At 35.1% G+C, this 144,179-nt stretch overlaps 2 protein-coding genes across 5 annotated transcripts; both read left to right on the forward strand.

The window, feature by feature from the left end:
* Window positions 1-237: 237 nt before the first annotated feature.
* Window positions 238-15,502, forward strand: GID8 (GID complex subunit 8 homolog). Of its 3 annotated transcripts, none has more exons than XM_051976732.1 (5): window positions 238-506; window positions 2,108-2,237; window positions 4,741-4,937; window positions 5,256-5,453; window positions 10,138-15,502. In XM_051976732.1, exons 2-5 carry the CDS (start codon window positions 2,120-2,122, stop codon window positions 10,309-10,311), a joined length of 687 nt encoding a protein of 228 aa, XP_051832692.1. In that variant the 5' UTR covers window positions 238-506; window positions 2,108-2,119; the 3' UTR covers window positions 10,312-15,502. The 3 variants fall into 3 exon arrangements, with proteins under 3 accessions (XP_051832692.1, XP_051832694.1, XP_051832693.1); XM_051976734.1 differs by lacking the exon at window positions 238-506 and adding an exon at window positions 610-774; XM_051976733.1 differs by lacking the exon at window positions 238-506 and adding an exon at window positions 782-889.
* Window positions 15,503-20,869: 5,367 nt separating this feature from the next.
* SLC17A9 (solute carrier family 17 member 9) lies at window positions 20,870-66,202 on the forward strand. 2 transcript variants are annotated; one of them, XM_051976736.1, is made up of 13 exons: window positions 20,870-21,509; window positions 35,763-35,960; window positions 36,741-36,880; window positions 44,054-44,153; window positions 56,313-56,443; window positions 57,404-57,500; window positions 57,939-58,035; window positions 59,918-60,005; window positions 61,611-61,645; window positions 62,216-62,331; window positions 63,248-63,303; window positions 63,604-63,633; window positions 64,933-66,202. In XM_051976736.1, exons 1-13 carry the CDS (start codon window positions 21,352-21,354, stop codon window positions 65,094-65,096), a joined length of 1,410 nt encoding a protein of 469 aa, XP_051832696.1. In that variant the 5' UTR covers window positions 20,870-21,351; the 3' UTR covers window positions 65,097-66,202. The 2 variants fall into 2 exon arrangements, with proteins under 2 accessions (XP_051832696.1, XP_051832697.1); XM_051976737.1 differs by lacking the exon at window positions 63,248-63,303 and having other exon boundaries at window positions 64,933-65,056.
* Window positions 66,203-144,179: the final 77,977 nt, after the last annotated feature.

The following is a 144,179-nucleotide window of genomic DNA, read 5'->3' on the forward strand; positions in this document are numbered from 1 at the left end:
CTAACAATTATTGTGTTAGTGGGAGGAGCTAATAGCGTTAGCAACATCAGGATGTCCCACACCCAGACAAACTGGATGATGCGATAACTACGCGACGCCCTCCACAGCGTCCATTTCGGTCTCTGGAGCTGTCTTCTGATTGGCTCTCGTCCTTTCCCATAGGTCCTTTGGGGGAAATGCTGGGAGAGAGTTGGAAAAGGAGCAGAAAGAAAAAGTTTCTGCGTAAAGGCGGAAGCGACGGGTTTGCCTTTCCGGTGTCCTTCCCTCCCCCATTCCTTCACGGGAAGATTTCATTGGTCACCAATTAGGAACTCTCGCGAGAGATCGTTGAGCGGGAGGGGGCGGGCGGCCTATCTTCCCTCCTTTGCGGCCTCCGCCTCCTTCTCCTCAGGCGCTTCTGCCGCCACCTCTCTCCCCCTCCCCCTTCCCCGACCCCCTCCCTCGAATCGGCCGTGGAGTAGGGGCCGTCGCCGAGACCGCGCAGCCAAGGAGGCGGGATCCTCACGGTAAGATGGCGTCGGCGGGGAGGGGGCCATAGGGGGCCCAGGAAGCCGGGCCCGAAGGTGGCCTCCTCTTATCCTTCCTCCAACCCTCCCGCCCTCGGGCTCCCAGAGTCCGACGCTGCCCTCCGCGGTGGGCGGGGCCGGGGCTCTGGGACGCAGTTTGTTTTGGTCTCGGGAGAGCTGCTAGTCTGGGCCTGGCTGGGCCTCGGGCCTTGCAGTTAAGATGGGAAGGAGGAAGAGAAAGGAGGGCGGTGAAGAAAATCAACTCCAGGTGGGCCGGGCAGTCTTATCGGCTGAACTCAGAGCCTGCTGTTCTTGATGGTTGCGAAGGTAGTGGCGCTTGCTAGTAGGAAGTCTGCTTGTCTTGGAGGCGCCTCTGAAGTAAAGTAAGGCAGCTTCCTGAGTTTTTATTGTTTTATCTTCGAAAAGCTGTCGTGGTGTATTGGGATGAAAAATTGCAAGAGGAGACTCGAATTCCTAGGAGGACCTAGATTGGAATCTTGGGTCTGCCACTTTAGTGGCTTATGTGACCTTGAGCAAATCAACTTGTTTCTCAGTTTTCTTAATCTGTAAGGTAGTTGGACTAGATTAGATGTCCCTTAGATCCTTTCTAGCGCTAAATCGATAGTGCTATTTACTGTCTGATCTTGATTAATGACTAAATTAAATCTTAGGGTTTTTTTTAATCTCTAAAATGGAAGCATTTACAATTGCTCTCAGGGCATTTTCGAGGGAATGCATTGTATAAATCTTAAAATATTATATCAAAAACTCTGCTTGGAGGAAATACATGCAGAGTTTAGATAAAACTCTTTTTTTACTTAAGCTGTCTTGTAGATTGACAGGACATTTAAGCAATTAATTCAATATTAGATAATAGGTAAATATTGCCAAGGAAAGGTGTCTAGGAAATACTTGTTTACCACTTTTACACCAGTTAATTGAGTTTTAGGTTTTTCGTCCAAGGTTGGGTTTTTGATCGATTTTATTTAGTGGTAATTTGAGGTGGATGGAAAATCTTTGAGTATTAAATTGAATAGATTTTTTTTTGGGGGGGGAAATATATTATCAATATTTACAGTTCTTAAGGTGTCTCTTTTGAAAGGTTTTTCACATTAGAGATGACTTAAATTTCAAATGCAGTGTTTACTCTCAAGTTATGGTTATTAGCATAATAGCAATTTAATGTTTTAATTTTTAAAAGTTGAGTTTCAGTCTCTAGAGATTGGAGTAAAAAAAACTCTTTGATGTAAAAATTTCCAGGTATACAAGCGTGCAAATTGCTATCTAAAATTTTTTTTAATTGCAATAACAAAGCATTTGGAAAGATTCAGTTTGAATTTAGATCTTAATTTGTTCCTTTTGGATCCAACTGTTAATGTTCCATAACAGTGAAGAAAGTGGAATAAATTTCAGGACACATTTTTTTATTTCTTCCTGCACAAAAAAAAGGTCATAAATTCTGGGTACTTATACTTTCCACCATGAGTATAAATATTTGCTTTTTAATAAGCTCTTGTTAATCTGGAAGTTGGCTTTAAGTAAATAATATCTGTTATTCCAGTGTGTGTTGAGATGATCTTGATTTTTTTTTCTACTTATAGAAATAGTTCAGAATGAGTTATGCAGAAAAACCAGATGAAATCACTAAAGATGAATGGATGGAAAAACTCAATAACTTACATATACAGAGAGCTGATATGAACCGCCTCATTATGAACTATCTTGTTACAGGTAAATTTGGAGAATGATATTTCATAAATTGTTGAAAATTATCTGTTTCTTATACAAAAACAGAAGTTTAGTCATTTAGTGGGATTTAAATGTTTTTAATGAATGGTCCAGCATCTATAGAAATAGGTGGCCACTTAGGATTTGGGAATGCACCTGCTTTAGACAGGTACTACCTACATGGATAAGTCACTTAGCCTCTTAGCATCTTAATTAGCCTTTATTGCCTCAGTGGAGATAATTTCAAATGAATGACATTTTGACCCCCCTTTCCCCCCCCAAATTTGGTTTATATTTAGCATATGTAACTTGTAATTATTTCCTTATTTAAAAGCCATTTATTCTTATCCTCAATTCACTTTTGGGAGCAAGGTCAGATTAGCACCATTTTTTTTTTAAAAATTTTAAAATTGTTACTTTGTTAAGTCAGTATTTCCTCACACAGAGAAAGCATATTTCCCCCCAAAAGATTCAAATCTTTCTCATTTTTAAAAAAAAAACTTTCCCTGATCTTGGCAGTTTTTCAAAGGTTTCATGGATCTTGGTATGAATTTTGTTTATAAAAATGTAGTAGTAGAATTGTGTAATTACACTTTAGAAGTTGAATTGAGGAACATTTCATTTCACAAGTACTTATTAATAAGCACCTTTTATGTGGTAGGCCCTGGGGGGGGGGGGTGAAAGGACCAAAATGGAATAGTTTCTGCTCTTTTATATTGTGTTTGGTAAAGAAGGTAGAGTAAGAAAGATAAGGACATATACATAGGAAATAAATACACAGTAACTTCAAGTGTACAATCTTGATTTTATAACAAAATTCAAAATATCTTTTCTTTATCATTAATATGGTATGAGTACAAAAAATAGAACTTTAAAAAAAATCTTAAAAGACCAGTGATTTTGGTAGTATGATTATTTCTATTAGTGTTGGTCCCTACCTTTTTTGATGTTTTGTTGGCAATCCTGATTTGGTATGATTAAAAAATTTAATCATGGCCAATCTTATTATGAGGCTGACATAAAATCTAATGTGATCCCTAGCTACTTCTGAAGAATATTTTCCATATTCTTTGCAGGTTTGAATTGAAGATGATCAGCCTGTGGGATGTTTTTGTTTTTTAAAGATAAGATATAATTAATATAGAAATTAAAAATGATTTGCATCTTTACATGATGAATGTAACTTAAACCTTTTTTGTCTGTTAAATTAGTTTGACCTCTTTCCTGGAGATACCCAAAACAATGAAGAGAAAAATTTGCATTTGATGCTATAGTTATTGTTAAATGATCTAAAAATATGGGTGCTAGCAAATAATAATGCCCCTGTATATGACTATTGCAAAATGTGAACAAAAGGTAGTAAACGCTTCTGTAACTTGGCCAGTTTGTGTTAATCACTTGAAACCAGATCTATGACTTCTGGGTCTTTGCCTGTGAACCAAGATTTTTTGAAGTATTTTACACCAAAGCATATTTATCTGATTTATATGCTGTAAAATCTCTTATTAAAGCAACATGGCTTTGGGAAAGTCACTTAACTGCTTGGTATTGTATTAGCCTATATATAAAAATTAGAGATGGGACTAGATGATCTCAAGTTTCTTCTAGCTTTATGATTCTTTGTATATGATGTTAGTTTTATGATGATTATGGGGTTTGTGATCATATAAAGAACTTTTTTTTCCCTTGTAAAAATACTCTGTTGACAACCTTTGTATTATATCACAATAATTACTGAATATATTTCCTCCAACCTTCCACCTCTTCTCTCTGCCTTCCCAATCTGGTTAGCTAGTCTTTGTAACAAAATAAAAGAAAGGTGAGGTGAAGTTAGCAAAAGCAACCAAAATATCAACCAAATCTGACAATCTATGCAAGATTCCACACCCATAGTTTCTGACCTTTTGAAAGAAGTACATTTTTTCCTATTTTCCAAGGTCAGATTTTTTTTTGGGTGAAATAATTGCACATGATTTTTTTATTCTTTCTATTTACATTGTTGTATGTTACTTTCCAGGTTCTTCATTCTACTTAAGCGTTGTCTATATGTTTTCCCATGTTTGGGAATTCTTCATATTTCACTTTTTATATTCATTATATTCATGTACCATAATTTATTTAGCAATTTCTTATTCGATAGTAATCTAGCCCTATTCTTTGCTATCACAGAATTACTGCTATGAATATTTTGGTTTGTATGGAACATTTCTTTCTGTCTTTGGCTTAACAATGAGATCTCTCTCAAAGAATTTGACACTTTTTAGTTACTTTTTAAAAAGTGAATCCAAATTACTTTCATTGTGGGTTTTTAAAAATTATTATTTTGAGGAATGGGAAGAGAATAATTGTGAGGAAGCAAAGTATTTCTATGAAATAAGTCAGATTAAAATTCTATGTTAACTTAGTTGACATGAAAACATTTAGTCAAGGCAAAAGGGCCTCCAAGAATAAAGTTCCTTATTATCATTTAAATTAATTTGGTGATATACATGTTTTTCTATTTCAGAGGGGTTTAAAGAAGCTGCAGAAAAGTTTCGGATGGAATCTGGAATTGAACCCAGTGTTGATCTAGAAACACTTGATGAACGAATCAAAATCCGTGAGATGATACTGAAAGGTCAGATTCAGGAAGCTATTGCATTGATAAATAGTCTACATCCAGAGCTCTTAGACACAAATCGGTATCTTTATTTTCATTTACAGGTAAGTTTAAGGAGGGGGCATCTTGAGCTTGAAGACATAGTGAGAGTTGCAAGCAATATGTAAAATTATATATAAGAACTAACTTGTCACTTCTAAAAATCTTTTTTTTGGGTGGGGGATAATTTGTTGAAATTTTTATAAGTAGTTATCAGGTGCTATTTCATATTTTTTATCAAAAATTTTAATTGTCAAATTAAAAAATAAACTTGGCAATACTCAAATTCACAGTATTAGGTTAACATCTGACAAATTAATAGAAGATGCTTCACTAGTGGATATTGTCTTGAACTGATTTTTTTTTTTTAACCTTCTTTGTAGCAACAGCATTTGATTGAATTGATTCGGCAGCGTGAAACAGAAGCAGCATTGGAATTTGCACAGACACAGTTGGCAGAACAAGGAGAAGAAAGTAGAGAATGCCTGACAGAAATGGAACGCACTTTGGCTTTGCTTGCCTTTGATAATCCTGAAGAATCACCCTTTGGAGATTTGCTTAATATGATGCAACGGCAAAAGGTAATGTAGAATGAAATGAATTTGAAATTTGCAGTGCGTGGGGAGATTGTAAATTTTAGTGTGAGGACATTACTGAAAGCATTTTTTTCAAATTTTCCTTGTTAATAAAACAGTACCTAAATTTGAGAATTTAGAATTTTACCTGCAACTCTGTTAGACAATAGTAATATCTTCTCTAGTCTTAGAGCTTTTTAAACTTTAGGAAACCTAGAATAATGACTATCTATAATATCTCTATCAGATTGTTTGCCTTTTCAGTGATGGGATAGAGAAAAAAAGGAGAGAATTTGGAATTTAAAATTTTTAAATATCAAATGGTAAAAAAATCTTTTATGTATTTGGGAAAAATAGTTTTAAAAGTTTTTAAAGATAAAAAATATATATATATATTTGATGTGAGGAATACTTCCTTCTCCTTCCCCAAATAATCCCCGAATTTTATCAAAAAAAAAAAAAAAAATCAAAACTTATCCTTGTTGCAAAATTTTCATTTTATATATTATTCTATGTTACTTATGGTTTTCTATCTTTTCTGTATTAGAATTGAATAGTTCTTTTTCACAGTTCTTAAATTGAGTACCATGCTTGTATAGAAGTTTATTTTGGAATGAACCATCATGAATTAATTCTTTTTATTTCATTCCTTCCCACTCCTTCTGACAGCTCCCAACATTCTGGATCAATATATTTAATTTGTTTTTGAACCTCTTTCTTGCCCTTTTCCAGTTATGTATAAATCTGTTCCACCATGTTCTTTATATTTTCTTGGTCTTAATCTTAAAAGTCTTACTAGAGAAAGTCACAAAATAGTACTGATTTGTTCTGTTTGTATATTATTTCCCTCAATTGTATATTTGTATTCTGTAATATATATTACCCTCAATTAATCCTTCTTTGCTCTCTGGCAGTCTTTTATTCATTTCTTTCTATTGAATTTCTCCTAAGAGTATTCTGAATCTTGTGCATTTTTTTTTAAGCCCTGAAAACTCAATCTGAAGAGATTATCTTGCTTCTGGCTTAAGAGCTCATTTGATGATTTCTTTAAATTTCTCTCCACATCAGATGTCTTCTCTTTACTTTTTACTTTTAGTTGAATTCAGCCTCTTTCTTAAAGCCATTCTCTTCCTGTTTCCTAGATGACGTTATTCTTCCATTTTGTTTTGTCTATCCCTTTTTTTCTGGACACTGGCTTTTTTCTTTGCTTTAAAAAATGCTGTCATGTATACTTTTAAAAAACAAAAACATACAAAACACATTTGCCTTGGTCTTGCCACTTCCTTGAATGAAAGATTTCATTTCAGCATCAGTTATCTCAAAAGAGTTGCCTAAAACTCACTGACTCTACTATGTTTTTAACCACCCACTTGATATGGTAGAATTGTGAGTTCTTGAGAACAAAGACTTTTTGTATTTTTGTGACCAGCACTTAGCTTAAAACAGTGCTTAAAAACCGTATAGGTTCTTTAATATATTACTTGCCAAACTCCATCCCAGGATTACTCTTAATATTTATCTCTGCTCTTGTTCATGGTGCTTAATGAAACTAGAGAAATCTCAACCATGATGACTAAGTACACAATTGATTTTCTTACCTAGCTAGCTTATAGCAAAGCAATACAATTCTTTTGTTCTTAATTGATTTTTTATCTCATTCCTTTTATAAAACCTCTCACAAGACCCTTTCTCTGGGGCCTTAACTCATAGATTATTGAAAAAAATTGAAGCTGTCATTATTAACTCTTTAGTTCTAGTTGTCGTTAATCACCCCTTTCCATAATTTTGCAAGGCCCCAAATTTTGCATGTAGGGTGCCAGTAGTTAGAGCAGATTTTGTTCTATTTGATTATTAGATGTATTTCATTATCAAGCTACTAATATTAAGTATACTAAAAGCTGCAACATTCTTAAAAGTCCATTACCTTGTATAGAGAAAGTCAGAATATACAAAATACACAACTATTTGTGTAGTAAACACAAGTAAAGTAGGAAACATCAATTACCATGCAAAAACTTCACTAGTAAAAGTTGCATAATAATGCAATTTAAAGGATGAATTCAGTCACCAGTGTCAGTAATCAGTTCTCAACTCTGTGCTTGGACAACAGAGACTTAGAAAAGAAAAATACATTCTTTTTCAGATCTTTGAATTGACTAAAACAAATCAGATCAAAAACCTGTAAAAATTATCTCTGACATGAAATTAACGTTTAACCATCTTTTTTTTGAATGAAATCTTTTCAGGGAAATCATAAGCAGGGTGGTTTTAATAAACCTTGTTGCAAATCTGTTCAGTATGACTTCCTCCAAATTAGCATTGGCCAGGAGTTTTTTTTAATAGACTCTTTTAGTTTTCATATGTAAGAGATTTCTTTAGCTTTTGAAAGTCAAGACTCTTCATATGAATTGTCTCAGAATTCACTGTTTTTTTTAGAATTTTGATTTTTTTTTTTTAGCGGTACTGCCTTTTTTACATTTAACATTTTTAAAAATGCATTTTTTGCTTTTAGGAGTATTTTGTTGTAGATTTCCTTGTTTATATATCTTTTCACTTTATAGTCTTCCTTTGAAAAGCCTTTTCCCTTTTCATCTTTACTATTTGAGTCGTTTAATAAAATTGTAGGGCATTAGTTATATTTAGCCTTTGTTGCCCATCCAGAACTGCTTTATTTCTCTTTAGTGCCTTTATTTAGTATGGGCTTTTCATGTACATATGTTGGCAGTGGCATGCCAGAGGACGTTGGATACATTAAGGAATTTTAAGGATATTGGTTACTGATTCACAATGCTCTTTAACATGGCATTCCTAAATTTTCTCAGTATTTCTTCCTTTTTATATTGGTCATTCTTGCTTCTGAATATAAAGCCACTGAACAGAACCATAGTCCTCTTGAGAGAAGGACTTGCTTGTTGCAAAGTAGCTTATAAAGATTTCTTTTCATCAGTTTTTTTTTTTTACAAGTATCTTTTTTTCAATTTCAAAAAGTTTTTGTCCCTTTCCTTGGATAATTCCTCTTGTAGTAGGGAAGGTGCTTTCTTTATCAACCTTTTTTTAAAAAAAATCTTTCCCTTGCCCTCCACAAGACTTTTTTTTTCTTTTAGGCTTTAAAATTGCAGAACTGTTGGTAGAGGGAATTTCCTGACCTGAAGATAGTTTTCTATACAAATGAAGTCACAATCCAAGTGAAAACAATTCAGCTAGTTAGTGCCATTATATGCTAGACATTGTACTGGACTCTGGGAAGGACAGAAGACAATCCCTTCTTTCAAAGAGTTCACAGTCTAATTGGGGAAGCAAGGAGATAACTAGCAAGTAATGTACAAACTATAAACAGGGTAAACTGGAGATAATGTAATGTGAATTTTCTGCCAGTGAAAGAGGGAGAAAGGAGGGAGGGGAGTCAATCAGGGGACTGTTTACTGTGGAGGGAGGAGGGGCATAGTTCAAGGACTTTAGAGGACTGAGGTCAGAGAAGCTACAACAGTAGGAAGAACACTTGGAGACTGGGGCCAGCCACATGGAAGCATGGTCCAAAACCAAGAAGAATACACAGATGAGGGGCTTTAACTCAGGAGGGGATGAGTATTACAACAAAGAGGGCCAGGGGCAGGCACCTACCACCAGAACTAGTGCGGGCTAGTGGATGGAGCAGGGCAAGAGTTTCTTTTTTTTTGGCAGTGGAAATCTCAAGCCAAGCCCCTAAATCAGGTAGTGTTAGTGATGGTCTCTATCTTTATTCTTTTATTTGGATTTTTTAAAGGGGTTTCTTTTGGTGGTCATGGTGATGGGAAGTGGTTGGGGGGGGGGGACTGTAGAGGGCAAGATCAAGGAGAAGGTAGGAGATACAGGACAGCAAAATTTACATAGATGGTTGCTTGGATTTTTTTTTTTTTTTGAATGAGGATTTTTTTGAGAATTCTTTACATAAAGTTGAATTTGTGTAACATTTAAGTAAAACAAACATATGTAAAGTTAGAACTGTCAGATACATTGTAATGCTCATTATTTTTCTTTTTTCTTCCCAAAGCTATTGTCCCACTTTTGAGGCATTTACTGTATTTCATCTGAACTAATGGAATAATCCTATTTCTGCTTCTATTTTCTTCTTACCTCTTCTCCCCAGCCCAGATGTTGTGATTTTTTTTTTAATATGAAATTTTTCTCTTATTATTCCACTGCTTAAAAACCTATAGCAAAATCTTCATTGTCTACAACATTAACTTGGTACTTACATCCATTTACAATCTGTCCCTAACTCCCTTTTCAGTCTCATCTCCCAATGCTTAATAATAGGAACTTTTTATACCATATGACTTTGTTCATACTATGCTTTCTATAATATCTCTTAGATATCTGAATATTAAAAGTTGAGGACATAGTATTTTCTTCCTTAAAACGGGGAAATTGGATTATTTGTCCTTTCAGCTCTAGATCATGTCTTTTAGACCCAGAGTCAGATGTCACATCCTCAGCGCTAAATTTTATGCTAGCCAAAATAATTAATCTTCTCTGAATTCCTAGAACACTTTATCCCCCTTTCCCTTTTATTATTTTATTCTTTTTATTATTCCCATTATTATGTGTGTTAACATTTTTTTTGTTGTGAGCTCTTTTTGATCAGGAAAACTGTGGCTGTTTGCTTGTTCTTAATGATGTAATTATTATGCTCTAATCTTTTTTATTCTAGGTGTGGAGTGAAGTTAATCAAGCTGTCCTAGACTATGAAAATCGTGAATCAACACCTAAGTTGGCAAAATTACTGAAGCTACTACTATGGGCTCAGAATGAGCTGGACCAGAAGAAAGTAAAATATCCCAAAATGACAGACCTCAGCAAGGGGACAATTGAGGAACCCAAGTAAAACATGTGCAGAAGGACAGCAAGCAACTTTACTACTGCACATTATTCTTCATTTATATCAGTCTGTGACTGAAAGATTTTTACTACAGTACGGGACTTTATTTTATTTTATTATTATTTTTTTTTTTTTTGAGCAAACATCTTAAAAGGGAGAAATGATCCTTTTAAATGCTGGAAAAAAATGTTGCATTGAAAGGCACTGTATCTCTTTGAAAGTCTGCTTTAGGCTATGCACTATGATACATTTTTTAAGAATTAGATAATTGCATTTTGCATTTTAACATCCCAGTGCTTTTCTGATTGGCCACTGAAGGATTCTAGTTTAGTAGCCATTCATGCGCTGCATTAGTAAAGAATATCAGTTCAACTGAATGCCTCACACTTAAATATTTGTAGAGTACTGATTATTTGCTTTATGTTAAGTTATAGTAGCCAAATAACGCATTTTCTCAGCACAAAGTTTTGTCAAGTTTTCATCAAGCATTTTTCTTCTGGGTCCTCCCTCTTCCCCCCCCCCCCCCTTTTTTTTTTTTTTTTTTTTTGCATAGGAAAAAAGTGTATATATAAACTTGTAAATTGTAATTCAAAGACTTCATTTGTGAGGGTGTTGTGTTTGATTTCTCTTTGGTATTTTTTGGGAGTTGTATGGTTTCTAGGGGAGTGTGTATGAGGGTAGGGGTTGTATGTTTTAATTTTATATATATATATACACACACATACAAACATTATATATATATATTTTGGTGTTTTATATGGTGAGAGACTTATTCACAATGGATCAATGAACCATCTTTTTTGCAGACAGTCTTGCTGAAAATAAAGGTTTCTTTTTGATTTCAAGAATGACCAAAATGGCTTCTAAAGAGAGATGACTTAATCTCTTTAATAACAGTTTTGTCACAGTGGGATTTTTGTAGTGACACCAATAGTGTTAACTGCAGCCTTAAAAATGACCTTATCTGTCTCTTCTTTACATATGCTTTGGGAATCCTCTTGTGGGGATGGTGATAGTCCTTGTGCTGGTGGTGAATATTTTTAAACATTTTGTGTTTTTATGAAAATGGTACGAGGCTTTTTAGGAAATTCATTTGTTTTGAAACTTTCCTAAACTAATGATTAGTATCTAGGGAACTGTTGTACTACAGAGTTTTGCAGAGTATCACTCTTCTTTGATCGATTCCAGAGTTCCCATTCTTATTCATTTATAGAATTGCAGTCTTTTAGAAGTTCATAATGGCTCAGTTTCACAGCATTCTGTGTGTGAATAATTTCTATATGCAAAATTACATGAGTTAGCTAATTGTGACATAAATATGTTTGAATGTGCTTTTGAGCACTGACTTTCCTTAATTAATGCTAATAATAAACCGCTAAGTAGGCTGCTAAATAATCAAAATGAACTTGATTAAGAAAGCAGTGGAGAATAACATTTACAATGCACTAGCATATAATGTAAGTCTTCTATGACTTAAAAGTTTCTTGTAGATCAGAATGATTTAACTTCCATTTGAATATTCAATGTGGAAAAAATTTTATTGGCACTTAAGGTTTAATAGAAAGTAGTGACCATTAATAGTTGCATTGTATTCTGAATCTTGTTTGCCTTATTTTTTCTTTTAATTGGATCATCTGGTTAACTTATGAAGATTTATATGTGACAAGTATTTGTAATTAAGTATCCAGTATTTGCTGTCATCTACAATTAATTGTTTTCTATTCCACTTGGATTGTATTCACTTTGTTTTCCAAGCTGCCATATTCTGTTTTTATAGAGTAGCTAAATCTGGCAATGTTTAGTATTTAGTTATGTGTATGTTTTCTGTTATGTAATAGCAGATTGCAAAGATGAAACAAATGTAATTCTTTACCAGTGATAGTCGAATTTTTCTCTAGCCTGAATTTTTACAAGTTGAATATCTCTACATTTTGTTAGTATGAAGTACCAGGGTGCTTTCTTATTTTGCACCCTATATTTCAGCCATGGTTGTACAACAGTAGAATAAATTCTGCAGTCAGGTGAAGTTCATTCATTTCTTAAATCTTCATTCACCTGTTTGCATCAACCTATACCTGAAAACATGTTCATATTTTTAACATTGTATTTCTTTATTATAGAAGTATTTCATTTGAGGATTTTGGACCCAGATAAAATTAGGATGCAAAGGTAATTTTAATCTCCAAATGAGAATGTCAGAAGCAGGAAGAAATAGGATACGAGTAAAGATAAAGACTGAATAGTCTTTAAGCACGCACCAAGATAGTTAAGTATAGTCCTTAGGCCTCTTTTATTATTAGTGTATATAAGATAGCTTATGTATATAAATAATAGAATATATATAATCAATTTGAAATATGCTTAAATAGTAGGGGCTATGAAATGTATATATATACACAGGAAATATCCATGACATTAGTACATGAACAGATTTTATCATATGCATGGAGTGTCTTCAGTAGGTGTTTTATGGACAAATTGTTGGGATTTTGTGATCCCATTTAATGAGTTATGTTAAAAATTCATTGATTTGTAGATTTTAGTAAAAATTGGAAACCTGTTCTACTCTTACTTTTAAAATATTTAAAAAACTATTTTCTCATGATATATAATCATTCACGAATTGGAAGCATCCTTCTGAATTAATCATAAACTAATAGTTCACATTTATAGAGTATTTGCCTCTTTATGATCATCTTAGTATTTTCATAGTACAAACAATTTAAATTTGGCATCAAATTACTTTTGAAATATATTAGTTTTTCTGAAAAATTCTATATTTGGATCTCACTTCTGATTAGAAAATATAGCAGTGTTTTTTACAATTAATTTATTTTGGCTTTTTATGCTTTCTTGTAGAAAGTGCCTTTGAAGTTAAAGTTCCTAAGTGTTATAGGGCTTGTTATATTTCTGATATTGCGGAATTATAAGAGAAATCTTTATTCTTCCTTTCCCTACTTTAAAATCCTTTGAAGCTAGATTAGTAAAACATTATTGCATTTGAATGACATGGTTTCCAGTTTAAAAAAAAAATATATATCCAAAATAGTGCTAGCAGATTTTGTCCCCTCTTGTAAATTTATAAAATACCAGTGAAAAAGAAATACAAAGAGCCTAGGAATGAGAATTCATTTTAAGCCTTTAAGAGGCAAATTTCATTTATATTCTTTTCCTTGAGAATTTATGATCTTTGTAAATACAAAACAGCACCTGAAAGCCTCTAGGTAAAATTGTGGTGTCTTTATTTTACTATGACATCTATAAGCTGTTCATTTTTGGGAAGCTGAGGGAATTAATTGTTTTATTAAAGTTCTGTGTTAATTATCTTATTGCACAAAGGTTAGGGTATCCCTGCTGGGTTGTCATTATCAAGTCTTAGTACAGACAGAAGTCTAAATTAAAAGAGCAAAGAATTGGGTTGTTTACTGGGCATTTATTTATCTTTAAGACAACTGAGCTTAGTTAACAACTGATGGGGCTTGAATATTTAGGTGAAACTTAATGTAGCAAAGTAGACTGTTTAGCAGTGTGTCAGCCTTGATAAAAGTCCAAAATCAGTTGTTGCTTTGTTGAATTATTTATTTTGCTAAATACCCCATGTGGATTAATGTCATTGACATAACTGCTGTAATTAATGTTTAGAAATACATATTGTTAAACTAATAATGTAAACCATATAAATTTTATATTCTAAGATTATAATTTGCTCTAGTGGTTTGTTTCAGCAGTTTTTATTTTATTTTTTTCATCATCTTGGAAAGCGTTTCATTTCCTTTATTCCTACTTCTAATTTGATAGACGAGTACATCTTTGTTGCAATAATCATTTAGATATGGTTTTTGGTTCTGTAAAAGCAGTTTTGCTAACAGTAAAAAGAAATTATACTTTTTAAAATTAAAATGATAGGGTTTAAAGAGTAGAAGGAAGATGTCTTCAAATTTAGGCTTTGTATGAGGAAAAATTGACAAACAGTACACTATCCAAAAGTGGAAGTAGTGTTTTACCATCACTTGAAGTAATTAAGGAAAGACTGGCTAGCCATTTTGGGATATGTTGTAGAAGGGACTATGTTTTTAGACTGCAAAGTCATTGAGATCCTTTCCAACTTAGAAAATGGATGCTGTTTAGTAGCATTTATCTTGTGGTCTCATCCTCTTTTTCTTTTTTAAATCTTTGTACCTATTTTAATGGAACATGGTCTTTTGTTATCCTATCATTCTTTTAAAAAAATTAACAATAGCATAAAAGGCAGAATTTACTGAACTCGGATAATTTTATAATTGCTTTTTTAAAACCACCAAATCTGCCAGATAACAAGGATATTTTGAACATGATTGTTGCACCTACATAGCATATTCTTTGTTTCTTTATAAGGGACTGTGTTTTTAGACTGCAAAGTCATTGAGATCCTTTCCAACTTAGAAAATGGATGCTGTTTAGTAGCATTTATCTTGTGGTCTCATCCTCTTTTTCTTTTTTAAATCTTTGTACCTATTTTAATGGAGCATGGTCTTTTGTTATCCTATCATTCTTTAAAAAAAAAATTAACAATACCATAAAAGGCAGAATTTACTGAACTCGGATAGTTTTATAATTGCTTTTTTAAAACCACCAAATCTGCCAGATAACAGGATATTTTGAACATAATTGTTGCACTTAGATAGCATATTCTTTGTGTTTCTTTATAAATGTTACTGGTTACCTTAAATGTTAGGATTACTTTCATTTATGGAGAGATTAGATACTTGTAATCTCTGTACTTCCACAGAGGGGAAAACCATGTTCAAATAATGGGCAAGTTAAGAACCTTTAAGGACAGTTGTACATCTGAAAATTTTGTAAAGTGCTATTTACTATTGGGATTAATGTCCTTTTTAAAAAAATTTCATCCTATTGAAGATAAGTAAAAATATGCAGATTACAAAATAAAACAGGTTTGTTTTTAAAGAAGACTTGGTACAGTGTAAAGGAAAATTAGGGATTCTTTATCAGTAATCTGTAGGAATTAGCATTTAAAATGTGTCCTTTTGATTGATTTTGAGCCTTTACTTTTCAATTCTAGTCTTTATTTTTACCTGTTAAGTATTTCTTAAAGGCAGTTAACAAACTTTTTATGATTGTTCCAGAAAAAAAAAGTCAGATGTTTGTTAAAACAACAAATCTGCATTTAAATGGAATAAAGAATTCTGTTTTTGAATTTCACCTTTCAATAATTTCTCTTATCATACATAGGATAACCAATATCCTCTTTCTGGATGAAAAGCAGTGCATATTTTCTATTGCTTTCCTTCACTCCTGATAATTTTAATTTTCCCACTATAAAGTGATTTTTTTCATCCAGGTTTTCCCACCCTTGTGGCACATAGGATCTTACTATCCCTTCTATTTACAATTAAGGATTCTTTAAATAGGATTCATAAAATTTTTTAAAGTATTTTTATAATTACATCAATATAATTTGGTTACAGTATTATTCAATTACAAAAAAAATGAACTATTAAATATAGCTGTGAAACTTTAGGAAAACAAATTGGCTATAGCAGCTATTATGAAAGCAGGTTTAAATGACCTAAATGGTAAGTCCTGGGTTATTTATTATGACTTCTATAAAATAAACCATCATACTGACATCAGGACTATCTTTTTCTAATTTCCAGGCCTCAAGAAATTACTAATAGGACATGTACAATATGTACAATATGGAAAGGCAAATTTGCCCCAATTGAAAAAAAAAGCAGTTACAATTGTTCTGTAGTAGAATGGGCTGCATAGAGGGAAGTCGTTTTCCTTCACTGAAGGTCTTCAGGTAGTAGGATGGATGATCAATTGTTGGGGATGCCTACATTAGTAGATGTAAAACCTAATCGACTATCTTTGCAGTTCCTTTCAATCTCAGTGCTGTGAAATCAAGTGTTCTATACCAGCTCAAGTGGCTGTTATTAATACTTCTGTTAAAGGGTTATTTGAATATTTAGGATAGCTGACATATATAGCAATATGTTTATGTATCAATTTAGATTTATGAAACACTTGTTATTTAATGCTTATAACAGATTTTACAAATTAAAGACTAGACCAAGACAAAATGATAGCCATCCCGAGTCATTCAAATATTCATGGGATTATGGATTTTAAATTGAAATATTTACTAAGCACCTACTTTGCAAAATGCAATGTACTAGGTTTACAATAACAAAAAAAGTAGATCCTGCCCTTGAACTCTTTATTATGGGTCAGCACACCAGGGATTCATCCTATGCATGGCATCCTCCAAATGGAGCATTCTATAGTATCACAATTGCATTTTGAGTTTCTTAGAATAGGATCTCAACATATATTGTAGTAGTTTATGCTCTGATACTTTCATGATCAATATTTTTCGCCTTCAAATTATCAAGCTTTTTTTTTTTTTTTTTTTTTTAAATTTTCAATCCTTTGGGCAGCAAGGGTGAGGATATGGAGGTGGGCGGATAAAAGGATAGAAAAATTAAAAATACCACCCTTATAACAACAATAAAGAAGTCAATCAAGCATGATGAATTCCCAGATTGGCCATATCCCAAAATGCATTATTCTGAATATATAGTCCATCACCTCTCCAGCAAGATGCATGTGTAGCATGTATCGTTACTGGTTGCCAAGAATTATGGTTGGTCTTTGCATTGATCGAAGTTGTTAAATCTTTTAAGGTTGTTTTTGTAATGTTATATAAATTATTTTGATTCTCATTTCACTCAGAATCGACTTGCACATATTACCACATTTCTCTGAGATGATTTTCATAATTTCTCAAAGTGCAATATTGTTCAATTATATTCATATGTCCATTTTTAAAAAAATTCATTTCCCCATTGATGGGTACCATCTTAGTTCCTAATTCTTTGCCTTTACAAAAAAGTACTATATTGGGGCAGCTAGGTAGCCCAGTGGATAGAGCACCAGCCCTGAAGTCAGGTGGACCTGAGTTCAAATCCACTTAACACTTTCTAACTGTATGCCCTGGGCAAGTCACTTAACCCCAGTTGGGGGGGGGAGGGGAGGAGCGCGGAAAAGTACTATGTGTAATTTCTGTAACATTCAATTAATGGGGAATCAGGAGGGAATGGTGCTTCATGATAGGAAATGAAATACTGCTTTTGGAGTTTCAAAGATGTGTCTACTAATTTAGGCACCCGTTATTGCAAGAATGTAAAATCTTTCCTGCATTCAAAAAAACCTCTGCTTTAAATGTTTTTGTACAAATAGGGTCTTTTTCATCTTTGATCTCTCTCAGGGATAAACTTAGTAGTGGTATCATTAGATCAGTTTAGTAATTTTGGGAGCCTCTACAAAAAAACAAAAATATTTTTGTACAAACAAATAGGTATTTTTCATCTTTAATTTTTCTGGGGCATAGGCCTAGCTAGCAGTGGTATTCTATCAGTTTAGTAACTTTGGGGGCAATACTAAAACTTATTGCAGATTTATAATTGTGAATCTGCCTGAGTTCATTCTGAATAAATTTTTCCTATGAAATAAATTTCAGCTAAAAGAAAGTTGATAAAAGACAAGGAACTTTTTATAAATCTGTCTACAGCAAAACAATCCTTTTCTAGAAATTATATCTCCTAGGGCCAGGGGAAAATACTGTATTCATTTTGTGCTAGTCTTTGTTCCAGTAGTAAAATCTAGATGCCACTGGATAAAGATTTGAGTTCCAGTAACTTGAATGTGACCTTGGTTACCTGGAATTGTGATGATTCCAATTTTAATCTTTAAATTCTTTAAACCACTGCTAGTTGAATGAATATTTAACTTATTTTGCAAAGTAAAATACTATTCATGTTTAATAGTGTAAAAACAGGAGTTTGTTCTGCCTATGTTCTGCATATAGACCACATTAATTATACCAAGTTTATATATAAGATTTAACTTTCCCCCATTTCTGAATTTCAGTGTTAAGGTATTTCATTACTACATTTGTTTCTGGTCTCTTTCTACACCCTTTATTGTATTTATTTTCCTTCCATTCACAGTTGTCAAAACTGGGATGCTTGTGTTAGGAACAAAATAATTACCTAGTTCCTAAAAGTCAATTTTACTGCTTTGAACTGACAGCTTATAATTCATTATTGTCAAAATGACAATAGAGGCAGTTGTAATTTAATAAATAATTAGTGAATATTTGTCTATTGAGCATCGATCTATATAATCTGGAGGGAGTGATAAGTGAGCATACTAAAAATAAGACAGCCTTGCCCACAAAGATTTTTTTTTTCCCATTCTTTTTGAGAAAGTTGCACTATGATATAATAGATTTTAATCACTGTATCTATCATTACTGGATTCTTAAAAGGAGAGAGGTTTTTTAAATGAATGATAATGAAGAAAGTGCATGATTAAGGTGTAATTAGCAGACTTAATTTTTGTATTAGCACAGTCTACACATTTCTGTACAGAGACTAGTTTTGACTTTTATAGAGGAAAAATACAAAGGAGCAAGGAGAAATTGGAAGAAGGCAAGGACCAAATCAGAAAGGAAGAATAAATAGGAATGAGGAGCAGGAATGGGAAGTCAGCATACATTTAGTATGGGCAAATAAAACTTTAGCATTTGACCAAGGTGTTTAAATATTAAGTTCAATATAACATTAAAGTTTAAATGTTCAAGTGCTCAGTGTCACTACCTTCTGATTTCCTACCCTGAATGCTAATAAATTTCAAAAAAAAAATTTAAAAGTGGAAACATGTAGAAAACAAGATCTTAGAAATGGATAGGGATCTACTAGTGAGAAAAAAAGTTTTAAGTAGCAAAAGCTTTTAAAGCAGCAGACCAATTGAAGGACTAAAAATGTTCCATCCCTTTATTACCTGTTTGCTGAGATTTAATTATACTAGGAGCATCATCTCCCTAAATAAACTTATGTACAGAAACCGACTTTTAACAATTACAAGAAAAAATACAAAGGAGCAAAGAACTAAAGAGAGGATGACATTGCTTTCCAATAAAACCTAATTAGTCAAATCTAGTTTTGCTAAATAATCATTAATAAGCTGCAAGAAACCTAATCTTACCTTGTATTTTTAAAAGAACTTTTGTTTCAGTTCTCAACACAACATATTTATATGAATACTTGGAAACCAACTCTGAAATACAATTCAAGAGCTATAGTTTATATACTGCTATTAGCCGGATTAAAATAACTTTGACATAAGAAATCTGGTGGATGGAGATAAATAATTCAGATCATATGTATATACTCTGAAATACAAGAGCTATTGTTTATATAACTGCTACTAGCCAGATTAAATTAACTTTGACATAAATCTGGTGGATAGAGAAAACTCAGATCATATTATATTGATAATGGTTCTAGAATATGTTTCATTTCATTATCAATTCCCACAGACCTACAGAATTATCTTAGAAAAAATAATTGAAATTTTCGCTTGAGGGTCTGGCAGTTTTTCTATTGCTGAAAACTGAGCTTTCTCATCGAACTATGAGCTATTATACTTGGCAATAGAGCTAACTAGGCTAAGGTGACCACAGCAATTCCTTTTTCTCTCCTTTTTTTCTCTTTCAAGAGAATTTAATATTCAGTGGTTTCAAGGATCAAAAGGGAGAGAACAGTACAATACAAAATTTGCCTTTTTTCCCCCCATGGAGGAAGAGGCAGCATGACGTGGATAATGAGGGATACTTGGATTCCACTGCGACCAGTGCGCACTGGTTTTGTAACTCTGGGCCAGTCACTTAACGCCTCCAAGTTTCAGAGAAGGTCCTCATCTAGATTGGTGGAGGAATTTCCTCCTCTATACCAATGAAATAACAGGTCCTGGGCTTGCCCCCGTCCCGTCCCAAGGGACAGAGGGGAAAAAATCAGTGAAAGTGACCCCTTTTTCAGTGTTCAGCGATATTTAATAAAAGAGTTAATTGTTCCTGTGCCATGTTTTTTTCTTTTAAGCAAGTGCAAAAATATGGCTATCTAACGAACTTTAGAAAACACTGGGTGAGCCCAAAGAAAAATTAAAAATAGGTGGCTCCCTACAGCGGTGAAATCAGTTAAAAAAAAAAGTAGTTCTCTATTTTAAGGAAAGATCTTTGGATTCTCCCTTCACCGTTTTTCCTTTTCTCAAGTTCCCATAATGTCGTTGGTAAAAGTGGGGTGTTCTTTGCGCTTGGTGACTTAGGAGTCCGCCCTACAGTAACTCCTGCTTCCCTCACTTCGTTGTGGCCACCTTCCACCCCCACCCCCACTCCCGCACCAGCCCCAGCTGCTTTCCGAACTCCTCAACAAATACTGTGCGACAGAAACTAAGTTAAATCACGCAACCCACTCACCGAGATCGAGAGCTAGGCACTACAGCTACGCGCCTACCGGCCCCTTCCCCGAACTCCTCTCTTAGAGGAGAAATAAACGGACCAGCTCGGGCCCTTGCACATTTCAAGTTATGAAATTGCAGCAACGTCCCAGCCAGCGGATGGAACGCCTCTTCCTCATATTCCTCCCCCTCCCCCTTAAACGGCCCCGCCCTCTCTTCCCCTCCCCCCTCCCGCTCAGTTCAGGAGCACTCTGAGGGCTGTCCTGAAGGTGGATGCTGAGGAGCTATGATCCGCCATCAAGTCAGCTGGCAGGGAGCCCCGCCCAGCTGGGCTCTGCAACTGTGGCAGTTCGGGGGGAGACACGTCCTGGAAACGCCTGGACAGGAAGAGCGGCTCTGACTGACACGTGGACTTGACGCGGCGCTCCCCTGGAGTCTGGCTCGCTTTGCGGATCAGACCCGCGAGATTCTGCAGGACTGTCAGAAGACGGACGAGACGGTTCGCTGGCCAAGCTGGTCCTGAGCTAGCACCTCTCGGCACTGGCCAGCCCTCCCTCAACGAGCTCTCTTCTATCCCCAGCCTCCCTGGAGAGACACTGGTGCTCTGCAGACTGCCTGGGACACTCGCTGGACTGGTACTGCCAGTCTACGGCTTTGCAGTCATGGGAAAACACGCCCGAGTCATCCCAGCAGATCCTTAGAGGAGCTTCTCCCCCTTGCTTCCATTCGCCCCAGGGGATTATGTCCTCGGGTCACTGCAAACTTGGGGCCGCGCCGGTACATCACCAGTGTCACCAGCAGCTCCAGCATCAATTGTCACTCCAGCCGCCACTAGGGTCCAAAACACCTAATTCTGAAAAGATGAAGAGAGATGTCAGCGCAGAGACATATTGGTCCAGGTAGGAAGAACTATCTGAGTGCCTGAAGTGTTTATCGGATGGCCTCCTTCTTCAGACTTTGAGACCCTATTTTCTCTGTAGTTTTAAAAGTCATAATTTTCAGGGTAACAGTTTTAAAAGAGGCTGTGAGTGTGTGTGTGTGTGTGTGTGTGTGTGTGTGTGTGTGTGTGTGTTAGGAGAGGATAGAATATTAATATGTAAATAGTGACAAGGCTACAGGTGTGAGTGCTAGGATATTATTATCTCTGGGAAATGAGTAATACCTTTAGGTTGGTTTGTTTCACCTTACAAAGATTACTTTTACAACATATTTACATGTAGACAGCTCCTTAAACTGGGATTTATACCCAGATAATCCTGGGGATTTGAAACACCCCCTTTAGGATAGATAAATGGAAAAGGGCAAAATTATTAGGCTCAAACTTTCTGGGGATCCAGACTTCTGAAAAATGAGTAGGTAGAAGTGTGGGGGAAGGAATCATTTCTGGAGAATGATAACTTGAATTCTATATAAGTACATATATAAAAATACACAATAATATATATGTATATACACATATAAATAATATATGTGTTATATATGTAAATATATACACATTTGTTTTTTTTCAAACTTGGCAAAAGACAGTGTTTTATAATGTTCCAACTATCTTCATCTTGGTATTTTTAAAAATTAAAGCTGTTTATTTTCAAAACATATGCATAGATAATTTTCCACATTCTCCTTTACAAAACCATGTATATACACATTTCCAAAGCAGTTTTTACCACTTTGTGTGGAAAAAGGCTTTGCTGGTACAGATAGAATATCACCTACTTTCATCATGATTAGAACTGATTGAAAGAATAACCTTTAAGATTTACTAAGTTTTTATTGTTTTATTAGATTCTCACAACCCCGAGACATAAGTATTGTAGGTATCACCCTCATTTTACAGAGAGTTAAATAAATTCTGAGAGATAAAAGTTAAATTGCAAAAAGTTATTGAAAGGAGGAGGAGTGGATCGATCTAGATTGAAACCTAGTTTTTGCAACTTAATGTGGGACATTGACCAAGTTATTTTTCCTTCCTTTACCTTAGTCTCTTCATCTGTAAAATGAAGAGGATAGACCTTTCAGAGTCTTTTCTGGCTATTTTAAAGTCTATGAATTTTAGATGTAGTTTTTGGTGTTGAATTCTACATGAAGTTTTTGGTGTTGAATTGTATTAGAGGGCCCTCAGCATCCTGCCACCCTCCAAAAACTTAATTTTTTCTGTGAAAAGACACTTAAGTTCTAAGATATATCTTAGGAATTGTGCTGGTCTAGGTACAATCACAGAAAGTTGCTTAATTTATTTGTAGTGTCAGAAAAATGAAGACTTTATATAGCAAAAAACCCCAAAAACAATTCAATTCAATTCAAGCATTTTTATGTGCCTTCTGTATAGCACTGAATAAAGAGAAATTTTACAAATTTTTAGAATGAGTTACAAATCATCTCTTCCAGAACACACACACACACACACACACACACACACACACACACACTCCAAACAAAGCCAAGACTCACAAAAATGAATTTTAGAAAATTGAGTTAGATGTAAAGGAAAAATAACTTCAATATTCACATTTTAATTAGGATAATGATGAAGATTAGAGGCAACCACAGAAGGATTGTGATAGGTATGGCTCTGGAGAACTGATGCAAAAATGAAAAGCAGACAATCAAAAAAAAAGCCTTAAAATTAAAATATCAAAATAAGTGAAAACATAAATGAGTAAAATACCAAAATAAGTGACAACATAAGTAAGTAAAATACATACTGAACTATGAAAGAACAATAATGTATGTTGGGAGGGAAAGGAGTAATACTTGAAGAATGAATAGGCAGCTGCCATTTACACATCATAACTAAGAAGCTCTTTTCTTCCAGCGACCAATTAAAGACAGTATAACTATATTTTGATGCATAGTATAATTTATTTTCTGGGCAGGTCACCCATTCTTTTCATTTCCTTCTTTTCACCACTTTTGTTTCACAATTGTAGGGTTCCCCGGATGGAGCATGACTTAGCTCCATTCCCGAAGCAGGTATATGACAGTTTAGAGTTATAAATTATTCACTTCATCTCATAGATACTGGATGTTTTATGCACAAAGTGTCAAGGAAATACTAAATTCTAGTCTAAATTTTATCTTTAAGATTTTCTTCTTGTTTAAAAAAAGAAAAGAAAAGAAAAATAGCGTCATTGCAAAAGGGAAAAGAACATTGGATTTGGAGTTAGAAAGCTTCATTCAAATCCTGCCTTTATCACTTGCAATATTTGATTTTGAGCAAGTTATTTAATTACTTTGGGCACATATCCTCATCTTTAAAAGAGGGATATTACATGGCCTCTGATCTTCTATTCCAGTTCTAAATCTATGATCTTATGATTTTGTATAGCCACTTATAGGTCTTATCAACATCCATGAGTTCAGTTATCATCTCTGAGCATATGACTCCCAGATCCACATCTCCAGCTCTAGTCTAGTACTACAATACCCAATATGGATGGCTTTTAAGAATCTCAAGCTCAATTTGTCTAAAGCAGAACTCATCACATTCCCCCCAAATTGTAAAGGGCTGAAACTCTTGAGTCAATGCACTGAGGTCAGACAACTGAGCACTTAATACTAATTACTGATTGGACAATACTCTATGGGCATGTACTTGGAAAATGGCCCTTCCCACTATCCTGTACTGGCTCGAAAATTGTAGGAGGGATTCAGGGGTAGAGTAAAACTAGCCAGAGTCTCTTCTGGGCAGGAGACGAAGAAGGAAGGTCTTGGAGATTCTGCTTCCATCCAATTCAATCCTACCTATAAAGACCAAGAATAAAGATCAAAGACTTTTGCTTATCCTGACTCTGGCTGATTCTAAGGTATCCAGGGTGCTAACGCAGTAACCATACCAAATCTCGAACTTCTTCCTAATTTTCCTATTAATGTTGAGGGCACTACTATTTGTTTTCCAGATTCATAGACTAGGAGTCATCCTTGACTCTTGTCTTACCTACACATTCAATCAACTGCCAGCTATTATAAATGCTACTACCACAATATCTCTTGCATCTGTACTTTTTCTTCTACTCCCAGGGCTTCAATCACTTCTTGCCTAGGGACTGTCACAGAAACTTTCTACTCAGCCTTCCCCTCTCAAGTCTTTTATTTCTTCATCTCATCAATGCAACAGAGCTGCTAAAAAATTTATATTCTTTGTATTTGATATTTTTATTTTTCCCCAGTTACATGTAAAACAACTTTTTACATTTTTTTTAAAACTTTGAATTCCAGATTCTTGCCTTTCCTCCAAACTTCCATTAAGATGGCATATGTGAAATTATGCAAAACATTTCCATAAAAATCATATTGTGAAAGAAAACATAGATTTCTCCCCCCCAAAAATCCTTCAAGAAAAATAAAGTATTTTTAAAAAGAGTATGCTTCAATCTGTATTCAGACACAATCAATTCTTTCTCTGGATATGGATAGCGTTTTTCATCATAAATCCTTTATAGTAGTTGTGGATTATTGTATTTGCTGAGAATATCAAGGTCAGAAAATTATATTCTAATCATGCCTCTCCTCTGCTCCAAAAACTCCATTGGCTCTATATTACCTTAGGATAAAATTAAAACTTGTTTTTTTTTTTTTTGGGGGGGGGGAAGGCATTTAAAGCTTTTTAAAGTCTAATTTTATGTAGCTTACCTTTCCAAGATTTATTGCACATAAGCCCTCTGGTTTACATCTTGTATCATGCTTAATTGGCCTATTTGCTGTGCCTCACACACAACATTTTTGTTTTCTGTGTTTTTGCACAGGCTGTTCTCTATGCTAAGAATTTACTTCCATCTTCCATCCTTAGTTTCCTTCAAAACTTAGCTCAAAGCATCACATCCTATATGAGATTGCTAGTGTTTTGGCAGGAAGGAGGATAGGGCATGACTTTATATTTGTGTAAAGTTTATGGCCTCTCAAAAATGTACATATTATTTTTTAAAGATATTTGAGGTCAGGTTAATTTATTTTTGTCACTATGTCTAGTACCTATTAAAGTACCTGGCACATTGTTGGCACTTAATAAATGCTTGTTGATTGATTCAAGCTTCTTCAACAAAGTATTGCGGTTTGAAAATTGTAACATCTCTGTAAGGTAGGGTAAAGACTTAGAATCATTTTATAGGTCAAGTACCTGTAGCTCACAGAATAATGATTAGTTCATAGTCATTCAGCTTGGTAGTGACAGATTTAGGACCTAGATCACCATTGTGTATGCTTTCTATTTTGTCATTGTGAAGGGCAGTAGTCTTTGTTGTCCTTACTGTTTTAAAGCCAACAATTTTCAAATGTGAAAATATTGAGGACTTCTTCAATCCTTTTTAGGTTATTTACAAAAAAAAGGTCAACTATATGTCCTGAAAATCTGTTACTGTCAGGGAAAAGGAGGTTCCAAATAAGAGTAAAAGTATAAGATTTGCCCTCATTTAAACAATATTTAACTCCAAGGCATTTGGAACCACTATTCCTAGGGCACCTATGTCTCATCAGCTCTCTGTTTCTTGAAGTCTCTTTGGTTGGGTGAGATTGAGAAGAGAGCAGCACCAATTTACAAGTCATGTCAATAACAGAAAGTTATTTTTCTAGTCTAGAGGAAGATGAAATGGGTTCTCTGATAATTCCATTTCCATGAATTTCAGATGAAAAGAACATTAGATATCAACTAGTTTAATGTATACATTTTACAAATGAGGAAACTGAGGCCCAAAGAAGTTTTAAATGATTTGTTCAAGTCACACAGCTAGTGACATATCTCCTCACTCTCAATCCAGTTCATTTTTCAATATTTCCTGACTTTTTTGAGAATTCCAACCCAATTATAGGTGATACTCTGAGCTTTTGTGATAATTCTAATCTAACTCATCACCCACATATTTAGAACTAAAAGGGATCTCAGAGGCCATCTAGTCCAATCTCCTTATTTTAAAGAAGAGAAAACAAAGACCCAGAGAGTAACATGACTTGCCTAAGATCATCAAAATAAGTAGCATTGCCAGAATTTGAACACTTATTCTTCTGATTTCAAATCCAGTATTTCCCCTACTCCTCCCTCCCCCCCCTTCCCCCCATTGACCATTCTGAAGTGCCTCTTATTGTATATGTTAAAGTCCAATACTCTGGCATGTTTTTTTTTTTCATTTGTACCATAGTTGTAATCAATTCATCACAGAACCAAGAAGTTGAAAAGATTTTTTTCCCCTTTAAATGGAGAATTTTTCTTTCCTTCCTTCCTCCTTCCCTCTTTCTTCCTTCCCCCTCCCCTCTTTCCCTCTTTTCTTCCTCCCCTCTCCCCTCCTTCCTCCGTGTCCTCCTCCCTTCCTTCTTTCTTCCTTTTTTCCTTCCTTCCTTTCTTCCTTCCTTCCTTCCTTCCTTCCTTCCTTCCTTCCTTTCTTTCTTTCATTCCTTCCTCTCTTTCTTCCTTCCTCCCTCCCTCCCTCTCTTTTTCCCTCCTTCCCTCCCTTCTTTCCTTCCTTCCTTCCTTCTTTACTTTTTTCTTTTCATCTATCTATTTTGTAATCATGATTTAAAATTTTAGAAAGATGTAGTGGATTAGAGCAGAGACAAACTGTTATCCAAGATTTACTTCCCTTCATAGTTGACATCAGCCTATAGCTTTGCGTCATTAGCCTTCTTTATGTGCTTAAAATGTGAGAAAGAGTGAAAGTACAAAGACATACATTTCAGGTTTCTGAAATGTAAGTCTTTGTACTTTCACTCTTTCTTTATTGAGTACATAGTATTTCTAACCTGTAGAGTATTTGCTAAGGAGATAAATAATTTTAAACAGGGTGCCTGCATTTGCCCCAGAGTTTGCTTAACTCAGATGAAAAGAATTAAAAACCAAATGAAACATGTATTCTGTCACCTCTGAACAGGATTTCATACAATGGGGGCATTTAATAGATGAAAATAAGGGCATTTTAAGATGAAAATGTACATGTAAATTTGAAGTTCCTAGTCAGACTTGAAGGTTGAAAACATTTTGCTCTTTTATACAGACATATGAGGTTTGTGTCTAACAGGCCAACTTTTTTTTTTTTTAACTTAACCACTTCATATTTAACTATTTACCTAGTACACACAGTAGAATGCATTTGCTAAAAAGCTGAAATGTTCTAGTCAGACTTTCTGGCTTTCAAATTGGACATATCATGAAAGAGGGTAAGAGTGGGGTAAGAAGGAGGGGAGTTGTTAAGACTCAGTAGCAATTAATTGAAAGTTTTTATCAATTTATGTAAAGGGACAGTTTGAGAAAAACTTGATCATGACTCTTGGAAAAGCAGGGTCCCGGGAAAATACTATGTGATCTAAAAGCATAGATACCTGTTATTTTATAAAAGAAGCCCATCTTATATATGGAATAAAATTAATAAACAAGACCTATTAAGTATCTGCTATATACTAAGTCCTGTGCTATACTCTGAGGCCACAAGGGTAAAAAAGAAAAAGTTCTTGTTATCAGTGAATTTATATTTTGTCAAGGGAGCAACATGTATCCATGTAAGTATATATTACATATACATACATATATTTATATTATGTCCATAGATATGTAAAATAAATAAAAGTTATGATTTTTTAATGGCAAACATTAGCAGCAGTAGGGAGTATCAGGAAAGGCCTCAAGTAGAAGGTGGCTTTAAGCTGAGCATGGAAGGCAACTGGGAATTCTAAGAGACCTAGGTAAGGATGTAACTCATTCCAAGAATGGGGCAGATTTTGCAAAGATATAGAAATGGAGATGGAATGTCTTAATGTGAGGAAGGGCAAGAAGATTAATAAAGCTAGGAAAGTGGATTAGAACCAAGAAGGAAAAGATTTTAAGAGTCATCAGAGTAGTTTGTATTTTATTTTAGAGATAACAAGTTGCCAATGGAATTTATGAACAGGAAAGTGATATGGTCAAACTTGTGTTTTAAGAATATCAGTTTTAACTAAGTGGAGGAAAGATTAAAGTAGTAAAAGGTTTCAATTTCAGCAAGAAGACCAAAAAGCACATTTTTGTTATAATCCGGCTGATATATATACTACTTTGGATCTTTGGGTCTATTAAATACTGGATTACTATTGCCATTTTCTTCTTCATATTGTATATCAACTCTATTTAATTGAACAAGCCAGTAAAAGTTTTATTTTGATAATTCCTACTGTTTAGTTTTGAAATCTACAACTGCTAAACTGCTTTTCTTCACATTTTTTCATTGATTCCTATGATATTCTTGACTTTTTATGTTTCCAGTGAATTAAAAAATTTTTTTTCTAGCTCTATAAAACAATTCCTTGGTAATTTGATTAGTATCACACTGAATAAATAAAGAAATTTTGGTGGAATCATCTTTATTATATTAGCTCAGCCTACTTTTTTTTTTTATTTAATAATAACTTTATATTGACAGAATCCATGCCAGGGTAATTTTTTTTTTTACAACATATATGTACTTGTAAGTACATATAAAATACAAAACTGATATCAGGTTACTCTTGGAGAACTGGGGGAATGTTCTAACATCTGAAGGGATGAGTAAAAACCTTTTATAAAAAATGGTACTTGATCTGGGTCGTGAAGGAAACTGCAAATGCCTAGAGAAGCAGAATGTAAAAAGAGAAAAGGATTCGGGAGAAAGCTTATGCTATACTCATACATTCAAGTGTGATATGTATGATAGTACAGCAAAGGAGACTGAGTGGTCAGACAAGAGGACCCAAGAGAGAAGCACGTCAAGAAAATTCAGGAGGAAAAAAATTCTAGGAGGAGTTGACATCATCAGAAATAAATATTGAAGAAAGATCATCAGATTTCACAATAAAGAGATCATTGCTAATTTTGGAGAGGGCAGTTTCATTTCAGCAATGAAATCAGTTAGACTGCCAACAGTGGAGAAATAATTAAAAGAAGTAGAAGGGAAAAATTTTAGATGGGTTTTTCTAGGAGTTTGTGAAAGGATGGAGAGATCTAGGATGACAATTTGAGGGAAATGGTGGGGTTAAATCTATGTATCTATGTATCTTTCTAAGAATGGGAGAAACTTAAGCATGAGTGAAGGAGTCAGTAGAAAGTGAAAGATTAAAAATTACTGAGAAAAGAGATTATTGTGAGGGAAATCTGTTGGTTGAGACAAAAGGAATTATTAGGTTCAAGGATATATATGTGTGTGTGTGTGTGTGTGTGTGTATGTGTATGTATACACACACACATATACTGGGATTAGCAGTGGTAAGAAGAGGGATAATTTTTTTTTATCAGAAACTGGAGTAAAGGAGGAAAGAATGAGATTTAAAGGAGAGCTAAGAAAGTTTTGAAAATTTATGAGGAGTGTTATGGAGAATGAGTTATGGAGGAGTAAAAATTCTATATGGAATGTTACTGCATTGCAAGAAATAGGTTTATATTTAAAAGAACATGGGAAGACTTATAAGAATTGATAAAGAATGAAGTAAGAAGAGGTAGGGAAATCATAGTGATAACAGACTTAGCAACTTTTCCAAAAATTGAATTCATTATATTTCTTCCCCAAACTTAGCCCCTTCTAAACTTCCCTGTAACTGTCCTGCTAATTTCCATCCTCTTAGTCATCTAAGCTTGAAATCCATGTGTCATACTCTACTCATTCTCACTTCCTGTATTCAATCTCTTGCCAAGGCCTGTCAATTTTACCTCTGTAACATTGCTCACATATACTCCCTCCTCTCCTCTGATATTGCTAACCACCTTGATATAGGTCACCCATCACCTTATGTCCATCACCTAAGGACTGATCTATTGCTAGGTCTGTTTGCCACAAGTCTGTCCCTAGTCCATCCTTTAACCAAGCTGTCAAAGTCATCTTCCTAAAGTAAATATCTAACTGTGTAATTCTTCTCCCTCTGTTCTCTTCCCCCCTCCCACAATAAACACCAGTATCTCTCAACTGCTTCTAGGCTCAAAAATGAAGTGCTCTGTTTGGCTTTTGAAGTCCTTCATAGATTGCCCCAGTCTTTCCAGTCTTCTTACTCCTTACATACTAATCCAAATACTCTTGGATCTAGTGACACTAGCCTTCTCAATATTTCTCAAATGAGACACTTTATTCCTTAACTCCAGCATTTTCAAAGGCTGTTATCTATGCACAGAATGATCTCTTCTAATCATCATTCCTTGGCTTTCTAGGCTTGCTTTAGATTCCTGCTAAAATCCCACTCTCTACAGGAAGCCTTTCCTCATCCCTTTCATTCAAGTGCTTTTCCTCTAAGATTGTCCCCAATTTATCCTTTGTTGTGAGTAAAATTCAGTAAAGGTAGATTGAGGCACATGTTCTTTGATACATTAACAGGACATGGACCTGATAATAAAGAGTCTAATGACTGCTTCAATTAGCCAAAATATCCCTAGATCAGGATACAGCTCTTTTTTTTTTTAATAAGCATAGAAAACAGAACAGGATAGGTGAGGGAATAATCCAATTTGTTACAGGGTTGGCAACATCATGGGGATGAAGACAACATGATTGGTTACATAACTGAAGTATGGGGAACAGTATGATTGATTAGAAGTTGGGACTAGGGTCTAACAACAACCCCTTCCTTCCCTCCGTGATTAAATTCATTGTTTGAGTTCATCTGTAAAATTTGAGACAGTGGATTAGATTCTTTGGATAGTCCAATGGTATAAAAATATTAGGCCAGCTTCTTTGGTATCTATCCTTATCCCTCAGGTTTAACAGATTCCTTTGAGGCAAGAATAAAACTGTGATTGTCAAGAGAACTAAATTTCTACACTTAACTCATTACAGGCCAGCAGAATTTCTGAAGTAAGTTCAGAGATAAAGAGCCATGACATAGGGGGAAAAAATAATTGTAAATGGAGTCAATAAAAAAGGTACAGAATTAATTTAATCTTTTCACCAGTTTGTACATAGCTTATTTGTACATACTTACCTGCATGCTTTCTTTCCCAATAGAATGTGAACTCCTTGAGACTTTCTTTCTGCAGGGTCTGGCACATAAGAGACACTTAAATATTTACTCAATGACGTACTGATCCCAGTTATTTACTGATAAAATGAGTGGATTAAATTCAGGGCTCTCTAAATTCTCTTTCAGCCCTAAGAATATAATGTGCCAGCTTGTTAAATTTAATTCACATCACTTTCCTTTCTTTGAACATTAGGTAAATTACAGATTGGTTACAGTTCACATGCAATAATTCTGTAGCCCCCTTTTAAAAATACATATTTTGGGAAAGTGGATAAAATATTGGTCTTCAAATCAGGAAGATCTGAATTTGAATTCTTCCTCAGCTAATTGCTATCTGTATGACTGTGGGCAAATCGTTTAATTTTATGAGCCTCAGTTTCCTCATCTGTAAAATGAAAATAATAGCTGTTTCTTCATCTGCAAAAGTAGGGCACTAGCAAAATTATATTTATTTTTTATTATTTTTTTAAATAACTTTTTATTGATAGAACCCATGCCAGGGTAATTTTTTATTTTTTATTTTTTTTTAATTTTTTATTTAATAATTACTTTATATTGACACTCGTTTCTGTTCCGATTTTTTTTCCCCTCCCTCCCTCCACCCCCTCCCCTAGATGGCAAGCAGTCCTTTATATGTTGGATATGTTGCAGTATATCCTAGATACAATATATGTTTGCAGAACCGAATAGTTCTCTTGTTGCATAGGGAGAATTGGATTCAGAAGGTATAAATAACCCGGAAAGAAAAACAAAAATGCAGATAGTTCACATTCGTTTCCCAGTGTTCTTTCTTTGGGTGTAGCTGCTTTTGTCCATCATTTATCAATTGAAACTCAGTTAGGTCTCTTTGTCAAAGAAATCCACTTCCATCAAAATATGTCCTCATACAATATCATTGTCGAAGTGTATAATGATCTCCTGGTTCTGCTCATTTCACTTAGCATCAGTTCATGTAAGTCTCGCCAGTCCTCTCTGTATTCATCCTGCTGGTCATTCCTTACAGAACAATAAAATTCCATAATGTTCATATACCACAATTTATTCAGCCATTCTCCAATTGATGGGCATCCATTCATTTTCCAGCTTCTAGCCACTACAAACAGGGCTGCCACAAACATTTGGCACATACAGGCCCCTTTCCTTTCTTTAGTATCTCTTTGGGGTATAAGCCCAGTAGAAACACTGCTGGATCAAAGGGTATGCACAGTTTGATAACTTTTTGAGCATAGTTCCAAATTGCTCTCCAGAATGGCTGGATGGGTTCACAATTCCACCAACAATGTATCAGTGTCCCTGTTTTCCCACATTCCCTCCAACATTCCACATTATCTTTCCCTGTCATTCTAGCCAATCTGACAGGTGTGTAGTGGTATCTCAGAGTTGTTTTAATTTGCATTTCTCTGATTAATAATGATTTGGAGCATATTTTCATATGTCTATAAATAGTTTCAATTTCTTCATAAGAGAATTGTCTGTTCATATCCTTTGACCATTTATCAATTGGAGAATGGACTAGCAAAATTATAAATAGTAATTAGCAAAGTTTAAGTAGTATTTCTTTTTCCAAATACATACAAAGATAATTTTCAGCATTCCCCTTTCCAATATCTTGTGTTCCGAATTTTTCTCTCTCTCTGCTCCCTTTCCCTCTTCTCAAGACAGCAAACTATCTGATATAGGTACAAGTTCTTCTTAACACGTTTTCCTGTTCATTATGCTGTGAAAGAAAAACCAAATCAAAAGGGGAAAAGAAAGCACAAAAAGCAAATAACAACAACAACATAGGTAAAAATACTATGCTTTGATCCACACTCATTCTCCACAGTTCTCTCTCTGGATGCGGATGCCACTTTCCATTACAAGTCTATTGGAATTGCCTTGAATTATCTCATTGTGGAAAAGAGCCAAGTCCATCACAGTTAATCATCACATAATTTTGTTACTGTGTATGCTCTCTCCGTCTGGCTCACTTCACTTAGCATCAGTTCATGTAAGTTTCTCCAGGCCTCTCTGAACTCATCCTCCTCATTATTTCTTTAGAACAATAATAATTCTATTAAATTAATCTACTATAACTTATTCAGCCGTTTCCCAACTGAAGGGCATCCACTCAGTTTCCAATTGCTTGCCTCTACAAAAAGGGCTATCCAGCAAAGTTATCTTAAAGTTTTTTTTCTTTTTTCAATGCTAAATTTTAAGACCTCACCTCAGGCTGAGCTTTACTCAATGAGCTGGTGATTATGTTAGATATGACTAATAGTACCATTCCCCCTCCCCCAATTAAATATTAATTCAGCAAACAGTTTTCTAAGTGGCCTCATATTCCTAGCTCTAATTGGATTTGGGATTACAATACAAAGGTGAAACAGAGCCAGCTTCTATTGCTTCAAAAAAGCAATATATCCTATCCTTGGCTTTTCAGGTTCAGGTATTACAATGGCTGGTACTAAATGTTGTAATGGGCTGAGGCTTGAGTTGATGCACTGAGGTCTCAAGCACATGGGGCTAGATAGTAATTGGACCATACTCTATTAATATATAAGCTTGGAGAAAGAATGGGCCCCTGCCTACTCTTTGTGCAAGTCCTGATGTGTTGTATAGGAAATGACGTTTTTGGTGGGTGGAGGCAAGGGAGTAGAAAGGAAGGGGAAAGAGAGACTGCTGGCTGATGTCTTGACACAGCTGCTCACATTGCTATCACTATGGCCCTTCACCTCCAGTCCCCCTTTCACCTTCAATCCCCCTTCACCTCTGCTAACTGGCTTCCTGTTGCAGCTGCCCATATTGCTATCGCAATCTTTCTTCACCTCTACTGAGAATAAAGATTGAAGATTTTTCTCTTAACCTAAATTCCTGACTCCAGCTGATTTTAAATATGTGGTCATCACAAAATGTGATCTTCCTGCCTCTCAAATCCAGCATCTTTATCTACCCACTATGTGCTACTATTTTTCTGGCTGCTTAGCTCCCTTCCAGCTCTACATTCTATGGTCCTATGATTATATCTAATTTTCACAAAATCCCTGGAAGATTAAAGCAGGATAGACTGCACTATCCTCATTGCATAAATTGAGACACGTAGTTATTTGATGTAATGTAGTACATTATTGGCAAAATCAGATCTCTTGTCTCTTATTTTCAATTCTCTTTCTACCATGATGATAATTGAGAATGTAATATAGTTATTATGATATGTCTCCTTTCTCTGTCAGAGATAGTTCACCCTCTTTCTCACCAAAGTTCCTTTAGATTATTAGGAATTCCCTTTAAATTCCTCTGTTTAACAATCAAAGATCATATGAGTTTCATATGACTAACTTTTGCAATCTTCTTAAACAATTCCCTCTTTTTCCATAAGCAATGAATCCTTCTCTTCTTCCCTCCCTGCCCCTACAACTAGATAGGGCTTTTATGTTTCTTTTCATGGATATTCTCTCTCTCTGTCTCTCTCTCTTTTTCTCTATCTCCTACCCCTCTTTTGCCTTATGGATTTCCAGAATTTTGTGTTTTCCTGGCTTCTGTAAACTTCTGTAGTCTTTTTTGGTTTCTTTCCTTAAAATGGTAAATAAATATAGCTCTAGATGTTTAGCAGAAAGAGGGGAGAATCCAATGAATGGTTGTTCCAGAAATAATATCTATCTTATTTGCATTGCATTTGCATGTAAATTTGGGGTTTCTCCTTTCTCAAAGGGTTTCCTTAAATGTTGCATTTAATAGTTTGCTTAAAGACCTGTTAATTCTTTACCTTGATCTTCACTATTTGCCTGTTCTGCTTGTGATTGATGATAAAGCTTACAGGTCAGGTTTCAGGAATTTATTCCTGCCAACAGAACCTCTCAAATAATATAAGCTAAAAAATAATCTCAATTTTATTATTTTTACGTACCACAAAAATGGTTCTTGAGTCTTTTTTTTTTTTAATTAAACATGTATTTTTTTCCCCCTGAGCAATTGGAGTTAAGTGACTTACACAAGGTCACACAGTTAGGAAATGTTAAGTGTCTGAGGCCAGATTTGAACTCAGGTCCTCTTAACTTCAGGGCTGGTACTCTATCCACTGCATCACCTAGCTGCCCCTTATTAATTTTGTTAAAAAGAAAATCAGGTGATTTTAATCTTTTATATTTTACTCTGTCAAAGAGAAAAAAATTCAAGTTGTTTTTAATTGGGTGAGATTTTCTAATAATCTGATTCTATTTTCTTGTTGCTTCTTTTAGGTCTGAATGCCAGCTTTGGACTGTAATGTTATTATTGGGGACATGTCTCCTTTACTGTGCCCGGGTCACCATGCCCATCTGTGCTGTCTCCATGAATGAAGATTTTGGATGGAACAAGAAGCAGTCTGGAATTCTGCTAAGTAGCTTCTTCTGGGGTTACTGTCTAACTCAGATCATGGGAGGCCACCTTGGAGATAGGTGAGTTCAATTTTTCCTATTTTGGATGTTCCATTGCTTGTCATCAGATGACTTCCCTCATCCTGTTTCTCTTTCTTTCATTTCCCTCATATTTTTTAAGAGAATGGGTACATCTGGAGCTTTGCCTTAGTTGGGTTAATGTTTATCAAGATGGAAAGAAAGGTTAAGGAAGAAAATTATGTAATAGGAGAGAAAAGGAAGTTTTGACATGAAGGTTTTTTAAGAGAAAAAGTAGACATTTTCTTTTTAAATTGTAATAAAAGAGAAAGGAATCTAAATTAAGACATTAAAAGGGGTTATCATAACTTAGAGAAATTACAGGTTAAAGGAACAAAAATAATTTCTTAGATCTTTTTAGGGAAATATACATGAACAGAGTAAGAAAGAGGAAAACAAGAAAGAAAAAAAAGAGGGGGAAGGGGAGAGGCAGAGGAGTAGGAAGAAAAGGAAAGACAAAAGTGGAAGAGAAAAGCAAGAGAAGGGGAAGAAAATAAAAGGGAGAGAGAAGAAAGAGGAGAAAAAGAGAGTGAGAAAGAGAGAGACAGTCTTACACACATAGAGGGGGAGAGACAGACAGATACACCAAAGAGAAAAGCAAGAGAGTTAAGGAAAATAGCAAAGAGAGAAAGGAAGTGGGGGGCGGGGGGGAAAGGAGAGATTTGAGAGAGAAGAAAGAGAGGAAAAAAGAGATAGTATTATCTCTCTCCATTTCTTACTTTTCCTTTGATTGTGCCATATTTTCTCTCCTCTAATATAAATTCCATCTCTTCTCCCTTCTAGGATCGGAGGAGACAAGGTCATCTTGATCTCAGCCTCAGCCTGGGGTTTCATCACAGCTATTACTCCATTGCTTTCCCAAATCAGCAGCGCCCATTTGGTCTTTATGACACTCTCTCGAATACTTATGGGGTTCTTTCAAGGTGGGTCTCTAAAAGGCAGCTATTCTTTATTTTGTGTTTTTTTTTTCTTATTTTTCTTTCTTTATAACCTGCTTTGATCCAATGTACCCAGACAAAGAATATGACTTTTATCAAACCTGTCAATCTATTCTTTTCATAATAAATTCTGTGCCACTGAACACAATTGGGAAATGGATTTGTACTGTAAGCAAAGGAGGAAATACATAGAAAGGCCTTTGAAAATTAGTAAGTGCTGCCCAAATATAAGAAATTGCTATTTTTTTTAAAAAAGTATTTATTTTCCAATTACATGTAAAAATAATTATTAACATTTAAAAAATTGAATTTCAAATTGTCTTCCTACTTTTCTCTCTTCCTCCCTCATTGAGAAGATAAGCAATTTGATAAGTTATATGAGTGCAAGGCATATTTCTCTATTAGTCATGCTATGAAAGAAAATAGACTCCTTCCCCTCCTCAAAAAAAAATCCAAGAAAAATAAAGAAACTGAAAAAAAAAAGTATGCTTTGATCTTCATTTAGAATCCATTAGTTCTTTTTCTGCAGGTGGCTAACACTTTTCATCATAAGTCCTTTGGAATTATCTTAGTATTTTTAAGAATGGATATCATTCATAGTCCATCAAAATACAGTATTGCTGTTCCTACATTCAGTGTTCTCTTGGTTCTGCCCCCTTTACTTTGCATCTGTTCATAAAAGTCTTTCCTGGTTTTTCTTTTTTCTTTTTTTCCTTGAGAGGCAATTGGAGTTAAATGACTTGGCCAAGGTCACACAGCGGGGAATTATTAAGTCTCTGAAATCAGACTTGAACTCAGGACCTCCTGACTTCAGGGCTGATGCTCTAGCCATTGTACCATCTAGGTGCCCCATTTCCTAATTTTTCTGAAAGCATCCTGTTCATCACTTATAGTGCAACAATTCTATATCATAAGCATAATCATAATCACAACTCATTTAACATTGCCCAAGTGATAGACATCCCCTCAATTTCTAATTCTTTGTCACCACAAAAAGAGTTGCTATAAATATTTTTGTACTTATAGAGCCCTTTCCTTTTAAAAAAATTTTTTTGGGGGATATTAACTTGACCGTGGCATTTCTGGATCAAAGGGTATATATCATTTTATAGCTCTTTGGACACAGTTCCAAATTGTTCTCTAGAATGATTGGTTATATTTACAATTATACCACTAATGCATCAGTGTCCCAGCTTTCCCATATTCTCACCAATATTTGTCATTTTCCTTTTCTATCATATTAGTTAATCTGATAGATGTGAGATGACACCTCAGGGTTGATTTAATTTACATTTATCTGATCATGAATGGTAGAACTTTAAAAAAAATGACTATAGATAGCTTTGATTTCTTTGTTTTAAAACTGCTTGTTTATATCCTTTGACCATCTATCATTTGGAAATGATTGTGTTCTTTTAAATTCGACTCAGTTCTCTACATAGTTGAGAAATGAGGCCTTTATCAGAGAAACTTGCTGTAAAAATTTGCTCCTAGTTTTCTTCTTATCTTGGCACTGATTTTGTTTGTGCAAAATTTTTTAAATTTAATGTAATCAAAATTATCCATTTTATATCCTGTAATGCTCCCTATCTTTTGTTTGGTCATAAATTCTTTCCTTATCTATAGATCTGACAGGTATATTATTCTATATGCTCCTTTAATTTACTAATAGTATCACCCTGCACATCTCAATCACATACCCATTTTGGCCTTATACTGCTATGTAGTATGAGATGTTGGTCTAGATCTAGTTTCTGTTGAACTGCTTTCTAGTTTTCCCAACAGTTTTTATTAAATAATGAGTTCTGGTCCCCAAACTTTGGATCTTTGGCTTTATCAAACACTAAATTACAGTTGTCATTTATTACTGTGTTTTGTATAGCTAATCACTGTGTTGTGTAATCAGTATGCTACTGATCCACCATTCTATTTCTTAGCTAGTATCAGATTGTTTTAATGATTACAGCCTTTTGTAACACTGTTTAAGATCTAGTACAACTAGGCAACCTTCCTTCATATTTCCTCTGCAATGATTCCCTTGATAGTCTTGACTTTTTTGTTCTTCCAATTTTGAACCAATCAAAAATTGAATTTTGTTATTATTTTTTCGACTCAATAAGTTTTTTTTGGTAGTTTGGTATGGTACTGAAAAAGTAACTTAATTTAGGTAGAATTGTCATTTTTATTGGATTGGCTCATCCTACCTATGAGCAATTAATATTTTTTATTTGTTTAGATTTGGCTTTATTTGTATAAAAAGTATTTTGAAATTGTGTTCATATAGCTCCTGGGTTTGTCTTGGCTGGTAGATGTTAAGTGTTTTATATTACAGTTATTTTAGATGAAATTTCTCTTTTCTTCCTGCTGGAATTTGTTGGTAATATATAGAAATGCTGATGATTTATGTAAGTTGATTTTATATCCTGCAATTTGTTATCAATTATTTTCAATTAACTTTTAAGTAGATTCTCTAGGCATATCATCATATAGTCTGTAAAAGAGTGATAATTTTGTTTTATCATTGCCTATTCTAATTCCTTCAAATTTTTTTTTCTTCTATAAGAGAAGAGCAATAAGTTCTCTAGCGAGAATTTCTGACTTTAGGTATCAACACAATATTTGTGTCATAAAAGGAATTTTGTAGGACCTTTCTTTGCCATTTTTTTTGATTGGTTTATATGGAATTAGAATTGATTGTTTTTTAAATGATTGGTAGAATTAACCTGTAGATCCATTTGGTTCTCGAGATTTTTTCTGTAGGGATATCAATGATTACTGGTTCAATTTCTTTTTCCAAGATAGGTTATTTAGGTATTCTTTTTCCTCTTTTGTTAATCTGAGCAGTTTGTATTTTTGTAAATATTCATCCATTTCACTTACATTATCATATTTTTAGCATATAATTGAACAGAATGACTTTTAATAAGTGCTCTAATTCCATTTTCATTGGTGATGAATTCACCCTTTTAATTTTTGATACTGGTAATTTGATTATCTTCTTTACTTTAAATTAAACAATGATTTATGTATTTTATTGTTTCTTTCATAAAGTAATTGGCTTTATTAGTCTATTTATTCAGTAGTTTTGTTATTTTCAATTCTATTAATCTCTTTAGATTTTCAGGATTTCAAATTTAGTGTTTAATTAAGGATTTTAAATTTTTTCTTTTTCTAGTTTTTTTTTTAAACTTCATGTCCAATTCATTGATCTGATTCATACATCATTCTCTATTTTTATTGTTGTTAGGGTTTAGCAATAGAAATTTTCTTTTATTTAATGCTTTGGCTGCATCCCATTAATCTTGGTATTTTGTTTCATTGTCATTATCTTTAATGAAATTATTGTTTTTATAATTTGTTCTTTGATTCACTCATTCTTTAGAATTAAATTGTTTAGTTTCCAATTAATTTTCAATATATATTTCCATGGTCCTTGATTAATTGTAATTTTTATAGCAATATGACATGAAAAAGTTCTTCATTTGGTTGCGGGGTTTTTGTGCCCTAATATATGGTCAGTTTTGGAGTAAATACCATATACCACTGAGAAAATTTTCTTTTTATTCCCATTTATTTTCTCTAAAAGTTTATCATATCTTAATTTTCTGAAACTTTATTCATCTCCTTAACTTCTTTCTTAATTTTTGTTTAGATTTATCCAGTTCTAAGAGAGGAAAAGGTGAGGTCCCCCACTAGCATAGTTTTACAATCTATTTCCTCCTATAGCTCACTTAACTTTTAAGAATTTGGGTGCTGTATCATTTGGTGCACATATATTTAGTTTTGATAATACTTCATTGCTTATCTCTTAATTAGATCCATTTTTGTTTTTGCTTTGTCTTTATTGCTACCGGTTTTTTTGTTTTGTTGTGTTTTTTTTTTTTTTTTTTTACTTCAGCTGAAGAATAATAGATTCTACTTTAGCCCCTTGCCTTTGCACTCTGTATATCTTTCTACTTCAAGTATATTTCATATAAACAACATATTGCAAGATTCTGGTTTTTAAGCTATTCTACTATTCACTTTTTTATGGGTAAGTTTATCACCTTCATAGTTACGATTAGTAACTATATATTTCTTTTCATTCCACTTTTCCCCATTTATCTTTCTCTCTCTCATTTCACTCTCTCTCTCCTCAAAATTGTTTTATTTCTGACCTCTACCTTCCTTAATTTATCTTCCCTTCTATTAGTCTTCTTCTCCATTTTTCTTTCTACATAAGATAGATTTCTGTACCTTAATGAGGGTATATGTTATTCTTTCTTTGAACCAGTTCTGATGAGATTAATGTTCAAGTATTGCCCTTTCTGAACTCTTTCCCCCTATTTTGCCTTTCTACTGTAAAACCTCTTTTAGGCCTACTTTATGTAGTATTTTACCTCATTCTATTTCTCCATTCCCCTCTCTCCTATTATATTTTTCTTCCTCATCCCTTAATTGTATATTTATTTGGGGTATCACCTCATCATAGTTAACCCATACATATACCTTCTGTCTAGGTATTTTTGATTTAGCTACTCTAATGATAATAAAGATTTACAAGTATAATTTTCTCATATAGGAATATAAATGTTTAAACCTATTTAACCCCTTATTTTTCTTTCCTGTTTACCTTTTTATACTTTTCTTGAGTCTTATATTTGAAAATCAGGTTTTCTATTCAGCTCTTGTCTTTTCATCAGAAATGCTTAAATGTCCTTTATTTCATTGAATTTCCATTTCCTCTCATGAAAGATTATACTAACTTTTGCTGGATAGATGGTTTTTGGTTGTAAACCTAAGCTTCTTTTCTCTCCAGAATACCATTGTCTAAGCTTTCTGATTTTATAATGTAGAAGAAGCTAAATTTTTTGTTATACTGACCATGGCTCAACAATATTTGAATTGTTTCTTTCTAGCTGCTTGTAAAATTTTCATCTTGACCTGGGAGTTCTCAATTTTGGCTATAATATTCTTGGGAGTTTTTATTTTAGGATCTTTTTGAAGAGATATTCCATACATTCCTCTCATTTTAATTTTCTCTTCTGGTTCAAAAATATCAGGACAGTTTTCCTTGATAATTTCTTGAAAGAGGATGTGTAGGCTTTTTTTTTTCTTCTTTTGATCATGGTTTTACAGATCAGTCATTTTCCCAATGAGATATTTCACATTTTCTTCTATTTTTCCATTCTTTGAATTTGTTTTATTGCTTTTTGAATCATTAGTTTTCACTCACTCACTTCTAATTTTTAAGGAATTATTTTCTTCAGTGAGCTATTATTCCTCCTTTTCTATTTGGCTTTTTAAGTTATTTTTTTCAATGAGTTTTTGTACTTTTTTTTTTCATTTGGCCTATTTTGTTTTTTAAGGTGTTATTTCCTTATTATTATTATTATTTAGTGTGTGTAACTCCTTTGCCAAAGATTAATTCTTTTCTTATGAATATTTTGCATCATTCTCCTTTCTTTTCTCAATTTTTTCCCTCTGATTCTTATTTGATTTTTAAAATCCTTTTTTGAAATCTTCTTGGAATTCTTTTTTAGCCTGAGACCAATTCACATTTTTCTTCAATGCTTTGCATGAAGCTATTTTCAGTTCCTTGTCTTCTTAATTTGTGTTTTGATCTTCCCTGTCACCATAACAAGTTTTTATGTTCAGGTTCTTTTTTTGTGTGTGGATATGATTTGCTCTTTTTAAAAACTTATTTTTTTGACTTTTAAATTAAAGTTGTGATCTGCTGCCAGAGTAGATAGGTCACTGTTCTGAGCTATTTTCAGAGTTACTTCTACAAGTTTCTTAAATTTTTGGTTCTTCAAGCTGGCATGATCTAAGGAGAGGTGTGGTTACTGTTTTCCTGGCCTGTATTCTGGTCTGAGTGACCACAAGCATTCACTTGCACCCTGGAGCTATGACCAGGATCCCTGTTCCTACTTACATTTTTCCTTGGTTGAAGCTGTAATCTGGAACCATATATGGATAGTGAAACAGAGTCCTGCTTCCAGTGCTAGCAGAAGGTTCTCTGTAATCTCCTTTTGACTAGTTTTCCTACCCTCTTAAAATCTGTGAGCTGAGAGCTTGGAAAGCCAAAAATGCACAAATTCCCAAGGACTGATGCTGGCTTCCTGAATACAGTCTTGGTTAGACTGCATTCCACTCTCACCCCTGTGAGACAGACTTTTCTTGCCAACTTTCCAAGCTGTCTTTGGCTGGAAAATTATTTCACCCCATCATTTTGTTGGTTTTGTCTCTCCAGGATTTTTTTTGTGTTATTTTAATAGTTAGAGGGGAATTTGGGAGAGCTCAGGTGAATCCCTGCCTTTCTTCTCCCATCTTGACTTCACTTCTTATAAGGAATTATTATCAAACATTCTGGTAACTAAGGTAACAATCTGTTAACATGTATAACATTTTGCAATGTACAAAGAATAATCCCTACATTTTTGCAAGTCTCACTAGAGACTGGAGAGGGAGGCAGAACAGGTATTAATTCGAAATCCTTCTGTGACATTCCTGATAGCTTTGTAATCATTTAAAGGTCACAACACCTTGCAGAGGTTCTCAAACTATGGCCTATGGGCCAGATGCAGCAGCTGAGGACGTTTATCCCCCTCACCCAGGGCTATGAAGTTTCTTTATTTAAAGGCCCACAAAACAAAGTTTTTGTTTTTATTATAGTCCGTCTCTCCAACAATCTGAGGGACAGTGAACCGGCCCCCTATTAAAAAAGTTTGAAGACCCCTGCTAGAAATTGTGTTTCCAGGTGCTAGAGATTCCTCTGATTGCCATGAATTTTCCCTACTTTTCCCAGGACAGGAAATCAAAAAAGATTTTGATTGGAATCTTCTACAACATGCTGGCTTTGTGGCCACTGGCAAGTCTTAACTACTTTGAGACTCAGTTCCCTCATCTGTAAAATAGGTATAATACTTACTTTACAAATTTATTGTGCAGATATGGTGTCTGTGCTATATAAATTTCAATTGTGGTGGTGGTAATGACACAATGATGATGATGGGAGTGGAGAGCTGATTAAATCCACCCAGGGGCCCTCCAAGACAAATCATATAGCCACCTTAAGTGAATATGTATATTTGTTGAATAAGTGAGTGAAAGAATGAATGATTTGGGAAGGCATTAGTCTTTTCCTTTGGTCTGATTAGTCTGTCTTTTTTGTTCCAGGGGTTTATTTCCCTGCTTTGACGAGCCTATTGTCTCAGAAAGTCCGAGAGAATGAGCGAGCATTCACCTATAGCACTGTGGGTGCAGGTTCCCAGTTTGGGTAGGTTTTACTTGCACAGTAATGATATTGGGGTTAAAGGGGAAGACAAAAGGAAAAAAAGGATGAACTCATCCTGTCATCATGTCATGTTCCTCAAATTGAGCCAGCTGCTTTTGTGTTTGAGCCACAAACAATTCAGCCTCCTAAGAATGATACATGGGAAGAAATATCAGGAACCGTTTGTGGCAACAAAGGACTTCAACACAGGGCACATCTGGATATCTGGATGACAGATATCCTGGAGGGCATCATTTCTAGATGTGGAAGCCTGGGGCAATTGCTCCAGGAGATGAACAGAGACTTGTTCCTGATACTAATCCTGCCCTTTGAAATGCTGTTTCTTTATTCACATTTCCCTCTCTTGGTGTTTGGAGGGCTTGGGGGCATGGGGGCTTGGGGTTAGTTGGGCATGGGAGGAGAGACCATTGCTTCATCTGTCTCTTTTTTATCTGTGCTGAGAGATGACGTAGGTCATTCCCTGCTTCCTCTTTCCTTTAACAATTCCCTCTATAGTTGTCCTGATGTAATTTTGGACAGCAGGTGTTGTGACATAGATGAGACAGCAGGACCATAGGGCATGGAAGATAGACAGAAACACAGGCTTCACATGGTTTCTAGGTAAGGCTTAATTTGTTTATTATATCCCAGCCTCTGCCTTCTGTTAGGCACAAGCAAACCCCCATTAACCATATACAGGGTCAAATGGAGAAAGATTCGTGGGTGGGGAGGTCATTTCAGCATCATTTTGTTTCTTAGGATACTTTGTTCTGAAGAAACAAAAGGAATGCATTATAAGAAAACTACAGGGTTTTTTGTTGTATTTGATGTTGATTGAACAGACTTTTGGCTAATACTTGGAAATTTTTCTTTTAACTTGAGATTTTTCTTGTGTTTGCATTAGAACCTGAGATAGCATGAAGGTGTCTTGGGAATTGGGGGACACGAGTTCTACTATGAATGCTGTGACTAACTCACCTTGAACAATTCTTGAATTTTCTATCTCTGGGCTTGAGTTTCTTCATATATCAAAAAGGTTTTGGATGCTGAGATACTTTCCAGATTTAGCATTTTAAATTCTAGGTTTTACAGAATTTGAAAATTGAAAAAGGAACTTACCTGAATTGTAGTATATACTACATTCAACAAAGGATCCTCTTCCCAAAATACCCAATGATTGATCTTGCAGTCTTTGTTTGAAAACTTCCACAATTCCTGTGGCAGCCTGATTCCACTTTAGGATGGCTCTAATTATTAAAAATTTCTTCCTCATATACAACCCAAATTTTCCTCTTTGCAACTTCTACCTGGTGCTCTCTGAGTCCTAGATCTGCTCTCTGGAGTCACACAGATGAAATTAATCTTTCGTTCATATGATAGATTTTGAGATAGTTGAACAAAGAGATAATGTCTTCCTGGAATCTTTTCTTCATGCGAAACATTTAGAATTTCCTGAAACTATGCTCATGGGACATTTATTGAAGAAGCTAATGATACTTTTCTTCTGGATATTCTCCAGTTTATCAGTGTCATGCCCCATTTCTTAACCCTACATTTGAACATAATGCTCAAGATTTAATCAAACAAGGGCATTGGATTGTAAAGTCCCAGCTAGCTCCCTGGAGGCCTCAGGAACAGCCAGAGTCAGGATAAGTAAAAGTCCTTGGTCTTCAGGGGGAGAAGTGAAGGAGACATACAAACTGCCACAAGCTTGCCACTAATCTCCTTTCTCCTGGTCCTGGTACAAAGTGAAGTTCTCTCACCTCTCTCACCCCACCCCTTAACCCTTACCTACAAATATCTGTATACATAAAACATCGAGCAAGCATGGAACAGTGAGAAGGGTCATTTTTCCAAACATATGCTAATAGAATCATTGTCCAATACGTAGTTAGCCTTACGTGCTCCGTTGTTTGATTCAAGCACACCTTTTAAGAGTTTCAACCCTTTACACTGGATAGCCATACTGATGCTGTTTGAGTGGTCTAGATTAGTGGCTATAAGAGAGTTGTTAAGAATCCCCTTTTAAATTGGCCGCAGGTTTTAGGAGTGAAAGAATTCACTCATTCCTGAATTATTACTTGCAAGATGAAAGTTTATTGTTAGATAGTAATCAGTTTACCAAGAGACTGACTTTTTATAGTGGCAGATCTATTGGAAAATGGAGTTTTGCACTGAGAATGCAGTTCTCAGGGGACAAAAAGTCCTGGCAACTTAGTGAACTACTGAGGTTCATTTACAAAAGACCTTCCTTGAAGAAAGCTATTATGTTGGGTCTTAGAGCTGGGACAGCCCAAGTTGGCTCATCTACAAACTGGGTTTCAGCTTCAGCTGGAATTTAAATAGACTTGAATGAGTTTCTTTAATTCAGTATGGTTGGAATTCTTTTGCTCAGGAATGAACCAATCCCACCTAGATAACAGAATGAAACTGTTTGACTTGTTTCCCTCGGACAGGGTCCCTCACTGAGGCAGAGTTGAAGATTTTCTCCTTCAAGGAGTGTTAGAGTTTCGGGGTCCTTGCTTCAATACTATTACTTCTTTTTATTCCTGAAAGCTATGTCTTTTTAATGCAATTTAAGATTGCATCAGAGTTTTCTTTTTTTGTCTTTTATATCATGCTATTGAGGTGAATTGAGTTTACATTTCATTAAAAGACTTAGCTCATGGGGCAGTTAGATGGTGCAGTGGATATTAGCACTGGCTCTGCAGTCAGGAGGACCTGAGTTCAAATCCAGCCTCAGACACTTAACAGTTAACACTTCCAAGCTGTGTGATTCTGGGCAAGTCATTTAACCCCAGCTGCCTCTCAAGAGAAAAAAACAAACCCTTAAGTCTTTTTTTTTTTTCCCCTATGTTATAAATTCCAACATTCCATCTTTTTCTCTTCCTTTATATCCCTATTCTTTATCCTTTGCCTTTCCTCTACTCTTTCTACTTCTTAGATCCACCCCCAGGTCATTAGCTTTTCCCTAGGCCACTTTTTATTACCCATTATGCATTGCAAAACCTCATTAGATTGCTCTGTGTCTACTTACTTCAACTCTATTTATGTGCTTCTGAGTGAAGTTAGAGAAAAATTGCAGAACTGAATGGACTAGGTCCCACTATGAATTTATTTTACATAATCTCAATTGGGCCTTTATTGCAGTCAAGTAGTCCTTTTTCAACTCTTTAATTGATCATGATTTCACTCATCACAGCAGTTATTCTAAATCTTTTCTTTCTGTCCTTAATAAGCTTTCTATGGAATCTCTTTTTTTTACCCTCTCCATTGAGCATCTTTATAGATCAGTGAAAAATTTTGAGGCAATTCATCAAGAGCTTCTTCTTTTCCCTTCCTTCTCATCTTATCTCACTTAGATGTCTTTCCCTATTATCTCTCCCTTTATCCCTATCTCACATGAAGAGTTAGTCCTTTTCCTTGCCAAGGCAAACCCTTCTTCATGAACTCTTTTTTTTTTTTTTTTAATTTTATAATAACTTTTTATTGACAGAACCCATGCCAGGGTAATTTTTTTTTTTTTTTTTTTTTTTTTTACAAAACATTATTCCTTGCACTCAGTTCTGTTCAGATTTTTCCCCTCCCTCCCTCCACCCCCTCCCCTAGATGGCAAGCAGTCCTATATATGTTAAATATGTCACAGTATATCCTAGATATATGTTTGCCGAACCAAACAGTTCTCTTGTTGCACAGGGAGAATTGGATTCAGAAGGTAAAAATAACCCGGGAAGAAAAACAAAAATGCAAATAGTTTACATTCATTTCCCAGTGTTCTTTCTTTGGGTGTAGCTGCTTCTGTCCATCATTTATCAATTGAAACTGAGTTAGGTCTCTTTGTCAAAGAAACCCACTTCCATCAGAATACATCCTCATACAATATCGTTGTTGAAGTGTATAATGATCTCCTGGTTCTGCTCATTTCACTTAGCATCAGTTCATGTAGCTTCTCCATTCTCCAATTAATGAGCATCCATTCAATTTCCAGTTTCTAGCCACTACAAACAGGGCTGCCACAAACATTTTGGCACATACAAGTCCCTTTCCCTTCTTTAGCATCACTTTGGGGTATAAGCCCAGAAGTAACATTACTAGATTAAAGGGTATGCCCAGTTTGATAACTTTTTGGGCATAGTTCCAAATTGCTCTCCAAAATGGTTGGATTCGTTCACAACTCCATCAACAATGCATCAGTGTCCCAGTTTTCCCGCATCCCCTCCAACATTCATCATTATTTTTTCCTGTCATCTTAGCCAATCTGACAGGTGTGTAGTGGTATCTCAGAGTTGTCTTCATTTGCATTTCTCTGATCAATAATGATTTGGAACACTCTTTCATATGAGTGGTAATAGTTTCAATTTCATCATCTGAAAATTGTCTGTTCATATCCTTTGACCATTTATCAATTGGAGAATGGCTTGATTTCTTATAAATTTGAGTCAATTCTCTATATATTTTGGAAATGAGGCCTTTATCAGAACCTTTAACTGTGAAGATGTTTTCCCAGTTTGTTGCTTCCCTTCTAATCTTGTTTGCATTAGTTTTGTTTGTACAAAGGCTTTTTAATTTGATATAATCAAAATTTTCTATTTTGTGATCAGTAATGGCCTTTAGTTCATCTTTGGTCACAAATTTCTTTCTCCTCCACAAGTCTGAGACATAAATTATCCTATGTTCCTCTAATTTATTTATAATCTCGTTCTTTATGCCTAGATCATGGACCCATTTTGATCTTATCTTGGTATATGGTGTTAAGTGTGGGTCCATGCCTAATTTCTGCCATACTAATTTCCAGTTATCCCAGCAGTTTTTATCAAATAGTGAATTCTTATCCCAAAAATTAGGATCTTTGGGTTTGTCAAACATTAGATTGCTATAGTTGATTATTCTGTCTTGTGAACCTAACCTATTCCACTGATCAACTAATCTATTTTTTAGCCAATAGCAAATGGTTTTGGTGACTGGTGCTTTAATTTTAGATCAGGTACAGCTAGGCCACCTTCATTTGTTTTTTTTTCATTAATTCCTTTGAGATTTTCGACTTTTTATTGTTCTATATGAATTTTGTTATTATTTTTTCTAGATCATTAAAATATTTTCTTGGAAGCCTGATTGGTATAGCACTAAATAAATAGATTAGTTTGGGGAGTATTGTCATCTTTATTATATTCGCTTGTCCTATCCAAGAGCACTTAATATTTTTCCAATTATTTAAGTCTGACTTTATTTGTGTGGAAAGTTTTTTGTAATTTTGCTCATATAATTCCTGACTTTCCTTTAGTAGATAGATTCCCAAATATTTTATGCTGTCAACAGTTATTTTGAATGGAATTTCTCTTTGTATCTCTTGCTGTTGGATTTTGTTGGTGATGTATAAAAATGCTGAGGATTTATGGGGATTTATTTTGTATCCTGCTACTTTGCTAACGTTATGAATTATTTCTAATAGCTTTTTAGTAGAATCTCTGGGGTTCTCTAGGTATACCATCATATCATCTGTAAAGACTTCATGAACTCTTGATGCTATTACATCCCATCCTCTCAAGATCTCTGTCTTCACTCACCCCTCATTATTCCTATTCTCTTACTAATCTAAAATCTCTCCTTCTGCTGGATGCTTCTTTATATAAACATGTCTATATGTCTCTCCTATTCTCAAAAAAACAAAACAAAACCCTTAATTTGATCAACCATCTCTGTAGTTGATGTAGTAGCATCTCTGCTACCTATCATCTTACTCTTCGCTTTCATGACTAAAGAAAAATCATCTAAAATTAGTGCCTCCCATTTTCTTCCTTCTTACTTTATTTTTTTTATTTTTTTTATTTTTTTTTATTTTTTTTATTTTTTAAGTTTTTTTATTTAATAATTACATTATATTGACACTCATTTCTGTTCCGATTTTTTTCCCCTCCCTCCCTCCACCCCCTCCCCTAGATGGCAAGCAGTCCTTTATATGTTGGATATGTTGCAGTATATCCTAGATACAATATATGTTTGCAGAACCGAACAGTTCTCTTGTTGCGTAGGGAGAATTGGATTCAGAAGGTATAAATAATCCGGGAAGAAAAACAAAAATGCAGATAGTTCACATTCGTTTCCCAGTGTTCTTTCTTTGGGTGTAGCTGCTTTTGTCCGTCATTTATCAATTGAAACTCAGGTCTCTTTGTCAAAGAAATCCACTTCCATCAAAATATGTCCTCATACAATATCGTTGTCGAAGTGTATAATGATCTCCTGGTTCTGCTCATTTCACTTAGCATCAGTTCATGAAGGTCTCTCCAAGCCTCTCTGTATTCATCCTGCTGGTCATTTCTTACAGAACAATAATATTCCATAACATTCATATACCACAATTTACCCAGCCATTCTCCAATTGATGGGCATCCATTCATTTTCCAGTTTCTAGCCACTACAAACAGGGCTGCTACAAACATTTTGGCACATACAGGTCCCTTTCCCTTCTTTAGTATTTCTTTGGGATATAAGCCCAATAGAAACACTGCTGGATCAAAGGATATGCACATTTTGATAATTTTTTGGGCATAATTCCAGATTGCTCTCCAGAATGGTTGGATTCGTTCACAACTCCACCAACAATGCATTAGTGTCCCAGTTTTCCCGCATCCCCTCCAACATTCATCATTATTTTTTCCTGTCATCTTAGCCAATCTGACAGGTGTGTAGTGGTATCTCAGAGTTGTCTTAATTTGCATTTCTCTGATCAATAATGATTTGGAACACTCTTTCATATGAGTGGTAATAGTTTCAATCTCATCCTCTGAAAATTGTCTGTTCATATCCTTTGACCATTTATCAATTGGAGAATGGCTTGATTTCTTATAAATTTGAGTCAGTTCTCTATATATTTTGGAAATGAGGCCTTTATCAGAACCTTTAACTGTGAAAATGTTTTCCCAGTTTGTTGCTTCCCTTCTAATCTTGTTTGCATTAGTTTTATTTGTACAAAGGCTTTTTAATTTGATGTAATCGAAATTTTCTATTCTGTGATCAGTAATGGTCTCTAGTTCATCTTTGGTCACAAATTTCTTTCTCCTCCACAAGTCTGAGAGATAAACTATTCTATGTTCCTCTAATTTATTTATAGTCTCGTTCTTTATGCCTAGGTCATAGACCCATTTTGATCTTATCTTGGTATATGGTGTTAAGTGTGGGTCCATGCCTAATTTCTGCCATACTAATTTCCAATTATCCCAGCAGTTTTTATCAAATATTGAATTCTTTTCCCAGAAGTTAGGGGCTTTGGGTTTGTCAAACACTAGATTGCTATAATTGACTATTCTGTCTTGTGAGCCTAGCCTTTTCCACTGATCCACTAATCTATTTCTTAGCCAATACCAGATGGTTTTGGTGACTGCTGCTTTATAATATAATTTTAGATCAGGTACAGCTAGGCCACCTTCATTTGATTTTTTTTTCATTAGTTCCCTTGAGATTCTCGACTTTTTATTGTTCCATATGAATTTTGTTGTTATTTTTTCTAGATCAATAAAATATTTTCTTGGAAGTCTGATTGGTATAGCACTAAATAAATAGATTAGTTTAGGGAGTATTGTCATCTTTATTATGTTCGCTCGGCCAATCCAAGAGCACTTAATATTTTTCCAATTATTTAAGTCTGACTTTATTTGTGTGGAGACTTTTTTATAATTTTGCTCATATAATTCCTGACTTTCCTTTGGTAGATAGATTCCCAAATATTTTATGGTATCAACAGTTATTCTGAATGGAATTTCTCTTTGTATCTCTTGCTGTTGGGTTTTGTTGGTGATGTATAAAAATGCTGAGGATTTATGGGGATTTATTTTGTAGCCAGCTACTTTGCTAAAATTATGAATTATTTCCAATAGCTTTTTGGTAGAATCTCTGGGGTTCTCTAGGTATACCATCATATCATCTGTAAAGACTTCATGAACTCTTGATGCTATTACATCCCATCCTCTCAAGATCTCTGTCTTCACTCACCCCTCATTATTCCTATTCTCTTACTAATCTAAAATCTCTCCTTCTGCTGGATGCTTCTTTATATAAACATGTCTATATGTCTCTCCTATTCTCAAAAAAACAAAACAAAACCCTTAATTTGATCAACCATCTCTGTAGTTGATGTAGTAGCATCTCTGCTACCTATCATCTTACTCTTCGCTTTCATGACTAAAGAAAAATCATCTAAAATTAGTGCCTCCCATTTTCTTCCTTCTTACTTTAACTGTCCACAGTATGGCTTCCATTCTCATCATTCAACTGAAACTGCTCTATCCAAAATAATAAATGATGACGTTTTCTCAGTATTCATCCTTGGTTTTCATACTCTTCTGAATGGAAGCTAATTGGTATAGTGAATAGAATAACAGGGATTGAAGTCAAGAAGAGCTGAGTTCAGATCTGGTTTCCTACATTTACTGACTATGTGACCCTGAGCAAATCAATTAGCTTCTTTTTGACTCAGTTTTCTCATCTGAAAAAGAAGAATAATAATAGCACATACTTGATCATCTTCTCTTTGATTCTTCTTCACTCTAGGATTTTGTGACACTACTGTCTTCTGTAATTCTCTTATGTGTTTGACAATTTTTTCTTAGTTTCCTTTGCTGGGTCTTCATCTAAGTCATGCCCACTAACCATGGAAGTTTCCCAAAACTATGTCCTGGCCTTCTTATTTCCGTGTATATTATCTTACTTGGTGAGCTCATCAGCTCCCTTAGAATCAATTATCTCTTTGCAGTGGATTTTTAGATCTGTTTCTATAGCCTCATTATCTCTTCTAACTTTGTCTTATATCACCAACTGCTTATTCATATCCCATAGATATCTCAAAATTATTATGTCTAAAACTGAATTTATTTCCTCCCTATCCCATCCCAACTTTCCCTTCTTCCAAATTTCCTTATTTTTGACGTGAACATTATTCTACTTAGGCTTGCCTCTTATATTTTTTTGAAAATTAAATTTGATTAATTTTTTTAAATTTCATTTTTTAGTTGAGAATTCTCTACCCTCCTCCTGCTTCTCCCTTGCCCACTGAGAAGGCAAGAAGTATAATACCCATTATACATATGAAATCATACAAAATATATTTCTACATTAGTGATGTCATAGAAAAAAATGAAGAAACATAAAGTAAAAGAAAATATGTTTTTATCTAGTCTCAAGTTCATCAGTTTTCTCTCTGGCAATGAATATTTTTCATCATGAGTTCTCTGGAATTATCATGGATCATTGTATTGATCAGAATAACTAAATCTTTCACAATTGATTGTCATTACAATATTGTTTTACTATGTATAATATCCTGTTAGTTCTGTTCATTTCACTTTTCATCAACTCATGTAAGTCTTCCCAGGTTTTTTCTGAAACTATTTTGCCATTTTTTTTTACAGCATAATACAATTACATCACAATTATATACTACAACTTATTCAATCATTTGCCAATTGATGGGTATCCCCTCAATTTCCAATTTGCCACTACAGAAAGAACAGTTATATATATATAATTTTTGTTTTGTTTTGTTTTGTTTTTATGGTCCTTTCTCCTTTCCTTTGATCTCTTTGGGAAATAGATCTAGTAGTGGTATTGCTGGATCAGAGGATATCAAAATAATATCAAAGGATATTAATAGTTTTATAGTCCTTTGGGCATAGTTCCAAATTGTTCTTCAAAACAATTGGACCAGCTCACAGCTCTACTAACTGTACATTAGTGTCCTCATTTTCCAATACATATCTACTTTACCATTTGCCATTTTCCTTTTTTGTCACATTAGCAAATCTCATAAGAATAAAGTGGTGTGTTAGAGTTGTTTAACTTGCATTTCTCTTATTATTGATTCAAAGTATTTTTGTATACTTTTTGATAGCTTTGATTTCTTCTTGTGACTATCCTCTGACTTCAGTGTTATCTCAACTTAACAAAATATATTCCTTTCTTTCCTAAAAAGCTAATTTTCTGATTGATTTTCCTTCCTCATCTGTCCCCATTTTCCATTCAGTTGCCAAAGTGATCTTCCTAAAGTACAGGTCTAACCATGTCAACCTCTCCTCCCTCACCCTCACAATCAATAAACTTCAGTGGCTTCCAATTAGCACAGGATCAAATATAAACTTCTGTTCAACTTTTAAAGCCAGTCATAGCTTAGTCCCTTTCTATCTTTCTAGTTTCCTTTGAGTTTACTCTTTTCTAAATACTCTATCATCCAGTGGGTTTTGGTCTTCTTGCTGCTTTTTGTTTTGTTTTTACAAAGGACATTGTTCATTTTCTGATACCTTTTTTTTTTTTTTTTTTTTTTTTTTTTTTTTTTTTGCTAAGGCAATTGGGATTAAGTGACTTGCCCAAGGTGTCACATAGCTAGGAAGTGTTAAGTGTCTGAAGATGGATTTGAACTCAAGTCTTTCTGACTTCAGGGCTGGTGCTCTATCCACTGGGCCACCTAGCTGCCTGATTCCATGCATTTTTACTGGCTGTCCCTTCTGCCTAGGATTCTCTCTCTGTTCATTATTGCCTCTTGGCTTCCCTGGCTCTGTTTTAATCTCTACTAATATCCTACTGGTTACTTAGGAAAGTTAGAGCTTTTCCCTCTGAAATTATATCCCATTTACACTCTATATATCTCGTATATTCATAATTTTTTGCATGTTTTTTTCCTCCATTAGAATGTGAGCTTCTTAAAGCAGGGAATGTCTTTTTGCTCTTCTGTGCTCTTCACATAGAGTAAAAATGTAATAAATGCTTGATGATACAAATTGATATGTATGTCTACCATATTATAATTTTAAATTCAATGTTTTGAACCCAAGAATAAGATTTTAGATTTGGGCTAATATTTCAATGTGACACAACTTTTGGGGATCTTGATTTTCATTTAAGGCTTAGATCAGGTGTTAATCAGGTCACCTTTTTTGTTTTTTGTTTTCCTGAGGCAATTGGAGTTAAGTGACCTGCCCAGGTTCACACAGCTAGGAAGTATTAAGTGTCTGAGATTAGATTTGAACTCAGGTCCTCCTGACTTCAGGGCTGGTACTCTATCCACTGCACCATCTAGTAGAGCACCTCCCCCCCCCCTTTTTTTTAACAAGATTTGAAAAACAATCTTTACCTCTAAGCCCTCGATATAGACTTTGTAGTCTTCTGAGAGGCATAGATCATATGGGTACAGAGCAGATCATCACATTTTGAACTAGTTGATTCCCTTTCTCTTGGAGGCCCCTTGCTATAGCAGAGGAGCAGGGTCCTGGAAGTAGGAATCTGAATTTGAATACTGGTTCTGCTATTAGGTCCGTAACCTTATGCAAGACATTTAGTCAATCTGGGTGTTGGTTTATTTGTCTATAAAATGATAGATTTCTATTGAATAACTTTTAAGGTCTTCTAGTTTTAAATGTTGTGAACTATTATTTAAATATACCCAAAATTATTCTCCCAGCCCCATTTCTGGAATGCTCTGAATGTCTGTGTTCTCTTTGTCACTGAAGAAATTATGTAAAGGCATACCAAAATCTTAGTAGGGGTGGTGGTGAAGTTGAGGAGACTTTAGGTGAGAAATATTATTTTGAGAATCTCTTTCAAAATGGGCTTCAGGAGAATATGGTAAATAGAAATACCATATAAATTCAAACATTCCACTAACTTTGACTGGGAAATCAAAGTTAATAGCAGCCTCTTTATTTTATTAAGAGTTTTATTAATGCCTTTGTTTTATTATTTTCTTTTACATCACAGTAATTTCCTGAGATACATGCTTTCCCAATGTAGTATCCTCTCATAAAAACAGAATCATTTAGTTAGAACTAGTCATTAAATGTCCTTCTGTGACAGTCTTCAGTTGAAATATCTAGCATTCAGCTACTATAGTTTACCACCTTTCTAGTGAGAGGTGGGAAGAGTATGACATTATCTGCTTCCTTGGACTATGTTGGTCATGGAATGGGATTGAAGTTTACTTTTTTGTGTTTTATTTTATGTTATTTTTTGTTTAGCAATTTTAGCCATATTTCACTGAAAATCCCATTTGGGTTTTTCTTTGGAAGATACTGGAGTGGTTTGCTATTTTCTTCTCCAGTAAAGATTAATAAGATTATTGGGTCAGTGGGTGCCAACAGTTTGGTGACTTTTTTTACTATCTCTTTTCTTTTCTTGTTTCAGAACCCTGGTGATTGGAGGAGCTGGCTCTCTGCTCTTGGACTGGTATGGCTGGCAGAGTGTCTTCTACTTCTCAGGTGTACTCACTTTGATTTGGGTCTATTTTATGTGCAGATACCTGTTAAAGGAAAAAGGTAATTTCCAAGATGGCTCTTTCCCAGAAATAGTTTTGATGCTATCTCTTAGAGTGATTCCTTGTGGAACAGCTCCTATCTTTCCATCAGAATAGATAAGTGTCTGAAGAGAAATAGATTAAGCAAACACAGAGGGCTTTCCTTGTCTGGGAAGAACTCCTACGAGGTTATTGGCAAGTATGCTTTTGGCTTTGTGACAAAATAACTTTCAATTGGCATCAGATACTTCAACTTGTCTTTATAATAGAGTCTTTTTGGAGATCTCACCAAAAAGTTAACCTCAGTTGAGTCTTCATAATTGAGAGATTTGGTTTTGAAGACTTATACTCAAGTCTTTTGGGCCAAAAGATATGGATTCAGGTCCTGTTTCTGACACATCCTGGCTATATAGTCCTGGGCCAGTCCCTTCACTACTTAATAATATGAGTAACTATCTAAAATTTTCATTTGTAGAAAAGATGCCAGCCTGCATCAGTAGAGGAAGTTTCCTATACAAATTAAATCATGAATTTGGTTCCTATCCTGTAAATTTACCAAACCAAACACAGAAAGTTCACTTACAAGACTTTGGACAAAATAAATATTTATATCTCTAGTCTCCATGGTCCTGGAGAAAGAGATATTCTTTAATAAAGTGACTGGCTTTGCTTTCTTAATATTTTTTTTTCTTATGGGTGGTCTAGAATTATACACAAATGTGAATGCAACCATACTGTTTCTTAATAGGTTCTCAGCAAATACATCCTGAATAAGTGAATGAGGCATTCATTTCCACTAAATGTACAGTGTTTATAGATATCCTGCATGAATTGACTTATTCCTGTGCATTTGGAGTTGTAGAGTTATTATTTATATACAATAAATGTACTCATTGAAAATGGCTTCCACTAATTCTAAGTGGACATGGTATATTTAATGGTACTAAATGAAGATATACTTTTAAGTGTTTCTTTCCTCCAGAACTGGTAATATCCTTGGGAATTTTGGCAAAAGGCTTTTCCATTTCCAAGCAGAAAAAAGTTCCCTGGAGACAGTTATTTCGGAGACCTCCTGTGTGGTAAGTAAATATTTGTGGTATATGGTCGCAAGGGGGTTGGGGTGGTGGGTTCAGGCCCTTGGAGAGCCAGTTAGCTTGCCTGTAAAATTACAGACTGTCTCTGGCCTCAGTGTGCCTTCTTGAAAAGTTGTGCTAGTGGGTAAAAGGGAAACTAAGTTCAGAGTGTGCATATATGGCTCAGGGCATTGTAGTGATAGTACTTTCATATTTATATACAAAGAAGTCATATTTCATAAACTTTGTTGGCTGTTACTTCAAGCAAACTCCAACACATTCCTCCTCCTCCTCCTCCTCCTCCTCCTTCATTATTACTACTTTTTGGTTATTTTATGGGCCTACCTACTAAGCTAGTAGCTTACTTGGTATATAGCTAGGTTAACTTTTTTCCCTTTGAGCTCTCTGAACCTATGAATTTCCTTTCTATCTCTTCTCTTACAGGGCAGTCATATTTGCTCAGCTTTCTTCTGCTAGCTCATTTTTCATCCTCCTTTCCTGGCTGCCAACCTTCTTTAAGGAAACTTTCCCCAATTCTAAGGTAGGTTGACTTGCTCTTTTAAGGGTAAAATTGTCTCTTGCTGGGATACAAGTCAATTGAAAGTGGAACATACACATAGACATATTAAAAATGCTTGGCTTAGAAGAAATTGCTTTTAGTCCTAACATCATACAGATCAATGGTTGTATTTGGCCAACAGTCTATTATTATATTATATGATGTGTGCTTTGTTTACTTTATATTGAGGCAATGTACTATAGAAGTTAGAGAACCAGTCTCAAATCCAAGATAATTGCCTCTGAAGCATACTTATGTAATCTTGTGCAAATCCCTTAATCTCTCAGTCCTCCAGGCAACACCATTTAAGAAATTTGTTTTATTACTATCATCTTTTATTTTCATATTGCCTAGATTTCTCCACATTTTCTATTGAACCAGCCTAAAACTAAGTACTTTTAAAAGAAGAAAAAGAGAAAAATAATTCAACAAAACTGATTAACACAGAAGTCTGGTATTATATGTCTCACCTATTATATTATATTATTCTTATATACCTTTTGTAAAGGACTGGGGAGGAATATCTTTTCCTACTTCTTCTTTTGTAAAATAGATTTTACTATTTTTTTTTTGTTTTTATATTGACTAGATTTTTCCTCTGTATCTTCCTCAGTCATTCCCTTTAACAAATATTAAAAAAAAAAGAAAAAAGAATCAAAGTTGTCCTCACCTCCCAAAAAACTGATCAACAACAATAAATGAATCAATCAACTACAAAAATCTGATATCAAATTCAGTGTTCCACACCCACCCATAGATCCCATACTTTTGCAAATAAGTGGATGTGTCTTATCATATATTTTCTTTGAGGACAGACTTATTCTTTATAATTTCAGTGAATTAATTTTCAGTTGTTTTTTGGTAGTTGTTTTTTTCCATTTATGTTGGTGTAGTCATTGTGTATTGTTTTCTCAGTTCTGCTTAACATCAAATCAATTCGTGCGCATCTTTTCATTTTCCTCCTCATTATTTATGTACTTGTTTTTCACAATAGCACATTAATATTCCATTACATCTATGTGTCACAATTTGTTTAGCTAGCTCCCCATTGATAGGCATTTACTTTGTTTCCAATTTTTTTGCCACCGTAACATGTGCTTCTATAAAAATTTTTGCTTCTGTAAAATTCCAGACAGGGCCCTAAAACTATTAGCTTCAGAGAAGGCAGTTCCCAGAAAGAGAGGGGAAGGATCTCAGACTTTTCTATATATCATAAAATTTCTGCTGAACTTAAGACAGACGTTTTTCTGTGGTCTCCAGATTCTAGGATGTTAGAATAAACACACACACACACACACACACACACACACCCTCACACATTCACTCCTTTGTTGTCCTGGCCATCTTTGCCACAAATATAAGGAAAATGCTAACTTCTAACTCTTCAACTATGTTGATTCCAGAATCCTATCTCGTTCTATATCTCTCTCTTTTTTTTTTTGGATGTGACCACCAACACCAGTAATTTTACTAGGCTAATTTTTCGTGCAAATTCTGATGTGGATTCTCTCCTTAAATCTCTGTACTTATGAAATAACTCTCCCCCCACCTTTAAATAGCAGTCTTCTTTTGCATTTTTACATCTTTGTGGTAATGCTGTCACTATTAACAATATTGTCATAACTTTCAAGTCCATCCCCAGACTGCTTATTTTTTGTAGAAAAAAATACTCAGAAGAGGGTCTGCCCAAGAAGTCTATCTAGCAAGGGCTTGTTTCATTAAACCTAGGGGGTAGTCAGTAGCAGAGTCCTATCCCCTGAGCCCCTGAATCTTTGATCCAGTAGCCTGACTTCCTGGGAAAGAACCTCTCTGACTTCCAGAAGGTTATTTAATCCTCCCTCTGGGGATATTTTATCTATTTCAGGGCTGGGTGTTCAATGTTGTTCCCTGGCTGATTGCAATCCCTACCAGCATTTTTAGTGGGTTTCTTTCGGATCACCTCATCAGTCAGGGTAAGGACTGCCTACTCTCCTGCTTCCTGTGAGCTTGGTCATCCCTGAGATAGAGCATCATGGATAGATATCCTCTCTCCTGAAGTCCCTCTCTACCTTCTTTTTTCTCTATCCTACCCCTCTCCAAATGTGTGGAGAAAATTAGAAGCTGGGACAGAAGGAAAATTGCTGGATAAATAAAAGAGAGTGGCACTGTACTCCTTTCACTTGACCCCTTTCACTAGTGTAGTACCATATCTCATCAGCAAGAAAGGGACAGGATTGTCTAGTAGTTTCTAGACATACAGCCTGGAATGCAGGCTTTTCTCCCTCTCCCTCCCTCCCTCTCTCCTTCCTTCTCTCTTTCCTCTCTCTCTCTCTCTCTCTCTCTCTCTCTCTCTCTCTCTCTCTCTTTCCTCTCTCTCTCTCTCTCTCTCTCTCTCTTTCCTCTCTCTTTCCTCTCTCTTTCCTCTCTTTCCTCTCTCTTTCCTCTCTCTCTCTCTCTCTTTTCCTCTCTCTCTCTCTCTTCCTCTCTCTCTCTCTCTCTCTCTTTTCTCTTTTCCTCTCTTTTCTCTCTTTCTCTCACTTTTCCTCTCTCTCTTTAGTTCTTTTTCTCTTTTCCTCTCTCTCCATAGTTCTCTCTCTCTTCTTCTCTCTCTCTTTTGCTCTCTCTCTCTCTCTCTTTTCCTCTCTCTCTCTTCCCCCCTCTCTTCGTCCTCTCTCCCCCTGCCCTTTCCCTCCCTCCCTATCCCTTTCCCCTTTTCTCCTCCTCTCTCTCCTTCTCCCTCTCCCCTCTCTCTCTTTAATCTTTTTTTAAATTATTGTGAATATCAATAAACATGGAAATTTCCAAAAAAGAATATAAAAAGAATATTGCATATCTTACAACACCATGAATGTCTATTAGACACAAAATAGGCTTGAAAATATTTATTATTTCTTTATTTTTGACACTCATTTTTCAAAATTTTTAGTTGTGAATTCTCTCCCTCCTTCTTGTCCCCTCACCACTCATTGAAAAGACAAGCAAAAGCTTTTCCTTTTCAAATCTAAGATGGTTTCCACCTTTAGCTTTGATGCCTCTATTAGAATAAGAGAGTGCTGTGGATTAAGTCATAGTGTTCTTCCCTAGCCAAGGTGCCAGAACTAAATGGGAATACTTTTTACCTTTAAGCCTTCATGCAATATTGAAGACAGAAGGAGAATGATGAAGCAGGAAGAACACTTGATTAGGAAGACATTGATTGTAGTCCTAGCCCAACCACTAAATCCCAATTGCTTAAGTTTTGGCTGGGTCATTTTTCAACTCCTGATCTCTATTTCTTATAAAATGAAAGGATTAGATTAGATCATTAAAAACATGGATGGCAAGAAAACCTAGTTGAAAACCATTTTTATATATATTTAGAAAAATAAAATATTATTGATAAAAAAATTCAAAAACTAAAAAAAAATTTTCTTGAGCAGCCAGCTTTGTGATTTCCTAGCAGACTGACTACTCTGTGATTCTCAGAGAAATCAGGACCTGATGGATCATTGATATACCTTTTTTGTTTTATTTTTCTTTAGTCAAAGATTCTCAGTAGTATATATTGTGAAGTAACAATCTCATTGTCCCCATTCCAGGTTATAGAACCATCACTGTGCGCAAACTGATGCAGGTAATGAAAAGAGGGTTAACTTTTATTTTATATGCTCCTTCTCTAGCTTATTTGTGGCTCAGAGAGTTTCCCTGATAGTGAATCCACATTCTTATCCTTGCTTGTTTTCTTGAATGAGGTCAACATGTGATACATCTAGGCACGAGTCAGAAGATATCTTGTTCAACTGTAGTTTCATTTAAAGGTGGTAAAGAGATTAGCACATGAGCTGATGGGCTTAAATTTAAGCACTTCTTTCTATTCTGGCTTGTTGAGCAATCTTCTCTCTGTAAAACAGTTTACTTATAAAATGGGAACAATTCTCACTTATTTCCCTCATTTCAAAATTAGCAAGCTCATTTGCCTCTTTCCTTATGTGACATTAGCAGCTAGAACTGTCTGCTTAGTTCAGAGAAGAGACATCCTGTTGTTCAGAGAAATTTTGGCTTTACTTGTGAAGGGTTTCACAGAATTCAGAGAATTAAGGATGACCTATTTCCATCTCTCTTCCCCAAGATGGGAGCTCTTTCTTTCACATTCTGAAGTTGATTCTTTGAATCAGTGCTAGTGACTTTTCTGTTTCTCTAACAGGTGATGGGGTTAGGTGTGTCCAGTGTGTTTGCCTTGTTTCTGGGTCACACAAGGAGCTTTTGTAAATCTATCATATTTGCATCAGCTTCAATTGGACTCCAGACTTTTAACCACAGGTAAGGGACTGATCTTTATCTATTGGATTGTCATCTATTCTGTGCCATCCTCATATTCACCCTCATCATCTAGAACAGCGATCAACACATAGTAGGTACTCAACAGATCAATACTGATTTCACTTTGCAGATGAATTTTAAAGTCATCCATACATCTCTAGGTATTGGGACTTGTGTTTCAATTCTAAGAGTAGATGATATGAATACTGAAGCAAAGGTTTTGAAAGGGAAAACTGTCCAGGAGGCTGGTTTGATTTTTACATTTATGTTCCATATACTCTAGTTAAATTGCATCTTTTAAAGATAATTTAATTTGTGATCATCTGACATCTGTCTTCCCCCAAATTCTCTCTTTCTTTTTTTTCTCTTTCCCTTCCTTCTTTGATAACAATAATATTTAGTTCATAATAGTAAACTCAGATAATTTTGGTTGAATTAACCACTTAGTATTGCTTTTTTAAGTGAATGACTACCATATTGCAATTCAAACATTACAATTGGCATGTATGTGATTAGTGATTTACTTTTTCTATCATTTCCACTCATAATTTTTCATTACTGTGCTGAGAGCTGCTATGCCCATTTTGTAGATGAGACAGCTGAGGTATCAAGAGATTCAATGGGTTGGCTAAGATCACAAAGCAAGTTAATGTCAAAGGCTATATTTAGAGTTTAGTGTCTGCATGTACCTAATTGGGGGATTTGCTAATAAATTTAAGGCTATAATAATTCCTGGGGTGGCCTAAATATTTTTGGTGGTTTTCATTATTTTTTTCTTATTGGATTTATATCACTCTTTCTTTTGATTTTTCCTCCTTACCATTCCTGGAAAGTTTAGTCAAGTGAAGGGGTCTCACTTGCACTGTTCCATTTCTGCCAGAACTCATCTTACATTTTCTTTTCTGTTTTACAATAGTGGAATTTCAGTTAACATTCAGGACCTGGCCCCATCCTGTGCTGGCTTTTTATTTGGTGAGGATGCATTTTTGACTCTGCTTAGAGAAGATTATTTCCCCCACCCCTGGGGAGGAATTCATCCCAGAGAAGCCAGCCTTATAATCATTCCTGGACTAGGAGGCCTTTCCCCTGTTGTTTCCCAGCCTGTCCCTAAGAGTTAAAGCCACTGGGCAGTGTCCAAGGATTCAAGATCCCTGATGCTCTATCCTCCCAAGAAAGTACACATAGGGAGATTGTCAACATAGGGTACATTCCCATAAGTATCAGAAGAAAGGTTTGCCATTATTTTTCTTTTTCTTTCTGTTTTGTTCATAGGGGTAGCAAACACAGCGGGAGCTTTGGCAGGTGAGTAGTGTCTAACCTAGAGAAATGAGTTTCTTAAACTTAAAAAGTTATGCTATAAGTGACTGCACCTTCTAGAACCAAACCCATCTAGGAAATCAATCTGGAGACCTCATCCTCAGAATAAACACAGTCCATTTTCTTTCATTTCTATGGTTAAGGTCAATTTTTTCCTGTACAAGGTGACCTCTGGAAGATCCCAGAAAGCCTTATTTATGGTGCCACAAATGTTTGGTCTGCAGACTGAGTCTCATTCATTAACCTAAATTATGTGTTTAGCCAAATGTTGGGGCAGACAGTCAGCACTTGGGACTGTTACCCTGAAAGATTGTTTGTTGGCTAAAAATAGATATTTATTCTAGCAAAGTTTAGAGAGAGCCTTAGATAACATCCTTACAATAGGTTATTATCCTAGAATTTCAGAAGTAGAGTCAAGGGTGTGCTGGTTACTGTTTAACAATCAGTCCCCTAGGAAAAAAAAGTACTTGACACATTTTTAGTTTACCATGCATTATTAAAATTTTCTCTACTTTATTAAGTTCAGATAATTAATTAATATGTCAAATCTTGATTTGTAGCTTTGCTGATTTCTGAAGTGTAAGTGATGAAACTAAAAATGGAACACTGAGCTCTCATAAATTGTTTGAGCTGACACTAACACAAAAAGGACCTTGGCTGGGTAGGACTTTGGAGATTATCTCATTTGACTTTGCATCCAGAACAAGGGTTTTCTTTACAATATCCCTCACAGGGATTCTTTCAGCTCATGCTTTAATACTTTATTATTTGTAAAGCAAGTGATAGCTTTAGTTCTTAGAAAGCTTTTTCTTATAGATCTATTGTATAATTTCTGTCCATTTGATTTAGTTCTATTTTCCAGATGAGTATACAGAATATGGCTCCCTCATATACATAATAGTACTTTTAATATTTGGAGATAGTTGGTATATTCTATTTCCCTCTTCTTCCCCTACCCCCGTCTTCTCTTTTCCTAACTTAACATCCCCTGGTCCTTCAGGTTTTCCTCACATGACATAATTTCCAGAAATCTCTCCATTGTAGTGACCTTCTCTTGGATCTTCTTGCCAATGTGTCCCTAAAGCATGGTGTCCAGATCTGAAATATGAGATTCCGAAAGTTAGGGTTGTTTGGAACATATCTCAAATCCTTGAGAAGATCAATCCAAATTTTCCCACAGCATCCCAGTTCCATATCCCACTCTTAACCTATAATATATTTGATCCAGGATGATGTGAGTCATTTTAATTGTAAATCTTTTCTTCTTTTATCTCCTGAATTCAGGTGTTATTGGGGTGTGCTTGGGAGGATATTTGATTGAAACTACTGGCTCCTGGACTTCAGTTTTCAATCTTGTGGCCATCATTAGCAATATAGGACTTTGCATGTTCCTGGTATTTGGAGAAGCCCAGAGGGTGGATTTCAGCTCTGCTTATGAAGATCTTTAATTCCCTGGCCTCATGCTGGAAGCTGACCACTGAGACAACAAAATGTTGCATTTCTATTTGAATATTCATGGGGGGAACATCCAATTTCTAAGGGAAAAGGTTAGTTCATTCTATTGATAATGAAAACCAGAGGCAAAATTGAAGGCTTGAGGAAAATGGAGAAGCAGCAAAGATCTGCTCAGATATTAGATGTAATTATTTGTTGGAATCCTCTACCTTTAAGTCTTCCCTAATCATAATAAGAGCCTGTTCTATGCAGACTGGGAAATTATCTTGCAGAATACCTTTAGGAAAATGTGGCCTTGAACAGCCTATTGATCTATGAGTGGCATTTAATCTTTGAGAGAAATCTCAGGCATAAAACAGTTTGTGTATTGGTATTGGAGATTGGTTTCTCCTTCTGGCCCAAATGCCTCTTCCCTTTGGACAATGGATCTTTCTAGGTTACTATCTTCAACTCTCCTTCCCTGAGGGTAGTGCATTGACCTGTTAAGGCCAGATGTGAAATCCCCAAGGTAAGGATCTCTGAAGAGTTTTTCCATTGCTTCCAGGGCATGGGTCAGGCCTAATTAGACCAACTGTGTTCCATGCAGTCAGTAAAAAAGTGTCAGCTGTGAGTCCCATTTGATCCTGTGGATTCAAAACACATGCATTCTTGCTCCCAAACTCTTAAGCAGCACTGTGTGTGTTCTTACTTCGCATTCTGAGAATGCAGGAGACATTCCAGATTAGCCATAGCTAAATGGCAGCTGACTATGGGATTCCTCTGCAATAGGGGATCCATGGTCCTTTGAGTGCTACCCAACCAAAACCAATTTCTTGGAGTTGGATAGTTTTTTTTCATTGAAGAGGAAAACTAACCAGCTCTGGCCCAGAAGAAACAAGGTTGTCCAAGGAGTTCAAGAGACCTCAGTGGAAATTTGGACTGCCATAAGACCTTTGGAAGAACATCACTTATCTCTGTGCCACAGTTACCCCTATCTGTAAAATGGGAATAATAATATCCATGCTGCCCATTCCTACCTCAAAAGGCCTTTATGAGGTTAACAAGATCATAAGGGGAGGTGTGCTTTAAGTTCTTTCAGAATAAAGATGATTTCAAGTGGTGTGGTTGTTATTAATGGGTCTCATTGTTGAGTAACTAATATGCTGGTTAACCCATGACTGGGGAATCCAGGACATTTTTTTCAGAAGGTGTTCACTAAGTCTCCTTTGAAGAAAAAGACAAAATATAAATACCATAGAAGAAGAAAAACAAACAAAATTTTATTTAAATGATGATCTTTGAAAGACGAGTAAAAATCAAAACTATCCTCATAATTATAGTTTATTTATTCACATCTCTTTGCAAATTATTTTTTACAGGAAGAAAGATCTCTCCCAAATTTCATTAAGATAAGCATGAGAAGTTATAAGCTGTTTCTAGGGGGTCGGAAGACCTATTAATCATTGAAAGTCTGCTCTTTATAGCAGGGGGTAGAAATCTGTTTTTCAAAAACTATGGATAAACAAGAAAAGTGAAATACTGTCCTGAGGACAGAATTAAGAACTGAAGTTAGGTTCACTTAAAGTGGGGATCTTGGACTCTTCTACCCTTCTCACCAGAAGAATACTTTTTCCTCCCTGGTCCCTGAATTAGAGTTCTAGAGAATGACAGAAGACCCATTATACTTTGAGGAAACAAAGCTTCCCTCGAGGAGATCCAGTAGGACAAAGTTGGACTGAAGATTTAGTGTTCAAAATTGTCTCAGAGAATTGTTCTAGGCTTGTTTTTCATACATTCATATGTATGAAATTTATGAAGGGCTCATTCATAACCCTTCTAAAAGACAGTCAAGTCTCCACATTCCATAACTCTTGAAGATTATCTACCTAATAAGAGTGATGAATACTATGAAGGCTCCCAAAGAAGGCTCTTTCTTTACCGTGTCCCTCTCCACACACCTGTGCTGATGACTTGAATTCTTCAGTTTATAATATATGACTGTTGTTCTGGATCAGTTTTGGAAAGAGATGACTGTCAACATTATGGAATCTGGGGAACAATAATAGGCAATGTTAAGATTTATGCAGCACCAATAGATAAATTGTTATTTAATCTTTGGGATAATTCTTTAAGGTGGGTATTATAATTATCTCCATTTTACAGATGAAAAAACTAAGGCTTAGAGATGCTAAGGTACTTTGCTCATTTTTGCCTAACTAGTTTAGATCCTGGATTGAACTCGGGTCATTTCATTACTGATTCCAAGCCCCATGTTCTTTCTGCTATACCATAAGATTCCCGATTTTCTTGATCTCTGCCAGAGAATGAAGGTTTTTTTTTTTTTTTTTTTTTTTTTTTTATGGTAAACATTGCTTTCTATCACATTAGAAAAAAAAAATCCCTGCTCCACAATGGCATACTAATAAATTTTAACAATAGATTTTTTTGGGGAGGGGTTAGGTGGGTGGGAGGGGAGATGATACACTAAAAAAGAAACCATAAATCAAGTCCTGATTTATAAAGTTTGCTGATTTCTGAGGTATGTAAGAAACTATCTTACCAAAAATTCCACTGACTTACTGATGAATGCAGGAAAGATTAATTTTACATTCTTGCAAGAATGGGTACCTAAGTTAGTAGATAACAAAAAACTTTGAAACTCCTAAGATGTATTTTATTTCCTATCCTGAAACACAAGTCCCTCCCAATTAATTTTTCTTTAAGTGGATGTAACTGAAAATTACTGGAATCTCCACCCTTCATTATAAATCCTGCCCTCAAGGAGCTTCCATTCTAGAAGGAGAAGATAACGCTGGAAAACTAAGGGCAAAATCTCAAATCTCAAGCTCCCCACTCGTTTAAAAAATCTGTTCCCTTCCCTGAAGGAGCTCATATTCTTACATTCTTTTGGGAGAGATAACTTCCACCCTTGCTTATTCTTTGATGTCCTTGTGGGTTTCAGTTTTCTAATTTAAGTTTCATTTCTCCAATTTAATTTTCATAACTGTGGAAACCAAATAAATGCTCAACTATTTATCACAGGTAATTCAAAGATTTGGCTCTGATGAACTGATTTGAGTTGCCTCCAGTACATCCCTGATGTTTGGGAATAATTCATTGACAGTTTGTAGAGATTCTATTTTGTTATAAGGTGGTGAATAAAGGGTCTACAAAAGAGCCAAAACCAAATTTTGCCACTTTCTACATTGTGAAGAAATCCAATTATGCCCATGTTCTTTGGGAAGATGACTGAATTTTACATGTTATGTTGGAAAGAGCATGAAACAAAGTTCAAGCCCCAGCTTTGCTATTTATTTTATGTGAGAAATAACTTCCCCTTATGTATCAATTCTCTTCAAATAAAAGCATTGGAAGGAATAATTTCCAAGGTTTCTTCTAGCTCCGATGTACCATTGATTTATAGTTAGTATCTTATAATTCCACTGATTTGTGGAATGTTTTCATTTGTACTTGTTTTTCAACAGCAGCAAATAATGATTTTTAACTAAATTATTCACATTGCTTCCTAGCAGTACACCAAAGCATAAAATTTTTAGCCCAACTAAATGGGCTATCCGGACATGAGGTCTTCTCAAGAAACCGACCTCTCCCATAGTTTAGGGTTACAGTTCCAGACCCCTCTTTGCTTGTACCCTTGCTTAATTTCTCACAAACGGTTTTGTAATTTATAGTCCCGGCCTTGGATCCTGAGGGTGGAGTGGATTTCCAAACAGATTGTGAGCCCTGATCCTAAATCAAGGTTAGCAGGATATAAAAAACCTTCTCTGTTGCCTGTGCTTTGCCCACTAGACTGATATCCTTTACCTGCAGGAATTGAATAAACTGCTTTCTGCTCTAACTCTGAGAAACATCTATTTGAATTTTTTTGGGTCAATGGTCACTGTCGCACACGGTTTTCCTGGGGCTCTTTCAGGATTTGTGCTCTCACTGGCAACTCTCATCACTCCCAGTCAGACATCTATTGGGGGATTAGCCCTGCCAGTCTTTGGACTTGATGGGGGAGATCCCAGTGTGATAAAGTAGGATTCCAAAGAGAGAGACTCACCAGAGCAAAAACCAAAAGAAACTCCAACAGACTATGAGAGAGAAAGCCTGGCCCGGAAAGTGAGAGAAACAGTCATGTAAGATATACTCCTATAGTCAGGATGTAAAAATTGAACGGGGTTCTGGGATTGTTAGAGGGATCCAAGGAAAGGGGAAGTGCTTCATAAGCCTCTCTGGGTGACTGAGGGAATCGGGTAACTCTTCTGTAATTGATCAGACTCAGTAAAATGGGCAAGGAGCAGTTTAAGCCTGATTAATTGGAGTGTGAACCTAAGAAATTGCAAAGCTGGGGTGAGTCCCCTAAAGTTTAAGGGAAAAATAAGAAGGGAATTTTAAAACAATTTGTATTTGTGTATGAGTGTGAGTCTGTTTTGTCTTCTGTTTTCTCAGTCAACTGAATTACAAAGTAAAAGAAATGGTCATTTTGGAATTTAAAAGCATTTGTTTTGTGCTCTTGATACAAAGTAACTTGAATTTTTCTTAAGCTTTCAGGCTTTTCTCTCTAGAGGCGACTGGGAATGACCAGGGCTGCATGTGGACTTATGTCCAGTCTAGCCTCTCCAAAGAAGGGTACAAAATTTGGGGGGAATGGGGAGTAAGAATCTGCCATTTTGCTCCCAGGGTCTTGTATCTATTATATACCATTTAAATTTAAACACAGCAATTTAGGTCACATTTTTTTTGGGGAAAAAAAAAAACTTTTCCCCCTCAAAAATTTTCCTAGCTGCCTGAAATCTCTGAAATGGCAGTGAATTATTTGAGACCTGAGATAGAGACACAGGACTCTGGGAGCAACCCTCTCCATTTTTGTGATAGTGTATGTTATGTCTATTTGACTATCACTTATGAAAATTGTGAAAATTGCTAATTAAGTTTTTTGAGTTATTGTTGTAATATTGAAATCTAAAATTGTTAAGGATTATTTATGTGATAGATTGTTGGAGAGGGGAGTGGGGACGAGAGAGAGGGGGGGGAAGAGACAGAGAGGAAAAGAGAAAGAGGAAAAGAAAGAGAAAAAGAGAGAGAGAGAGAGAGAAAGAGAGAGAGAGAGAGAGAGAGAGAGAGAGAGAGAGAGAGAGAGAGAGAGAGAGAGAGAGAGAGAGAGAGAGAGAGAGAGAGAGAGAGAGGAGGGGAGGGGAGCAGGATTATTTTGGCTGGCACCAAAAGATGAGGTTCCAAGACCCAAAAATGGAGAGATAGAATAGACACCAGGAATGGTAAATATGAAATAGAATGGGAGAGCATTAACGATAAGTTTCTCTTTTGAACTTGCTATTTGCAAAAGAAAGGAAACACCCCATGAGATAGATACATGTCCTGAAAAGGACTTAACTCCTAAAAGAGTTAGCTAAAAAGAGTGGAGTTAGGAGAGACACCATGTGGCATGGGGAAAGGGGAAAGGGAAAAATCTGTTGGCTTGGGAAAGTGAAGGTTTAGTTCACCTTTCCCTCATTGGGTATAGCTGCTTCTTAGAAGTGAGAAAGCAAACTCACTCATTGGAGCTCACCCCCCAACTTCTGCCATCCCTTTGCTGGTTGAATGAAATGACTTTAACATTAATTGCTTCTATTGTTTAAAGGAATAACTAACATTTACATGGTGTTACTGAATGTTTTTATTTAAAAGTCTGTAGTTGTTTTAAGGCAAAGTCATTTGTGATGCTGTATCAAAGGTTCTGCCACTTAGCAATGCAAGGAACTTCTAAGAGAAGTTTTAGTTTTCTGGTTAGCTGCAAATTCTCTTAGAGTGGTTATTTCAAACCCATTCAGCAGATTATCTAATATTTATTAAATGCATCATAGTCTCATTGTTTAATGAATATAACCTATCGCTTTCTTTGCTCTACAGGCACAAGGGATGGATAATTTAAGATTTAAAACCTGATATTGGGATGAAATCTCTTGGGATTATAATTTATTGTTTTGAATTTTGAACTTGGGAATGATTATCTAATTAATTATTAAATTAATAACCCAACATTTGAGAGCTGAATTGGCTAAAGTAGGATTGTGCCTTCAGACTGAGACCCTGAAGGATCAGTTTTGATGCTATTATAATGATGCCCTTGCTTTTTCCTCTTATAGCAAATTTATGTAATCAGAGTAAGTGGTCAATAGAAGCCATAAATACAGATCAAGTATGTAATATTTTGCTATTTTTGATATGAAATTATGTAATCATTATATCTCATAATTAGGTATAGGAATATTTGGCCTAGTCATCTATCTTTTCCTAGATATATGTGTCTGTGTGAAATAAGGTCCTTTAAAAACTTCATGTAAATGTAAAAACAATTGCTACAACTGTCTGTGGGACTTGTTACTTTATTGATTATTGAAACTGAAACAAATATTTATGTATGATTTAGAAAAGAGGATTTTAGTGTACTAAAGTTTTCTTAGAGGGATGTAACTTATGGAATATTTTGTTTCATCAGTTGGAAAGTCACTTTTATTTATAATGATGTCTCTAAAAAAGAGATCATGCCTAACCATTTAGGGATCTTCAGCTAAGTAGTATAAGCACACTTCCCAAAAATGAGAGTTCTGCTCTTTGTATTTGCACTGTCTCGCTAGTTCTCTTAGGTTTGTTTTCCCCTAGGCTTTGAACAACCTTCAAATGACAGCACTTCACAGCTGTATTGGCCAGCTTCAGAGGTCTGACTCAATCCCTTGGATCTTCTATCAGCTCAAGCCTCTTCAAATGGGACCCTGTAGGATGACCCAGCTCCACATCCATTCTCAGCAGGAAATAGTTTCAGAAGATGTGATCATTGTCAATACCCCTAAAGACTTGGGCCCCAAGGTAAAGAATGGAGACTATAGATTACAAAGTGGTTTGTGAAAGATTAAGCAAGGGTCCAAGCAAGGGTTTGTTTCCTTAAACCGTAGTCCCAAACTATGACAGGAGTCAGTTTTTTGAGAAGGCCTCATGTCCATCCCACTTACTGGCCTCTTGGCAATTCCTCACACAAGACACTCTACCTGCTGATTCAGATATTTTCCCTAGCTATATTTCATTCTTGTAATCTTATCCCTTATCTCTGTCTCTTTCACTATTAATTCTAGAAAAAAATTATAAATTCCTCTGTTTTCATTTTAAAACCATTCACAACTTTCCAACCTCATGATATATTATTCTCCTTCCTACGTTCAACTGTCTAGCTAAACTGGACTATATCACTGTACCTCATCTTCTGTCCCTATGTCTTTGCATTGGTCATCCCCATGTTGAGAATGTACCTCTGTCTCATAGAATCACTTGCTTTATGAAGTTCAAGTACTTAATTTTTTATGAAACTTTTCCAACCTATCTCTACTACCAATTTCTAATGCCTTCCTTCTTTATTTTGTGCTGATTTTCCCTTGAGGAAGAAGTATCTTCTTTTTCCTTCATGATTATCTTCAACCCACTGCAGACTGAGAAAAACTGAAAGTAGTCTAGATATAAAGTATATACACATACATACACATTTATACACACATGTTCATCATTATATATTACATATTTAACAGGCTAATTAGGGTGGGAGACAATAGTAGCTTCTTTATACATTAATCATAAAACATCTGCTCAAAAATCATCGATACCCTATTGTCTTGAATAAAATTCATATGGCCATTTTCCTGCTATTGAAGATCTGCCGTAACTTAGAGCCATCTTATTTTTATAGTCTTATCTTGCTAGTACCCTGCCCCCCCATGCATTCTATAATAGAACTACTTCCTTAAAACTGATCTGGTAATTTTCAGCCTCTGTCCCTTTTTTCTATTGATTTTCTATGCCAGGAAACTCCTCTTTCTCCTACTTCATGTGTTGAATTGTTAACTAGTCTTTAAAACTCATCTTGATCACCACCGGCTCTAGGAGGCCTTCTCTGAGCCTTTCTGTCAGAGAACCACCCTGTGTATTTCCAATATATTCATGTGTTGCTAAATTTCATAGTTATTAGTGCTGGTGTTTTATCCTCCAGCTCTTAGCACAACGCTTGGCACATATGAAATGCTTAATAAATATTAGCTGACAACTAGACTAAAAGCTCATTGAAGGCAGGGATGATATCTTATTTAAATTTTACATAACCACAGGGCTCTCCATACAGCATATTTTTAATCAGTATTTACTGAATGTTTATTTTTGCTAGGTAATTGGGGTTGTCACTTGCCCAGGTTCATAAAACTAGTATGTGTTAAATGTCTCAGGCCAGATTTGAAATTCAAGTCCTCCTGACTCCAGGGCCAGTGCTTTATCCATTGCATCATTTGGCTGGCCCTACTGAATTTTTATTTTTTTTAAAAATCTTTTTTTAACTTTAGAATTTTTTTTCCCTACTGAATTTTTAAAAGAGAGTAGGGTTTGTTACAGGAGAGGCAGTCCTAGGTTCAAGACAGGCTGACTTCCCTCTGACAAGTCTTGGCTGTATGAAATTTTTATGTGACCTTAGGTTTATAAAATATACAAATCAAATATACTGATAATAAATCATAATTTCATGCTTCCCCTCCATAAACACATTCAGTTACATACTTCATATGGAGTTTGTTCTAGGCAACTCTTAAGACCACAAATTGCAAAGAAGGTATTCAACCTGTGTTAGCAGAGGGGATTTTCTTATCCAGCAGGAATCAGCTCCTCTTTCTGCTGTCATCTATTCCCTATATTAATGAAGTCATAGGTCCAGATCCTATGCCTATCCCATCTAGCACAGTGACTTGAACATACTAGGGGTTTAGTCAATGCTTGGAGAGTGACTGATTGATAAGCAAATAGCCGGTGATAGGATTTCAGGAAAATGTTTTCTTTTATTGAGCCTGATGGATTGTTCCACTATTGCCCAATAGAGGGAGCAATTGGACAGGCCTCTGTCCACCAGTCCAAACTGAAAAGAAATCCTGAGCTCCATCACAAGTCTCAAGCCCTTTCTTGAATCACTGATATATGAGAAAGGAAAGAATCAGTATCCTTTTATTTGAATTCAGCATTAAAATAATAAGCCATAGTTTATTAGAGCTTTAAGAGCCTTCCTCACAACAATTTAGTGAGAAAAAGAGTGCATTATTATTTAACCCACAACCACCATCCCACCCCACCTCTACTCCTTTTTTACAATATGGAAGCTGAGGTTCAGCATGTTGATGGATTAATCTTTATTAGAATCCTGACCTCCTATTCCCAGTCCACTGTTTTCTTCTTTCTTCTTCCTCCTCTTCTTCTTCCTTTTCCTGCTCCTCCTTTTAAAAAATTTATTATGTGAGTTATCTTAAGAATGAGGAATGCAAAATCCAGCAAAATAATGTGTTACCTGCTCTCAAGGAGCTTACATTCTACAGGGACAGCATAGCACATAAAGGGAAGTCAGAGTGGGACCGAGAGAACAGGGAGATACTAGTAAGATGACAAGATAATGAGGCTGGAAGTGAAGCAGGTCAGAGAATGAAGTCAGAGAGTGAATAACAGGGAGTCAACAGGGAGGCCCTGGCTTTTCATGTCAGGTTGGTTCCAGGAAGGGATTTACTAATCATTGAATTGGCCACAGGGTGGAGTCATTCTTAGGACAATCTTAGGCTTTAGACTTAAGTACTAAAAGTACTTGGATTTGGAAAACATTGGATAGGCTAATAAAAATTAATTTGGAATTGGGTCCATTCTGGGAGTTGTGGTATGACTTTCCAATAAAACCCTCAGAGGAAGAGGATCTGCTTGGAGATGGGAAATAGCAGGCAATAAATATTTATTAAGCACTTACGTGCCAGGCATCTTTTGATACAAATATAAGGAAAAGGGGACACAGTTTCTGTCTTCAAGGAGCTTACATTTTAATGGCAGAAAACAACACACCAAAGGGAAATGAGAAGAGGAGAGAAGGTTCTCATGGTACTTTGTTATTTTAAAACAAATAAAATTACCATATTTTGTTTTTACATAGACCAAATTTACCAATGTTGTTGTAGTCATTATATATATCTTATTGCTCTGTAAGGAATGACCAGCAGGATGAATACAGAGAGGCTTGGAGAGACCTACATGGACTAATGCTAAGTGAGATAAGCAGAACCAGGAGATCATTATACACTTCGACAACGATATGGTATGAGGATGTATTCTGATGGAAGTGGATTTCTATGACAAAGAGACTTAACTGAGTTTCAATGGATAAATGATGGACAGAAGCAGCTACACCCAAAGAAAGAACACTGGGAAACGAATGTGAACTATTTGCATTTTTGATTTTCTTCCCGAGTTATTTTTACCTTCTGAATCCAATTCTCCCTGTGCAACAGAACTGTTCGGTTCTGCAAATATGTATTGTATCTAGGATATACTGCAACATATTTAACATATATAGGACTGCTTGCCATCTTGGGGGGGGGGTGGAGGGAGGGAGGGGAAAAAACGAAACATAAGCGAGTGCAAGGGATAATGTTGTAAAAAATTACCCTGGCATGGATTCTGTCAATACAAAGTTATTATTAACTAAAATAAAATTTAAATTTAAAAAAAAACATATATAGAAAAAAAAAGTCATTATATATATTATTCTTCTGGCTTTATTTTCTTCACTAAGAATTCCCTTAATTCTCTGAATTCTTCTTTGCCAGTCCTTATATTGAAGTAATAATTGTTATATCCACATACTTTCTGTTTGTTCAACCATTTGCCCAAATAATGGACACATATTTGGTTTTCAGCTAAATAATGTTTCTGTGAATGGTATTTTACATCTATTTGTTTGTTTTCAACAACTCTTTTTAAGACAATGTCTCAGTAATGGGATCTTTATAAAAAGGAATGCACTGTTTAATAACTTTTCTTGTCTAATTAATTATACAGTTTTTCTCCCCCAAATGGTTAAATCAATTTTTTATTGTTTTACAAATAAAAACAAAGAAAACTGGTAGGCTTTCTTTTTTAAAAATATAATTTAATTTTGTTATTTTTTTCAATGAACACAATTTTCTGTCTCAATCCCTAAAATTTTTTTAAACTAAATATTTTTTTTAAAGGAAAAAGAAAATCTGCATATGCAAACAAAACAAATTCCCACTTTGACCATGTCCAAAAACATATGCCTCATTCTGCATTTTAAGTGTACCAGCTTTGTCTTTGGTTCTCCGGAATCCTGGGTTTTCATTGTATTGATTAGAGGTTTTTTTTTTTTTTTTTTTTTTTTTAATGTTGTTGTTGTCATCATATAAATTGCTTTTAGTTCTGCTCACTTTACTTTGAATCAGTTCACTGAGATATTCCCGGTTTCCTTGGAAACCTCTTCATTTTCTCAATTTTTATAACACAATAATATCCATTACATTCATATAACATAATTTAGCCATTCCTCAAAAGTTGTGCAACTCTTTCTCCTGATAGTGTCCATTATTATAATTATTTTTGCTACTGAAAAAAAGGACTCTAAATATATGTAGATATGGATCCTTTCCCTCTTTCTTTGATCTCTTCAGGGTATGATGTCTGGGGATGGTATCAATGGTTTACAGTTTTAGTGACTTAGGAAACATAGTTCCAAATTAATTTCAAAATGGTTAAACCAATTCACACTTCCACAAACAATGCAATAATGTGTCTATTTTCCTATACCCACTTCAACATGTCATTTTCTTTTGGCTTATTTGCCATGTGGGAGTGAGGGGGAACCTTAGAGTTACTTTAATTTGCATTTCCCCAGTATCCTCCTTCATGCTGAAGTGAGGTTGGGAAATTTTTCTTTTGGTTCTTATGTGCTTGTTCAGGTCAATCTATCTGCCTGCTGATCTAAAAAGAGGTAGGAGTCAGAAAGCCTAGATTCAAATCTCAGCTCCACCAAGAGCTATTTGTATGACAATTAACAAGTCTTGGGCTTTCAGCTTCCTCATTTGTAAAATAAGAATAATCCTGTAAAAAACATGGATAAATTATCTGTCTCTACAGCATAGGTTTGTTGTGAATATCAAATGATGCCATGACTTAGAAAAATCTTTGTAGTCTTCCATATATATGTCTAAGACATTGGAAAAGGAATAAATAGCTTATCCAAGGAGCTTACATTCTAATGAAAGAAGATAATACATAAAAAGAAACTGAAGGATTTCTCTCTCTCTCTCTTCTCTCTCTCTTTTTCTTTCTTTCTCCTCCTCCTCCTCTTCCTCTTTCTTCTCTTTCTCCTCTTCCTCCTCCTCCTCCTCCTCCTTTTTCTTCTTCTTCTTCTTCTTCTTCTTCTTCTTCTTCTTCTTCTTCTTCTTCTTCTTCTTCTTCTTCTCTCTCTCTCTCTCTCCTCTCTCTCTCTCTCTCTCTCTCTCTCTCTCTCTCTCTCTCTCTCTTTCTCTCTCTCTCTCTCCCCCTCCTTTCCCTCTTTCTGTCTCTGCCTACTTCTGTCTCTCTCTGTCTCTGTCTACCTGTCTGTTTATGTCCCCAAGATGGAGTCTCCACATGGAAAGATTCTGGAAAAAATCTATAAAGTCAGGAGTGGATCCTGGAGAGTCACTTTCCTTAAGATGGATACTCTGAGAGGAATGACCAATTAGAGGAAGGGGCATTCAGGATGAAGCATGCTTTCTGAGTGAGGAGGTTTCAGGGCTTGAGATGACAAAGATAAGAAAGATCCTATCCTTAAGGAGATTATCTTCTAATAGGAGAAAATGGCATATATATAAATAATTATATTGCATGGAAGAATTTGATAGGGGCAAAGGAGAGTTTCTGACAAAGTACTCTGGGGAACATTAATGAGAGATTTTTTTTTATCTGATAGCTTTAGGGAAACTTTCATGGTAGAAGGGGCAACTGGGAAGTATTTTGATAGGCAGAGATGCTAAACTAAGGAATTTATTTTCTCTTTTAATAAGCAATAGAAAATGTTGGAATCTTTACAAATTGTTAAGTCATTAGAGTTGATAGAGACAATAATTATCTAATTTAGCGTGGTTCAGTATCACTGATCTGATCTTACAAGGAGATGTTTTGGGCCAGAACCTGAAACAAGGTACTAAGTAGAACTAATTGATACAATGCTTGTGTTCACACCTTTACTCATTGGAGTTCACAAGTATGGGAGAGTCACAAAGTAAACTTTGTAACTTTGTGAATTCACACCTCCCTTAGGTGTGCTTCCAGAAGGAGGAGTCAACCTTTGGGAGATCATATATAAAGAGGTTCTTAGCTTCGGGTTAGTTAGTTACTTCGGGTTAGAGAGAGTTACTTCGGAACATTGACTGGAGTCCGAGAGGAGCACTCTGGGAGGAAGCCCACAAGCCCTCTCTCTGAGGCAAGAGAGATTCATTCCATTTTCCACTTGGCTGGCTGAAGATTGAAGAAAGCAGAGGCAGAAGCAAAGGACAATCTGCAAGAGCTCTTAGAACCAAGCTGAGAGAGAGGCCTCAACTAACTGGGCTATTTTGGAAGGGGAAAATAAACATTTGCATTTTTATGACCTGGCTGAGTTTTGAGGTGATTGTTACTTTCAACTGCAACTAAGGCTGCCTCCAGAAAACCTCCCTGAGAAACCTGCTCGCTCCCAGAGAAAACCATTATTTTAAAGAAGAAAAACATGGCAAGAAAACAACTCAAAACTTGCAAACAGGGCAGGAACTTGGTTAGACATGCATAAGGAAGAATATTTTGGCAGTATGTGAAAGAAGAGAGAATACAGATAGTGAGGTCAGTTGGTTAGGAGGTTATTAAAATAGTCTAGGTTCATCTCCATAGGGAACATTTAGCCTTGCATCTTAAAGGAAGACCAAGCTTAGTTTGGATTATTTAGAGAATGGCCAAATGATGTATGAAAATTTTAAGTGGAAGAAGGGAGAACATATTTGAACCAGCAAGCACCTTAACAATCTCTCCAGGGCTCTCTCAGCTGTACCTCAGCCTCATCTGATTCTGAAAAGCCACACCATAGTCCAAGCTGATAGAGAAAGAGAAAACCAAAAACATAACCCCTTTTTTCTTTTTTAGTTATTTCAGACAGACTGGGAATGGGGGCTGAGGTGGGAGGAAGGAAGAGAAGGGAAGAGCTGTTGCATGTTTGATATATACTTTTGACAGAAATTTTACTTTATTATGTTTAATTGAAAAGTGTTAAAATCTCTAGCATGAATATTCAACCAGCAGCATTTGGTGATGTTCCAGGAGTTATGATTGTCTGTGATTCCAGGACAGCTCTCAGCACGGGGCCCTGTCAAAGGGAGAGTGACAGTGGGGAAGCTATTAATTGAAATAGCTTCATTAATTAGTAATTAACAGCAGGGTAATGACTATGTCACACATCGTATTTCAATGAATGCCCTTCATGTGTTATGGGGCCTTTAATTAAAGGATGTGCATTTTAATTAAAGGCAAGTTCAGCCCTTTGGCCTTTGGAATACAAAAGATGTTTCTAACTTTCAGAAAATGGGGAAGAAAAGGTTAGGCAGTAGCAGATATAACCTAGGTGAAAGGTACTTGTCAAATAAGACGGAACAAGGTTCTGAGTTCTAGATCATCTTTATAATTAGTGAGAAGCAGGGTGGAAAGTGGCAAGAGGAAAATTAATCTAGTTACCTTCTTTCAGAGACAAAATTGTTCAGGTTCTCCTCTCCCCCTCCACCCAATCTCCTCTGTTATCTGTACTCATTGAAACATTTAGTCATTCACTCATTTCCTTGTACATTGCTCCTCCAATTATTTGCTGGGTCCAAGATCTGTGAGGCCTCAGTAGAGAGGAATGTGTTCTTTTTGCATTTTTCTTTCTCCTTCACTTTCCTAGTTTCAGAGTTATCTGTTTCTGAATGTCTGAAATGTCTGAAATACCATTATGTAAACCTAGCAAAGGTAAAAGGTTTCGTGTTGGTTTGACTTTGGTATCATGGCCATAGAATACAAATTTTTACAAATAGCAAAACTGAGGTCCAGAGATGATCTGCCTAAGGCCACTCATTGACAGATTTTCTTTCTTTCATATTTTTAAAGCATATATTATAAATCAGATCCTATAAAAGACTCATCAAACTCTCTCATTTTCTTCCCCCCCCACCCCCACCCTCTGCTCCCATTCTCAGTTAACTGCTCTTCCTCTGTATTGAAGAACTTGGCCATTAACAATATCCTAAAGCATTTTACAGCATAAAATTCTAGTCAGGATTTTAGACTCCAGAAGCTTTCTTTGGCACAAATTGAAGCTTTGTTTTTTGAAGTCTTGTCTATGTTTTATACAAGATAAAAACAAACATAATATTAAAAAATGATGTAAATACACTTAGCCATGATCTCTAGGAGAGAGAGTCAGAGTAATAAGGTAGGTCTTCAGTAGGATCTTAGGGAAAAAAATGAGGCAGAAATCCCAGATTGTAACAGGAATGCAGGACTTCAGACATTATGCAGTCTATCTTGTAACTGATAAGGAACACCCTCCCAGGTGTCCAACTGGCAACCTGCAAGCGCAAGCTGCCAGCAAAATTAAGAAGTGAGGCCCAAACCAGATTAAAATGTAATTGGAACATTTTTTACAAAATAAATAAAAATTGCAATACAATGTAAATTTGTGGTTTTCTAATTCAGTATGTGGCCAGCAGGAATTTGTTTCTATTTGAGATCAATAGCATTGCTTTAGAGCATTCCCAAGTCTCTTGACTCTACTTGAAGGCTTCCAGGGAGAGGAAACTCACTACTCTTGAGGCAGCCCCTTTCTCTTCAGGACAGTTCTTATTGTTAGGAAGACTTCCCTTACGGGAAGCGGAATGTTACTACTATCATCCTTGTTTTTGTCATCATCATTGTAGTAGCAGTTATAGTGGCAGTGGTAGTAATGGAGATGATGGTGGTGAAAGTAGTAGCAAAAGCAGAAGCAGCAACTGCTGGCATTCAAGGTTTTCAAAGCACTTTGCAAATTTTAATCTCATTTTGCCTTTATAACAACATTGGAATGTACATGCTATTATTTCTCTAATTTTACAGATGAGGAAACTGAGAGAGGTTAAGTGATTTTCTCAAGTTCCCACAGCCAGTAAATGTGAGACAGAATTTGAATTCAGAACTTCTTGGCTCTAGGACCAGTGCTTGACCTTTCCTTCTTCCATAGGAAAGCTTTTCACACATTTATGAATATCTAACATATCTCTTCAAGATAAACAAACATAGTTTCACCACCAGATGTCCACAGGGTGTGTTTCCCAGTCTCCTCACTATTCTGGCCATTGTTATTTACACATTCTTCTGCTTGTCAAAACCATTTCCAAAATGTAGTACTTTAAGCAGAGCTCTTCATTCTGGCTGTAATCAGATCAGGATGGAGAACTATCACTTTTCTCACTCTAGACACTATGTTTCTAGTAATAATTTGAAGTTTCAAATTAGCTTTTTTGTTGTCATGTCATACCGTTGGCTCCAGTTAAGATTTCAACACGTTACATTTGCCACTTATTTTTTTTTTAATAACTGCTTCTTATATACATTTTCTGCATTCTATACTTATTCAATGAATTAAAAAAAATCAAGTTCAAGACCTTTTAATTATCCCTATTAAATTTCATCTCATTAAGGTTTAGTCTGCATTTCCAGAACTCTATGCACTGTGTTCCCTAGCTACCTCAAAATTCATTGACAGTAATTACAGGAACAAATTCTTCCAATATTCTAGAATGTAGTTTATTTTTTTGTGACTTAAATTCATTGAAGAAAGCTAACTGCTATTCTCTAACCATGTCCTCATGTGAGTTCCAATTCCCTATTAGCAGTTTTTGCTCTAACTTTTCTGAAATGTCATTTTTCCTGGCAGAGAAAACTTAAGCAAAATAGGAACTGAGCATTTAGTTCCATTTTCTTTGCATAATCTCTTTTCAGGGTCCCAGTAATGGGTATTCACTTCTCTCTTGGTATTTTTAAATTCTATTAGTCGTTCTGTGGAACTCTTCAGTAGGTGCTAATGTCCTTATATAAAGGATGTCTAATATGGAATTTACTCTTATTATGAACCTGCGACAGTCAGCACTCTTCTTTCCTTCCTCTTTGTTTTCTTATCAAAGTTTGGAGTCTCTTCTGTCTTTACAGTGTTTTTCTTCTTTCTTTTCCACAAGTATAATTTCTTCAAATCTATCAAGGAAAGCTTATTTCTTCTCAACAAGCCAGGGAATTAAGTTTTTATCCAAATTTTTCATCTTTTCCTTATGTTTTTAACCTTTAAAAAACTTTATACCTTTTTTATCTTTTATCTTTTTTTCTAGTAGATCAATCAACATTAACTAGTATGAACATAGTTACTGATTGCCTGGATAACAAACAAAAACATAGGACATTCTATTAAAATCTCCATACTTAAAGAAACTGGGAACCTGATTCTCAGTAGCTTCCTTAACTACTGAAGACTGGATCATACTACATGATAGCTAATTCAAAGAATTTGAGATCTTTAATGTAGAGAGCCGAACTCTGGAGAAGTATACTTGAAACAAGGATACTTACAACAAGGTGTTAACTCAGTGTGATTGATGAGATGATGGTTCTCTAGTTTACATATACTTAGTACTTAATATAGTGATGTAATGGTTCTCTAGTTCACACATACTAAATATGTAATGATGTAATTGTAATAGGGTATTTAAGGCTGAGAGAACTGGGGACACAATAACTGTCAGAGTGAACAGACTGTGAAGGAGACAGACTTGAGACTCAAGAATAAAGACTTTAGACTCTATTCCTGACCATCCTTGTGCTGACTATCCTGCTGAGACTCAGGCCCGTCCAGAAGACCTTCAGAAAGCTAGCCCGGACATTACAGTTTAACTTGGATAAAAGATGGAGAGATACAGGTTTGTTGATATTATAGTTAGGTTGATTCAGAAGCTTGTGATTCCAAGAGTAGTCATTATTGGACTGATGCTTATTTGGAGTAAGATCTGAAGTGGAAAGCCCCAGGGATCTTCCCTTGGTCCTATGCTACCTTTTTATTATTATTATTATTATAACTTTTTATTGACAGAGCCCATACCTGGGTAATTTTTTTTTTTATAACATTATCCTTTGCACTCACTTCTATTCCGACTTCTCCCCTCCCTCCCTTCACCCCCTCCCCCAGATGGCAAGCAGTCCTATACAAGTTAAATATGTCACAGTGTATCATAGATGCAATATATTTGTGCAGAACTGAACAGTTTTCTTGTTATACAGGAAGAATTGGATTCAGAAGGTAAAAATAACCTGTGAAGAAAGACAAAAATGCAAGCAATTTACATTCATTTCCCAGTGTTCTTTCTTTGGGTGTAGCTGCTTCTGTCCATCCTTGATCAGTTGAAACTGAATTAGATCTCTTTGTCGAAGCAATCCACTTCCATCAGAATACATCCTCATATAGTATCGTTGTTGAGGTATACAATGATCTCCTGGTTCTGCTCATTTCACTTAACATCAGTTCATGTAAGTCTCTCCAAGCCTCTCTGTATTCATCCTGCTGGTCATTTCTTACAGAACAATAATATTCCATAACATTCATATACCACAATTTACTCAACCATTCTCCAATGGATGGGCATCCTTTCATTTTCCAGCTTCTAGCTACTACAAACAGGGCTGCCATAAACATTTTGGCACATACAGGTCCCTTTCCCTTCTTTAGTATCTCTTTGGGGTATAAGCCAAGTAAAAACACTGCTGGATCAAAGGGTATGCACAGTTTGATAACTTTTTGAGTATAGTTCCAAATTGTTCTCCAGAATGGCTGGATGTATTCACAATTCCACCAACAATGTATCAGTGTCCCTGTTTTCCCACATCCCCTCCAACATTCCGTATTATCTTTCCCTGCCATACTAGTCAATCTGACAGGTGTGTAGTGGTATCTCAGAGTTGTCTTAATTTGCATTTCTCTGATTAATAATGATTTGGAGCATATTTTCATATGGCTAGAAATAGTTTCAATTTCTTTGTCTGAGAACTGTCTGTTCATATCCTTTGACCATTTATCATTGGAGAATGGCTTGATTTCTTACAAATTAGAGTCAGTTCTCTATATATTTTTGAAATGAGGCCTTTATCAGAACCTTTGACTATAAAAATGTTTTCCCAGTTTATTGTTTTCCTTCTAATCTTGTCTGCATTAGTTTTGTTTGTACAAAAACTTTTCAATTTGATATAATTAAAATTTTCTATTTTGTAGTCAATAGTGATCTCTAGTTCTTCTTTGGTCATAAATTCCTTCCTCTTCCATAGGTCTGAGAGGTAAACTATCCTATGCTCTTCCAATTTATTTATAATCTCATTCTTTATGTCTAGGTCATAAACCCATTTTGACCTTATCTTGGTGTACGGTGTTAAGTGTGGGTCAATGCCTAATTTCTGCCATACTAACTTCCAATTTTCCCAGCAATTTTTGTCAAATAATGCATTCTTATCCCCAAAACTGGGGTCTTTGGGGTTGTCATACACTAGATTATTAAAGTTATTGGCTGTTTGTCCTTTGAACCCAACCTATTCCATTGATCAACTAGTCTATTTCTTAGCCAATACCAGATGCTTTATAATATAATTTTAGATCTGATACAGCTAGGCCACCTTCATTTGATTTTTTTTCCATTAATTCCCTTGAAATTTTTGACCTTTTGTTTTTTCATATGAACTTTGTTGTTATTTTTTCTAGGTCATTAAAATAGTTTTTTGGGAGTCTGATTGGTTAGTGCTAAATAAATAGATTAGTTTAGGTAGTATTGTCATTTTTATTATATTTGCTCGCCCAATCCAAGAACATTTAATATTTTTCCAGTTGGTTAGACCAGACTTAATTTGTGTGGAAGGTGTTTTGTAGTTTTGCTCATAAAGTTTCTGATTTTCCCTTGGCAAATAGATTCCTAAATATTTTATACAATCAGTAGGTACTTTAAATGGAATTTCTCTTTGTAACTCTAACTGTTGGGTTTTGTTAGTGATATATAAGAATGCTGATGATTTTTGTGGGTTTATTTTGTATCCTGCAACTTTGCTAAAGGTGTGGATTGTTTCTAATAACTTTTTAGTAGAATTTCTGGGGTTCTCTAAGTATACCATCATATCATCAGCAAAGAGTAATAATTTGGTTTCTTCATTGCCTATTTTTATTCCTTTAATCTCTTTCTCAACTCTTATTGCCAAAGCTAGCATTTCTAATACAATATTAAATACTAACAGTGATAGTGGGCAACCTTGTTTCACTCCTGATCTTATTGGGAATGGTTGCAATTTGTCCCCATTACATATGATGCTTACTGATGGTTTTGAATAGATGCTACTGATTATTTTAAGGAAAAGTCCATTTATTCCTATACTGTCAAGTGTTTTTTTAAAAATAGGAATGGATGTTGGATTTTATCAAATACTTTTTCTGCATTTATTGAGATGATCATATGGTTTTTTTTAATTTGGTTATTAATATGGCCAATTATACTGATAGTTTTCCTAATATTGAACCAGCCCTGCATTCCTGGTATAAATCCTACTTGATCGTGGTATATTATCCTGGGGATGATTTTCTATAGTCTTTTTGCTAGTATTTTATTTAAGATTTTAGCATCAATATTCATTAGGGAGATTGGTCTATAATTTTCTTTCTCTGTTTTCAACCTACCTGGTTTAGGTATCAGTACCATGTCTGTGTCATAAAAGGAATTTGGTAGAACTCCTTTATTCCCTATTTTTTCAAATAGTTTATAAAGCATTGGGGCTAATTGTTCTTTGAATGTTTGATAGAATTCACATGTAAATCCATCTGTCCTGGGGATTTTTTTTTAGGGAGTTGATTCTATTTCTATCTCCCTCCTCCCTTTGAATCCCTTCCCCTTTCTTGTATCCTTCCCTTATTACTCTTTTTCCTTTTCCCTTTTCCTCTCCCACTTTTTAATGAGGTGAGAGAAGATTCTCTGTAAAACAAATATGTCAATTATTTCCTCTTTGAGCCAACTCTGATGAGAGTAGGATTCACACAATGTTCCTCCCCCTCTCTAAGTTCCCTCAAATATGATAGATTTTCTTTGCCTCATTGTCGCATGTAGTTTCCCTCTTTTTATCTCCCCTTTTCCCTTTTTCTGACACTATCCCCTTTCCATTTCTACTTCCCTTTTTTAATGTTATATCAGTAAAAATCAAATTATACATGTGGTTTTTATGTATACCCACAACAGAAATACAGTTCTCAAGAGTTCCTTTTACCTTTTTCTACTTCTCTTGAGTTCTGTTGTTGGAGATCAAATTTTTTGTTTAAGTTTGGTTTTTTCCTTAGAAACAAATGGAATTCTTCTGTTTCATTAAATGTCCATCTTCTTCTGTGGAAAAAAATGCTCAGGTTAGCTGGGTAGTTTATTCTTGGCTTCATTCAAAGTTCTTTTGCCTTTTGGAATATCAGATTCCAGGCCTTTCGAACCTTTAATGTTGAGGCAGCCAGATCTTGTGTGACCCTTATTGTGGCACCTTGGTATATGAATTGTTTTTTCCTGGCTGCTTGTAATATTTTTTCTTTAGTCTGAAAATTCTGAAATTTGGCCACAATATTCCTCAGAGTCTTTATTTTAGGGTCTTTTTCAGAAGATGTTCAATGAATTCTTTCAATGCCTATTTTATCTTCTGATTCTATTACTTCTGGGCAATTCTCTTTGATGATTTCCTATAAAATAGTATCTAGGCTCTTTTTTTCATCATAATTTTCGGGTAGTCCAATGATTTTCAGGTTATCTCTCCTAGATCTATTTTCCAGGTCTGTTGTTTTTCCAAGTAAATATTTGACATTTTTTCCCAATATTTCATTATTTTGGTTTTGCTTGACTGATTCTTGATGTCTTAAGGAATCAGTCATTTCTATTTGTTCAATTCTGATTTTTAGTGAGTTATTTTCTTCATTAGCTTTTTTTACTTCTTTTTGTATATGTCCAATTGAGTTTTTAAATGAGTTGTTTTGCTCTATGGAATTTTTTTCCATTTCACTAATTTTTTTTTTTTTTTTAGTGAGTTATTTTTTTTCCCCAATTCACAAATCCTACTTTCTTGGGAATTCTTAACCTTTTTCAATTCATAAATTCTGTTTCCCTGAACTTCTTGGGAGTTTTTTACCTTTTCCAATTCACATTTCAGGAAGTTGTTGCTGTCTGGCATAGCTTCTCTTTCCTTTCCTCATTTTTCTTCTAATTCTCTTTTAAGGTTTTTAATAGTCTCTTCTAGGAGAACCTTTTGTATTGGGGACCAACAATTGTCTGGAGACTGTCTGCTATTGGTCTCTTCAGGGTTGAAAAGCTGCTCTCTTTCTGTATAGAAAATATCGATCCTCCTTTTGATTTTTTTACTCATTTTGTTAAAGTCTGTAGGGTCTGCCTTCAGAGCCAGGAGGTTGCCAGCTTCCTCTGCAGAGCAGTGATAGGTGTATGGATGGGTAGCTGTCCTGCCAGCCGGCTGAAAAAGCAGACAGGTACTGGAGTACTCTGGGAAAGAGTTCCTCACCAGGAAGTAACTCAGGCCTGCAGGGCCAAGCTAGGGAGTGCCCTGCAAAGAACCCCCACTGTGTGGGATAACGACTGCCCTGGGGCTAGACGCTGAGCAGTGAGAGTTTCACTACCCTGAGCCAAAGCCTGCCCTGGGGCTCTGGGCATTAGCAGCTGAGCAGTGAATGGCCCTGCAGGGATTGGAAGTGTTTCTGCCCCGGAAGCACAGTCTGCTGGGGCAGTTCTATTGCCCCCAGGCTGAGCCCCCTACTGTGCTGATTAGAGGCTGCCCAGGCTGTACCCCCTGCCGTGCAGATTTGTAACTGCCCCTGCAAAAGCCCCAAACTGCAGGATGTGGCTGCAGGGCTCTGTTACAGGTCTGCCTGAGTCACTTCCGGGTTTGGGTGATTACAGCCAGATCTTATTAGGTTCTGGCGCTTTTTAGAACACCCTCTGTTTTCGGCTTTAATTTCTCTGCCAGTTTACTGCTTTGTAATCAAGGCAGAGCAGTTAGCCTATGGGAGAGATCGTCTTTATAACTTCTCTAGCCACAGAGATCACCCCTACCCCTGGTCTGCTCAGGATGCTAGTCTCTTGCTGCCTGTGCTAGTCTGTTCCTGGCCCCTCAGGACAAACTTTTCCTGGCAATCTTCCAGATTGACTTCAGGTGGTAAGTTGTAGTGCTTCTCATCTTCATGAATTTAAGCAGTGAAGAGCTATTTTTGAGGCTGAATTAAATAGTTGGTTATGTGAGAAGAGCTTAGAAAGTCGAGTAGGCCTTCTATACCATCTTAGCTCTGCCCCTCCCCCCTTTTTAATCAATGACAGATGAATGTATTAATGAGACTACTTACCAAGTTTTTAGATTAAACCAAAGATAGAAAGGATAGCTAACATATTGAATGATAGAACAAGGATCCCTAAAGACTTCTTCAGTTTAAAACAATGGATAGAATTTCACCTTACTGATGAAAATTAATGAGGATAAATGTAAAGTCCTCAACAGAGTTCAAAGATTCACTTGGACACAGACAGGATAGAGATGACATACCTAAACAAGAATCTTGGTGCTTTAGTGACCCCAAAAACAAAATTGAGTCAACAGTATGACATGATAGCCAAATAGTGAACTATATATATGATATATGATATATATGATACTGGAAAAAGCATACTGTCAGAAAAAGGGAATTGAGAGTTCTATTGTACTCTGCTATGGCCACATCATATCTGAAATGTTGTCTTTAGCTATAGATACTAGGTTTTTATGAAGGACTTTGATAAATTAGAATATATCCAGAGAAGGCAGACCAGCAGGGTGAGGGAAGATTTCAGTCCTTAAACTACCTTGTACAGTCTATCTCCCTCTACTTTCTTTTGATAGAGATCCTTCACATCCAAGCTTTACCAAGAAAATACAGACTATCATTTGAGTTTCTTTTTCACCCCAATTCAATACTTTAAAACATATTGTCATTATCTCTCATTATTTCTTCCTTTGCTTTACTCTTAGGATCTTTAACTCAGCTCAAGTATATCTCCCAGGAGGCTTTGACAAGTCCCCCAGATTTTAATGCTATCTCCTCTTAGGTTTTTTCCTATCTACCATGTATTTATATTATATATTTTGATCTATATTTTTGGGTTTTTTTCTAGATCACAAGTTACTAGACCACAAGATCCTTGAGAGACTGTCTTTCTTTTTCCTTTATATTTCCAGTATTTAACACAGCACCATGAACACAGTAATACCAAATAAATGTTTGCTAATTGATTGATTGATAGTCTTTGATAAAAAGAGGTGGCCTTTCCTTGTAAAGATGTTAGATTGAAATTTATGATTTGCTCCTACAGAATGGCTCTTTCTCATAACAAGACCTAAGATACCAGGTTGTATGAAAATGTTTAATAACAGTGAATATAATAACAATGAATTATTTTAAAAAGGAAAATAAGAATTGACAGTGCAGTTCTTACAGCAAAAGCACTATGATTAATATAACTAGTACAATACAAAGAGATACATATATTAGAGGGGGGAGAGAAGAAAGAATACATCACCGATTTGGGGGAGCACCAACATTGCAGACCTCAGGCTGGGGAATCCCAGATCATAGCCTTGCAACTCCCGACTGGAAGGGTCCCAGGCAGAGCATCCTCTTCATGGGTAAAATTCTAATTTGGGTATTGAGCTATCATGACTTAAATAGCCCAGGGAACAAAGATGGCTAAATGCCAGCAATACTGACTTCACTTTCTTGAGTGAATCCAGAAGGGGGGGCCAGTCCTGCCAGAATCTGTCAAGAGTGTTAATTGCTTTACTCCTAGAGTGGTTAGTTCCAGTATATGGATCACACATCCTTAGTGGATTGGCCAGAATCCACCTAGGATGGTGTTCTTTAAACTGTATTTGTTCCCAGAATTATTGAGCAGCTACAAAACAGGGGTGAATAATAGTTCACTGTTCTGTAATTATCCCATGGACATGAAAGGAAACTAAGGACCAAGGCCTACAGAATTTTATCCTTATACCTATATCAAATGAGAGATATATGGTCAAATGAAGGTCAAATGAAAGACCTTAAGATTATGTAGACCATAGGCCATTTCTGGTTATAGTGACATAGGCTGTTCTCACTTGTAGTGTAAAGTGAGTATAAATTCTGATATATGTATAATGGGCTGAAGCTCGAGTTGATGCACTGAGGTCCTAACCATGTAAGGCTAAATAGTAATTGGACCGTACTCTATTAATATATGCTTGGAGAAAGAATGGCCCCCTCCCCCCCCCCCCCCCCCCCCCCCCCCCCCCCCGCCTGCTCTTTGTGCAAGTTTTGATGTGTTGTATAGGAAATGACGCAGAGACGATTTTGGTGGGTGGAGAGAGAGAGGCAGAGAGAGAGAGGCAGAGAGACTGCTGGCCGGGTTCGTGTCACGGCTGCACGCATTCCTATCGCCATCCCCCTTCACCTCCACAAAGAATAAAGATTGAGGATTTTCCCTTAACCTGAATTCCTGACTCTGGCTGATTTTAAAATACGCGGTCATCACATATATGTATATATTGCATATTGATAATAGCGTTAATGATAAGGACATTGGGCTATAATAAAGTAATATCTCTGAGCAGTAGCAGATTTAAAAAAGAAATCATACCAATGATAATGGTATCATAAGTGACTAAATGTGAAACTTCAATTAATTTGCCGGCCACTATGTGTATTTGTATATGACATTCATTGAGAACTCTCTTTCTTTTGTAATAGTTGATATAACATTTTAGAGGATTTGAGAATAGAGATTAGAGGATTCAAGGATAGATATGTATAAGGTAGAGGTAGAGTTCTGGGTACCCAATCCAAATTAACTTTATTCATTATGTCAGGGGAAAAGTACCAATCATCACCTTGCCAGTGGAGTCACAAAACATTCACTGAACAACCAGAAAAAGGGGTACTTTGCCCTACTGAAGACAGATCAACAACATTGTTAGAGGAGATACATATATGCTGTCAGGAAACTTCATACAACATAGAAAAGTTAGATAATGGGTACAAAGTGAGAGCACATAGATAGATTTGATGAATGGTTTAACAGACAGGGTTCCATCTGACTGGTTACCATTCCACAGACAAGTCCTAGATAGCAACTAATACAATATCTAAAGAATGGGTTACATTATCCAAGTCTATATACTGTTCTAAAATATATAGTAAAGCAAAGTAAGTGTATAAGACAAATGGAATAAGATGAAATCAGCACATTAGTTGAGCCATAAAATGTATAATGGTACTGGTGCATAAGATGTCAGTCAGTGGGGTTTGTCACAGAAGAGGAAATACATTGATCCTCAGGAAGATATTTTCTAAAAATATTATGCCACAAATCAAAAGTTCCATCAATAACTGTTGTGCATTTTCCTTTTAAATGAGAATATCCATTTCTACAAAGAACATATTGTCCAATTAAACAGCTAAGTTATGTTAATACCATCTTAATATTGGCTATAACAGAGGAATGAAATACCACAAGGAATTGTTTCTGATAACCAAGAGTAAGTTGCTGAGGCAGGATCATCATGGGTAGCCATTGAGCATTAACTGTCAAAGCTTGAGATACATCTTGTCCAGCACTGTGCAGTCTGCTAGCCAAGGTCTCAAGATCTATTGAATTTACTAAACCCAAACCAGTTCCTGCGTCACCAAGTAATGTATCAAACCATGTTCTTTTTACTCTGGAACATCTCTTGAGAGGTGGAGAGCTAATATGCTTGGTGGCTCTTTGAATCACATTTTTACAAGTAGATGACATTCTAATGATGGATGGTGGGGCTACAGCTGGTTCAGTTACCCCTGTTATTGGAGCATAGTGGAAGGGAAAATCCTTAATCTTTATTCTTTGTGGAAGTGAAGGAGAAGTAATCACTGTCATTAACTCCACTCATTATTTGAACTTGTTTAATAGCCATGTTGGAATAGGTGAGGAGCTGATCATATGGGCCAGTCTTCCCTGGCCCAAGTTCAGTGTCTTCTACAATAACCAGGTCATATCCAGCTGATCCTGGTGTCCCTTGATAGGAAGCCAAAGAAAAAAATCATCATATGGCCATCACGTCAAAGTTTTAAGATATGTTTATGCAATTCTTATTTGCAAATTGGAGAGCATCATTCTAGAAAGTGGAGTACCATCACCCACAAGTGATTATTTAGTTGTAGTAAGGCTTCAAATAAGTTATCTTTCCACTTAGACAATGTATTATTACCTAATTTTTTCAGTTTTTCTTTCAATAAGCCATTCATCCTCTCAATCAAGCCAGCAGCTTGTGGATAGTATGGTATATGATATATCCATTCTATATTATGGACCTGACAATATTGATCAATTTATTTCCCCTTAAAATGGGAACCATTATCACTTTGACTCTGCTTTGGGGAACTATAATACAAAGTAATAATATCCAAGGTTTTACATGTGTTTTTTTGGATTGCTATCTTATATGGACAGACTATTAATACTCCAGAATATGTGTCCATGCAAGTGCAGGCATATTGACATCCCTGGCTCATAGTAGTGGTCTAATATAATCAAGTTTCCAAATTTGTGCAGGCAGACTTCCTCTCCCTATTTTTCCTAGTATGATATTGGGAATAGGTTTCTCTCTATATAATTGACACTGCACACATTGATCAATAATTTGTCTCAATATAGAAATAGGGATAGATATTCCCCTACTAAGGGCCCACCTGTAGGAAGCTTGGGGTTCTAAATGTCTTGCATGGAGCCATCTGGCCAAGGGCAATAGTTCTTCAGATGTTTCAGGAATTATTTGTGTAGTCCAATCTTGGCCAACCCATCTATATATGCATTATACTCACGATCAGGAGTGTTCAAGATGGTATGTGCATCTAGATGAAAAACTGAAATGTTAGTATTTTGAGCCCAGTCCCATATGTCTTTTCACATTTCATATCCCCAAACTTGTTTCCCATACAAGTCCCAATTTTTTGTATGCCATACAGGCATCCATGTAGTTAATCCATTTGCTACTGCCCAAGAATCTATAAATATATGACATTGTCCTTTTTTCTCTTATTTAATCACCTGGATATGCAGCAACTAATTCAGCCCAACTGATTGCCTCTCTCTTTTCCAGTAGTTTCAAGTGTAACTTTTGTGCCAGGATTATGAGAAATATCCTTCCAGTGGTGTTCCTTTCCTATGTATTTAGCAGTTCCATCAGTAAACCATGAATGTTTAAATAGGGGTACCCATAATCCAATTCCTAATAAGAATTTGTTGTCTCACTATCACTTTGTGATTAATAGTCAATTATTCTGTTTCTATTAAGGCTCAATATTCAGCTAGCAACTGCTGCTCAAAAGGTGTGTAGTTCAAACCTGCAATGGGCAATTTTCTGAATCAAAATCTTAATGGGACAATTTTATTTCCCTGTTTTTGCCACAAATTTCAATTTATATACTCATTTAATACAGAGACTTGTAATTCCACTGGTCCTTCCTTCAAAGGCCATAATTCAAGACAGTTTGTATTGCTATTTTTGCTTCCTCAAAAACTTTCTGTTCTTCCCCTCCCCCTTCTTCAACATGTTATTCTTTTCTCTCTCCCTCCCTCTAACAAGCTTCCAAATCAATAACCTTTAACAATTTCAGGTTTCAGTATTTTGACAATAACCCCTATACAATTATCAATTTCACAATTTTCACATATGATAAACAAACGAACATAACATAACCTATCATAAAACTGGATAGGAATCATGTAATTTACAGTTGTCTTAAATTCTTTTAACATACACCAATTAAAGTTATTTCTTTAAAAAAAAACACTTTTCTATGTGATATTCTAATTAGATATTTCATTCAAATGCCAATTATTTCTGCAAATCAATCTTTCTTGTTCCATGTATATAAAATCACCTCTTTTCTCTTTCCTTTATTTTTTTTTCTTCAAAATTTTTAAGATTCACAATACAGTTAACTGCTAAATAACTTCATTAAGTTTACACACATGTTCAGCAGAGCTGACAATTTTAAAGCATAGGTCATAATTTTCTTGCAGCAAACTGATATTGTCCCTCTGGTAGGCAGATAGTCATCCCTCTCAAAATATCTATGGCAATTATATATTATATCTGATACAATTCAGAGTTGGAATTCCATCAATTTCTTTCTGTTTTACTCCTTTTAGTAAGGCAGTAAATAATTCTCGCCTAGACAATCTGTTTTGAGTGTTATTAGTCATGTTGGATGGATCATTATTGCCTGTAGGAGCAAGACTGAACTCCCCCAGATCTCCTAACTGGGATATTTTACCTATTACTGCCCCTAAATTTTCTCCCATGGCTGCCAACAGCAAAGTTAACATGATATGTTTGTAAGCAGAAGGTGGATTTAATTATTGGGTTGCAATGGAGAGCTATTATGGCACTGTTAGTGTATGTGTCAGTGTCTCTCATCACTGTTAGTGCATGTATTAGTGTCTCTCATCATTATAGCAGTTTTTATGACCTCCTCTTTTAACTTCTGAATACTTCTTTCCGAGTGTACCAAGCTTTCTCTTTATTTGGCCACATTATAGTATCAGGTATTGGTTCTTCAGGCCCTCACATACTATCTCCAAAAGGGAGGTGTTTATAGGAGCGCTGGCAGCATTATTTGTATTAACACAGTCTCTCAAAGTTTGTTGTACAAAAGGATTGGAACATAAACTAATAAATTTGATAGTCTTTAAAATCCAGCCAAATTCCTCCTGCTCCTCCATCACTAAGACAGATTACCCAGGTAATTAAGGGCTCTCCTGACTTTTGGGAGAAGCTGGCAATAATGTCAGTAACCTCTTGTTATGTAAAATCCTCAGTGACATTCTTAGTCTTTTGAGCCCCATTAGGGCCCTCTTCTAACCCCTTCCTATATGCTAGGCGTGTAGTCAAATTGGCTAGGTATTTTTCCTCATGCTCTTTCCATGCCTTCTTATCTAAATCATCCCCCCTCACTTTCATTCCCTATTTCACCATCCCATTTATCTGGATCCCAGTCAATTGGGGCTGAAGCTATCACAGCATGCACTTTCTTCTGATTAACCTTTCTCTTCCTTTTCTTATATTTATATTGTGCCACCCTTAATGCAACCTTTTCTGCTATGTTCTGAAAATTACTAGCTTGATCTCCCCAAATAAAGTTTTGACACTGTAACATAGATAACTTTCTTTATAACTCAGCAAGTTCTTTTTCCAGTTTAATTTTCTCTAATATTTTCTGGTTCCTTTCATCATAGATAGCATGGTAGGCAGTTAACAAAATCCAACCCCTCCTACAAATACCTGTCATTTCTTTCCCTTTTTCAATAGGAATTTGTTGCAAATATTTTGTTACCTGTGTGTGGGATCCTTGCTTTATGCAAGATCCCCAATCCTCACAAGTCCCAGTGCCCTGTGCTCAAACTTTGGCCAGGGATGAATAAGACAAATCATATCAACTATGAATATACATCTCCTTTTCTCCTGCACTTATTTTTTTTTTAAAGAGCAACATCCTCTATAGCAATCCTGTTCATGACGCCAACTATGTTAGGTTAAGATTTGTGATTTGCTCCTATGGAATGGCTCGCTCCCACAACAAGACCTAAGATACCAGGTTATATGAAAATGTTTAATAACAAAGAATTATTTTTTAAAAAAGGAAAACAAGAATTGACAGTGCAGTTCTTACAACAAAAGCACTTAATGCATCCTATGATTAATATAACTGGTATAATACAAAGAGATACATAGACTAGAGGGGGAGAGAAGAAAGAATACATTACTGATTGGGGAAGCACCAACGTTGCAGACCCCAGGCTGGGGAATCCCGGATTATAGCCCTGCAAGTCCCGACTGGGAGGGTCCCAGGCAGAGTGCCCTTTCTATGGATAAGATTCCAATTTGGGTATTGATCTATCATGACTTAAATAACCCAGCAAACAAAGGTGGCTAAATGCCAGTAGTACTGGCTTCACTTTCTTGAGTGAGTCCAGGAGGAGGCCAGTCCTGCCAGAGTCTGTCAAGAGTAAAACTTTACTCCTGGAGTGGCTAATTCCAGTATATAGATAACACGTCCTTGGTAGATCTGGCCAGAATCCATGCAGGACAATGTTCTTTAAACTATATTTATTTCCAGCATTATTCAGCTGCTACAAAACAGGGATAAATAATAGTTCACTGTACTGTAGTTATCCCATGGACATGGAGGAAAACTGAGGGGCGAGGCCTACAAAATCTTATCCTTATATCTATAGCTTTCAAAAGATCAACCCCCACAATTTTTGCTCTTGACCCTTTATTCTCTTATCTTCCAAAGTTTGCTTTATCTTTTCCTCTTTTCCTCTAATCTTCAATTTCTCTTTATCCACAATTTCTTTTGCTTGCTTACAAACATACCGAGATCTCCATTAATCTTAAAAACCCTTCATTTGACTCCACAATCTTCTCAAATCATGGTTCTATCTTTCTTTTTTCTATTGTAGCCAAATTCCTTAAAAATGTTATCCATACTTGCCTTCACTTCCTCACTTTTTACTATCTTTTCAATCCATTGTAATCTGATTTCTAATCTTAATACTAAACTGAAACTTCTCTAACCAAGAACCCAATGATCTTAATTGAAAAATTGAATAGTTTTTCCTTATTTCTAATACTTAGTTTTTGGTACCATAACAATCTCCTCCTGAACACTCTGTGGTCTTTTAGTTTTTATGATATTTTTCTTTCTTGGTTAGGTTTCTACCTGTCTTACTGCCTATTTCGTAGTCTTCTTTTGTGGGTTATCATCCATATTCCAATTCTTTTTTTTTTCCTGAGGTAATTGGGGTTAAAGGACTTGCCCAGGGTCACACAGCTAAGCAGTGAGATCAGATTTGAACTCAGCTCCTCCTGATTTCATGACTGGTGCTCTATTGACTATGGTATATTCCATTTCTTTAAGAATAAATGTGGCCCAGATTTGGATCTAGGCTCTCTTCTCTTATGTTTCTCTGTCTCTGTCTGACTCTTTCTCTGTCTCTGTTTCTCTCTCATTGAAAAAACAATAGGTATAATTATCCCATGGATATAATTATCATCTCTATGCATATGATGCTCATAGCTAATCTTTTCTCTTCTCCCTAACCTTAATTTTGCATCACCAATTACTTGTTCTGTATAACCATCTGAATATCCCATAGGCATATCAAAATAAACGTGTCCAACATGGAAATCAGAATCTCCAATTAACTTTTAACTTTCCTATTTTTGCTGGTCACCCAATTTGCAACCTTAGAATTTTTCTTGACTATTTTCCTTCGTTCAATATATAAGCAACTTTCAGGTCTTGTCAACAATACTTCTACAATATCTTTCACTTACCGGCACTTCTTAAATTTTTTATTGGATTCTCCTGACTACTACTCTAGTTCAGATTCCTATTACTTCTCTCTTGGGCTTTTACAGTAGCATCCTAATCAGTGTCCCCATATCCTCCAGATTTACATTCCTCCCCTCCCTGCCCTGGTCTGGCCATGTCCCTGACACTAAGCCTTATCTCCAAACAAACTTCGCTTAAGTTGTTTCTCATACCTTTCTCTCTCACTCACTCCTAGTTCTCTAATTTCTAGTTTCCTTCCTATATTAGGCCTTTTTTGATCTCTTCAGCCTTTAGTATATGCTGTATCCTTTCCCTCATTAGAATGTTAGTTCCTAGAAGGCAATGACTTTCGTTTTTTTTTTTTTTTTTTTTTTTTTTTTGTATCCTCCTAATGTAGTATAGCATATAGTGGGAACTAATTGAATTGAATACAATGATCAATAGAAACAGTCAGTAATGTTCTGCCTAGAGAAAACCTGAGAAACGTAAACATTAATGCATTTGAAGGGCTAACACATGAATGAGGATTCTATTTGTTGTGTCTCCTTCCCAGAGAACCTAGGTGAAACTGATGAATGTTAGAGAAAGTCATACATAAGCCTATTGTTAGGAAAGTTTTCCAAAAGAGAATTGGCTTATTCCCCAATTGGTAAATGGTAAAAGGATATGAACAGACAGTTTTTCAGATGAAGTAGTCAAATCTATCAGTAGTCATGAAAAACTGCTTTAAGTCACTACTGATTAGAGAAATGCAAATAAAAAAAAAAAAAAACCCTGAGATACCACCTCTTGCTTTTCTAGATTGTCTAATATGACAGAAAAGAAAAATGATAAATGTTAGAGGGCATGTGAGAAAACTGATACACTGTAGGTAGAATTATGAACTGATTTAGCCAATTTTTAGAGCAATTTGAAACTTTTCCCTAAGAGATAAAAAGAAAAAGAACTCATATAAACAAAAATATTTATAGCAGTTCTTTTAGTTGTAGCAAAAAACTGGAAATTGAGGGAATGTCTATCAACTGAGAAATGGCTGGCCAAATTATGTGATTGTGATGGAATACTATTGTATTAATACAAAAAATGATGAGTAGGATGCTCTTAGAAAAACGTCGAAAAACTGAAGCAAAGTGGAGTGAACCTAAATAGGAGAACATGGTACACAGTGCAATATTGTAATATTATTAGCTGTGAATGACAATGACTCTTGTTTATACAATGATCCAACACAATTCTGGAGGACCATGATGAAAAATGCTATCCATTTGCATAGAAAGAACTGATGGAGTCTGGACACAGATTAAAGCACACATTTAAAAACTTTCTTTTCTTTTTTTGTTCTGTGTTTTCTCTCACAAAACGATTAATAGGAAAATATGTTTTGCATGACTGCACATAGTAACCTATATCAAATTGCTTGCCTTCTACAAGAAGAGGATGGAAGAAGGGGAGAATATGGAACCCAAAATTAAAAAAAAATTAAAATTGTTTTTATATATAATTGGGGATAATAAAATAATAAATAAATTTTTTTTTTTTTAGTGAATTGGCTTTCTTTGGATGATTCCTGGTAACTTCTCTTAGGGGCTCTATAAGTGGAGGAGAAAAATATTTGTGAGTTATTGTCAAGGTTGGATCTTTGAGATCTCTTCAAACTCTCGGATTTTGTGATTCTGTGACATCTTTCTTGCTAATTGTTGTGGTAAATTGTAATGTCATACCTTCGCTTAAGTGTCTCTTTTATAGCAGACTTTTTCTTACTCATAATGGGCTACTAATCAATGATCAATAAATAGCACATCTCTACTAATTATTACCAAAGTGAGCCCCAATGCAAATATCAGCTGCAATTAGTTAATTATTTGGAGGTGGTGGTGGATCTTGTAGAGAATTAAAGCTTCCAGTTATTTCCCCCATCTTCCTTGAACTCTGTCCAGTCCTTTTCCCAGACATAAGGGTCTTCAATAATGTCTTTCTTACCACTTTTCCTATGTAAGCTTTTAGTAATATGCTGTCGCCTACTTACATCCACTAGGTATCTTTTTAATTTTCATTTAGATTTTTTAAAATTCTAATTTTTCTGAGAACATCAGGTTACATTATTTATAATCATATAACAATAGTGGGAAAGGTGTTAATGAGATTGGCTTTTGTGTTAGTGAATAGTTTGGTATCACTAAAAGCACTTCACAATGTCCTTATTCTTTGGAAGTCTAATTTTCTTCAATGGTAAATGCTCTCATGGCTTTAAGCACTGTAGGAAATAAGATTCAAGCTGAATCTTCTCACTCAATTCTGGGCCTTTCTTATTGCCCATATATAGTACCTGTTCAAGGTATATATAACTCGGCTGATTGCCTATCCAGATACTTACCATTTTCTGGGCAATATGCATTTATCATTCTTTTTGTCTTTCCAGTATGGGTGGTTAAGTCAATTTCTTCTTAATTGTTGTAAATTATACTGAGGAGAATTTCTGTGGTTATAGGGACCAATAAAGTTAACACAGGATAGTTCACCAACACAAATAGAAAAATTTGAAGAACATCATCTTTGCTAAGAAATCCTACTTTGGTTTGGAATTTATGGAAAACATCTTCCATGGATGCCATTGTTTATGTTATACTAATGTTCATGATGTAGACACCTTCTTTGAGAAAAGCCCTCAAAGATATGTTTTGCTCCACCATGTCCAATAATTCCTTTAAGCTATTAAACAACAAAGCAGGGGTCTTATATTTTCAGTACTATTAAGTTATAGCAACAACAACAAAAGAACAATTCTTTAAGAAAGATCATAGTTACAAAGAGCATACGCCAAATGTGCCTAAGCATACCTTAATATCCCCAAAACAAAAATTTTGGATTTTAATTTAATCGCAAGATCCACTCTTTTAATTTTAAAATATAGATAGTTGTATTATGCAGCAGGTTCCAAATAGCCCTAGCAATGATTAGAAAGCTCATGTTCTCCCACAGCACTCATCCTCACTGTTATGCTTGCATTACCATTGATTCTTTCCTTCCCTTCTTAGATGTGTCGGGTATGTCCAGTGATGTGCATGGTGTCTAATCTCTGTTCCATGTATTCAACTGAAATAGCATGTCAAAACTATGGCTTTACATTTAATTTTAATTGGATTACACATAATTAAAAATTTTAAAATGTGAATTGCTCAACTGTTAGGATAAGAAAAGGAGTTTTATAATCTTACCTGTTTTATATAAGATTTGTAATAAATACCCTGATGGTAATGCAAATACTTTAGATTGCTTAGTTAATAACTTGTATGAAGACAGTTGTCACCATCAGTTCCAGTGTATGCAATAAACTCAACATTGACTAACAGACTTTGTCTCTTAGTTCACATCACATAATTTCTATTCAAAGTTGTCAAACATTTTATTTGATGACCTTATTGGTGCAATTAAAAAAACCCCAACAAACTGGAACACCTGTATCAATTATCTAGATATCCTTCACAGTCTAGATCAAGCATATTTCCAAGAATTGAACTGGAAATACAAAATTTTCAATCATATGAACCTCAACAGGTATGAGTGAAAATATAAGTACAAGTGGTCAGAATACAATCCATCGGAATTAGAATCTTGCTTTTACTGTAATTTATTTTCCTTTAATGATACAGCTATTAATGGACCTCTATTAATGGACTTAGCTATGCAGCACTGATTGATGAGATAGAAAATGTCATAAAAAGCTGACAATTGTTGAATTTCAGGTATTGAGTGTTTTTCATTGTCAAGGTTTAAGAATGCAAATTATTGATAAGTTGTTGGATGAATGCAAAGATAGTGCCATGTCTACAGTGTAATGGAATAAGTGATTAGCAACATTCTATATCTGGAAAAGGCTGATGGGTCAAAAGGAAAAATCATACAATTATGAGAAAAAGATATTTCTTTTCTTTTTTTATTATAGCTTTTTATTTACAAGATATATGCATGGGTAATTTTTTCAGCATTGACTCTTGCAAAACCCACTTTTTCAACTTTTTCCCTCCTTCCTCCCACCCCCTCCCTTAGATGGCAGGCAGACTCATACATATTAAATATGTTAAATACAATATATGCATGCATATCCATACAAATATTTTGCTGCACAAGAAAAATCAGATTTAGACATAAAGTAAAAATAACCTGAGAAGGAAATAGAAAAGCAAGTGGACAAAAACAGAGGGATTGGAAATTTTATGTTGTGGTTCACACTTATTTCCCAGAGTCCTTTTATTGGGTATAGCTGGTTCTCTTTGTTGTTGAACAAATGGAACTGATTTGGTTCATTTCACTGTTGAAGACAGCCACGTCCATCAGAATTGATCATCATATAGTATTGTTGTTAAGGTATATAATGATCTCCTGGTCCTGCTCATTTTACCCAGCATCAGTTCATGTAAGTCTCTCTAGACCTTTCTGAAATCATCCTGCTGGTCATTTCTTATGGAACAATAATATTCCATAATATTCATATACCACAACTTATTTAGCCATTCTCCAATTGATGGACATCCAGAAAAGGATATTTCTAAATCATTCTAATATGCTCTAATTTTTTTTTTATATTTAACAATATTTATTTAAATCATATTCTCAGTTAAGAGCCTGTTTTGTAGTGATTATTGAAGCATCATTAATAGTACGAGAGATCTTAGATGCTATTTATTTACAAGGGGTCCAAACCTGTGATTTTTTAAAAATTTAAAAAAAATAATTATAACTTTTTATTGACAGAGCCCATACCTAGGTAATTTTTTTACAGCATTATCCCTTGTACTCACTTCTGTTCGACTTTTCCCCTCCCTCCCTCCACCCCCTTCCCTAGATGACAAGCAGTCCTATACATGTTACATATGTTATAATATATCCTAGATACAATAAATGTGTGCAGAACCGAACAGTTCTCTTTTGCACAGGAAGAATTGGATTCAGAAGGTAAAAATAACCCGGGAAGAAAAACCAAGATTATGCTCTAAAATTTGATTCTGGAATGATAAAATATATACAACAATTTTCTCAAAACTCAACCTTGTTGAGTAATTATATCCAAAATGATTTAATTACATACTTACACAATATTATAAAATAAGAAATTGTATCTTACCTAAATGGAAAGAAAAATGGTATCAATTCGTGAAGACGACAGTATTGAATGTGGATGGCATGAACACATATCAAATTTTTTTTGGTATGGTTTTTTTGACAACAAATATAGTCCATCTGAACAATTTGTGTCTCATCAGACAAAACAATATGTTTTGATCAATATGGGTTTGCTCATTAGATAAAGATTATAAAAACTGATTGTATCTTTGATTGTTATGGCCCAAATTTGATATTTTTCATCCATTTTTAAATTTGTATTTTTGATTTAAAGTTTAGATGTTTTGTTAAGTTCTAAGGTTTTTGTTTGATGAAAACAAAGAATGAACTTTATGATTGAATAGTCAATAAGTGTTTACTTTTAAAAACAATAAAAATAAAATTCTCTGGTGGTACATTCCAATTAAATGTGTGTGAACCCCTATATCATGTAGAACTTATTAGTTTTCTTTTCTTTTCTTTTCCTTTCCTTTTCTTTCTTTATTTCTCTCTCTTTCCTTCCTCCCTTCTTCCCTCCCTCCCTCCCTTCCTCCCTTCCTTCCTCTCTCCCTTCTCTCTCCCTTTCTCCCCTCTATCTTCCCTTCCTCCTTTCTTTCCCTTCCTTCCTTCCCTCCTTTTTTTCCTTCCTTCCTTCTCTCCCTCCCACTTTCCCTCCCTCTCTTCCTTTTCCCTCCCTTTCTCCCTTCCTTCCTCCCTTACTCTCTCCCTCTCTCCCTTCTTCCCTCCTTTCTTCCTTCCTTCCTTCCTTCTTTTCTTCCTTCCTTTCTTTTTCTTTCCTTCCTTCCTTCCTTCCTTCCTTCCTTCCTTCCTTCCTTCCTTCCTTCCACCCACAGTTATTCAATACCTACTTTATGTAGAGCACTATCTAGGCATTAGGAGAAATAAGTTTACATGTCTAGAGCTGTCTGTGCTTGCCTATATCTCTATCATCTAATGATCTATCCATGGAAACCAAGGAAGGGGAGAACATTGATAGTTGAAGGATCAGGAAAGATTTCACAGAATAGCTAAGCTGAACATGCAGACCACACAGAGGGAAGTGGTCATGAAGTAAGATTGGAAATGTATGTGTAAATGAAACTATGAAGGAAGTTTGCATTTTATTGTATAGGCAAGGGGAAATTAGTGATATTTTTTGAGCAAGGGAATGACATGTTCAGAACTTTGCTTAATTTTGATAGCTTTATAGGGGATAGATTAAAGAGGAAAGAGTTTGGAACTCTAGCTTTATTTAGCATGGAATATATGAGATAAAGGTGGGGAGAGGATGTTAATAGGTTATATAGAACCAGTTATATGGGATAGTTCTGATAAGAGGCAGAAGAGTGAATTACACCAGGATTTCTTTCTTTTTCTTTTTTTTTTTTTAATTATAGTATAGCTTTTTATTTACAAGATATATGCATGGGTATTTTTTCAGCTTTGACAATTGCAAAACCTTTTGTTCCAACTTTTCCCCTCCTTCCCCTCATCCCTTCCCCCATATGGCAGATTGACCAATACATGTTATTTATTTATTTATTTTTAAAAAAGTTTATTTAATAATTACTTTATATTGACAGAATCCATGTCAGGGTAATTTTTTTTTTACAACATTATCCCTTGCACTCGTTTCTGTTCCGATTTTTCCCCTCCCTCCCTCCACCCCCTCCCCTAGATGGCAAGCAGTTTTATGTATGTTAGATATGTTGCAGTATATCCTAGATACAATATATGTTTACAGAACCGAACAGTTCTCTTGTTGCACAGGGAGAATTGGATTCAGAAGGTAAAAATAACCCGGGAAGAAAAACAAAAATGCAGATAGTTCACATTCGTTTCCCAGTGTTCTTTCTTTGGGTGTAGCTGCTTCTGTCCGTCATTTATCAATTGAAACTCAGGTCTCTTTGTCAAAGAAATCCACTTCCATCAAAATATGTCCTCATACAATATCGTTGTCGAAGTATATAATGATCTCCTGGTTCTGCGACCAATACATGTTAAATATGTTAAAGTATAAGTTAAATACAATATATGTATACATGTCCAAACAGTTATTTTGCTGTACAAAAAGAATTGAACTTTGAAATAGTGTACAATTAGCCTGTGAAGGAAATAAAAAATGTAGGCGGATAAAATTCTATGTAGTGGTTCATAGTCATCTCCCAGAATTCTTTCCCTGGGTGTAGCTGGTTCAGTTCATTACTGCTGTATTGGAACTGATTTGGTTCATCTCATTGTTGAAGAGGGTCATGTCCATCAGAATTAATCATCATATAGTACTGTTGTTGAAGTATATAATGATCTCCTGGTCCTGCTCATTTCACTCAGCATCAGTTCATGTAAGTCTCTCCAGGTCTCTCTGTATTCCTCCTGCTGGCCATTTCTTACAGAACAATTATATTCCATAACATTCATAAACCACAATTTATTCAGCCATTCTCCAATTGATGGGCATCCATTCATTTTCCCGCTTCTAGCCACTACAAACAGGGCTGCCACAAACATTTTGGCACATACAGGTCCCTTTCCCTTCTTTAGTATCTCTTTGGGCTATAAGTCCAGTAGAAACACTGCTGGATCAAAGGGTATGCACATTTTGATAACTTGTTGAGCATAGTTCCAAATTACTCTCCAGAATAGCTGGATGTATTCACAATTCCACCAACAATGTATCAGCGTTCCGGTTTCCCCACATCCCCTCCAACATTGCACATTATCTTTCCCTGTCATTCTACTCAATCTGATAGATGTGGAGTGGTATCTCAGAGTTGTCTTAATTTGCATTTCTCTGATTAATAATGATTTTGGAGCATCTTTTCATATGGCTAGAAAGAGTTTCAATTTCTTTGAGAATTGTCTATTCATGTTCTTTGACTGCTTATCAATTGGAGAATGGTTTGATTTCTTATAAATTAGAGTCAATTCTCTATCTATTTTGGAAATGAGACCTTTATCAGAACCTTTGACTGTAAAAATGTTTTCCAAGTTTATTGCTTCTCTTCTAATCTTGTCTGCATTAATTTTGTTTGTACAAAAACTTTTCAATTTGATATAATCAATATTTTCTATTTTGTGATCAATAATGATCTCTAGTTCTTGTTTGGTCATAAATGCCTTCCTCTTCCACAGGTCTGAGAGGTAAACTATCCTATGTTCTTCTAATTTATTTATAATCTCATTCTTTATGCCTAGATCATGAACCCATTTTGACTTTATCTTGGTGTACGGTGTTAAATGTGGGTCAATATCTAGTTTCTGCCATATTAATTTCCAATTTTCCCAGCAATTTTTTAGACCAGGATTTCTTAATATTCTTTGTATAGTCAGCCCTTTTGGCAGTCTAAATTTTTTTAAATGTACAAAATAAAATACATAGGATAGCAAAGGAAGCCAATTATATTGAAATAGCTTTATATGTGTGTATATGTATATGTATTACACATATACATATAATACATACACACATATGCACACATGAAATTTCTTAGACTCCAGTTTAACAAGGACTAGATGGCCTAATTAGATACTTAAGGACAGCTATTTTTTACCCCATTAAAGTAAGGTTGTTAACAGTTTGAATCAGAGGTTGAACCTTAATCCTCTGATTTCTATATGTAATTACTTTCTGAAATGTTTACCTGAAACTAGAGGAACCGATACAGTATTCCTCTAATGTAAGGCAGAAGAAAACATTAAAAGTACATTTTTGCCTTAAGTGTAAAAGTATAAAATTTCCAGCTAAGCAAGAAAAAAGTTGAAGGTAGGGCATACCTCACAAACCCATGTATAAAAAAACACACATGTCAATAAGAAGTTAAATGTTGGTATATTTCTGTGTGTAGCTTTATAGGTGAGAATAAAAATGGATGCAAGACAGAAGTTGAGTAAAAAAATTCTGAAGTATCTCTCCCAAATGTTGTGACCATTAGGGGAAGGAAGTTTAATTTATTTCATAACTTTGCAGGAATCTGCTGGCAAAGGAGACAAAATCCCTGCAGAATACTTCATAAGATCATAAGATTTTCCCAAAGGGCTACCTTAGGCCCAATTTAGCTCAACCCCTCTTTTATGAAGGCACATACACTGACTTGTTGATGATTATATAACTAGTGTCAGAATTAGGATTCAAATGCATGTCTCTTATATTCTTCCTATTGCCTTTTAAATCAGAAAGGCAGAATTTGAATGTAGGTCCTCAGTCTCCAAACTCAGTTCCTTTCAGTATTCTTCTCTAAAACTCAAAAAGTTGTCACAATGTTTGTTTCTTGTGGAATGAGCAAAAGAAAACATTAAAATATCTTTTCAAGCTGAATTATGGTTAAAGTTTTCCAGGACAGCAGGAGGGAAAATATGAATCATTTTCAGGTTCAGAGTATGATAATTAATGCTAAATACATTAAATAATTTAATTGGACAGGTTATATTTTATGTCACATGTCCCTGGCATTTTTAGTAGTGTCTCAATTGGTTTGTCCTTGGCATTGACATGCTATTTGCTGTAGGCCTTTTCCCTAAGTAATTCACTCATTGTTAGTTTAGTTATTGTTTCTGCAAGAGTGATGTCTGGAAGGAGGAAAGGATGTTGATTTGAAATTATTTTCATAAATAAAACGATGGCTTCCTAGTTTTCAGATGTGGAACTGGGATCTCTCTGGAGTCAGGCATAAATTTATTCCCAGGGAGCCAATGAAACCTGAGTTGTAGCTTTCCAAGTGGTTGTTTCAGGTGTCACATGAACCCTCAGGGATAGGACTGCCTCAGATATACTGGATCCAGACCTAGAAAATCTGAGTTTGAGCCCAATTCTGCCATTTTCTATCTATGTGATCTCAAGCAAATTATTTCACCTTTCTGAGCCACAATTTTCTTATCTATAAAATATGGACAGTTAAAACCTGCTTCACCTGCCACAGAGGGATGTAGTTCAAGCTCTCTCACCTCCTTCCTGATCTACTAAAATAATTTCCTTACCGAATGCAATCCTTCAAATCTATAACTTCTCCAATTCATGCTACAAAAAAGCTGCAAAAGTATCTTCCTAAAACTGACCAAATTACTTCTCTTGAGCAGTGACTCATGAATTTTTAGTGCTTTCCTATTGCCTCTTGGATAATTACAAACATTTCAGCTTGAAATGCAAAGGCCTTTGCAATCTGGCTCTAGCCTACTGTTCCAGAATGATTTCATATTAATTTTCTTTAAAATTTTCCATTCCAGTCAAATTAACTTTCTTGCTGCCCTCTGAATGTGACATTTCATTTTCTGCCTTCCTAGAAAATTTCTCTATGCCTGGAATGCTCTTCTCTATTTCCCTGTTTTTTAAGAGTCTTTGACTTTCTTTAAAGTTCAGTTCAGGTGATACTTTCTATAGGAAGCTTTTTTTTTTTTTTTTGTTATTTCTAGCTGTCAGTTCTTTCTCACTCTTTAAATTAATTGTATTTGCTTATGTGTTTAGCTATATCCTTCCATGTAGAATTTAAGGTCCTTGAGTTCAGAGATCGTTTTTTCATTTTGTCTTTATATCTTCAACAAATGAATGGCTCAGTTCTTCACATACAGTAGGAGCTTAATAAATACTTTTTGAATTAAAATGAAATAGAATAAAATATGCAAAGCATCTTATAAGCTACCAAGGGTTATGTAAAATTACCATTCTTTTTATGAAAAAAATAGAAAAACCACTATACTCAACAGATGCTGATCAAGTATTCCTATACTACGCATGGCTATTCTATGCTTCAAATTATTTGAATCAAAAAATTCCTTTATGTGCATGCAGCTATTCTTTGGTAGCAACCTCACTGAAATCCAGTATGCAGTAAAATGTGATAGATTTTTAATGTACTACTTTGAAGAAATATAAGTCTTATAAACAAAAAAACATATGCTAAAAAGATAGAAAGTGTTAAGATTTTATTGTAAGAAATGTATCATATTCCACTGGGTTCATTATGCCTTAATTATTTAGCATTTTATTAAAGATTTTCTTTTTGGCAACTAATTACTTTCCATTGGACAGCTTTGGTTTGGATATATGTATTAAAATGTAAATATCTGTTTTCATATATAGAGTATCTATGACAACTAAAGTTCTTAGGTTTTGTCTTTAGTTTTATTAATATGTTACTACTAATAATAAAATGGTGGTTTGAAAGAGTTATTATAGCTTCCACCAAAGTCTTTTAGTAACCACCCTAAAAATGCTTTTCATGTAGACTAACTCAGATAATAAATCTATAATTCTTAATCTCAAAGGCATGACTTTGAGCTAAGTAACAGCTTTGTCTCTAGAATGAAGAAAGGTCCTATACTGTCTGTCCTAGAATTGTACTACTCTTCCCTAGTTCCTGTTTGTCCTTTGTTTCAAAGAGGACCAATGATATCACAGGAGATATCTTGACTTGCATATGTATTTGATTTAAGTGAGTAAGAGTTGTACAAATTTATCAGTCTTGCTCTCTCTTCCAGAATCATTGATGTGCAGTGGCAAGGCAGAAGTCAAGACAATTGTTGATAGCCTAGGATACAGTGGATGATCTTGGTCTGATGTCTGACCAGGCTCTAAGTACTTTATAATACCAGCAGTCTTCATGGCTGCAGAATTAAATTGCTTTCATCTATTCATTTCCCTGGAGAAAATCTTCACAAGCTTGGAATAAATATACCCCTAACTCAGAAGGATGTTATTTATTTAAAGTGCAGGGAAGAGATTCTTGTTTATGTACAGTTTAGACTAGATAATAATTGAGATTCCTTCAGGATCTGAGAGTCTGATTCTATGATTTTCGGTAGAAGTCTCACTTTTCTCTGGTTCCCATTTCCTTTCTTTCATATCTATTAATTCAAGAATGAATTTACTGATTTAATATGGTAAAGTTTTTTTGAGAGTCCATTCTAAGTGGGTAGATATCCTGGGAAATAACCAAGGTTGAGCAGACTGTTCCCAGCCCCCTAAAAGATAAGGAATTTATTTCTTGGTCAGCTGTAGTCATCATGTCTAACTGGTGAGGAAAATCTATGCTAGAGTGTTGGGTTGAATTAGATGACATCAGGGTCAGACAAGTACAATATTTAAAGCAGGGAGCAGATGTTGGTAGTATTTGAACTCGGGAGTGGCAATGGAAAAGGTTGGCAGAGTGAGCACATTCAGAGGGCTACTTTGTAGGGGTGTAGTCTGAAGCAGTTAGTACCAAGTAGAGCTCTGAAGGACTGATGAAGCTTATTGACTCAGGTAATTTTCTTTAAAATTATTTCTTTTGCAAATTAAGACAACTCTGAGATACCAGATATCTTGTCAGATTGGCTAAGATGACAGGAAAAGATAATGACAAATGTTGGAGAGGATGTGGGAAAACAGGGTCACTGATGCATTGTTGGTGGAGTTGTGAACGAATCCAACCATTCTGGAGAGCAATCTGGAATTATGCCCAAAAAGTTATCAAATTGTGCATATGCTTTGATCCATCAGTGTTACTACTGGGCTAATATCCCAAAGAGATATTAAAAATGGGAAAGGGACCTGTATGTGCAAGAATCTTTGTGGCAGGTCTCTTGGTAGTGGCCAGAAACTGGAAACTGAATGGATGCCCATCAATTGGAGAATGGCTGAATAAGTTGTGGTATATGAATGTTATGGAATATTATTGTTTGCTAAGAAATGGCCAGCAGGATGAATACAGAAAGGCCTGGAGACTTACATGAACTGATGCTGAGTGAAATGAGCAGAACCAGAAGATCATTTTATATTTCAACAACAATACTATATGATGATCAATTCTGATAGACATGGCTCTCTTCAACAATGAGGGGATCCAAATCAGTTCCAATTGCTCAGTAATGAAGAGAACCAACTACACCCAGTGAAAGAACACTGGAGAATGAGTGTGGACCACAACAGAGCATTTATACTCTTTCTGTTATTGTTTGCTTGCTTTGTTTTTCTTCCCAGGTTATTTTTATCTTCTTTCTAAATCCAATTTTTCTTGTGCAACAAGATAACTGTATAAATATTATATTTAACATATATTTTAACATATTTAACATGTACCTGCCATCTAGGGGAGGGGGTGGGGGGAAGGAGGGGAAAAGTTGGAACAGAAGTTTTTGCAAGGGTCAATGTTGAAAAATTACCCATGCATACATTTTGTCAATAAAAAGCTATAATAAAAAAATTTCTTTATTTTTGATTCTGTGTGATTGATAGAACTTTCTGGTTGTTAAAAGAACTCTCTGAAATTGAAAGGTTCTTCCTCATACCTTTCTTACTTCAAACTCTCAAATGTTTTTGATATTTTTTTGTCAAATACCAGGGGTGAAGGTAAATGGGTAGGGGGAGTGGGAGAGTGGAAGTGTCTATAGTGAGAAAGATTATAATAGGGAGTAGCACATCTTTATTTTCACTCAATAATGTGTTCTCTGGACTCTTCCTTAAGTGTTAATCCCTTAGCTGTCCCTCTGTTTCCTCTTCTTTTTTATACATAAACTTATTAAATATAATATCATTATATTTGTAATATAATAATATTTATATAGTTATAAATGTATAATGTAAATATATAAATTAAACATATTACATGTACAAAATATATGTATTATACATATTTATATTATGTATGATATAAATATATTAAATATAAATTTCTATATATAAATATATAAAACTGTTCTACTTCTCTTTCCATAGAACCACCTGTTGTTTCCAGCTAGGAATTTTAGCGTTTCCTCCTCTCAAAATCAAAACATAATTCCTCTTAAATGTTGCTTAGGAGCCTTTAAAAGGTATTTACTACTCAAACAAAAGGTAGAATTAGAAATAAAAAGGCTTCCTTCTATTCCTCACACCTTTTCCCTCCTCTCTTTTGTCCAATAGAGAAAAAGAATTTCTCATATATATGTAAATGGTGAGGTTTTGACTTAAGGGAGTGAAGTTAAGGTTTATTAGTGTTTCAGGCTGTCCTGGGAAGTTTGTCACAAGAGACATTGAGTGATGAGCATTTTGGGACTTCTGGGTAAGTGGTAGTGGGATGGAATGGGAATTAACATGTACTGAATCTTGGGGAGGATAGGGAATGTGGCCATGGTGAGAATAAGGGAAGAGTAGTGGCAAAAGTCCACCTTTACTTTTTCCTCCCCATATGTCAGGACTGCAAATCATGTCTGGATTCTCAGTGGAAATGAGAAGGGGAAACTGAGTAAAGATTGGGAAAACAACCTGGAAGGTGGAAGGGGTGGGACAGAGAAGAATAGTAAAAAATCTCATGTGGAGAACCAGGAAAGGAAGAGGAGTTTTAGTGATGGTTAGTTGTTCTTTGGTTCTCAGTCTCTTACCTTAGTAGAGAGAACATAAATTGGGAAATGCTGGGTTTTGTTTGTTTGTTTGTTTGCTTTTGTAGATTGTGGCTTGGTCTATAACTTAGTTGATTATGACCTGTATTTTATTTCAATGATTCTTTGCTATTCTTCCAACATCAGGTTCATACTGAGCAAATGCAACCTCAGACTAATCTCTTTTGAGCCAGTATTTGTTTTTTCTATAAACCATCTGTTATTTTGGGAGCAGTACCATGCAGGAATTTCGGGGATACAGACAGGCCCTGTAGTGGGGGACTTGGTTGCTTCAATCTTCTTTGGTGGAGAATTCCCTTCTAAATCCCAGGTATGGGCTTTGGCTTTCTCATTAGCCCTTCCTGCAGAACCCCTGCCTATAACCTCATTCTGAGGCTGAGCAGTTAGGAGTTCCGTCACAAAGCCATCTCTACACATCTCTACAATTGGCCATAATTGGCGGCTTGGCTATAGTTCTCAGCAGCAATAGGGAACATGGGGTGCACCCTGCCTCCAAACAGTCTACTCCTGGAAGGGGTATCCCCTCCTATGTCTTCAGAGCAGGATTAAAACACTGATGGGGGACCAGCAGGGGTGAAGATGGGGGGAGGAAGGTTGGGAGAAGAAGGGGATTAGTTTCTTTCCTTTTTGCTCTCTGCTTCCCTTGATGCCATGGAGGGAAGGGAGGCTCATCCTTTCAATTATCAAGAACAAATAATTTGTTTATAGAATAAAGAGAGAAAGACAGACAGATAAACAGAAATTCAGAAAGAGATCAATTATGAGAGTAAGTTGTAACTTTATTCATTGTACTTAGAAACCATTCCTTTTCTGTAAGACAGTGACATATCCCCTCCCATTTAGTTGGTTGCACTGAATTCAGTAGTCAAAAGGGGTATAATCCACCCCCCAACTCCATCACACATACATCTTTTGCCATTCCCTCCACTTTTTGCTATCTCCTTTTATTTTGGTATTTTATTGCACTTGCTCTCTGAACACTAGCCTTTCTATTGTCAAATCCTATGTACTGGTCTTCACTAGCAAAGGCTCTTTTCTTCCTCAACAACCAGATTCAAAGTGGTTTGAAGAATAAATGTTTTCCTAAGTTTTAGTTGACATTCAATTTTAATGACTTTTTAAACAAAGTAACTATTAAATGTGCCTCGTTTTATCATTTCCTGATGTCTGACAGGTGTTTTTGCCCATGTGGGAAACAGATGCTAATAACATTTTCCCTAATAGCTCATAAATAATAAGCATTTAGCATTTTCCTTTGTATACTGCTCTGTCAATAGCCAATTTACTTTTCAGAAGCCTCACCGTTTTCCTGTCAATCAGTTTTTGCCTGGGGCACTTTTTGGTGATTAGAAGCCCCTTGGAGAGTGAGAACTCCAAATTAGTTTTAAATAAAAAATAAGAATATTCATGCTGTTGAACATCTAAAGGTAAAAAAAAATCTGGGTACATAACTATCACTGGTGGAGTCACAGTACATCATAGGCAAGGACTGACCGGCTGGTCTCCAGAGAAAGACGAGGCAGAGATAGACACATGACACGGAGTCATGAAGGCAGCAGAAAAATAACTTTTAAGAAGAGGAAGGCATGAAGGTAATTTAAGCTTCAACCTAAAAAAGCAGTAACCACATGAGAGTCTCTGCCCTTTATTATATTGAAAATATAATTAGCAGCCAGTGTGGCAGAAGCATTTCATGTTTACCCTGGGTGTTTTTTTGTTTCCTTTCCTGACATTTTGCCTAGGACATGAAAGTGTTTCCAGAAGAGAAAAAGTGGGGGGAGGGAAATCTGTCTCCTTGAGAGAAGAACAAATGTTCTCTTTGAAGAAGTTTACAATGAGCTGGAAAGGAACAAGGCTCACAGTAAAGAGAGCACATTTTAGAGCTTACTTGGTTCGAGCTTTAAGGACTTTCTAAAATGCTCAAACACTTGTGCTTTCAAATGGATTAGAAATTGGCTTCAGGGTATAGACCTTTGAGATTAATCTATATCTCAAGATAGTTCTGGATATGCAGCATTATGACTTTAGGATGGGATGGGAAAGGCATAGGAAAGAACTTCTCTCTTCTCTTCATGATTCTCTATTTCCTTTGTGTCTTTACTCTTAGAATTTCTCTCAAGATCATACCCCAAATTAGACCAAAGATTATTTGATACTCTTGACTATGTTAGAACTCTTTCCTTGGTGTCGGTGACACTCTACTTCCATAGCTTTCTCCTACATTTATCACTGCTCCTTTTTTTTTCTCTCTTCTCTTGTTCCTCTTTCTTTCCTTGTTCTCCAAGACTCTGTATTTGCCTTTTCTATTCTTTATATACACTCTCATTGATTTTATTGACAATCAGAACTTTAACTTACTTTGATGGATGACTCCTACATTTGTTTCTCTAGCCAGCTCTCTTTTCCATGCTCCAGATCTGGATTGACATATTTTGGATATCCCATTAGCCTTTCAAACTTAACATGGTCAAAATAGCGTTCATTTCCCACCTTCCTATCACCAATCTCCCCTTTCTCTTCCTAGCTTCTTTATTTCTATTAATGGTGTCACTATTTTTTCTTGGCCAATTAGACTGACTTTCTTTCCCTTGCTTCCTTCTCCATCTAATCGGTGGTTAAACCTTGTGCATTCTTTTCCTATAATATCTCTTGCATTTCATACTTTATCTTTTACTTTCCTGCCTCCAGTCTTTTTTTCTCCTTCCTCCTTTATCATTTTTCCAGATTCTAGGGCTCGTTGCCCATCACATTTTATCTCAATTCCTCAAATGATTTATAACAAGAATGTTTCTTTTTTATTATAAGTTTTTATTTACAAGATATATGTATGGCTAATTTTTCAGCATCGACAGTTGCAAAACCTTTTGTTCCAATTTTTCCCCTCCTCCCCACCCTCTCCTCCACATGGCAGGTAGACCAATATATATCACAAGAATGTTTCAAATGACCTCTAAGTAGCCAAACATCCTTTTCTTCAACTTCCTTTACATCCTACACCAGCTGGTTTATTTGCTATTAATTTCTCACATTCTTCCAGTGAATCATGGGTTTCTAAAGTAGTTAAGAAAATAAATGTTAGTCTCTAAAAAATATCATAGTATAGGGAAGAAAGTTTTAGATTTAATACCATGAGACAAAAGTCCAAATCATAGTTCTACCATATATTATCTATGTAACATTGGATAAGTCAGTTAATTTTTCTGAACTGGTTTCTTTATCAGAAAAACATAAGTAATAATTTTTACATAGTTGATAGAGGGCTACTAATGTTGGGGTTAGAAAGTTCTTTTAGTTCAAGGCTTGCCTTTTATTCATACTAGCTTGATGTTAGTGGACAAGTCATTAAACCTATCACCTCAGGCTACTCTCTATGTTTATAAATTATAGACTAGTAATTCTGCAGGAGTGTGGAAGTTTCCAATTAGAAAATATCTACACCAATGAAATCAAAGTCTAGACCAAAAATAATTTTTTACCACTTACTTCAAAGACATAAAAAAAGTAGAGTGTAAAGCTTATAATGCTATATGAATTGTGTTAATTTTAGTTATTTTTTTCTTCTATGTAAACCATATTTTTATTTAATCATTTTTCATTTTTCTTGGTATCTTTGGTAGATTCATCTGTATTATTCATGCTTAGGGGACAGCCCACTGTTGTGAAAGAAGCAGTAGGATTGAAGTCAGAGCATCCAAATTCTAGTTCCAAATTCTGTCATGAACTCATTGATGACCTGGAGGAAATTACTTCTTTGGGGCTCATTTTCTTTTACTTAAGAAAACTCCTTCCTAGCTGTGGGACCCTAGGCAAGTCACTTGATCTCAATTGCCTCAGAAAAAAAAAAAAAGAAAACTCATGGAGGCAGCTAGATAGTGAAGTGAGTGAAGTATTAGCCCTGGAGTCAGGAGGAACCTGAGTTCAAATCCAGTCTCAGACACTTAACACTCACCAGCTGTGTTACCAATTACCCAGCAAAAAAAAAAAAAAAAGAAAAAAAAAAAGGAAGAAAGAGAACTCACAGGGTTGCTGGGACAATCAAATAGAATAATGGATTAAAAGTACTTTGACAACTGCACAAGTATATGCATTATAGTGGATTATTGTTAATAAAAAAAATGACAATGATAATGACAACAATAACAATGTCAATATAAGGCTCAATTGAAAGGAGCTAAAAGAATATGAATATTCGGTAAGGTTGATCATAGGAGGTTACTTTGAAGATTATGACATATGGAAAGTAGTTCCAAAATTTAGGTGTATTAGAACAAGGCTAAATGATTTACCATTTGACTTTTTTTCATTTGTGAAGCTGACAATAGATTCAGAGTTTTTATTGTGTTTTCATGTCCTCTTGTCTGTGATCCTGCAGAAAAATTAGCTTACAGTTCATATTCCCGTATCTTGTTAAAGTTTACAAAGCACTTATCTCTGAGTTGGGTAGTATAAGTATTTGATTTAGTAAGATGTTTGGACCTGAGATCAAATCCTGCTTGGCATTTAGTAATTTTTACAGTAGAAAGTAGGCAAGATTTGAAATTGGGACTCTTGGAAGAAAGGGGAAGAGAGAGAAAGAGAGAGAGAGACACAGAGAGAAAGACAGAGAGAGAGAGAGAGAAAGAGAGAGAGAGAGAGAGACAGAGACAGAGACAGAGACAGAGAGAGAAAGAGAGAGAGAGAGAGAGAGAGAGAGAGAAAGAGAGAGAGAGAGAGAGAGAGAGAGAAAGAGAGAGAGAGAGAGAGAGAGAGAGAGAGAGAGAGAGAGAGAGAGAGAGAAAGAGAGAGAGAGAGAGAGAGAGAGAGAGAGAGAGAGAGAGAGAGAGAGAGAGAGAGAATTTTTCTTACTTGAGTTTTTCCTGAATGTACCATTGTGGTATGTAATTCCCTCCAGTTTCCTCTCCCAAATCCTAACAATCCCCATTCTTGTGTGTTCCTTTGCTAAAAAAACTCTTCTTTGCTAAACTGTTTTAAAGTTGAAGAGAAGCAAAAAAAAGGTTGCTTAGAACCATACTTAGCTTGGAACCATTAAAAGTAGATTACTAATGGTATATGAATATGAGAGAATAATATTATGATATAGGAAATGACAAGCAGGATGCTTTCAGAAAACCTGAAAAGCCTTACATGAATTGATGCAAAATGAAATTAGCAGAACCAGGATAACATTGTACATAGTAAGGGCAATACTGTATGATGATCAATTGTGAATGATTTAACTATTTTCAGTAACAGAAAGAGAGACAGCTAGATGGCTCAGTGGATAAAGTACCAACCCTGAAGTCAAGAGAACTGAGTTCAAAGGAGGCCTGAGACATTTAATACTTATTAACTGTAAGGAAGTCATTCCAAGAATAGAAGTCATTTAACCCCCGTTGCCTCATCAAATGTTTCATTCTTTTAAAAAAAATTTTTGCATCTCTTTCACTTCTCCTTTTACTCTTACTCCACCCTTAAGTTCTTCCTAGCAACTAATAAGTATAGTCAAGCAAAAGAAATCAATATATTGGCAATATCTAAATGTGCTGTTTTATGTACTTCTAGTCTATCACCTTTGTATCAAGAGGAGAGAACAATGCTTTATCATCAATTTTTTGAAGTTTAATTGGTCATTTCTCTGATCAGAGTTCTGAAGTTTTTTGGAGTTATTTACTTTTAGATTATTGTGGTCATCATGTAAGTTATTCTAATTCTATTTTACTTTTTTCATCAGTTTGTATAAATCTTACTAGCTTTTTCCCAAATACATCTTATTCATCATTTCTTATGGCACAATTTTATATATTATTTTGTTCAGATACCATCATTTCTTTATCCATTCTCCGGTTGATGAGCACTATCTTTGTCTCTATTTATTTGTTATAAAAATGCTACTATAAATAAATTTGTACAGATGAGTCCTTTCCACCTGAATTTGGCCTTTTTTGGTATGTATGTCATCATAGTGATATCACTGAGTCAAAGGGGCAAATTCAAAATTGTTTTCCAGAATGTTTGGTTCTATTCATAACTCCATTAATATGTATTAATTTGCAGTTTTCCTGTTAGCCCTTCCAAAAACTGTATTTTTTTTTTCATCTTGGCCTACCCTAGTGGGTATGGAAAAAACCCCCAGAATTGTTTTATTTTAATTGAATTTTTGTTTATTTTGTTAAATATTTTCCAATTAAAATAATGTAGCAGAAATTAGGCATTGACCAGGATTTAACACCCTCTAGCAAGATAAGATTGAAATGGGTTCATGATTTAGACAAAAAGATGATACTAAAAGTAATTTAGAAGAACCTCCCAGATCTGTGGAGAAGGAAGGAATTTATGGCCAAAGAATAACTAAAAAAGATTATGAAATACAAAAAGGATAATTTTGATTATATTAAATTAAAAAGTTTAAAAAATACAAACAAAACCAATGCAGCCAAGATTAAAAGGGAAGCAGAAAACTGGGGGGAAAATTATATCTAAGGATCTATAAAGGTCTCATTTCTAAAATTTATAGAGAATTGACTCAAATTTATAAGAACATAAGCCATTCCCCAATTGACAAATAGTCAAAGGATATGAACACTTTTCAGATAAAGAAATTAAAGCCATTTCTAGTCACATGAAAATGCTCTAAATCACTATTTATTAGAGAACTACAAATTAAGACAACTCTGAGGTACCATTACAAACCTTTCAGATTGACTAAGATGCTAGAGAAAGATAATGATAAATGTTAGAGGGAATGTGGAAAACTGGGACACAACTCCATTGTTGGTGGAGTTGTGAACTAAAGCATTCTAAGCATTCTGGAGAATAATTTGGAACTATGCCCAAGGGGCTATCAAACTCTGCATACCCTTTGATCCAGCAGTATCTCTACTGAGCCTGACTGCCAAAATGATCATAAAAATGGGATAAGGACCAATATGTGCAAAAATGTTCGTAGCAACCTTTTTTGTAGTGGCAAAGAAATGCAAACTGAGTGTATGCCCATTAACTGGGCTGAATTAAGTTATGATATTGAAATGTAATGGAATATTATTGTTCTTTTTTTTATTGATAGAATGCATGCCAGGGTAATTTTTTACAGCATTATCCCTTGCATTCACTTCTGTTCCGATTTTTCCCCCTCCCTCCCTCCACCCTCTCCCCCAGATGGCAAGCAGTCCTTTACATGTTGAATAGGTTACAGTATATCCTAGATACAATATATGTGTGCAGAACTGAACAGTTTTCTTGTTGCACAGGGAGAATTGGATTCAGAAGGTATAAATAACCCGGGAAGAAAAACAAAAATGCAAGCAGTTTATATTCATTTCCCAGTGTTCTTTCTTTGGGTGTAGCTGCTTCTGTCCATCTTTGATCAATTAAAGCTCTCTTTATTGAAGAGATCCACTTCCATCAGAATACATCCTCAAACAGTATCATTGTTGAAGTATATAATGATCTCCTGGTTCTGCTCATTTCACTTAGTATCAGTTCATGTAAGTCTCACCAGTCCTCTCTGTATTCATCCTGCTGGTCATTCCTTACAGAACAATGGAATATTATTGTTCTATAAGAAACAATCAGCAAGATGATTTCAGAAAAGTCTGGAGAGACTTACATGAACTGATGCTAAGTGAAGTAAGTAGAACCAGAAGAACATTGTACACAGCAACAACAAGATTATGTGATGATCAACTGTGACAAACTTGACTTTTTTCAGCAGTGAGGTGATTCAGGCCAATTCCAATAGACTTATTACTTTTTTTTTACTTTTTAAAAATTAAAGCTTTTTATTTACAAAGCATATGCATGAGTAATTTTTCAACATTGACCCTTGCAAAATTTTGTGTTCCAAATTTTCCTCTTCTCCTCCCCACCTCCTCCCCACCTCCTCCCCTAGATAACAGGTAATCCATGTTAAATATATTAAAATATATGTTAAATCCAATATATGTATACATATTTTTATAGTTATTTTGCTGCATAAGAAAAATTGGATCAAAAAAGAAAAAAACCAAGAAAGAAAACAAAATGCAAGCAAACAACAACAGAAAGAGTGAGAATGCTATGTTGTAGTCCACACTCAGTTTCCGCAGTCCTCTCTCTGGGTGTAGATGGCTCTCTTCATCATAAGATTATCCAATAGATTTGCGATGGAGAGAGCCATCTGCATACAGAAAGAGTACTATGGGGACTAAATGTGGATCACAACATATTTTCACCTTTGTTGTTTTTGTTGTTTTTTGCTTGATTTTTTCTTTCTCATTTTTTTGATCTGATTTTTCTTGTTCATCATAATAAATGTGGAAATATGTACAGAAGAATTGCACCTATTTAACATATATTGGATTTTTTACTGTTTAGGGGAGGAAGTAGGGGGAAGAGAGGGAGAAAATTTGAAATACAAGGTTTTGCAAGGGTGAATGTTGAAAATTATCTTTGTGTGTATTTTGAAAATAAAAAGATATTAAAATATTTTCCAATTATATCTTTAACATTCATTTTTAAATTTGGACTTCCAAATTCTCTTCGTCTATTTAGAATATCCCCAACTCACTGAGAAGTCAATCAATATTATTATAACTGTTATACATGTGAGTCATGCAAAACATATTTCCATATTTGCTATGTTGTGAAAAAACAATAAAAATGAAGAAAGTTAAAAAATGTTTCTATCTGCACCCAGAATTCAATAGTTCTCTCTCTAGAACAGGATATTTTTTTTCATTATGAGATCTTTGGAACTGTGAAAATGATCACAGTATTAAATCTTTAATGATTGATTGCTATTATTGTGCACAATATTCTCCCATTCTGCTCACTTCATTTTTCAGTAACTCAGATAAGTCTTCCTAGATTTTTCTGGGAAACTATACTCCTTGTCACTTCTTATAGCATATTAGCATTCCATTGCAATTTTATTCCACAATTTTTTTCAGCTATTCTCCAACTGATGGTCATCCCCTCAATCTCTAATTCTTTGCCACCACAAAAAGAACTACTACAGATTTTTTATATGTATAGGTCCTTTTCTTTTTTTTCTTTGATCTCTTTGTAATAAAAACCTAATAGTGGCATTGCTGGTCAAAGTGTAGGTATAGTTTTATAGCTCTTTGGGCGTGGTTCCAAATTGTTCTCCAAAAATGGTTGGGCCAGTTCACAATTCCATTAATTGTGCATTAGTGTACCTATTTTTTCCACATATTAACTCTTTCTCCCAAATTAATCATTTTCCTTTTCTGCCATATTTGCTAATCTGATAGATGTGAATTAAAACAATTCTGACAAGAATTATTTTAATTCACATTTCGCTAACCAATAGTGACTTAGAACATTTTTCATATGACTGTTGATAGCTTTGATATTTTTTCCTGAGAATTGCCTATTCATATCCTTAGAACATTTTCAATTGAAGAATAGCTCTTATTTTTATAAATTTATTTCAGTTCCCTATATCTTTGAGAAATGAAGCCTTTAAAAGAGAAACTTGTTATAACTTCACCCCGCCCCAATTTCTTGCTTTTCTTCTTAAATTTGGCTGCAGTGCTTTTGTTAATACAAAGCTTTTAAATTTAATGTAATTAAAATTATCCATTTTATCTCTCATAATTTTCTCTATCTTTGATTATAAATTCCTTAAACCATAAATTTAAGAGATTTTCCGATTTTTTTCTAATTTGATTATGATATCACCCTTTATGTCTAAATCAATACTCATTTTGACCTTATCTTGGAATACTTTATGAGATATTGTTTTATGCCTAACTCCTGCCAGATTATTTTTCAGTTTTCTTAGCTGTTTTTGTCAAATAATGAGTTCTTATTCCAAAACTTTGGATCTTTGGGTTTATTAAATACTGGATTACTATTGCCATTTTCTTCTTCATATTGTATATTGACTCTATTTCATTGAACAAGCCAATAAAAGTTTTATTTTGATAATTCCTACTGTTTAGTTTTGAAATCTACAACTGCTAAACTGCTTTTCTTCACATTTTTTTCATTGATTCCCATGATATTCTTGACTTTTTATGTTTCCAGTGAATTTAAAAATTTTTTTTCTAGCTCTATAAAACAATTCCTTGGTAATTTGATTAGTATGACGCTGAATAAAGAAATTTTGGTGGAATCATCTTTATTATATTAGCTCAGCCTACTTAAGAGCAATTAATATTTCCTCGAATTGTTAAATTGGTCTTTATTTGTATGGAAATCATTTTGTAACCTTCTTTTGGCAGGTAGAATCCAAGATATTTGATAATTATTTTTAATGGAATTTCTTTTCTATTTTGGGTTTTGCTCATACTATATTCAAAGTTGTTTTAATTTTAATTCCTCTTATTGTTCATGATTTGGAAGCATTTTTAATATGGCCACTGATTACTTACATTTTTTCTTTTGAGTTCTATACATTCATTTACCATTTCTCTATCACTGGGGAATCGCTCTTATTCATATATATATATATATATATATGTATATGTTAATTCCCTATATATCTTGAATACCAAATTACTGCAAAAATTTTCCCTAGTTAATTCTTTCTCTTTTAATTCTAACTACATTTATTTTACTTGGACAAATAGCCTAGTACCTTTTCAGTTTTATATAATCAAAATTATTCAGTTTATCTTTTAAATTTTTAAAAAATCTTTTAAAATTTTTATCTTTTATCTGTATTCCTTGTTTAGTTAGTATTGTCCTTACCATATCTATAAATGTGAAGATAATTTTCTTCCCTTCTCCTCTAATTTGCTCATAATATGACATTTTATTAGATGTTAGTCTAAAACTCTTTTTTTCCAAACTGCTTTCTACTTTTCCCAGAAGTTTTTATGGAATAAGGATTCTTTACCTCAATGACTGGTATTTACTACTTATTTACTAAGGGGTTACATTTTTCAGCAGACATATTCCTGCCCATATGAAAGCAATGGGTTAACCAATTTCATCTAAAATTTTATTCATTAAATCTGACTTCATAGTGGTTAAATTTTGTGCATATGTTGTCTTTCATTTCTTTTGTGTGGCTGTTGATTTATTATAAAAATTAACCATTTAGGACATTTATTACTAATGATGGGGAAACCAATAAACTTGAAACACCATTTCAAGAGTATTGATGGTATTTCCAATTTCAACTTGAATAATAAAAATGTGAGAGCATTTATAACACATTCTGGGCCCCAGTGACCTAACTCTTCCCAAAGTGTGTCTTACTACCTTTCTGTCTTATAAAACAGGTAGAGAGAGGGAATTCCTTAGATCTCTTCACCAGTTAATGCAAATGCTTCATCTTGGCATATTTAAAGTTTGACTATCAACGCTCACTGATTGCTTAGATGAGAAGGGGTCCCAAGGAATCTATGGTCATCTTGTATAAAAATGAGGCTGAAGGCACCAATATTCTCCAAATTACCCAGATTTGAAACCTTGTAGTCATACTTGAATCTTCTTGTTGAAATACTTTCTGAGACTTGTAATCAATCATCATTTACTGAATGTCCACTATGCTAGACCTGGTATTAGGTACAGGAGATGCAAGTAAATGACTAATAACATAGTCTATTCCCTCCCTTCAATGTGTATATGAGCCATTTTAAAACTTAATCTATATTGTTAATATCACTTTAAGTAAAGAAATAGCAAAACAATAAAAAATTCCCTGACTTTTTAGCATTTGCTAATTCCCAAGGTGTAAATGCTTACACTGAAAATTTAATCAGCTCACATCAATTGTGAGCTTCCAGAACATTTCTGTGTACAAGTTCAAAGAATGGGAGAATCCTTACTTGCAAAAGCTGGTTATTTCTACCTTCACATCTCTTGCATATTCCCCTTTCTTTCCATTTATATGGTAACCACTCTAGTTCAAGTCCACATCAACTGAACCACTGTAAAGGCCTTCTAATTGATCTCCTAGACTCTATCTATTCCCTCTCCAATCTAATTTATACACAGTTGCAAAATAATTCTCTTAAGCCATACTTCGGACTAAACCGCATCTCTGTTCAATATCTAGCAGCTTCTATTTGCTATAGAGCCCTCCCCCAAATTTATTAGCCTATATTTTGAAACTATTTACAAATTTCATACTAATATCTTCATTTATTTTATGTGTAAGTCAAACAGAAATACTAGCTGTTTCTTGAAATTGTAGCTCCATTGTGTCTCTGTTCATCCTCATAAACCATTCTCCTTTCCTAGAATGCTGTTCCTCTTTACCTCTATTTACCTCACAGAATCCTAGTCTTCCTTCAAGACTTAACTCAGTTACCATTTTCTCAGTGAACTCTTTCTTGATTCATTTACTTGTGCTTTTCATGCCTTCAATTTTCTTTGTTTGTACTCATTTATATACTTGGATTCTTTAACTAGAATATAAAATTCATAATTTTGAGGGCTATTTTGTGTTTATTTTGTATCTTAGCAAGCACATAGTAAGTGCTTAAAAATGTTTGCTGAATTGAACAGTTGAATATCATGTATAGCCAAGGCAGTGTGGTATAATGGAAAGAGCATTGTAGAGAAAAGATATCTTTCATTCACTCTTTTCTATTTCATTCTTCTTATCAGTATAAAATCATTTTCTTTATACATAGAGGTGGCCGTGGAACTCTGCTCAAAAATATCAAGTGCTGACTATTGTTTATTGAATAAATTTCAAACTCCTTTATTATCTTGTAACACCTACTTTTTCTCACATTATGTCCTTTGCTTTCTCTATGCCTCAGTAAAACTAGACAGCTCTCTGAGCCACTGAACATGCTTTGTGTCTTTCTACTGCTCTGCCTTTGCTCATATTATTCCTTGTGCTTGAAATGCACATCTTCTTTTCCCATTGAATTCCTCGTCACTTTTCAATGCTCAAATAAAATTTCACCTCTTATACAAAGTCTTTTTTGATTCCTGTGTTTGGTAATGACTTTTATTCTCAATCTCACATGGTACTTTGTATATATCTTTATAATATACTTATGTACTATAGTAATTTGTGTTTGTCATAGAATTTTTGGGTTGGAAAGGGCCTCAGAACTCAATTAGTTCAACATTTATCTGAATAGGAATGCTTAGACCCTTTTAATCCCTCTTCCAAGAAGTCTCATGGAAAATTTTTAATTATCTGTATGTGTATCTTATCTTCCTTATTTAATTGTAATATTAAATTTCTATTCATCTTTGTATATTCCTTGTCCATACATCCAGAGTTGTTAATCTTCTACTAGATTCTGAATTTCAAGAAAGTGAGGAACCATGCCATATATAAATTTTTTGTATACCCCAGTTCCTAGCATATGGTTTTATATAGAGCAGGTGCTTAATAAATGTTTGTTGACCAAAAAACTGAGAATGGAGAGATTTTGATTTGAGTTCTGACTCGTTCATTGATTCTGTGTTATTCTGGGCAAGTCAAATCCATTTTGCGGGTCTTGATTTGTATGCATTCAATGATCTTCAAGTTCTCTTCACTCTTCTCCCAGACTAAAAAATAAAACAAAAACAAACCAACTTTTTTCCTTTCAAAGAGAAAATCTTCCCCACAAAAGGCAAACTTCCCACTCTTCTTGCTTTTTAAATAAACATATTACAATACCTATCATCAATTTAGCTAAGTATTACTGGGAAGTTCTGCTGATAGCTAACCTCTATCTTTGGGATACATTTAACATATCATTTCTTTATATTTTGTTCTTACCAGAGCTAAAAATCATCTGGTCGATCTTTCTATCCAATCTGTGCCTGGAAAATTGATATATTGTAACCTCTTATCTTTTTTTTCTTCAGACTTAACAATGCCAGTTACTTGGCCTTCATCCTTTTCATAGTCAGATTCCCAGATTCTTCCCATTGCTCCTAAACTGGAGAACTAAGACTGTGCTGTAAGCACTGGGTAGAATGTAATTGCAAGATTACTCTACCAATTGCCCCTCCATGTTATTCTTAGCACTTACCTAAGGAGTTAATCACCATGTTATTTATTATTCACTGCTGTGGTGGGAAGATGTCTTGGTTATGTTAAAAGTACTTGAATAATTATTTTTTATCTTACTACCTAGCCTATATTGGATAACAAGTCTTAGGGTTTTGCACTAGTTTTCTTGTTAGAGTAGATAGGTTGGAGCATATGCCATTACAATCGATGTCCCCAGTTAAAACCCCTGTCACATTACTAAATATTTTAGCAAATAAAATATTTTTTAAAAAATGCGGCCAGATGTCCAAGTTGACATAGTGCTTAAGGCGTTTGACTGATAAAAAGCCAGGGCTCTAGGTAAACGGGGATTTAAAAACATGTCCTGAGGCAAGTGTGTGATATTAAAAACATCCTGGGCTCTTTTGTCTGGCGATTTGCATACGTTGAGGTTTTAAAGAGAGTGTCCATCTGTCAGTGAGCACTCTCCCAATACAACAAAGCATTGATAAATATTTGGAGCCTCTGTCCCCTTTTCAGCAGGCACCAGCGATGGAACATAATGGTTTCAGCTGGGATCTCCATGCTTTGTGCCATAAAAGGAGCTGAGGAGTCGCTTGGAAGCCATGTTTAATATTTATGAGTATTGCTGCTCTGCAGTCACAGGGCTTGGGGCCCAAGCTGAAAGTGATTTTGTAGTAAGTAGCAGACAGCTACAGAAGAAACTAACTCTGTGGTATGTGTCTATGTGTGTGCATTTATACTTTTTTCCCCCTTGGTAAGTCTAATTGTGCTCCTAGAGAAATACCCATTAAATATCTATTACTAAGAGAAATGCATATAGGGATCATATACAAGATAGAGTGAGTTCTTTTCTAGGCAGAAAGAAAAAAAGCTGTCGTCCAGATCTTTTGGAGCATGTGTTCCCATAATCCTTTAAGAGAGAGCCTTCTCTAAATAGAGCCCAAGTTTCTGTGATGTTTGAGGAAAGACCAGATTTATCCTCATGCAAAGTGAGATCACCATGCAGACACAAAGACTAGCCATATGTAGGTTAGAATCCATTACCTCACATTTCTCCATACTTGCTATTTGGGAGTTAAAAGCATAGACTATGTCTTCATTGTATTGTGAAGAGATTCAGTAAGAAGTGGTATTTTTTTGCAAGCACTATTTTCAAATAATGATGGTGAAGAGAGAATAACACTACTGGCTTGATTGGTGAAAATTTTAAATTGTAGATTGTGAAAAGAAATTCAAATGGATATCAATTAATATTCCTTAAACTCAGATCTGAATCTGCTAGTCCTCTACTCAAAAATTTTCAATGGCTCCTTATTGCCTCTACGATAAAATACAAAATTCTTTAGACTGACATCTAAAGTCTTCTACAATCTGGCTTCCCTTTATCTTTCAAGACTGGTTTCTTGTCATTGCCCTTCTTTTACTCTATGTCCCAGTCAGATTTGCCTTTTAGTTATTCTCTGATTTCGGATTTGTTACTTCTTGTCTCTGTGTCTTGGTTCTACCTCTCCCCCCATCCCAGTTTTGGAATGAATGTACTCCTTCATTTCAACTGCTTAGAATCTGTAGCTTTCTTCAAATTTCAGCTTGGGCATTTTTTTTTTTGTTATTACTCCTTCCTTTTTGAAACTATTTCATAGAAAACTATGTGTATATCTTGTATCCTCTTAGCAGAATGTAAGTTTACTGAGGGCAGGAGCAATTGCATTTTGGGCCTTTGTTTCTTCTGGGTCTAGCATATTTTCTTTCACATAGTAAGTGCTTAAGAAATAGTAGCTAAATTGAAAGAGAGACACTAAATCAAGCCAACTTCCAAGATTGTTTCTAAGTGGGCTTCATAGGAAAGACTAGCTTTAATGAATAGGTATGACAATTCTAATTTGATGGCAAATCTAATCCATTTTCATGAGCAGTGGTACTTAGGACTTTAAAATAAGTTGAACATTCCTCCTGCAGCATTATTTGCATTTCTAGTTTGATGAGTAAATACCTTATTCCTAAATTATGCAATGGCTAATGATAGCTCTGGTTGGCTTTTAAATAAACAAAGCCAAATCTTATACATTAGATGAATTCTAGAATAATTACATATAAATTGCATTTTTTGTAAATCCAAGCTTATCTTCAATGGCTATTTCAAGGACTAATGATGACTATTTAAATAAAGTCAGTAGCCATCTCTCATTTATCTATTCTCTGTAGGCTTGGGTTTTTATGGTCAAATAGTACCTGTCTAACATTCTTGATGGTTTCCTAGGAAATAAATGAGTTAAATCACAATGCAGAGCTAGATATATCTTCAGGAATGATGCTGGAATCACACAGAATGTTAGCAATGAAAGGAACTTTAAAATGATCTAAGCCAAGTCCTTCATTTTACAGAGGAGTATAAAGTCAGAGGAAGTAACATATATAACATGTTGATTTGGGAAGTCAGCCAAATGATGTAATGGGGATTTTGTCATTTATAACTTTATAACCCTATGCAGTCACATTGTTTATAAATGTATCAAAGACATTATTGACAAATCATAACCCAAAGTTTAGATAGCTTAACTTTTTCTGGGATACAACTGTTTGTTGAAAATGGAGCTCCTTTAAGTGATATTATTATCTAAACTGTTTCTGAAGAGAACCAATGACATTATAATGTTGGGGTCAGTGTACAATGTGTTTGTCTATGATTGATCAGTCCCACACGAGTTTGGAAGACTCTACTAAGGTCAGGCACAAATAGTCTATTGGAACATTTGAAACAGAGATGGCTGGATTTGTCCAGCTCACATTTCCTTTGTGCTGCTTCAGTTTTACCTTGCTCATGGAGTATAGCATCTTCTTTGATGTGGGAATACCATGCTGGGTGATTCTGTGCCAGCATCTCTTATGTCTCAGATTATTACTAAAGTTCTTCTTAAAGATTTGAGAGTCTCCTTGTGTCAATGAAATGCTGGGAATGTAGTCTGATGAAAAAGCATGATTTGACTTAAAATCTTAGCCTTTCTTTATTTTTTTAGACTACATAATCTATTATCTAGATTATCTTGCCTTTTAGCTTCTGCAGTGAATTTGCTCAGTTAGCCCTAGGAAATGAAGGAGAAACAGCATCCAGCTTAGCATTGAGGATGCTTCTTTTAAGGATGTCTGAAGACTATTGAGGAAGAATAAGCTGTAGCTATTTCTGAAGATGGATAATTGAGCCCTTGAAAAGAGTTGCTAAGTAGACTGCTATCTAAATTGAGTCAGAATAGGACAGCAGAGGATAACAAAGTGATGTGGTTATAGAATTTTGCTTTAAGGAAAAAATGTGTCTAAGTCTCTACAGAGAAAGCAAGCATTACACCTATCTTTGAGATAGTCATTTACATGCTCACTTCTTCCAAATTAAATATTTATACCAAATGAAAAATAAACCTCTATTCCACCCTATGTGCCTAACTGAATAGTGTAGGCACCCTCAAAATTCCTAAATTGGCTGACTCAGTTAAAACTTTTCAAGGTAGAAAGAAGAAAGAAAACAAGTTCTCATGATCCAAGTGGACCACTTTTCCTCTTCATCCACAAGAGTCCCTTCACCAAGGTGCTTAGGAGGAACTCCAGACCACTTCTCTTATCTTCACCAGTTGACATACCACAACAACTAAGGTGATGATAATAGTAATAATAACTACACATTCACTTACTAAGAATTTTCTTACTAGCAATTCTGTGAGGGATTTTACAGATGAAAAAACAGGCTCACAAAGGGAAATTTACTCCTCTAAGGGTATAGAGTAGCAGGAAGTGAATTAGATCTTCTGACTTTAAATCCAAACTAAAAATCCTTTTCTGATGACACTGTGCCACCCTTGTTTTCTCTTGGGGAATATCCTGTAAATGAACACCACAAGGAAGTCCTTGCTTACTGACTTTGGGCCTTATGACCCATTGTCCAAATATCTTCTGAGGATGAGGGATCTGATTGCCATAATTTTTTTGATTCCTTTACTTCTGATCCCCAAAAGGCTGAATCCTCATGAGCAACTTTAGAGTTTTCCAACAGCCTATTTTCTTTGTTTCAGAACAATGGGAGCTTAAAAAAAATCCTGCAGGCAAATTTTATTATTGCAGCTTTTATATGGGACATGAAATGGATACTAGTTTAATACAAAGTCATTACTGCAGTTAAACCCATTAAGTTAATTAATATGGACATTTATTACTACCAATAAAAGATAATATCAGGGGATTTATAGAATCAGTATATCTGTGTATTTCTGAAGTCTCAGTGAAGATGAAAGTTTCACAAGCATAAGACTATGTAATATTGGTATCTGCTGTGCCCTATAGGGTCAGGTTAGGGCAAGCAAAGGGTTTCCATTAGTTCAAATGTTGAACAATTTAGCTGAATAATTAAAAAAAATTATCAAAATCTTTATGGAACATGGGTATCAAATTGTCAAAGATATATTTATAACCCAATGCCCAGAACTGGAATAGTTCTAGTCTTCATTCCTCTCTCAATTGAAGTATCAAAACATGGAAGGGGATAGATGGCTTATTATGAGGTTTGATGTGATTTGACTTAATACATCCTTTCTATCACCCTAACTTGCCTTGTGCTATCAGTATCCCATATCCCCAAATACAGAGATAACAGAAAGAATGGGGGGGAATTAAAAGATATCATCAAGGACAGTCATTTTTGCCCAGCATTTTAATGTGTTCTATGTCCAAGATCACAGGGAACCCAATACATAAGATTTTCTCAGGAAAATTTAGATACCCAGAGGTAACTAAATTCACCACAAGTACATTGTTTACAGCAGAGTCTCACCTGTTAGGACATGTGAACTGTCAAAACATTTAATATGAAAAACAAGTTAGGAACACAAGCCCAGAAGGCTGAGTTTTCTTTAACTTTATTTATTTCCTATAGTCACCTTGTTGTCCTCTTTATGGTTGTGAATTGTCTTCATGTTCTCATAGTTCAACTTTTCTGCTTCGCTGATCATGGTAATGCAAGATCCCAAATAATCCACCATTGGAGTCTCTTTTGTGTTAATATATTATTCCCAAAGATCATTGTTAAAATGTACCTACATTTATTAGTAAGAAGTAACATATTAAGTCAATAGTTTAGTTATGTAATTAGCTATCTATCATTATCTAAATTAAAAAGTAGGGCTCAAAGTCTGTAACACCATTTCTATATATTTTTGTATTTTTATCTTTTCTTACTGTTTTAAAAACAAATGATCCTCTTTTAGAGATTTTAATCTTTTCTTTGGCTTAAAAGAGAAAAAAATGCATTTTTTTTCATACTTTGACCAGGATAAAGAGGTGGTTCAATGAATTCTCCAAGCCTGAAGGTATAAGTTATGGGAAATCAATCAATAAAGAACAATTATTAATGCTATGTGCAAGGTATCAAGCTAAAAAATAGGAATGCAAATAAAATACAATCTCTATTCTTAAGATCCTAATTCTAATGGGGACGAACAAATAAAATACAAAATAATTAAGTTTTTAAAAGTACTTTTATTTAACTAAAAGGTAATTTGGGAGGAAAGTAGTAGCAGTTTGTGGGATCAGAAAAGTCATCATTCAGGTGATGATGATGCTTGAATTGAATCTTGAAGAAGGAAAAAGATTCTGATTGTTAGGTGAGGGATATGCATTCTTAGCATGTAGGTTAGCTAGTCCAAAGACACATAAATAAGAGATGAAATAACATATGTAAGGAAGTGAGAGAAAGCCAGTTTTGTTGGCTTAAAGATCATAGGAGGGGGGTAAGATACAATGAACTTAGATATGTTAAAGTCAGGTTGTGAAGGACTTTAACAATTAAACAGAAAAGTTGATATTTGGCCCTAGATGCAGTAGGAAGGCCCTGGAATTTACTATGGAAATGACTTCATCAGATATATACTTAGAGAAAATTATATTAGCAGTAGTGTTGTGAATCAATTGGAGTGGAGAACAGATTTTAGATAGACAAATTAGTAGGGTATTATAACAGTGTAGGCAAGAGGTGATGGATGACAGCCTGAACTAATGTTGTAGCAGTATGAGTAGAGAGGATTGGATATTAAAGATATTATAGATATAGAAATGGCAATATTTAATGATTGATTGGATATGTGGATGAGGGAGGGTGAAGAGTCAAGAATAATTATGGGTCTTTGAACCTGGGAGACTGAAAGAATGATAATACTATTGACAGAAATAGTATTGGAAAAATAGTATCTGGAAGGATAGTTTTTTTGGGGAAGGATAATAATACTTTTGGCCATATTGAATTTGAAATGTCACTAAGATGTCAATTTGAAGTGTCCAATAAACAATCAGTGATGGGGGACTGATGTTCAGGGGAGAGAAGGGTCTGGATCTGTTAAAGATTGGCATAGAGATGATAATTAAACCCATAGTAGTTGATGAGACTAAGAGTAAGAAAGACAGAGACAAAAACACAGATACAGAGACAGAGGGAAGTACCATATTAAGTCAATGATTTAGTCAAGTAATTAGCTATCATTATGCAAATATGAAGTGGGATTCAGAGTCTTTAATACTACTTCTATATTTTTGTATTTTTATCTTCTTTTTTGGAATAAAAAATTCCTCTTTTAAAGACTATCTTTTTAAGGGAAAGGGACCTGTATGTGCAAGAATGTTTGTGGTAGCCCTCTTTGTAGTGGCCAGAAACTGGAAACTGAGCAGATGCCCATCAATTGGAAAATGGCTGAATAAATTGTGGCATCTGAATATTACGGAATATTATTGTTCGGTAAGAAATGACCAACAGGATGATTTCAGAAAGGCCTGGAGAGACTTACATGAACTGATGCTGAGTGAAATGAGCAGAACCAGGAGATCATTATATACTTCAACAACAATACTATATAATGATCAATTCTGATGGAGCTGGCCATCTTCAGCAATGAGAGGAACCACATCAGTTCCAATGGAGCAGTAATGAACTGAACCAGCTATACCCAGTGAAAGAACTCTGGGAGATAACTAAGAACCATTACATTGAATTCCCAATCCCTCTATTTTTGCCTGCCTGAATTTTGGATTTCCTTCACAGACTAATTGTACAATATTTCAGAGTCGATTCTTTTTGTACAGTAAAATAACAGTTTGGTCATGTATACTTATTTTGCATTTAATTTATACTTTAATATATTTAACATGTATTGGTCATCCTGCTGTCTAGGGGAGGGGGTGGGGGGAAGGAGGGGAAAAATTGGAACAAAAGGTTTAGCAATTGTCAATACTGTAAAATTACCCATACATATAACTTGTAAATAAAAAGCTATTAAAAAAAAAAGACTATCCTTTTTCTTGGCTTACCAAAGAGAATTTAGGATGCAGGAGATGGTTTTAGAAGAAGCTGAAAAGACTTACGTAAACTAATGCAAAATAAAGTGAACAAAATTAGAAAAATTTATATAACAATATTAACTAAAGTTAAGCCAACTTTGAAAGACTTAGGAACAATTATCATTGAATGATCTACCAAAATTATATACAATTAAACATGTGACCTATCTCCTAATAGAAAGGTTAAATCACTCAGTGTTAATCAAGACTTTTTCTTTTTTGAGAAGGTCAATGCAGAAATTTGTTTTGCTTGATTTTATGTGTTTGCAGCAGGAGTTTTATTTTTCTTTCTCTCTCAATTGGAAACAAAGAAGGAAAACAGATTTTTGCTGATTGAAAAAATAATTAAAAATTCAAAGCAAAAGAAAATACCAACAAAAAACTCTTCAAAGAGATATTTCTAAAACACAGGTCTGCCCGTATCATCTCCCCATTCAATAAAATCCAATGATTCTCTATTGCTTCTAGGATCAAATACCACTGTTCTTAAAGCCCTTCACAACATAACTACCTATTCCATATTAATTCCTTTCCCCTTTTCATGCATTCTATGTTCTAGTCTATTCTATGATTCATCTAAATCAAATGGCTTATTTTTTCTGTTCTTCAAAAACCATATTTCAGCTCTTCCCTACAGGTCTTTTATACAAGCCATAGAATAGATTTCTTTCTCATATCTATCTCTTAGAATCTCTAGCTTCTTTTAACTCTCAGTTCAAATGCCAATTCCTACATGAGGCCTTTCATTATTCTCCTTATCACTATTGTTTCTATCTCCCTCTTAGTCAGTGAGTCAGGGATGATGAAGATATAAAGTCAATTCTACTTGGTTTTAGTTGTACCTGCTTAGATTATACTAGTTCCCATTCCTAGGCAAAGGTGGGTCATCTCTGGGTCAGGTGGACGTATCTGGCAGCTTATTCTTGGAGTCAGGGAGTACTGACTATAGCAAATCAGCCAGAGAATTTACCTTACCTATATCTATTTCATAAGATTGTTTTGGAAATGTGATTAATATGGAAATATGTTTTACATGATAGCACATGCATAACCTGTATTAAATTGCCTAACACTTTTGGAAAAAGAGAAGTGAGGAAAGGAGAAAAAATTTGGAAGTCAAAATCTTATAAAAATGAATGCTAAAAATTGTCTTGGCATATAATTGGGAAAAAATAAAATATGATTAAAAAAGATTGTTGTGGTAATAATGTCTTAAACTCTGTAGAGAAGGGATATTATAGAGAAATGTGACACAAAGATAGGAATAATATGTCAAGAAAGGGTTTTATTTCATTGATATTTTGGGGGGGGAATGGAGCATGGGAAATAATTCATTTGAAGGAAGATAAGTGAACCAGATTCTCCAGGGATAATTATCTGGCTAATGGCTATTCTCACTGCATTCTTATAGTCTATAGATGACATTTCTGGAAATTTTGCCCTTTGCCAAAAGCCTGTCTCTAGGGAGGGGATAGCACGATAAAGAGTATTTTTGTATGCATATTTATATTTTGTGAATGTGTTTCTTCAGTTATATATATAAAGGGTCCCCAAAGTATTAATGTAGTTTTAAGTTATGAAAGATTAATTCTGGATTATGACTTTTGGGATATCCAGTATTTTGTGTTTATGTATGTGTGTGAGGCTATCTATCTATATGTGTGTGTAGATGTGCAACAAATTGAGATGTATATGCCTATAAAAAAGCAAAAGTATTCAAGTATGTGTGTGTATGTGTTTGTATTTCTGCCACACTTATCAATGGAATGACTCAGGTGTGTGCTGATAACTTTATAGCCCTTGACATTAAATTCAATATAGCAGTTTCTTCTCTCTTCTCAGATAAAAACAACTGACTTTATCATTTTTAATTAATCCCATCTATTCAACAATCTAACTAAAAAAAGCCAACTGTGTGACTTTGGTTGGGTCATGGTAGAAGGCTACAAAGATATATAGGTCTTTGCCCTTATGGTTCTCCTAGTTTTGTAGGTGGATGAGATAGGGACACAGAGTAGGCAGAATGAAATAATAGAATTATCTTAGGAGTAGGGAGACCTAGCTTCTTTCCAGTGTCCATTCTGCCATTCACTAAGTTTGTGATCTTGGATAAATTGCTTTCTATTTCTAGGTCTTATTTTACTGACTCTGCAAAATGAAGGGTTTAGATTAGATAATCTGGTTTCAAAAATTCTATTTTTTTAAGTCAAGGACTGGATTTGTGACTTCTCTAGTATAGGCAACTATGCCTAAGGTGAGGAAACTTCCTGTATAATTCAGGTTGCCACTGGATTTCTTAGAACACTGGGAGATTATGTGATTTCCCAAAGTCACACTGCCAATATAAATTGAATGTGGAACTCAAACCCAAGTCTTAGTTTTAAGCTGAGCTGTCTATCTATTATGCTACTCTGTTTCCCACATAACTATAATATAAAGTAAAAACTAAACGTCCAAAGAGAGACTTAAAAACAATGTTTGGTATTGAGGAGATGAAGTGCTCACATTCTCAATGTCAAGTAAGTATTCTATCTTTTTTTGGCAGGCTCCAGGGCTTCATTCCACAGGATTCACCTGAGGTAGTAATTTAAATGACTCCATTGAAACTGGTGAAATAAGCACTTTGAGTCTGCCCATTGGATCCAGCCAAGAAATATCAGTGAGGACACTTATTAGCAAGAAAAAATGATGGGCTAATGGAGAAGAAGAAATATTGACTGTGATTCCAGTTTGGTTGAATGACAAAACCAAATTCTTCAAAGTAATATTTTTGTTTTTCTAAAGTGTTGTTTTTATTATCTTTTATTTTCATATATTTCATTTCTGAATTTGTTCCTCTATTTCCCCCTCAAGCTATTATTACTATTATCTTGTATTGTTATTGAGTTGTTTCAGTTGGGCGAAACTCTGTGATCCCATTTGGGGTTTTCTTGATAAAGACACTGGAATAGTTTGCTATTTGTGTCTTCACTTCATTTTACAGATCAGGAAACAAAGGCAAACAGGGTCAAGTGACTTACTTAGGTTCATTCAGACAGTGTCTGAAACCAGATTTGAACTCAAAAAGAAATCTTTTTCATTCAGACTCAGCACTCTATCCACTGTATCACCTAGCTAGTCTGTTAGCCCTTATAACAAAGAGTTTAAAAAAAAAAAGAAAAGGAGAGGGAGAGAAGCAAAACTCAATCAACACATCAAATGCAATCAGTCAATCAACATCTGCTAAACACCTACTATGTGACAGGCACAGTGTTAAACACAGTGTTAGGAATATAAAAGAGAAGCAAAAGACAATTCCTGCCCTCCTTGCTTCTCATCTTAACAAAGACCCTCAAAGCAATTTCAACTATCTCCTGGGATGGCTTCATGTAAGAGCTTTCCTCGGCCTCTTTTACCTTATATGTCTAGTTTTTTCTCTTCCACCCATCTCTATGTTTATGCAGGGAGGCGTGGGTTCTGATTGGCAGAAACTTTGCATTCCATTGCCTGTCTCGCACTGTCCTCAGTGGGGGTGCCTGTCACCCCATTCTGACTGACTGAAGGGCTGCCAGATATCCCGCACTGCAGCCTGTCTAGCTCAGCTGAGCTGGGTGTTTGTGTTAACTTCCTGTTTTTAAATTACCTGAAGCATTTGTCATTGTTCACAACCATAGCCAGACACTACTCTCCTGTGTCTGCTGCAGTTGGAGGGCTGCTTCTGCCAACCCCTTTCTTTCTGTAAATTCCTTTTTTAAAAACACTTTTTGCTTGGAGACAAAGGATGACTCTGGCAATTGTGTCTGCCAGAAGGAGACTGTATTTTTAATGTTATGGCTCTAGGAGTTCTGACTGCTCTTGATTAAGTAAGATGGTTTCCACAACCTGTATTTTGAGCAAGGAATTCTTTGTAGGGTGATAACCTATGTGCTGTGATACTCATGACAATTCCCTGGGGAGGTGACTCTTTTTTTCTACTTTCATCTTGCCCTTTGTTTCTAATAGCTCTGGGAAGTTTTAGTTACAATTTGTCAACATACAATATCCAGCCTTTTTTGCATCATGGTTTTCAGGGAATCTGATGATTCTTTGATAATCATTTCTTTAGGTCAGAGGTTTTTGATAGTATATATCTTATATTCTATTTTTTTAACTTTTGATTTTTTATTAACATTTATTGCTGTCTCATAGAGTCATGCCTTTCTATTTGTCTAATTCTAATATTCATATTTGGATAGGGATTGCCACCTCCATTCTAAGCCATTAATTAATTCTTTTTCTTATTCTTTCCTCATTAGCTCTCATTTCACTTACATTACGTTATAAAATCTCTTATTTAATTTCTTGAGGTTTTCTTTTAATTCTTGGTGTCAGGTTATTCTTATGTTCTGAGACTTTACTTGTACTTATGAAATTAGTCTTATTTTGGGTTTACCTGGTGGGTTTCTCTCAATTCTAGGTGGTATGGTAGACACACAGTTGAACCTGGAATCAAGAATAGCTGCATGGACCTGGAGGAAAGGACTCAGACTGCTCTACCCTCCACAAGAATGACTGAATTTAGCTTTAGTGTTCTGGTGGTTTGATTTAGATTCCTTTATTTTCTCCTCCTTCTTATAAAGTCCTGAATGTAGAATTGGCTTCATTACTTGATATTGAGAAGCCTCCTACAGGACCCTCAGGTATGTTACTTCCCAGGTGTTATCCTGGCTTTTCTCCTGATGCTGATCCTACTCTGAATCCTACTATGAACATGGGCTATCTGGTCTCTGGGCACTGACTTGGCCTTGTAGTTTAGTCCTGTGTTGCACAGTTTTTTAGAATGTTATGCTGTTGTGTTAGATCGGCCCTCTTTTCTATTGTAGCTTAGGAATTGACTGCCTAAGAACTGCTCTGCTGTGCTCTTCAAATGGTCACTGACCTAGCTATACCTTTTGCTATCAACTAGGAAGGGCTGCCTGGCACTCTGGCTAATGATCTTACCTTTTTTAAAAAATAGGTTTGGGATATTTGCCTACTGTGCCTTCCATTTCCTTGGCATTTCTGTGCTCAGAGACTCCACAGGTTCCCAGTAGTCTTTGCAGGGACTAGATGGAGAAAGCCATTTGTTTCTCTTTGGTTTTCTTTATTATTGTTCCTTCTTGTTCATTTTTAAAGTTTTACTGGATGCCTGGGATATATTTGAGCTATTGCAGTTTCTAATATTCTATCATAAAATATGACCCATATTTCACTAGTGAGACCAACAATTTTTTAAATGAGATTTTTAAGATTCTTAAAAAAACCCCATCAAAACCAAAAAACAACTTAAACATATATATGGAAAAATCAAGGTTGAGCACCAGACTCAGGCAATAAGAAGCTTAATGCAAACTCCTTTTAAGGCAGATAACATGTTTTGTTCATTTAATATCAGAATTGTATTGCATTCTATTAATGGCTTTATTCATATTTCCATTCTAGGTCCTTTCAATAACCTTTGAGAGAAATAGTATAAGATTATTTCTACTTTATTGATGAAGAAATGGACTCAGAGGCTAAATGACTTGTGCTAGTAAATGGCAGACCCACGACTGAACTTAATCTTGAGTTTGATTTTGGTCTCGTGATTTGAGATTCAGTGCTTTTCTCCAGGATGTTTAATGTCCTATACAAATTGATCTATTTGCTTTTTTTTTTTTCTTTTTGAGGTAATCAGGGTTCAGTAACTTGCCTGGGGTCACATAGCTGAATTTGGACTCAGGTCCTTCTAATTCCAGGGCTACTGCTCTTATCTACTAGGTCACCTAGCTGCCCCCTATTTTCTTACTTCCATCTTGGAATTCTTACCTCCCTTTGAGACTCAACTCAAATTCACTTGCTCCATGAAGTCTTTTCTAATTTTGCTCCGTTTATTGTTTTTAAGTTTTTTTCTCTTCACTGACTCTCCAACCTCAGAAGTTACTCTATATATTTGGTATTTATTTATCAGAGGATGTGTCCCAGCAGGATTCAACATCCTTGAGTAGCAGCTAGATAGTGTAATAGAGAGAATTTTACCAGGAGTCAGGAAAACTTGAGTTCAAATCTAGCCTAAAATACTTATTAGGGACATAGTTCTCTTCAACAATGAGATGATTCAAACCAATTCCAATTGTTCAGTGATGAAGAGAGTCATATATACCCAAAGAGATCACTGTGGGAGCTGAGTGTGAACCGAGAGAGCTCAGTGTGGACCACAACATAGCATTCTCACTCTTTCTGTTGTTTGCTTGCATTTTGTTTTCTTTCCCAGTTTTTTTTCCTTCTTGATCTGATTTTTCTTGTGCAGCAAGATGACTGTATAAATATGTATGCATATATTGGATTTAACACATATTTTAACATATTTAACATATATTGGACCACCTGCCATCTAGGGGAGTGGGTGGGAGGAAGGAGGGTATAAACTGGAACAGAAGGCTTTGCAAGGGTCAATGTTGAATCAGCTGGGTGATCCTGGGAAAATTACTTAACCCTTTCAGCCTCAGTTTCATCACTTGTAAAATGGTGATATAGTACCTATCTCTCAGGATTATTGTGAGGACCAAATGAGATAATAATATTTATAAAGCACTTTGCAAAACATTAAAGCACTATGTAATTGCTTGCTTTGGGGCAACATGAATGGTTTTCTTACCATTGCAAGAATGCAGTAAATGCAAGAATGCAAGAATGAAGTAAAAGGCATTTATTAAGTACTTTTTTTTTTTAACGAGGTACTACATTAAGTGCTGGGAATATATAATTGTAAAATCGAAAAAGCAAGATAATCCCTGCCTTTAATGAGCTTACATTCTAATATGGGAACATAAAACATTATAGAGGAATGATGTGGGCAGAGAAGAGTACCTTAGTCTGGAAAGTCACAAGGATGTTGAGTGGAATCATGGGGAAATTGAAACATTCTTTCCCATAATAATAGTGTTGATTTGTTAGTTGATTATTGTTCCTGGATGTAAATTTGGTGAGAGGGGGGAGTATAGTGAGTCTTGATTGGGATAATAATGGGGAATGTTCACTAATCAGGAGCCCAAGGTAGTAGGTGGAGTGCTACATTGGAGATGGGGTCTGGATCATAGAAACATGAAGAGTGGATTGGCTGAAGACATACCGAATTCCACTTTTTTCGGCATCACTTAGAAATCAAGACAGTTACATTTCCATTGGCTCTCTGAAATATAGTCTCCTGAAAGAAATAGGTCCACTCATAGAAGACCCACCAAACCCTAATTACTCTTATCCTGAGAAAGAGTTCATTTGACTTGAGAATCAAAGTTGATTTGATTTGAATTATTCCTCTGGTTAGCTAGTAGTAACCAAGGCACTCTAGGTGATATAGAATTGATGTTGTGCCTTGGCAGGAGTAACATAGTATAAGCCAAAATACAAAGTTTTGGCTGCTCCCCAACATTTGAATTCTTTGCTTTCTTTAAGATTTTTTTTTTTAGTTAACAAGCACTTATTTTCTCATCTTTCAACCTTTTGCTCTCCAGTACTAAGGGTAAAAACACAAAACACTTGTAACAAATATGAATAGGCAAACAAAACAAATTCATACATTGACAATGTCTAGAACTGCATATCTCATTCTGCATTTTGAATCCAAAACCTTTGTTAGGAAACAATTTGTTTGCACTAATATTAGACTCTTGGAATAATGGTTGGTAATTGCATCAGAGTTCTTAAGTCTTTACAATATTGTTGTTATTACATGAGTTATTTTCTTGGTTCTGTTTGTTTCACTCTGCATTAGTTCATGTAAGTCTTCCCAGGTTTCATTCAAACTGTCTCTTTCCTCATCTCTTATGAAATAATAACATGCTATTATATTCATATACCATAATTTGTTCAATCATTTTCCACTTGATGAATATTTTTCAGTTTTCAGTTGTTTGTCACTATAAAATAACTGCTATCAAATTTTTTGGTAATGGTTGTGGGTCTTTTTCCTTTTTCTCTGATCTTTTTATGGTGTAGTAGCAGTACTTCTGGATCAAAGAATATATACATAGTGTACTAGTTTTCTGGCTATAATTCTTACTTTTTAGAAAACCGGATTAATCCCAGTTCTATTAACAGTGCATTAATATGCCCTCTTTTCCATAGCTCTTCCAACACTTGTCATTTTCCCTTTGTTGAGAATTTTCCCAATTGGATGAGTAGGAAGTAGAGCTTCAGAACTGCTTTAATCTACATTTCTTTAATTATTAGTGATTTAGAGCACCTCTTATGCTCCTCTGTATCCCTTCTTTGATCACAACTTCCCCCATTTATAGATCCGAAGGACGATTTTCTTGTTGTTCTTCTTATTTGTTTATTATATGACCTTTTTATATCTAAATCACATATATATTTGAAGATCGTCATGTTATACATTGTGAGATGGTCTTATACTAAACTTAATTTTGCCAGACTGCTTTTTAGTTTTCCCAGTAGTTTTTTCAAATAGTGAATCCTAGGTAGTATGACAGATAGATTTGTGTCTGAAGTTAGGAAGAACTAAGTTCAAATACAGTCTCAGACACGTATTAGCTGTATGACCCTGAGCAATTCACTTAACTCTGTTTACCTCAGTTTCCTCATCTGTAAAATGACCTGAAGATGGGAATGGCAAACCACTCTAGTATCTTTGCCAAAAATACCCCAAATAGGATCATAAAGCATCAGATACAGCTGAAATGACTGAACAGCAAAGGAGCTCTTACCCCAGTAGATAGGTCTTCTGGTTTATTAAACACTAGCCTACTGGTTCTGTTTGCTTCTGCATGTGGTGTATCTAATCTGTTCTACTGATCGGCCTCTCTATTTTTAATTAAGTCCTTTTTATGGTTTTTGCTTTGGCGTGTGGTTTGAAATCTGGCACTGCTAGTCTCTCTTCCTTCCCATTTTTTCTTATTTCCCTTGAAATTTTTAATCTTTGTTTCCTCCAGATTAATTTTGTTATTATTCTTTCTAGCTTTCTAAAGTAATCCCTTGGTAGTCTGATTGGCATGGTACAGAATAAATTAATTTAGGTGTTGTTGTAATTTTTATTATATTGGCTGCCTACCAGGAGTAATATTTATTCCTGATATTATTTAGGTCTATCTTTATTTCTGTAAAGAGTGGTTTTTAGTTGTATGAATATTATTATATTCTTATTTATTTATATCTCAATAGGTAGATTCCCAAGTATTTTATACATTCTATAGTAATTTTAAAAGAAATTTCTTTCTCTTCTTGCTGGTTTTTGTCAATAATATACAGAAATACTGATGATTTATTTTATATCAGTTAACTTTCCCTAGAAAAATGCATCATGGAAAAATAGAAATGAAAGGCTAATAAACTAGAATGTTTGTATATTGCAAAAGGCCAATAACTTCCTCAATAATACCAAATAATTTGACTGAAAGATACTGATTTAGTGATGATGAATTTGACTTATAGAATATTCTTAAAGAAACATGTTTTTTTAAAAACTTAATTAGCTATAGAAACTCAAAGTAGGCCAACAGGGTTTATTCATTCATCTGAACTTCAACCTAGTAGAATGAAGTGTTGATAATTGTTTGTTAATTATTTGTAATAAAAAATAATCATAATAAGTATTATTTGTACTTAAATGGAGTCTATTAATGTGTCAAATAAGTTAGTTCTCTTAAGCATTTTAAACATTGTTTTATACTCACCCCAAATTTTGTTTACAATATTCATTTGCCTTCTAAAGAAAAGGTTTGATTTCTTTTTATTTTTTGCCACTAGGTCATAGGCTGCAATTTTGTATAATTTTTTTCTAATAGGACCATAGAATTGAAAGCTTCAAAAGGGATCTAGTCCAACCTCGTTATTTTATGGATTTGGACACTGAGTCCCAGGAAGGTTGATTTATGCAAGTTCATACAGGTAGTATCAGAGGCAGGAGTTGAACCCAGGTTTTTTGATTCCAGAGACAATGATTCCCCCTCTGGCCTTCTCCTTTCCTCTCCTCTTCCATCCCCATCAATCTGCTCTATTCTCTTCTGATGTGATGGTCAGGGAACAGACATAGATGTATGCAGGACAAGTTTACATGACCAAAGGGAAATGTGTGTGAGCATATAGGAACATTTTATAACACTGGGGAAGGGGGAGGAAATTTAGATTCATCTAAGTCCATTGACTACTTTTAGAGTTAAGTGAAAGGTATATTTTTCTTTTGAATTGAAAGTGGAACATTTAGACACACTTTAATTTAATCTTAAATAATCCAGATAGGCCTTCCTTAAAAGATTCTTAAAGACCTCCTCAAGTACCAAATAATTAATGATATCAATCTCACCTTCTGCTGACTATACCCTCGAACAATTGGTCCAACCATTTTGGCTAAACTGACCAGTAATTTGGAGCAAATGGACATTTTACTTGTTTTGATTGTATGACTCATTTGATTGAATTCCCTTATTTAGTTAAAGTGGTTTTGGGGCATATGGAAATGGATGTAGGTGAGCTTGGGTATCATAGAAAGGGCTATTTTTGAGAAGTGCATTTATTTAGTAGGCCCAAGTTAATATTAGACAAATATTTCTTTCTCCTAAGAAAACTTCCTGCTGAGTGAAATGAGCAGAACCAGGAGATCATTATATACCTCAACAACGATACTATATGAGGATGTATTCTGATGGAAGTGGATCTCTTCGATAAAGAGATCTAATTCAGTTTCAATTGATCAAGGATGGACAGAAGCAGCTACACTGGGAAATGAATATAAACTGCTCGCATTTTTGTTTTCCTTCCCGGGTTATTTATACCTTCTGAATCCAATTCTCCCTGTGCAACAAGAAAACTGTTCGGTTCTGCACACATATATTGTATCTAGGATATACTGTAACCTATTTAATATGTAAAGGACTGCTTGCCATCTGGGGGAAGGGGTGGAGAGAGGGAGGGGAAAAATCAGAACAGAAATGAATGCAAGGGATAATGCTGTAAAAAATTACCCTGGCATGGGTTCTGTCAATAAAAAGTTATTAAAAAAAAAAGAAAACTTCCTTCTGAATTGGAAGAAAG

The sequence above is a fragment of the Antechinus flavipes genome, chromosome 2, assembly GCF_016432865.1.
Source record: "Antechinus flavipes isolate AdamAnt ecotype Samford, QLD, Australia chromosome 2, AdamAnt_v2, whole genome shotgun sequence".
In the NCBI taxonomy this organism is placed as follows: Eukaryota; Metazoa; Chordata; class Mammalia; order Dasyuromorphia; family Dasyuridae; genus Antechinus; species Antechinus flavipes.

What these genes read in the sequence shown, in the direction of transcription:
- GID8 (XM_051976732.1), top strand. Translation starts at nt 2,120, where the DNA reads ATGAGTTATGCAGAAAAACCAGATGAAATCACTAAAGATGAATGGATG. An exon ending in TATGAACTATCTTGTTACAG is followed by an intron (nt 2,238 to 4,740) that starts GTAAATTTGGAG and finishes TTTCTATTTCAG; the next exon opens with AGGGGTTTAAAGAAGCTGCA. An exon ending in ATATGATGCAACGGCAAAAG is followed by an intron (nt 5,454 to 10,137) that starts GTAATGTAGAAT and finishes TTTTTATTCTAG; the next exon opens with GTGTGGAGTGAAGTTAATCA.
- SLC17A9 (XM_051976736.1), top strand. Translation starts at nt 21,352, where the DNA reads ATGTCCTCGGGTCACTGCAAACTTGGGGCCGCGCCGGTACATCACCAG. An exon ending in GCAGAGACATATTGGTCCAG is followed by an intron (nt 21,510 to 35,762) that starts GTAGGAAGAACT and finishes TGCTTCTTTTAG; the next exon opens with GTCTGAATGCCAGCTTTGGA. An exon ending in CTGTGCGCAAACTGATGCAG is followed by an intron (nt 61,646 to 62,215) that starts GTAATGAAAAGA and finishes TTTCTCTAACAG; the next exon opens with GTGATGGGGTTAGGTGTGTC.